Here is a 118,952-nt window from a genome sequence, read left to right on the forward strand (position 1 = left end):
CAGGGACTGACCATCGAAGTTGGGCCTCTCGAACAGCCTCAGCTTGTAGGGGCCAGTGGTCTGGGAAAAAGTTGATCAAACATCGAATAATGTGTCATTATTGGCTGTTTATAAAGTTCTGAAAGGTGTGGGCCTACCTAAGTTCTGATAGTAACTTGAATAAGGCCATGATAATGTTTCTCTATAAAAAAATTGTTGGTCTCCTAGTTTACATGACTTACTTTTTTGATGACCCGACAGGATCTTATGCAGTCGTTGAAGCCCATCCAGTGCTGGTAGTCTGCATACTCCCCGGGGCCTATGATGTACTGGTAACCCATATAGTTGGGGCGCTCATAGAGGACCCACCAGCCGCCCTCCACCCGACAAGAGTTGCATCGAGCGAAAAAGTCATGCAGGTCAGCGGAGTCTCCTTTGCAGTCGTAGGACCGCCCCTGGAAGTTCCTGTCCTCATAAAACACAATCTGTTGGAAGAGAAGAGCCAGCGTGTTACATTTCTGAATTCCATATAGTTCAAAAAATTACAGAACTATGAAACTATGGAACAGGTGCTCATTCATTATATGAATCTCCACCGGAACACAACTCACCTTCTCCATCTCTTCAGAGTTCAGAATACCAGGCACAGTAAATGACACTAAAGCTCAGGGCCTGCAACTATACTCTTTATAGATGGCAGAGACAATAACACCAAGCACATGGTTAGCACAAAGTGAATCAGATATTTCAATCAGCTATTTAAATATTTATCTAGGCTCAACGCACTGTTCTAAAGCACTGAATCACTGATCCACACACAATAGCAGGTAGAAAGTGCCAAATTTCAGTCAGTTCATGTGGGATCCAAAACAATCCAGGGCCGCCAAGGGCAGCTTGAGATAAACATTAAACAAATAAATCTAATGGGAAATCGAATGAGTCTCACTGTATGTTTTAACCCATGAAAATCCATGTCATGATACATTTAGGCCAGGACTTCACAAGCTCTTAACAGGCTGTCCGTATCGAATGGACAAACAACTAAATGTTACAACTGTACTACTCTGTTTCAGTATCCCTTATTCTAGATAATCCCTTATCTTCACATCAAAATGAAAATAAAATATTGAAACTATTGTATTGTGTCATTCTAATATGTTGTTAAAATCATATTTTTAAAGTCCAGCAGTGATACATTGTAATAACTTTGTAATGAATGAAATACATGATTCTGTCTTTATGGGAATACAAATGCCCTCTTGTCTATGTATTCATTATGATATGCGCAACCTTTCCTTATAGAGGAAGTGAGGAAGTAGTTGCTAGGCCACTCGTACAGAACCCAGAAGCACATGTCTTAAACGCAAAGTCTTAAAAAGGCCAAATATGATTCTATATGCAGTTCATACAGTTCATGCAAATGCCGTCCTGTATTATCAGCATACCACTTTCAATGCCAACTGTTAGCTTTCATGCCGTTGTTGATGAAACCCGCAGAGGTCATCCATATACGTAGCTCAGTTTCACACAGCCCACTAGCACAACTCCAAGACAGATTTCTAACAACTTTTGTAAGTCAACATAGTTTTATGGTTCTGATTGTAGCTATCTCAAATGAACAGGACACATTTTTGTTATAATTGTTTTTGCTCTGATTCACAAAATGTATATAGACAGATCCAGAAATAACGCAGTTCAATTACAATCCAGGATCGATATACTGTAGCTACAGTGCCTTCAGAAAGTGTTATCACCCCTTTGTTGTGTTACAAAATGTATTCAATTGAGATTGTGTGTCACTGGCCTACACACAATACACCATAATGTAATTGTGTGTGTATATATATATATATATATATATATATATATATATATATATATATATATATATATATTACAAATGAATTACAAATGAAAAGCTGAAATGTCTTCAGTCAATAAGTATTCAACCCATCTGTTATGACAAGCCTAAATAAGCTCAGGAGTAAAAATGTGCTTAACAAGTCACATAATAAGTTGCATGGACTCTGTGTGCAATAATAGTGTTTAACATGATTTTTTAATGACTACCTCATCTCTGTACCCCACACATACAATTATCTGTAAGGTCCCTCAGTCAAACAGTGAATTTCAAACACAGAGTCAACCACCAAGACCAGGAAGGTTTTCCAATGCCTCGCAAAGGTCACCTATTGGTAGAAGGGTAAAAGTAAGGACAGTGAATATCCCTTTGAGCATAGTGAGGTTAGTAATTACACTTTGGACGGTGTATCTATACACCCAGTCACTACAAAGATAGAGGCGTCCTTCTTAACTTTCCTTCTTAAGAGGAAGGAAACCACTCAGGTATTTAACCAAGAGGCCAATGGTGACTTTACAACAGTTACAGAGTTTAATGGCTGTGAAAGGAGAAAACTGAGGATGGATCAACAACATTGTAGTTACTCCACAATACTAACATAATTGACAGAGTGAAAAGAAGAAAGCCTGTACATGCATCCTGTTTGCAATAAGGCACAAAGTAAAACTGCAAAGAAAATGTGTCAAATAAATTAACTATCTCCTGAATACAAAGTGTTATGTTTGGGGTATATCCAACACATCACTGAGTACCATTCTTCATATTTTCAAGCATGGTGGGGGCTGCATCATGTTACGGGTGTGCTTGTCATTGGCAAGGACTAGGGAGTTTTTTGTTGTTGATAAAAAATAAACGGAATAGAGCTAAGCACAGGCAACATCCTAGAGGAAAATCTGGTTCAGTCTGCTTTCCAACAGACATTGGGAGACAGCAGGACAAGAACTTAAAACACAATGCCAAATAGACACTGAAGTGGGTTACCATGACAACATTGAATGTTCCTAATGGTCTAGTTACAGTTTTGACTTAAAACGGCTTGAAATATATGGCAAGACTTGAAAATGTCTGTCTAGGAATGATTAACAACCAACTTGACAGAGTTTGAATAATTAAAAAATAATAATATGCAAATATTGTACAATCCAGGTGTGCAAAGCTCTTAGAGACTTACCCAGAAAGAATCACAGCTTTTATTTTATTTTGTCTTTTATGAGGAAATTCAAGTGGGCATCCATAGGGGTTGTCTTTTATGTCCCTTTCTAGTTGCTTTGCCAACATTCAGTGGTTTCTTTCAGAACCCATCTGAAACAATTTCTGTTTTAGTTTGGTTGTCAAAGTGACTACTTTGTTAGTTCCCTTTTCTGTTGAGCGATGACATCTAGGGTTGTCTTTACGGAATGTAACACTGCCCCTTATACTGTACATGTTTAACTGGCATTGTATTGTGTGACACTGTACCGTGTTACAAACTGTTTGTGTGTTCATTCGTATGGGTATCTTCTATAGGATTGTGTAAAGACTTTGTTCCTTGGAAGGCAATAAAGGATTGTATTGCGTTCCATTCTATTTTAGGGTTGTTGATATGGTGGCAAAGATGACTAAAGAAAACAGTGTGAGTAGATCTACTGGTGTTGACATACAGTACTTGTGATTACAGCCCGGTGATTCCCGTGTCAAATTAATGAAGACAATGGGGTGTGTGTGAATCAGACAGAGTTTTATTTGTTAGACTGCAAAACTCTCACACAGAGGTGGGTGTCATAAGGCACTGCAGAGAGGTTTCTTGGAAAGGGGGGCTCGTCGTAGGGCTCTAGAACTCTAGAGGTTGTAAGGTTCTAGAACTCTGTAATCCTGCGGAAGGAGCCCACGACAGGGGAGGTGGCGCCCCAGTCCGTGAAGCTATGGTACTCTTTGCGCTCCAGGAAGTACTGGCGCCCCCTGTAGTTGGGCAGCTCGTAGAATGCCCAGGCACCGTCCGTCACCACAGCAGAGTGGAACTCACGGAACTTGAATGCTTCGTGGACCGATGGGCAGTCCTCACTCCACTCTGCCATATGGCCAGCAAAATCTGGCCTGTCATAGCATCTGATCTTGTAGGAATTTCCATAGACCTGCAAAATAAATACAACCGAAAATATATAAATGCCAGTATCCTTAATTAATCATATTAAAGTAATGATGTTAATTATTTGAATTGTCATTAATCTGGTATGCAAAAAATGATATTAGAAATTTGGGATTCCTCTTTAAATTGGTTTATTGGCTGTTGTCCTGGTTTCCTTCAACAACTGATATAGATGGGCCTGGACATGAGGCAAACTGCTGCCAAAACATGAGCCTTTTATCTATCCTTATTGTCTGTTGGCTTTTTGACTGATTATTGCCTGGTTGGTGCACCCTGGGGCATTCCATTCAAGCTGGGCATTGCCCTGCATCCAAATCTGGTCAGACACATTTTAACATCCTAATTGCCAAAACCCAAATATACAAGCATAAAATAAATACAAATTAGTTTGTGATGTCTGTCTGATGTAAAATGTGTACATTTAAGATCGAGAAAACATCTGTCAAAAAGCTAAATGAATGCTAGAAGTAAGTTTCCTGGGGACTTTGAGCACTGATTATGAACTTCTTGCCTCAAGTTGTCAGTATCTATCTACTGACACAAATAAACGTCAGATTCGTCAGTCCCATCTTCAAACTAGGCTTACAGTTTGTACTTTTGGTAGGTAGGCTTACGTTTTTGATAGAGCGACAGGATCTGATGCTGTCGTTGAAGCCCATCCACTGCTGGTGGTCAGGGTACTCCCCAGGGGTCAGGATGTACTGGTAGCCTGCATAGTTGGGGCGCTCGTAAAGAACCCAGCAGCCGCTCTCCACCCTGATAGAGTTACAGCGGCTGAAGAAGGAGTGCAGGTCTGGGCAGTCGCTGCTGCACTCATAACTACGACCTTGGAAGTTCTTATCCTCAAAGAATACAATCTGGAAGAGAGATAGAGACAGAAAAGCCTGGTAAGATACAAGCCATACCTTTTATACAGTACTTCTTCCAATATGTGGCTGTAATGATTGCTCCTCTGCCAAGCTGCAATACCTACAATGCTGCTTGAAGTTACAGAAGTGACAAAAAATCTAATCAAAGTCATTAGTCAAATCAAGGCAGATAAACATAATTAAAAGTATAAGCACTTTTTCTGTCGAGCAAAGTTTCTCATACACATTTTACATATATTCTATTATATTATCTATGTAATCTAAAGACTCCTTCTTACCTTCCCCATTTTTTATTGTTATTGCTCACCTCCCACTCACCAGCAGTACTGCTGATGTTTATATCGAAATGCAGAATGTGCCGACAAGGGAAAGCCTTTGTTAAGCAAATTAGCCTGCTTTGCATATCAGCAAAATGGTTTGTTCAAGTTTAATTTCCCTTTGTACCAATGCAATGGCTCCGTATCAAAGAATTGCCAGAACTGTGATGTGAAAGTTATAAAGGCCAACTCTCCCAGCCTATCCCCTAAATGCATTATATGGATTGCTTTCAAGCAGTCTGCTATCATGGAATCTTTATTGGTTTCTATTGGCATCTAGTACTGTTCGATCTAAAATACATTTTTTTTGTGATTTTATTTTGTCTTGAGCATCATGTTCAGGAACTGTTTCGTTTTGCAACTGTGTTGTCTCATCGAGCAAGTCTGAAGTTGTAGAAGCTATAATGACTGAACTTTCATCCCAATAGTCAATATCGAGTCAGAATTTAGTAGTCGTTGATGGGATCCTCTTGTGGCTTTTGGTGTGCTCTTAATTTACTGTAGAGACAGAGGAAAGAGCATGGCAATGCATTGTAAAGAAAGCTGTCTTAAATGATTGACACAACGTAAACTCTGAACCAGAACAAGGATATTTTCTCAGGTTGCAAGTGTGACCACTATGAATTACTTTCTTCAATCCTTCAATTTATGTCTCATTCAGATCGGGAACAAGTATTGAGATATTTCAAGAATGACAAAATGTGTATGGAACTCCTCTGTGGGCTATGTGCAGTCAGAGTAGAGAGTTCTTGGATGACTATAGAGTTTTTGTGACTCTATAACAAACAAATCTGAAACCACAGATTAGAGATATTAACCCTCAATCTAAAGCTGTATTATGCCATTGTTTGTTTTTGTTGTAATTTTAGTATTTGTTAACAAGAGAAATAAAAAGGAAAAAAAATAAGAAACCTGCACGCTGCTCTTGCTCATATCATTTTATTTAGTATGGTCAGGGCGTGAGTTGGGGTGGGCAGTCTATGTGTGTTTTTCTATGTTGGGGTTTTGAGTTCGGTCTGGTATGGTTCTCAATCAGAGGCAGCTGTCAATCGTTGTCCCTGATTGAGAATCATACTTAGGTAGCCTGGGTTTCACTTTTGGTTTGTGGGTGTTTGTTTCTGTGTTAGTGTTTGTCGCCACACGGTACTGTTTCGGTTTCGTTCGTTTCACGTTTATTGTTTTGTATTTTGTGGTGTTCAGTTTATGTCTTAAAATAAACATTATGGACACTTACCACGCTGCATATTGGTCCTCCGATCCTTCTCGTTTCTCCTCGTCAGAAGAGGAAGACGACAGCCATTACACTGCTCTTTAATAAGCTTTACTTATCGGCCTAAAGGCCTTCGTCAGAGCTTTTAGTATTTGTTAACAAACAATGTATAGCCTCGAAATGTTTAAAACTTTCCTGCTAATCTCATGGACCATGTTTTCTTGCATCCATATCTCTGTCTATGAATTTGAGTGGTTATTTTACGTCCTTTCCATGATTAAATATATTTTTAACACTTAACACCAGTGCAAAGTGATTACAACCAATATTGTTGGCCAGTGACAGAAACAGTAACATTAACTCTGTGTGGTATGGCACTATATAGACACTTTTGAGTGTTACATTTAACACTATGTGTTGATTTAATACTTGTGATTTTGCATGTGGGTCCCCTGTAAGCCAGTGTTACTTCAGGGAGCTTAGTGAAGTCTTTATGTCTCAGGCAAAAATCAATGACTGTACTGTATTGAACCACCTCCGATCCACTTCAACCTCCTTCACAAAAGACCCATCTGGGTTCAAACCTGGGTCTGCTGACCATCACAGGAGTGTATAAGCTTGCTGAGCTAAAGCCTACGTCCTTCAATACATTAACTTACAAAAACAATTTTGTAAAGGCTGAGCCCCTTAATCTCTTGAACTACTGTTGGTACTTTGAAGCATGCCCTTGATTGAACCCACAATCCTGAGTTTGTTTCAGCCCAATGTCAATTCCACCACTTGGCTTTGTATGGGGGATGGGGCTGGGGAAACGTAACAACAGAGCTATGGATGCAAGGATTGACTGTCCATGAGATTGAAATGATAGCTTTGAACGTTTTGAAACTATACTTTTTATTTTTATTTTTTACAAAGACTCACATGACAACACAATCATAGACAATGGAGTTAAACAGAGATTTGCATTATGACAGTTCCCACATATTAGGGTCACTTATTGTGGGAAATGTGACCGACGATTGTATTTTATAGACAAGTCTCTCTCTTGAAAAAGAGAGCAATAACTTCAGTGTGATATTGACGGTTCAATGTTTAAACTCGCTTTCCCGAAATTAGCCGATTATTAACATAATATTTCATAAATACCATAATTTTGTGCGTCTGTACAGCATTCAAAAACGGTAGACTCCTAAACATGAAAGTAACTGTCCAGTTTCCAGATTTCTATGAAATATGACCTACAGCATAGTTTTACTTCCAATTTTTTACATTTATTAAGTATGTTAAAATGCAGCTTTTCTGTGTTGGAATGTTGTGGGCGTTCCCCAACAACAGAATGGTGTGGGAGTATATCAGTCAAAAAAAATATTCATGCAAGTAGACCGCTGATTGGCCAGCTCATCTTCCTTTAGACCACTAATTGCCCATCTCATCCTCCTCAGGAGTATGATATCATACACTATGAGGAAATAGCAAGCATTTTTTAAATGGTCTGTTTGAAATACAAGTTTGAGGTGGGACTTTTGCCACAAATGCTTTTGCAACAAATACGAGTATAGGAGGAGTCATTATTCAACATTATTTGGGTATGAGTTAACAGAATATTAATTTTTAAAAGTGAGATTTTCACTGGACAGTTACTTTAAGAAATCAACTCTGTTCTTTACATTCCTGCTTCCTCCTTGTGTCTTCAGATGGTCTTCAGCGCCTTGGGCACTCCATCGTTGTGAGTCGTGATAGCGAAAAAGAAAGACAGTGATTGCAGACCTACTTATTCATCAGGTTCCATAAAATGTGAATAACAAAACCCATTACGGTGCGTATAAAGTATAAATCCCACTGGCTGCCGCAGGTCATTGGACAGAATCCCACAAAGAACATCAAACAAGGTGTGCGCATATCAGCCAGCTCTGGGTCAGCCTGTCAGTCCTCTAACACAGCCCAATCTTGGATTCAGCTAATGGAAAAGTACAGGAGATAGCTTGAAATGGAATAAAGATAGGTAAGGATGGATATTTAGATCATAGTTTATTGCATATTATAAACCGGGTGGTTTGAGCCATGAATGACGATTGTCCGAAAGCCGTAGTGTATCAGACCTTATTCCATGGGTATAACAAAAAATGTTACTGGTCTATTTACTTTGGTAGACAGTTCTTGATAGCAATAAGGCACCTCGGGGTTTGTGGTATATGGCCGATTTACCATGGATAAGGGCTGTATCCAGGCACTCCACATTGCGTCATGTGTAAGAACATCCCTTAGCAGTGGTATATTGGCCATATACCACACCTCCTAGTACCACACCTCCTAGACTATCCTCGTGTATTACTAACAGAACTTCACAGACCTTCAGCAAATGACTTGAGACAGGGAATTGAACATTTGATGTGTGGTCTCTTGCAGATAATCTTCTATGAGGACAATATCTTCCAGGGCAGAAATTTCAAACAGAAATTTGCATATATAGGTGGTGTCAGAGGAAGGCCCTAAAAATTGTCAAAGACTCCCTTAAAATTGTTAAAGACTCCAGCCACCCTAGTCATAGACTGTTCTCTCTGCTACGGCATGGCAAGCGGTACCGGAGTAGCAAATTTAGGTCCACAAGGCTTTGACAGTACCAGTCAAAAGTTTGGACACCTACTCATTTAAGGGTTTTTCATTATTTTATTTTGTCTTGATGACAGCTTTGCACACTCCTGGCATTCTCTAAACCAGCTTCATGAGGCAGTCTCCTGGAATGCATTTCAATTAACAGGTGTGCCTTGTTAAAAGTTAATTTGTGGAATTTCTTCCATTCCTAATGCGTTTGAGCCAATAACTTGTGTTGTGACAAGGTAGGGGTGGTATACAGAAGATAGCCCTATTTGGTAAAAGACCAAGTCCATATTATGGCAAGAACAGCTCAAATAAGCAGCAAGAAACGACAGTCCATCATAACTTTAAGACAATCAGGAAAATGTCAAGAACTTTGAAAGTTTCTTCAAGTGCAGTTGCACTTGAGGTCCTGGATGGTAGGAAGCTTGGCCCCGGGGGAGTAGGATTTGTCGTGCCCTCTTCACGACTGTCTTGATGTGCTTGGACCATGTTAGTTTGTTGGTGATGTGGACACCAAGGAACTTGAAGCTTTCAACCTGCTCCACTACAGCCCCGTCGATGAGAATGGGGGCGTGTTCGGTCCTCCTTTTCCTGTAGTCCATGATCATCTCCTTTGTCTTGATCACGTTGAGGGAGAGGTTGTTTTCCTTGCACCACACGGTCAGTTCTCTGACCTCCTCGCTATAGTCTCATCATTGTCGGTGATCAGAGGTAGCACTGTTATGTCATTAGGTGGAGAACAGGTGTAGACTTTATAGTGAAATGCTTACTTACAAGCCCTTAACCAACAATGCAGTTTTAAGAAAATAACCAAAAAAAAGTAAGAGATAAAAAAATAAAATAATTAAAGAGCAGCAGTAAATAACAATAGTGGGGCTGTATTCAGGGGGTGCCGGTACAGTCAATGAGTCAATGTGTCAATGTGCTGGGGCACAGGTGTCGAACTAATTGTGGTAATTATGTACAGTTGAAGTCGGAAGTTTACATACACTTTGTAAAATACATTTAAACTCAGTTTTTCACAATTCCTGACATTTAATCCGAGTAAAAATGCACTGTTTTAGGTCAGTTAGGATTACCACTTTATTTGAAGAATGTGAAATGTCAGAATAAGAGTAGAGAGAATTATTTATTTCAGCACACACTTTTTCAGTTCTGCCCACACATTTTCTATAGGATTGAGGTCAGGGCTTTGTGATGGCCACTCCAAAACCTTGACTTTGTTGTCCTTAAGCCATTTTGCCACAACTTTGGAAGTATGCTTGGGGTCAATGTCCATTTGGAAGACCCATTTGCGACCAAGCTTTAACTTCCTGACTGATGTCTTGAGATGTTGCTTCAATATATCCACATACTTCTCCTCCTCATGATGCCATCTATTTGTGAAGTGCACCAGTCCCTCCTGCAGCAAAGCACCCCGACAACATGATGCTGCCACCCCCGTGCTTCACGGTTGGGATGGTGTTCTTCGGGCTTGCAAGCCTCCCCCTTTCTCCTCCAAACATAACGATGGTCATTATGGCCTAACAGTTCTATTTTTGTTTCATCAGACCAGAGGACATTTCTCCAAAAAGTACGATCTTTGTCCCCATGTGCAGTTGCAAACCGTAGTCTGGCTTTTTTATGGCAGTTTTGGAGCAGTGGCTTCTTCCTTGCTGAGCGGACTTTCAGGTTATGTCGATACAGGACTCGTTTTACTGTGGATATAGATACTTTTGAACCTGTTTCCTCCAGCATCTTCACAAGGTCCTTTGCTTTTGTTCTTTGATTGATTTGCACTTTTCGCACCAAAGTACGTTCATCTCTAGGAGACAGAACGCATCTCCTTCCTGAGCGGTATGATGGCTGCGTGGTCCCATGGTGTTTATACTTACGTACTATTGTTTGTACAGATGAACGTGGTACCTTCAAGCGTTTGGAAATTGCTCCCAAGGATGAACCAGACTTGTGGAGGTCTACACATTTTTTTCTGAGGTCCTGGCTGATTTATTTTGATTTCCCCATGATCTCAAGCAAAGAGGCGCTGAGTTTGAAGGTAGGCCTTGAAATTCATCCACAGGTACACCTCCAATTGACTCAAATGATGTCAATTAGCCTATCAGAAGCTTCTAAAGCCATGCCATCATTTCTGGAATTTTCCAAGCTGTTTAAAGGCACAGTCAACTCAGTGTATGTAAGCTTCTGACCCACTGGAATTGTGATACAGTGAATTATAAGTGAAATAATCTGTCTGTAAGCAATTGTTGGAAAAATTACTTGTGTCATGCACGAAGTAGATGTCCTAACCGACTTGCCAAAACTATAGTTTGTTAACAAGAAATTTGTGCGATGGTTGAAAAACAAGTTTTAATGACTCCAACCTAAGTGTATGTAAACTTCCAACTTCAACTGTACATGCAGGTAGGGTTATTAAAGTGGCTATGCATAAATATAACAGAGAGTAGCAGAAGCGTATGGGGGGGGGGGGGGGGGGGGTGTACAAATAGTCTGGGTAGCCATTTGATTAGCTGTTCAGGAGTCTTATTCTGCTGTCCCCAATCCACCTGGCCTTGCTGCTGTCCCAGTTTCAACTGTTCTGCCTGCGGTTATGGAACCCCTACCTGTCCCAGACCTGCTGTTTTCAACTCTTAATTATCGGCTATGAAAAGCCAACTGACATTTATTCCTGATTATTATTTGACCATGCTTGTCATTTATGAACATTTTGAACATCTTGGCCATGTTCTGTTATAATCTCCACCCGGCACAGCCAGAAGAGCCTGGTTCCTCTCTAGGTTTCTTCCTAGGTTTTGGCCTTTCTAGGGAGTTTTTCCTAGCCACCGTGCTTCTACACCTGCATTGCTTGCTGTTTGGGGTTTTAGGCTGGGTTTCTGTACAGCACTTCGAGATATTAGCTGATGTACGAAGGGCTATATAAAATAAACTTGATTGAAACTTGATTGATTATGACTTGGGGGTAGAAGCTGTTAAGAAGCCTCGTGGACCTAGACATGGCGCTCCGGTACCGCTTGCCATACGGTAGCAGAGAGACCACTCTATGCCTAGGGTGGCTGGAGTTTTTGACAATTCTTAGGGCCTTCCTCTGACACCGCCTGGTGTAGAGGTCCTGGATGGCAGGAAGCTTGGCCCCAGTGATGTACTGGTGATGTACTAGTGCCATGCGGTCTTAGGCCAAGCAGTTGCCATAGCAGGCAGTGATGCAACCCGTCAGAATGCTCTCGATGGTGCAGCTGTAAAACCTTTTGAGTATCTGTGGACCCATGCCAAATCTTTTCAGTCTGCTGAGGGGGAATAGTTTTTGTCGTGGCCTCTTTACAACTGTCTTTTTCAAAATGTTGTTACGTTACAGCCTTATTCTAAAATGTATCAAATAAATACACATCTTTAGCAATCTACACACAATACCCAATAATGACAAAGCAAAAACAGGTTTTTAGACATTGTTGCTGATTTATTAAAAATAAAAAACAGAAATATCGTATTTACATAAGTATTCAGACTCTTTGCTATGAGACTCGAAATTGAGCTCAGGTGCATCCTGTTTCTATTGATCATCCTTGAGATGTTTTGTAAACTTGATTGGAGTCCACCTGTGGTAAATTAGATTGATTGGACATGATTTGGAAAGAAACACACCTGTCTATATAAGGTCCCACAATTGACAGTGCATGTTAGAGCAAAAACCAAGCCATGAGGTTGAAGGAATCGTCCGTAGAGCTCCGAGACAGGATTGTGCCATAGGCACAGATCTGGGGAAGGGTACCAAAACATTTCTGCAGCATTGAAGGTCCCCAAAAACACAGTGGCCTCCATCATTCTTGAATGGAAGAAGTTTGGAACCACCAAGACACTTCCTAGAGCTGGCCGCCCATCCAAACTGAGCCATCGGGGGAGGAAGGCCTTGGTCAAGGAGGTGACCAAGAACCCGATGGTCACTCTGACAGAGCTCTAGAGTTCCTCTGTGGAGATGGGAGAACCTTCCAGAAGGACAACCATCTCTGCAGCACTCCACCAATCAGGCCTCTATGGTAGTGGCCAGACAGAAGCCACTCCTCAGTAAAAAGCACATGACAGCCTGCTTGGAGATTCTCAGTCCATGAGAAACAAGATTCTCTGGTCTGATGAAACGTAGATTGAACTCTTTGGCCTGAATGCCAAGCTTTACATCTGGAGGAACCTGACACCATCCCTAGGGTGAAGCATGGTGGTGGCAGCATCATCCTGTGGGAATGTTTTTCAGCGGCAGGGTGTGGGAGACTTGTCAGGATCGAGGGAAAGAAGAACAGAGCAAAGTACAGAGACATTCTTGATGAAAACCTGCGGAAAAAATGGAAGGGGTCTGAATACTTTCCGAATGCACTGTATACAGTGCCTACAGAAAGTATTCATACCCCTTGACTTATTCCACATTTTGTTTTGTTACAGCCTAAATTCAAAATGGATAAAATAGATTTTTGTTCTCACCCATCTACACACAATACCCCATAATGAGAAAGTGAAAACATGTTTTTCGAAATCTTTGCAAATGTATTGAAAAAGAAATACAGACATATCTTATTTACGTAAGTATTCAAACTAGGTGTGTTCACTCAAATGTCTGTATTTTAAAAATGTACATTACTCAATAACATTGTTTTTAGTAGGTACAGGGCCTTCAGAAAGTACTTTTTCCACATTTTGTTGTGTTACAGCCTGATTTTAAAATGGATTACATTTAGATTTTGTGTCAACAGCGACTTCAACAATCATCTTTTTCTACTTCTTTGCAGAATGGTTTTGGAGGTGGACTGACTGACACCCACAAGGTTAACGGGTTCAAATCTTAAAATATACTGTTAAAAAAGTCAAGGTAACACTTTATTTTAACGTTCCGTAATTAAACATTTATAAGGCATTTACAAACAGTTTGCTCACCATGTTAGTAAGCTAGTTATTCACACATATATATATATCAATATATCTATTTAAACAGTTTAAGACCTTAAGGAGCATCAGGTAAAGATGGAATGTCTACCACTGATCACTCAAAACATTTATAAAGTATAAACAGAGCTGACTTTAGATTAGGGACTGCAAAAAGGCATCTAATGATTAGTAAATTGTTTATAAATTAGGGTAGTAATGATAAATAAATGGTAAACACACAATTTATGAATGTCTTACAAATGGTTTATTATGGACTGTTAAAATAAAGTGTTACCCAAGTCAAAGCCATAACTAGCCAATTGAAAATAATGGAGTGAATAGAATGTTTCAAATACAAGACTAGACTCCTGTAGACTATTTAAATTACAGGATAAATGTGGCCAAAACTGATTTAACGTCTAAAGTAATCCAGGTACTCAAGTCAAGTTTTACTCTTACTACAAGGTTACTACTGTGTTTATTCAGCTTTCATATTGATTCATTATTAATAACACCTTTTTGTACCACTGATTTAAAACAACTGTTTATCTAATCAATTTGGTATATGATTTTAACATCACTGTTTTTGACAAGAAAACATATTTTACCTTTATTTAAGCAAAGACCAAAATATATTTAGCAAGGGAGCCCTGCATCACAAGAGCAGCAAGCAATTACACATTAAGAAGTTAGAGACACATACTTAAATCCCGGCGGGACCACAGGAAACACAAATATAAAAAACACAACTATAAAAAACAAGAACATTTCTCTATGAAGAGGTCCTCCACCCAACACTCTGAACTGCCCGAAAGGCACCAGTGCGTCCAACTGTAGGGTATTTTGAAGATTGTTCCATGTGTGAGGTACATAGAAACTAAAAACCATTTTACCTAAATCTGTAGTAAATGTGTGTAAAATATCAAATTGCATTTTGATTTGATGCATTTGATGACTCAAAAGCAAGCACAAACAAAAGGAGTAATGGTGTTGGTATGTCTAAATCAAATCCAAGCTATTTCTGATTAGTAAGGCCTTCATAAAGTATTTGTGCTTGATGCTTCATAAAACATTTATAAGCAAATGTCACACAACATTTGAAATCGTTTACGTACACTTAGTTTGGAGTCAATAAAACTCATTTTTCAACCACTCCACAAATTTCTTGTTAACAAACTATAGTTTTGGCAAGTCGGTTAGGACATCAACTTTGTGCATAACACGAGTAATTTTTCCAACAATTGTTTAAAGACAGATTATTTCACTTATAATTCACTGTATCACAATTCCAGTGGGTCAGAAGTTTACATACACTAAGTTGACTGTGGCTTTAATAAACAGCTTGGAAAATTCCAGAAATGATGGCATGGCTTTAGAAGCTTCTGATAGGCTAATTGACATAATTTGAGTCAATTGGAGGTGTACCTGTGGATGAATTTCAAGGCCTACCTTCAAACTCAGCGCCTCTTTGCTTGAGATCATGGGAAAATCAAAATAAATCAGCCAGGACCTCAGAAAAAAATGTGTAGACCTCCACAAGTCTGGTTCATCCTTGGGAGCAATTTCCAAACGCCTGAAGGTACCAAGTTCATCTGTACAAACAATAGTACACAAGTATAAACACCATGGGACTACACAGCCGTCATACCGCTCAGGAAGGAGATGCGTTCTGTCTCCTAGAGATGAACGTACTTTGGTGCGAAAAGTGTAAATCAATCTCAGAACAACAGCAAAGGACCTTGTGAAGATGCTGGAGGAAACAGGTACAAAAGTATCTATATCCACAGTAAAACAAGTCCTATATCGACATAACCTGAAAGTCCGATCAGCAAGGAAGAAGCCACTGCTCCAAACCGCCATAAAAAAGCCAGACTACAGTTTGCAACTGCACATGTGGACAAAGATCGTACTTTTTGGAGAAATGTCCTCTGGGCTGATGAAACAAAAATAGAACTGTTTGGCCATAATGACATTGTTATGTTTGGAGGAAAAAGGTGGAGGCTTGCAAGCCGATGAACACCATCCCAACCGTGAAGCATGGGGGTGGCAGCATCATGTTGTTGGGTTGCTTTGCTTTAGGAGGGACTGGTGCACTTCACAAAATAGATGGCATCATGAGGAGGAGAAGTATGTGGATATATTGAAGCAACATCTCAATACATCAGTCAGGAAGTTAAAGGTTGGTCGCAAATGGGTCTTCCAAATGGACAATGACCCCAAGCATACTTACAAAGTTGTGGCAAAATGGCTTAAGGATAACAAAGTGAAGGTACTGGAGCGGCCATCACAAGCCCTGACCTCAATCCCATAGAACATTTGTGGGCAGAACTGAGAAAGTGTTTGCGAGCAAGGAGGCTTACAAACCTGACTCAGTTACACCAGCTCTGTCAGGAGGAATGGGCCAAAATTCACCCAACTTATTGTGGGAAGCTTGTGGAAGGCTACCCAAAACGTTTGACCCAAGTTAAACAATTTAAATGCAATGCTACCAAATATGAATTGAGTGTATGTAAACTTCTGACCCACTGGGAATGTGATGAATGAAATTAAAGCTGAAATAAATCTCTCTTCTACTATTCTGACATTTCACATTCTTAAAATAAAGTGGTGATCCTAACTGACCTAAGACAGGGAATTTTTACTAGGAATAAATGTTAGGAATTGTGAAAAACTGAGTTTAAATGTATTTGGCTAAGGTGTATGCAAACTTCTGACTTCAACTGTGTATACACACAGTACCAGTCAAACGTTTGGACACACCTACTCATTAAAGGGTTTCTCATCAGGTCATCTGATGCAGCACTCATCTGATGGCAGCACGCTTCTTCTTGGTAAAATAGCCCTTACACAGCCTGGAGGTGTGTTGTGTCATTGTCCTGTTAAAAACAAATAATAGTCGCACTAATGACAAACCCTATGGGATGGCGTATCGTTGCAGAGTGCTGTGGTAGCCATGCTGGTTAAGTGTGCCTTGAATTCTAAATAACTAACCGACAGTGTCACCAGCATAGCACCAACACAACATCACACCTCCTCCTCCATGCTTTAATGTGGGAAATACACATGCGGAGATCATCCGCTCACAAAGACACGGCGGTTGGAACAAAAATCTCCAATTTGGACAGCAGACCAAAGGACAAATTTCCACCGGTCTAATGTCCATTGCTCGTGTTTCTTGGCCCAAGCAAGTCTCTTCTTATTATTGGTGTCCTTTAGTAATGGTTTCTTTGCAGCAATTCGACCATGGAAGCCTTATTCACACAGTCTCCTCTGAACAGTTGATGTTGAGATGTGTCTGTTACTTGAACAGACACATAATCTGTGAAGCATTTATTTGGGCTGCAATTTCTGAGGCTGGTAACTCTAATGAACTTATCCTCTGCAGCAGAGGTAACTCTGGGTCTTCCATTCCTGTGGCGGTCCTCATGAGAGCCAGTTTCATCATAGCGCTTGATGGTTTTTGCGACTGCACGTGAAGAAACTTTCAAAGTTCTTGAAATTTTCCGCATTGACTGACCTTCATGTCTTAAAGTAATGATGGACTGTCGTTTCTCGTTGCTTATTTTTGCTGTTCTTCGCATAATATGGACTTGGTCTTTTACCAAATAGGGCTATCTTATGTAAAACTTGTCACAACACAACTGATTGGCTCAAACCCAGTTAGAAGGAAAGAAATTCCACAAATTAACTTTTAACAAGGCACACCTTGTCACGCCCTGACCTTAGAGAGCCTTTTTATTTCTCTATTTGGTTAGGTCAGGGTGTGATTTGGGTGGGCATTCTAGTTTGTCTGTTTCTTTGTTGGCTGGGTATGGTTCCCAATCAGAGGCAGCTGTCTATCGTTGTCTCTGATTGGGAATCATACTTAGGCAGCCTTTTCCCACCTGTGTTTGTGGGTAATTATTTATTTTCTGTGAGTGTTTGTGTGCGCCACGGTTGCGTCACGTTCGGTTTCTGTTTACCTGTTTTTTGTGAAGGTTTCACTTCAATTAAAGATGTGGAATTACATGCACGCTGCGCCTTGGCTCATTTATGACAGGGAATTTGAAGACAGCGATCGTGACACACCTGTTAATTGAAGTGACTACCTCATGAAGCTGGTTGAGAGAATGCCAAGAGTGTGCAAAGCTGTCATCAAGGCAAAGGGTGGCTATTTGAAGAATCTCAAATAGTAACTATATTTTGATTTGTTTAACACTTTTTTGGTTACTACATGATTCCTTATGTGTTATTTCATAGTTTTGATGTCTTCACTATTATTCTACAATATAGAAAATAGTAAAAATAAAGAAAAACCCTTGAATGAGTAGGTGTTCTAAAACGTTTGACCGGTGGTGTATATATAAATTAAACTATGTGATTGTAAAATATTTTCTTAACTATTAAGATAATATAATTTCTTTGCATTTATTGAACGTACCAAATGACTTAAAGCTATTCACAGTCACCAACCGACCCATGAAACCAAAATTCAAGCTGTTTGGAAAGATTTATGGATTATGTCACAGCTATAGCATAAAAACAATCTCAAGCCAAAGAACACTTTTATTGAACATGTTTCACTAAATACCTAGTGTGTTCTGAAATATGTACAACAGACCATTGTATATTACTTCCAAAAGCTCAGTTGTATTTACTTCTCAATGAAAAACCCCTATTCTAAAGTCTTCGTGGGATCCAGTCACATGGAAATGTAGCGAAAGCACTTCAGCACTCTATAGGCCTCTATACAGTGTTGCTGGGTCAGGGGTTTACACAATGGGGCCCACAGATTCTTTGGGTTTGGTCAGGTATAAAAGTAAGGGTTAACAGAGGCAGGACATCAGTTTAGCAACAGCACAGCTCAAAGAAACAACCGCAACCATGATGGGCAAGGTAGGCACTGCGTTTTAGCCTACAGTTTTAAGTTTAATGCTTGAATAATGGCTGGTTAAGTCAATTACAATCGCAATATCTTTCAATTTCTTTCTTTGGTAATAATTTTTACAAATGATTTATTTTTGCATTTTCAGATCATCTTCTATGAGGACAAGAACTTCCAGGGTCGTTCCTATGAGACCAGCCAGGACTGCCCTGACATGTCCTCCCACCTGAGCAGGTGCCACTCCTGCAGGGTTGAGAGTGGCTGCTTCATGGTGTACGATCGCCCCAACTTCATGGGAAACCAGTACTTCATGAGGAGGGGAGAGTACTCAGACTACCAGAGTATGATGGGAATGAACGACTGCATTAGGTCCAGCCGCATGATCCCCATGGTAGGTTGAAAATATTTCATCTTTAAAAAAGAATAATCTTGCTCCTGAAAATATAACTCTCATATTACACAAGTTTACATATGATTTATCTGATCAATGAAACCTGTTATTTCCTCCGTACAGCACCGTGGAAACTTCAGGATGAGGATATACGAGAGGGAGAACTTCGGAGGTCAGATGCACGAGATGATGGATGACTGTGACTCCATACAGGAGCGTTACCGTATGTCTGACTGCCAGTCCTGCAACGTGATGGACGGCCACTGGCTGATGTATGAGCAGCCCCACTATAGAGGCAGGCAGATGTACATGAGGCCTGGAGAGTACAGGAACTTAAGGGATATGGGCATGGGAATGGGAGGCATGAGCGGTGGCATGAGGTTCATGAGCATGAGGCGTATCATGGATAACATGACTATGTAATTTCCTCAAATGTTGTATGAAAATTGTTGATTAAACCTATTTCCACTGCTAAATTGTCTTCTTTTTGTGATTATCTTACTGAGAGCACTCCATGTTTAAGCATTTCACTATTTCAATCTCTACATCTTTAACATTTCAAAGCATACAATAGATGTACTGTATGCTCAATGTAAGGTAATATCCAGTGATATCTCAGATCTAAATACATATGTATTAATGTGCACTTTTATTGGAAGAATGCCAATACAAGTGTACATTGTTAAGCAAATTATTTTCACAACTCATTTATTTACTGTTGTATGTTATCATAATCAGCCATATAGGCAACAATCCAATATATATTTGTATCTATAGATGTAAGAAGTGAAGAATAATAAGATGGCGCCGACAGAAATGGTCAACGTCTTACTTGCTCCAAATTGACTTTGCTATTTTGTGACTTTTTTGTGCTTATCCGTATTTTTTTGTACAGATAGCTCACACCATTATAATTTCAACTACAACTCGACCTTGACTTCGACCTCAATTTCGGCTCCTACTTCAACTCAGCTGTTCCCTTGTTTACACCGGACCCTACTCCATTGTTCGGGCTATTTAAGCGCTGCAAGATGAGATGAGGGAGGAGGGCTGGAGTCCTTGTTAGACTCAGAAGCAGAGAAAATCGTCCGGCACTCCTCTCCGTTTTAGACAAATGTCCAGTCACTTGAGGACAAGATGGATGTGCTCCGTTCGATAGTTTCCTTCTAACGGGACGTGAAAACAATAATATTATATGCTGTTCAGAAACTTGACTGGCAGGCGATATGGACATAAAACTCCATGCTTCATCGCGACCAGACAGCAGACTAAGGCAAAACCAAAGGGGAAGTGTGTGCCTCTTTGTAAACAATAACTGGTGCGCTGCTTCATGTGTGAAGTAAGTCTAGAGCTTTTGCTCACCTGAACTAGAATACCTCATGGTAAGTTGCAGACCTTTTTATCTACAAACAGTTTTCATCTGTAATCATCACTGCATATAAAAATCTTCCCATCGTGAAATAATTCCAATCATTCTGAATGTGTTCTGATTTGGACATCACGTTGTAAATTTCTCACAGCACACGCCTGTCTTTGTGTGGATGGCTGAGCTTGTGCGGATGCCTCTCTCTCGCACCCTCCCTTGACCTTGAAAAACTGTTCTGTGGGCACGTGCATTTGCTAGATCTGCCAATCCGGACTCGTGCGTCAAAGTGCTGAGGGTTTGATGTGTGGAGATTTTTTGCGATTGCAAAGACTTGGCTCTACTTTTTTAATTGACAATGCATATATATGTTCAAGACGGCTATCTCAAAACAATACCTGGGAACATCTGCTGATGGAAACTATCTACTAGTTAAGTGTTAACTTTCTATCTTTCGCATTCACAACTAATCACAAGCTAACATTGCTTCTCCTTTGCTAGCTAGCCAATTTAATGTGTATCACGTAAATTCAGCGTTACTGTCACGCCCTGACCGTAGAGATCCTTTTTATGTCTCTATTTTGGTTTGGTCAGGGCGTGAGTTGGGGTGGGCATTCTATGTCTTGCATTCTATGTTTATTTTTCTATGCTTTCTATTTCTTTGTGTTTGGCCGTGTGTGGTTCTCAATCAGAGGCAGCTGTCTATCGTTGTCTCTGATTGAGAACCATACTTAGGTAGCCTTTTTCCACCTGTGTGTTGTGGACCAGACAGAACTGTTTCGGTCGTTCTTGTTGTTTTTTTGTATTTCAGTGTTCAGTTTTTATTTAATAAATGATGAACACTTACCACGCTGCGCTTTGGTCACCTTCTTCTTCAGACGGCCGTGACAGTTACAGCGTAACACCCATCACATCAAGCAGCTGAAATGACAGCAAACTATGTGCATTTTCATTTTTTTACCTTAGTTTCTATTGCCAATTCTTTAGATATATCCATTATAATAATGATCCTGATAAATTAATTTGCCTCGTTAAGAGAAGCTGTCAGTCTTGTCATGTTCATATACATGGCACGATGGAGATGACAAACAAAAAAACTGCAACATGTTGCATAGGTCGGGTAGGCTTATATTAACCCCCGCTGTACCAAGCCAAATGCTAGGCTAGTAGCGTGGAGAATAAATATTGTCTAGATGCCTTTTTTTCCAGGGGAGAAGAAGTTTGCAAATTGACTGGCTAGGCTGTGGGACAGTGGATGCACATAGATAAATCTAATGGAACTGTTAACAGGCATTACCTGTGGAATGCTGGGATTGGGGTGCTTTAACTCACTGCTATCAACCAATCAGCATCCAGGATCCAAACAACCCATTTTATAACTTTTTAATTTGAATTTTTTTATTTAACCTTTATTTAACCAGGAAGGGCTCATTGAGATTTAAAATCTATTTTTCAAGAGCGTCCTGGCCAAGATAGGCAGCACCAAGTCATTACAAAAATTACAGACAAACAACATGAAAAACTACAAGTAATCTAGTAAAAACCATAGAATTCACAAGAGTATTACAAAAATCAAAAACAACAAATTAAAAACATTGACAGGTCAGGGAATCAGTCTCAAAATCATTCATCAGTGATTTAAAAATACCAATCGGGACAAGTTCTTCCAGTTTAAAAGTATTTTGTAAGGCGTTCCAAGATGATGGCGCAGAGTACATAAAAGCCCTTTTACCAAATTCAGTTCGGACATTTGGAACAGTTAGCAGGATAAAGTCCAGCGAACGAAGAGAGTACCCACCACATTTCTGAACAATAAAAATGCCCAAATAAAAAGGTAGTAAACCCAAAATGGCTTTATAAATAAAAGTATACCAGTGACTGAGCCTACGAGTGACTAGAGAAGGCCAGCCAGCCCTGGTATACAAAGTGCAGTGGTGCGTAAGGGTTTTGCAGTTTAAAATAAATATCAAAGTGCCATGGTAAAGGGTGTCAATTGATCTCAAACACTGAGCGGAAGCATTCATATATAAAATATCCCCATAGTCTAGTAAAGGCATAAATGTAGCTGAAACCAGCCTCCTTCTGGCTTCAAAAGAAAAACAGGCCTTATTCCTAAAATAAAATCCCAATTTCAGCTTAAATTTTTTTGTAAGTTGTTGAATATGCAATTTAAAAGAGAGGCCGTCATCAATTAAAATTCCAAGATATTTATATGAGGTTACAACCTCAATCTCCTTGCCCTGACATGTAGTAATAGGTGAAAGGTTCAGAGGTCTATTTCTTGCTTTAGAAAACACCATTTGTTTAGTTTTGTCAGTATTGAGGATAAGCTTCAATTGACACAAGGTATGTTGGACAGTATAAAAAGCAGTTTGCAAGTTCTGGAAAGCTTTTGTAAGTGACGAGGCACAACAGTAAATAACAGTATCATCAGCATAAAAATGAAGTTGCGCATTTTGGACATTTTTGGCTAAATCATTTATATAAATAGTGAATAAGAGCGGACCAAGTACAGAGCCTTGGGGCACACCATTAAAGACAGACAATTTAACAGACATAAGCCCATCAAATTGAGTGCACTGAGTTCTATCAGACAGATGGTTAGCATGCAACTGCATGCTCTGAAAGACCTACACTCGACAATCTCTGCCTTAGTATAGCATGATCAACTGTATCAAAAGCCTTAGAGAGATCAATAAAAAGTGAGACACAGTGCTGTTTTTTGTCAAGGGCTTCAGTGATATCATTTAAAACCTTCATGGCTGCTGTAATTGTGCTATGCTTCTTCCTGAAGCCCGATTGGTACATTGATAAAATAGAGTTAGTAAATAAAAACTATTTTAGCTGTTCACTCACAAGGGTTTCAAGTATTTTCACCAGGGGTGACAGCTTTGAGATTGGCCTATAATTATTTAAAAGAGTTGGATCTCCCCCTTTTAAAAGTGGTAGGACAAATGCTGATTTCCAGATTTTCAGAATTTCATTACATTCCAGGGTTAGATTGAACAGATATGTAAGTGGTTCAGCTATGAAATCAGCTGCCAGATATAACTGTGCATATTGCTGTTATTATAAATAAAGATGAAAGAGTGTTTGCCTTTGTTATATCTAATGTACTATGTTTTCTCATACCATAAGGTTGAGGAGTTCCCAGTGTCAACTCTACGATAACATGAAAATGCAGGCCCCTGTAATGCATCCTATCGAAGTTAGACAGGCATGGTCTGTCCTGGGCATTGATCTCATATGCCCTTTTTGAGAAGAGAACTGTGGCTGGTAACCAGTATGCCCTAACCATTACTGACCACTTCAGCAAATGGGCGATTGTTGAACTCTTGGAGGGCAAATCGTGAACAGAGATCGCTTCAATAGTCACCAACAAACTTCTTAATTTTGGGCTTGTGGACAACATCATCACTGACCGGGGAGTGGAGTTTGCAAATGATGTACATAGTCCTCGTACACCTGATTCATATTTAGTCATTTATTTGCAAAGGTATTTAAATCCTTATAAACTCAAAACCCAAACAGGATGTTCAGACAAACAGCAAGGTCCTTCTTCCTTTGGGTGTGTGTCCACTTAATGTTATATGTGACACATTGAAGACTAATTTGCCTAAGTCATTGGAAATGGCTGGTGCATGAGGTCTCATGAGATATGCATGCATTTAATATTTTCGACAGGTCTTCAATGGTGCGTAAAAGTAGATCAGAGTGTATGATTCAAAGGGCCCCTGCCAAAGCATCTGGTCACAGGGTCTAGATTTGCTGAGGTGCATCAACCCTCGCCATACTTCAATTCCAAAACACATGGGAAATCGTGGTTGTGGTAAATAAACCCTTTACACTTGTGGGATTTGGCCTATATGGATAGGGCTAAATGTGAATGTTTCTTACAGAAGAAATATGAAAAGCATACACTACCGTTCAAAAGTTTGGGGTCACTTAGAAATGTCCTTGTTTTTGAAAGAAAAGCACATTTTTTGTCCATTAAAATGACATCAAATTGATCAGAAATACAGTGTAGACATTATGTCACGTTCGTTATAGCGATGAGACCAAAGCGCAGCGTGATTTGAATGCATCTTCTTTTAATAAAGAAAGAACACAGAATGAACTATACAAAAACAACAAAACGAACGTGAAGCTATATAATCATAGTGCTGACACAAGCAACTAAACATAGACATAGATAATCACCCACGAAATACTCAAGGAATATGGCTGCCTAAATATGGTTCCCAATCAGAGACAACGATAAACAGCTGCCTCTAATTGAGAACCAATCTAGGCAACCATAGACATACAAAACCCCTAGACTGGTCCCAAACCCCATAAACATACAAAAACCCTAGACAGGACAAAAACATATAATCACCCATGTCACACCCTGACCTAACCAAAATAATAAAAATAAAAAAATACTAAGGTCAGGGCGTGACACATTATTAATGTTGTAAATGACTATTGCAGCTGGAAACGGCAGATTTTTTATGGAATATCTACATAGGCGTACAGAGGCCCATTATCAGCAAGCTAATCAAAGTTTATAATTTTAACCTTTTCACACGTACCAACACATGGGTGTGATCATTCTACAGTGGTCCCTGTAGCGTACTTTCAAACTGGTGTGATTAGAACTCTTATTTAGAACACTTATTTAGAACGGCCAGGTTCGTATGATTCGACAATCAGCATTTGAGCTGGCCACTGTTTTTTTCAGAAACATTTTGCACAAACACAGTCCTTACAAAGTCCAGAATGTGAGCAGTTTAATTTTGGATGCAATGTTCAGACATTCACAGAAGCAGCTACAGTATGTAGGCTACATTTGTCCTAGCACTAACTGAGAAAAGATTGACATAACACAAGCATCATATTTTTATAACTCTTGGCTGACATAAACTACAATATGAATTAGCTAATAGCAATTACTATTTATAATTAACTTCTTTGGGACAGGGGGGCAGTATTGAGTAGCTTGGATAAAAAGGTGCCCAGAGTAAACTGCCTGCTACTCAGTCCTAACAGCTAGAATATGCATATAATTGGTTGATTTGGATAGAATACACTCTGAAGTTTCTAAAACTGTTTGAATTATGTCTGTGAGTATAACAGGACTCATATGGCAGGCAAAAACCTGAGAAAAAAATCCAACCAGGAAGTGGGAAATCTGAGGTTTGTAGTTTTTCAACTCTCAAGATACAGTGGAAATGGGGTCATATTGCACTTCCTAAGGCTTCCACTAGATGTCAACAGTCTTTAGAACCTTGTTTGATGCTTCTACTGTGAAGAAGGGGGGAATGGGAGCTGAATGAGTCAGAGGTCTGCCAGAGTGGCATGAGCTGGACACGCACGTTCACGTGAGCGGTAGCTTGCGTTCCATTGCAATTCTATAGACAAAGGAATTCTCCGGTTGGAACATTATTGAAGATTTATGATAAAAACATCCTAAAGATTGATTCTATACCTAGTTTGACATGTTTCTACGAACTGTAATATGACTTTTCGTCTGGACCTGCCCGCGTGTCGTCAGTTTGGATTGTGTACTAAACTCTCAAACAAAAAGGAGGTATTTGGACATAAATGTAACTTTATCGAACAATTCAAACATTTATTGTGGAACTGGGATTCCTGGGAGTGCATTCTGATGAAGATCATCAAAGGTAAGTTAAAATTTATAATGCTATTTCTGACTTTGTTGACTCCAAAACATGGCGGATATCTGTATGGCTTGTTTGGGCTCTGAGCGCTGTACTCAGATTATTGCATTGTGTGCTTATTCGGTAAAGCTTTTTTGAAATCTGACACAGCGGTTGCATTAAGGAGAAGCTTATCTAAAGTTCCATGCATAACACTTGTATTTTCATCAACATTTATGATGAGTATTTCTGTAAATTGATGTGACTCTCTGCAAAATCACCGGATGTTTTGGAAGCAAAACATTACTGAACGTAACGCGCCAATGTAAACTGAGATTTTTGGATATAAATATGAACTTTATCGAACAAAACATACAGGTATTGTGTAACATGAAGTCCTATGAGTGTCATCTGATAAAGATCATCAAAGGTTAGTGTTTAATTTTATCTCTATTTCTACTTTTTGTGACTCCTCTCTTTGGCTGGAAAAATGGCTGTGTTTTTCTGTGACTCTGTACTGACCTAAAATAATCGTTTGGTATGCTTTCGTCGTAAAGCCTTTTTGAAATCTGACACGTTGGCTAGATTCACAACAAGTGTAGCTTTAATTTGGTGTATTGCATGTGTGATTTCATGAAAGTTTAATTTTTATAGTAATTTATTTGAATTTGGTGCTCTGCATTTTCACTGGATGTTGACGCTAGCGTCCCACATATCCCAGAGAGGTTAATCACATTTTATTTTACCTTGATTTAACTAGGCAAGTCAGTTAAGAATAAAATCTGATTTACAATGACTGCCTATGAACAATGGGTTAACTCAGTCAAATCAAATTTATTTATAAAGCCCTTCTTACATCAGCTGATGTCACAAAGTGCTGTACAGAAACCCAGCCTAAAACGCCAAACAGCAAGCAATGCAGGTGTAAAAGCACGGTGGCTAGGAAAAACTCCCTAGAAAGGCCAGAACCTAGGAAGAAACCTAGAGAGGAACCAGGCTATGAGGGACGGCCAGTCCTCTTCTGGCTGTGCCAGGTAGAAATTATAACAGAACATGGCCAAGATGTTCAAATGTTCATAGATGACCAGCAGGGTCAAATAATAACAATCACAGTGGTTGTCGAGGGTGCAACAGGTCAGCACCTCAGGAGTAAATGTCAGTTGGCTTTTCATAGCTGATCATTCAGAGTATCTCTACTGCTCCTGCTGTCTCTAGAGAGTTGAAAACAGCAGGTCTGGGACAGGTAGCATGTCCGGTGAACAGGTCAGGGTTCCATAGCCAAATGCAGAACAGTTGAAACTGGAGCAGCAGCACGGCCAGGTGGACTGGGGACAGCAAGGAGTCATCAGGCCAGGTAGTCCTGAGGCATGGTCCTAGGGCTCAGGTCCTCCGAGAAAGAGAAAGAAAGAGAGAAAGAAACAAAGAAACAAAGAAAGAGAGAGAAAGAGAGAGAATTAGAGAGAGGATACTTAAAAACCTCTTTGGGAAAGGCGTGCCGCTTGCGGGACACCTCGACAACATCCGGTGAAATTGCAGAGCGCGAAATTCAAACTACAGTATTATAAATATTTAACTTTCATAAAATCACAAGTGTAATACATCAAAATAAAGCTTAACTTCTTGTTAATCCAGCCGCTGTGTCAGATTTCAAAAAGGCTTTACGGCGAAAGCAAACCATGTGATTATCTGAGGACAGCGCCCCGCATACAAAACCATTGAAAACATATTTCAGTCAGGCAGGTGCGACACGAAAGTCAGAAATAGCGATATAATAAAAGCCTTACCTTTGATGATATTCTTCTGTTGGCACTCCAAAAGGTCAAAGTTACATCACAAATTGTCCTTTTGTTCGATAATGTCCTTCTTTATATCCATAAAAACTCAGTTTAGCTTGCGCGCTTCAGTCAATAATCCACCCAGTTTCCCTCCATCAAAATGCATACAAAATGAATCCCAAACGTTATTAATAAACTCTTCCAAACAAGTCAAACAACATTTATAATCAAACCTTAGGTACCCTAATATGTAAATAAACGATACAATTTAAGACGGAGAATCGTTATTGTCTTTACCGGAGAAAAATACCAAAGAACGCGCTCTCTTCCACGCGCTTGGAAATACTACAGCCAAAATGGGAGCCACCTAGAAAAACTACAATTTCACTACATTTTTCCAAAACCCAGCCTGAAACTCTTTCTAAAGACTGTTGACATCTAGTGGAAGATCTAGGAACTGCAATCTGGGAGGACTTCGCCTTATAATAAAAGTGATAGCCATTCAAAATAAGCTGACATTTTTTGGGGGGGGGTGGTTTGTCCTTGGGGTTTCGCCTGCCATATCAGTTCTGTTATACTCACAGACATTATTTTAACAGTTTTAGAAACTGAGTGTTTTCTATCCAAATCTACCAATTATATGCATATCCTAGCTTCTGGGCCTGAGTAACAGGCAGTTTACTTTGGGCACGCTTTTCATCCAGACATCAAAATACTGCCCCCTATCCCAAACAAGTTAAATTCACACAGGACACCGGATAAGACAGGAGAAATACTCCAGATAACAGACGGACACTAGCCCCACCGACACATAAACTACTGCAGCATAACTACTGACACAGGAGGGGTCGGGAGACACTGTGGTCCGACGATACCCCCGGACAGGGCCAAACAGGCAGGATATAACCCTACCCACCCACTTTGCCAATCACAGCCCCCATACCACAAGAGGGATATCTTCAACCACCAACTTACCATCCTGAGACAAGGCCGAGTATAGCCCACAAAGATCTCCGCCACAGCACAACCCAAGGGGGGGCGCCAACCCGGACAGGAAGATCACATCAGTGACTCAACCGACGCACCACTCCTAGGGACGGCATGGAAGAGCACCAGTAAGCCAGTGACTCAGCCCCTGTCATAGGGTTAGAGGCAGAGAATCCCAGTGGAGAGAGGGGAACCGGCAAGACAGAGATAGCAAGGGCGGTTCGTTGCTCCAGTGCCTTTCCGTTCACCTTCACACTCCTGGGCCAGACTACACTCAATCATAGGACCTACTGAAGAGATGAGTCTTCAATAAAGACTTAAATGTTGAGACCGAGTCTCACATGGGTAGGCAGACCATTCCCTAACTGCCTTGTTCAGGGGCAGAACAACAGATTTTTACCTTGTCAGCTTGGGGATTCGATCTAGCCACGTTTCAGTTACTGGCCCAACGCTCTAACCACTAGGCTACCTGCCGTGAGCTCACTATTGATCGAAATAATTGAGTTAAACACTCTAAATTCGAAAGTAATCCAAAAATGGGTAGTTTCTGCGTGTTGCCATGCTTTTTTCCCCTCACAGAAACCAAAGATAATAAGAGTATACAAGATGAGTTTGGTCTGTTTATAGTATGCATGTTGAAGGGGGTGTGTCGTCTACCATTGTTCACATCACCATTCACTTCCGGAAGTTGTCTAAAAATTTGTGAACCCTTATGTTATGATTTTTATGAATAATGACTAAATGATGTATACATTTAACGTAGAACTATAACTAACAGAATTCTACCCTGTCACTGTATGATTGTATGAAATGTATTAGAATCATACATCTAACTCCGATGTGTGTAGTTTTAGTCAGAATTAGAATTAAGGTGTGAGACAATGTATGAGATAAGAGGAGCTATCGACAGACAAGCTGTACTACTGTGTTCCTTTCAGGACATTCTGTCCCCACCCAGTGAGGGGAGAGACCTTGGGCTTGTAGTAGATTGTATAACAGGTGGCAGACAATGTATGACAGGAAGACTTGTGAACTATATTGTCATTGTTTCTGAGAGGAGGAGGGACATTTATGACGAAATGTGAGGTATATAGACCAATGTACAGGAAATGATAGGCAGAACGTTCCCGTGAATAAACATTTGAATATTGTAGACTGGGCCTCTGTCTGTTTTTATTTCTATCAGTATCATACAAATCCTGATATAGCAGACTGAGTAATTTAATTTAATTGGTTAAAGAACATGAGAACATAATTCTCCTAACACCTTACTCACCTCATTTTGTTATTACATTGTTGGTCCGACAGACGATTACGTGAAACCCAGAATGCATTGTATGTCAACAAACATGGCTCCAAACACAGCTGGAATTAGCTTAGCTCATCATAATCAGTACAACCTTCAAAAAAGTATTTTACACACATAATATGTGCCCATTACAATCTATGCAAGAATCGGAATGCATGATTTGTCACTGGAACTTGAAAACATGTGAATAAAACAGTAAATATATAAAAAAAATTACTACACAAAACATTTTCTGATAGTGATTTATTGATACAAGCTGCGCGTGCCGGCAGTCTATCCCGTAATCTCTCATTCCCACTCTGAGCCATTCAGTGTTGTTGTTTATGTATGTAGCTAGTGAGCTAAGCTGTAGCATTAGCACTGTCTTTCAAAAGGAGACAACTCTCAAATGCGGAAAGTCTGGAGATTTTTTTAAATTCTGACAATGAGTCTGAGTATGAAAGTAAGGAATAAAATTCTGACAGTGACAGTGACAGTGAGGAGCTGCCCCCCAACCTTGTAGCCATTGAGAACACTGAATCTGAAGACCCCTTAACCATTGACGAAGTCCCTGGTCCCTTTGAAGATGCTGGCGGAGATGGAGGTAGACCGACAGTGGATGAAGTACAGGAGTTCTGTGGTAGCTGGAAGGCCACCCCTCATCACTGTCAAGCGCTCCCAAAAACACTTCTGCAAGCAGGCCTTTCTAATCGACCAGGCCCAGGTATCCTGGAAGGATATTGACCTCATCCCGTCAGTAGAGGATGCCTGGTTGTTCTTTAAAAGTGCTTTCCTCACCATCTTAAATAAACATGCCCCTTTAAAAAAATGTAGAACTAAGAACAGATATAGCCCTTGGTTTACTCCAGACCTGACTGCCCTCAACCAGCACAAAAACATCCTGTGGCGGACTGCACTAGCATCAAATAGTCCCCGCGATATGCAACTTTTCAGGGAAGTCAGGAACCAATACACACAGTCAGTTAGGAAAGCAAAGGCTAGGTTTTTCAAACAGAAGTGTGCATCCTGCAGTACTAATTCAAAAAAGTTTTGGGACACTGTAAAGTCCATGGAGAATAAGAGCACCTCCTCCCAGCTGCCCACTGCACTGAGACTGGGAAACACTGTCACCACTGATAAATCCACAATAATCGAGAATTTCAATAAGCATTTCTCTACGGCTGGCCATGCTTTCTGCCTGGCTACCCCAACCCCGGCCAACATCTCTGCACCCCCCGCAGCAACTGGCCCAAGCCCCCCCGCTTCTCCTTCACCCAAATCCAGACAGCTGATGTTCGAAAGAGCTGCAAAATCTGGAGCCCTACTAATCAGCTAGGCTAGACAATCTGGACCCGCTCTTCCTAAAATGATCTGCCGCCATTGTTGCAACCCCTATTACTATTCTGTTCAACCTCTCTTTCGTATCGTCTGAGATTCCCAAAGATTGGAAAGCGGCCGTGGTCATCCCCCTCTTCAAATGGTCAGACACTCTAGACCAAAAATGTTACAGACCTATATCTATCCTGCCCTGCCTTTCTAAAATCTTTGAAACCCAAATTAACAAACAGATCACCGACCATTTCGAATCCCACCGTACCTTTTCCGCTGTGCAATCTGGTTTCCGAGCTGGTCACGGGTGCACCTCAGCCACGCTCAAGGTCCTAAACGATATCATAACTGCCATCGATTAAAGACTGTACTGTGCAGCCGTCTTCATCGACCTGGCCAAGGCATTCAACTTTGTCAGTCACCGTATTCTTATCGGCAGACTCAACAGCCTTGGTTTCTCAAATGACTGCCTCGCCTGGTTCACTACTTCTCAGATAGAGTTCAGTGTGTCAAATCAGAGGGCCTGTTGTCCGGACCTCTGGCAGTCTCTATGGGGGTGCCACAGTTCTCGGGTCGACTCTTTTCTCTGTGTATATCAATGATGTATATCAATGATGTCGCTCTTGCTGCGAGTGGTTCTTTGATCCACCTCTACGCAGACGACACCATTCTGTATATCTCACCCTTATTTGGACACTGTTAACAAACCAAACGAGCTTCAACGTCATACAACACTTCTTCCGTGGCCTCCAACTGCTCTTAAATGCTAGTAAAACAAAATGCATGCTCTTCAACCGATCGCTGCCCACACCCGCCCGACTAGCATCACTACTCTGGACGGTTCTGACTTAGAATATGTGGACAACTACAAATACCTAGGTATCTGGCTAGACTGTAAACTCTCCTTCCAGACTCACATTAAGCATCTCCAATCCAAGTTAAAGTTAAATCGGCTTCCTATTTCGCAACAAAGCCTCCTTCACTCATGCTGCCAAACATACCCTCGTATAAAACTGACTATCCTACCGATCCTCGACTTCAGCGATGTCATTTACAAAATAGCCTCCAACACTCTACTCAGCAAATTGGATGCAGTCTATCACAGTGCCATCCGTTTTGTAACCAAAGCCCCATATACTACCCACAACTGCGACCTGTATGCTCTCGTTGGCTGGTCCTCGCTACATATTCGTCGCCAAACCCACTGGCTCCAGGTCATCTATAAGTCTTTGCTAGGTAAAGCTCCGCCTTATCTCAGCTCACTAGTCACCATCGCAACACCCACCCATAGCACGCGCTCCAGCAGGTATATTTCACTGGTCACCCCCAAAGCCAACACCTCTTTGGTTGCCTTTCCTTCCAGTTCTCTGCTGCCAATGACTGGAACGAACTGCAAAAAATCACTGAAGATGGAGACTTATATCTCCCTCACTAACTTTAAGCGTCAACTTTCAGAGCAGCTTACCGATCGCTGCAGCTGTACACAGCCCATCCAACCAACTACCTACCTCATCCCCATATTTGTTTTTGTTTTTCTGCTCTTTTGCACACCAGTATTTCTACTTGCACATCCTTATCTGCACATATATCACTCCAGTGTAAATTGCTAAATTGTAATTACTTCGCCACTATTGACCTATTTATTGCCTTACCTCCTTACTTCATTTGCGCACACTGTATACAGATTTTTCTATTGTGTTATTGACTGTACGTTTGTTTATCCCATGTGTAACTCCGTGTTGTTGTTTTTGTCGCACTGCTTTGCTTTATCTTGGCCAGGTCGCAAAGCTGTACTTAGTTATCCTCACACATATTGACTCCCATAACTTTTTAATTTTATTTCACTATTTGGTTGCATCTGCATGTTCATTTTAGAGGAAGAGTCTAAGGGGTTATGCTGGCCATATCGGAGCTAGCCAACATCTCTGCCTTGTCAACTATAATCATCCTCAGTGTGGTTAGGTTCAACCTAAAACGTATCGTTCTTACAGTATGTCTTGCTCATCATGTAAATCTCATCTATGTGTTATAGTTGCACATAGGATTTGATAACTGTTTTTGTTTTCTTAAAGAGAGCCTACATTTCTTATTGTCCTCTTACTGTTCAGGAGTCTGCTTCTTGTTACTTTGTTAGCACTGGAATTTATGGGATCCCTATGTCAAACTAATTCCACAGTGGGCCTAGTGTCTGTGGTTTTTTGTTTTTTCCTTTCACTGAAGACCTAGACAACCAGGTGAGGGGAGTTACTTACTAATTAGTGACCTTAATTCATCAATCAAGTACAAGGATGGAGCGAAACCCCGCAGACACTCAGCCCTCTGTGGAATAAGTTTGACACATGTGCCCTAAATGGTTGGAAGTATGCAGAATGTATTACTTTATTTTTGTTGGTCAGCATCTCAATTTGGAGTGGTGGCGGGGGGGGGGGGGGGGGGGGGGGGGTGCTTTCTTAAGTATCATAAACACCTGCTATAAGACAGCAGATTGCTGAGACGTGACTTGTTTATGCATTTTGGTCTGCTTTTGGTCTGATATCTGCAATGGAGAGGTTGATAGTTTTCTTTTGGATAGCCTGTAATATCGCTTCCCCTCATACCCTGAAATAAAATCTGTTCACACAAATAATTCACTGTTCATTTCTGTTATCAACCTTCTAATTAAGCATAAGGCTGTAAATTATATCAAGGACTTGCTTTCTCCTTGGCAATATTCTGGCGACAAATGTATTATATTCTGGGAGACCCTCGCAACTCAGTTGGGTCTTCAGTTCCACATTATGACAGCAGAGGTCACTCAAGTGACAAATGACAGCAAAAACAGATGCTTTTGGATAAATTGCAGTACCATGGGTTAGATATAACAGTCTTTGATAGTAGTGTTGATAGTTGATTTGGCTTTACCACAAAATAGCCTTGCATTTAATTGCGGCCTCCTGAGTGACGCAGCGGTCTAAGGCACTGCATAGAAGTGGTAGAGGCGTCACTACAGACCTGGGTTCGATCCCTGGCTGTGTTGCAGCCGGCCACGACCGGGAGACCCATGACTCGGCGTACAATTGGCCCAGCATAGTCTGGGATAGCGGAGGGTTTGGCCGGCCGGGATATCCTTCTCCCATCGCGCTCTAGTGACTCCTTGTGGCGGGCCGGGCGCATGCACACTGACTTCTGTCACCAGCTGTACAGTGTTTCCTTCGACACATTGGTGCGGCTGGCTTCCGGGTTAAGCGAGCAGTGTGTCAAGAAGCAGTGCGGACCTTCGCCTCTCCCGAGTCAGTACGAGAGTTGCGTCGATGGGACAAGACTGTAACTACCAATTGGAAGTCACGAAATTGAGGAGAAAAAAGCGATAAAACGTACCAAAACATTTCCTTACGTACGTACCCTAACCAAAAGCCATGGATTACAGTCAGTATCTGCGCTGGGCTAAAGCCTATAGCTACCGCTTAAAGGAACAGGACACAGACAAGGACGCTTACAAGAAAGTCTGCCACTTCAAAAAACCATAGTCAGTCAATCAACAATCTAATATAAATATTCTTCAAAAAATATTGATATTTAACTTACAATCTGTAGATACTTAGACAGGTTCAGAATTTATGTGAAATATCACAGCACAATTAACACCCCTTCAAATGAGTGAATTAGGCTATTTCAGCCACATCCCTTGCTGAGGTGTATAAAATCGAGCACACAGCCATGCATTCTCCATAGACAAACACTGGCAGTAGAATGGTATCGTCATAGGATGCCACCTTTCCACAAAAAAAGTTTGTCAAATTTCTGGCATGCTAGACTTGCTGTAAGTGCTGTTAAGTGCTGGCATGCTAGACTTGCTGAAGTGGAAAGTCTAGGAGCAACAATGGCTCAGAAAGTAAGTGGTAGGCCGCACAAGCCCACAGAACTGGTCTGCCGAGTGCTGAAGCGCGTAGCTTGTAAAAATCGTCTGTCCTCGGTTGCAACACTCACTCCCGAATTCCAAACGGCCTCTGGAAGCAATGTCAGCACAATAACTGTTCATCAGGAGCTCCATTAACTTCTTATGGCTGGGGGCAGTATTGAATAGCTTGGATGAATAAGGTGCCCAGAGTAAACTGCCTGCTACTCATGACAAATTGCTAATATATGCATATTATTAGTATATTTGGATAGAAAACACTCCGAAGTTTCTAAAACTGTTTGAATGAAGTCTGTGAGTATACCAGAACTCATATGGCAGGCAAAAACCTGAGAAAAAATCCAACCAGGAAGTGGGAAATCTGATATTTGTAGGTTTTCAACTCTTTGCCTATCGAAGATACAGTGGGATATTGGTCATATTGCACTTCCTAAGGCTTACACTAGATGTCAACAGTCTTTAGAACCTTGTTTGATGCTTCTACTGTTAAGGAGGGGGAATGAGGGCTCTTTGAGTCAGGGCTCTGGCAGAGTGCCATTAGCTGACAAGGCTCGTTCACGTGAGAGAGTTAGCTTGCGTTCCATTGCATTTCTGCAGACAAAGGAATTCTCAGGTTGGAACATTATTGAAGATTTATGTTAAGTATCAAAAAAAATATGTAAAAAATATTTGATGAAAACAAATATGTGGCCTTACTGCTATTAGCCCATACAAACGCATTGAATAACAGATTCACTACATGGAACAACAGATAGTCCCCCCAAAAAATCTATAGGAAGTTTGTTCTGAAGTCTCTGTCCTATATCTGAGAGATATAAGAAAGATAAGGAAACTTTATTTAACACCTTATTTTTGGCACTAAACAGACTCCATATATACTTCCATTCATTTTTTCAACTGGTACCGGGGGACCTTCAGACGAGTCTTGTGAGGCCTGTGGGGGTCATAGAATCTCATCTTTCCATAGAGGGGTCATAATAGTTTTTAGGCCGAACCGTTCGGATGCTACAGAAAATTTTGCGAGAAGACTGATTTTTGGAATGTCTCATGGTCTGACAAACACCACTCTAGCTCTGTCACCTTTCACTACAGATGCGGAAGAGTGACATACGTAGGGGATGTGGTTATTTGAGACGCATCCAATGCAAAAAAACAGATATCTGTAGCTTAAACTGACAGGCTTGTATTGGGATTTTTTATTGAGCTAATTAGATTTCTAGGGGGCCTGGACATCGACAATATGGGGTGTAAACCCTTTACAGACCCTTACCTAAGTGTTACCTAATTTACTTTTTTTGGTGTTACTTAAAGTGATGCCAGAAAGGTACGGTATAATTTCAGCCAGTAGCACTCACGAGTCAAAACATATCCCTGAAAATAGAGAACATCATCATCCATTATTTGAATTTTGGGGGGGATGCAATATGTATGATATGTTAACAATTACAAAATTGTTTTAAAAAAAGTGCTTAATAAGATCCCATTCAATCTCCTTAAGAGGGATTAAAAAATGTAAAGATGATTCATTTATTTGAAATATTTTTTTATAATACACAATGCTATTTAAAGTTTTGTAACAGTTTCTCTAGTATCATGGTTATGAACCACAAAGGTTAGTTAAGTAACTACTCACAATTGATTATGTATTCACTGGTTAGGAATGTCTGTCTACGTTAAGTCAGCACACTGAACAAAAGATGAGTAATAATACATAGTTAAACCTAAAAGATGTTCACTCTTAAAACCATATGTGTGATTTCCTCTACTATAACATTGAGTCATTATACCAGCATTTAAAAAAGGCATCTTTCAAACCTTTTCAAAAAAGTATTGCACAGTGTATGGAGAACCTTCCATTTCAAGGCTGTTACTAACTGTTGTAAACTCTCAAACGGTTTTGTTACTTTGTTTGAGAAACAGTCGATTTAGAAATAGCCTTTCTAAAGACTGAGGGATCCAGTCCCTGAAAATGTGGACGTCAACTCAGTAGCCTCAGTAGGCCTCTAGAGCATGATGCTGATGCAGGGGTTTGAACAATGGAGCTAGGGATTCTTTAGGTTTGGTCAGGTATAAAAGAAAGGGTTAAAACAGGTAGAAAGTCAGTTCAGGAGCAGCAACCAGCAGCACAGTGAGCAAATATGTCCAACACCAGCATGAACATGGGCAGGGTAAGCACTGGCAAGATTTCTTAGAATTATTTTTACTTTAATTTTCAGAGATTGTTATACAAAAGGGCTCTTGTGCTCTACGCACCCCTAACTACAACATGATCATTTTACTTATCCCAATAACCTGGTTACCAGTGGGACTAAATAGCGCTGCAAATTCCTCTAAAATGCTTGTTTCCTACAATTGTTTAATTCAAAGATATGATTCCCTTTTATTTTCAGGCCACCTTCTATGAGGACAGGAACTTCCAGGGCCGCTCTTATGAGTGCAGCTCCGACTGCCCTGACATGTCTTCCTACATGAGCAGGTGCCAATCCTGCAGGGTTCAGAGCGGCTGCTTCATGGTGTACGAGCGCCCCAACTACATGGGAAACCAGTTCTTCATGAGGAGGGGAGAGTACTCAGACTATCAGAGTATGATGGGAATTACCGATGGTATCAGGTCCTGCCGCATGATCCCCATGGTAAGCCATATGATATTCAGGCTGCTGTAACAGTCCCACTAGAAGTAGCTGTGTGAAGTCCATAATCACACAAATCATATTGGCCCTGTGAGCTTATCAACAGTATGGTGTAGTCAGTAATTATTTCAAATATTTGTATTTCCCAAATAACAGCACCGTGGAAACTTCAGGATGAGGATCTACGAGAGGGAGAACTTCGGAGGTCAGATGCACGAGATGATGGACGACTGTGACTCCATACAGGAGCGTTACCGTATGTCTGACTGCCAGTCCTGCAACGTGATGGACGGCCACTGGCTGATGTACGAGCAGCCCCACTTCAGAGGCAGGCAGATGTACATGAGGCCTGGAGAGTACAGGAACTTCAGAGATATGGGCATGGGAATGGGAGGCATGAGCGGTGGCATGAGGTTCATGAGCATGAGGCGTATCATGGATAACATGACTATGTAATTTTCTCAAAGGTTGAACGGAAATTGTTGATTAAATTTATTTCAACATTTTAAAACTGCTACATTTTCTTATTTTTGTGATTGTTTTACTCAGAGCACTCCATGTTTAAACATTTCATTATTTCACTCTCCTACATCTTTAGCATTTCAGATACCTGTGTAGATATCTGTTTGTTCACAATAGATGTATGCTGATGTAAAATAATATCCAGTGATATTTAAAATCTTTAATTTAGAAAATATTACTTGATCCTGCCATATTATTTTGCAATGCTCAATTGTAATGTTTTTCGAATAAACTCACATAAAACATTTTTAAGAGATAACAGAGTTATCTAAAATAATAATTATAGGGTGGGAGGAAGGTTAGCAACAATTAATTTGCATTTGTTTACAAATCTCATATCTATAAAACCACGGTCAAGGTGTAATTAGACATGCAGCAAGCAAGTATAAAAGTTGTACTAGGTAACAATGTGTACCTAAATGATGACCTAAATACATGGAAGAATGCCAATACAAGTGTACATTGTTAAGCAAATTATTTTTACAACACATTTATTTACTGTTGTATATTATAATAATCAAAATTCAAAAGGCACTCGCACATCTGAGCTATCTTTGTTGCAGGTGCATGGTAACAGTTGAATAAGATGAGAAAAAAGAAGAAACCCGCACACTGCTCTTGCTAGTATCACTACTCTTTATTAAGCTTTACGTATCGGCCTCAAGGCCTTTGTCAGAGCTTTTGTGTGTGTTCACAACCTGTACCCCTATGTAGACACTACTTTACCCACATACGTTCAATGTATCAAATGGGGTTGGAGTCGATGGAAAATAAGCAAGTGTTACCAAATATAAAAATGTGCATTTCATTTATTTAACCAGGTAGGCCAGTTGAGAACAAGTTCTCATTTAAAACTGCGACCTGGCCAAGATAAAGCAAAGCAGTGCAACAAAACTGTCACGACTTCCGACGAAGTCGGTCTCTCTCCTTGTTTGGGCAGCGTTCGGCGGTCGACGTCACCGGTCTTCTAGCCATCGCCGCTCACCCTTTCATTTTCCATTTGTTTTGTCTTGTTTCCCCGCACACCTGGTTCACATTCCCTCATCAGAATAAATGTATATTACCCTCTGCTTCCCCCATGTCTGTGTGTGGAATTGTTCTTTGTGTAGGGTGTTACGCTACAGGCTGGCTTGCGCTAGATTTGTTTCAAACCTAGGTTTGTTTGGTTCATTCCTGTTACCGTGGTTGTGCTTTGTGCTGCCTCGCTTGTGCCTTTGGGCCAGGGTGTATATTAATGTTCTCCTGTTATCACCCATCTCTGCTCTCCTGCGCATGACTTCCCGGCAATCAGTCACTCACCCCGTTACAGAATTCCACACCTATCAAAGAAGTCAGCAGGAGCGGGTGCCCCCGTTGTGGGGGTAAGTGACTGGTTGCTGGGAAGTCAGGCGCAGGAGAGCAGAGATGGGTGATAACAGGAGAACTTTAATATACACCCTGGCCCAAAGGTGATGCTTCACCATCTCGGCGCTGTCATGGACCGCGTCGTCCTGACTATGGACCGCTGGGAGAGACAGGGAGTCCCTCCAGCGCCCCCACCAGCACAACAGGGGTCTCCACTACTCGCCTCCCCTGCACCCGGTCCCAGTTGGATTCGTCTCTGTATCTGAGGACCGTCCACTCGGCTCTTTTAGGACGTGAGAGGGTGTCCGCCCCCGTCTCGTGCCTCTCGGGGAAAGCCCTGGAGTGGGCAAACGCCGTGTGGGTAGAAGGAGATGCGGCGCTGGACCACTTCGAGGTGTTTGCCCGCCGCATCCTGGCAGTCTTCGACCACCCGCCCGAGTGTAGAATGGCGGATGAACGTCTCTTCCACCTGAGGCAGGGGACGAGGAGCGCCCAGGAGTTCGCCCTGGACTTCCGGACCCTGGCCGCCGGAGCGGGATGGAACGACAGGGCCCTGATCGACCAATACTTGGGTCAAACGTTTCGGGGAGTCTTCCACAAGCTTCCCACAATAAGTTAGGTGAATTTTGGCCCATTCCTCCTGACAGAGCTGGTGTAACTGAATCAGGTTTGTAGGACTCCTTGCTCGCACACACTTTTTCAGTTCAGCCCACACATTTTCTATAGGATTGAGGTCAGTACTGTGTAGTGGCCACTCCAATACATTGACTTTGTTGTCCTTAAGCCATTTTGCCACAACTTTGGAAGTATGCTTGGGGTCAATGTCCATTTGGAAGACCCATTTGCGACCAAGCTTTAACTTCCTGACTGATGTCTTGAGATGTTGCTTCATTATATCCACATAATTTTCATCCCTCATGAAGTCATCTATTTTGTGAAGTGCACCAGTCCCTCCTGCAGCAAAGCAACCCCACAACATGATGCTGCCACCCCCATGCTTCACGGTAGGGATGGTGTTCTTCGGCTTGCAAGCCTCCCCCTTTTTCCTCCAAGCATAACGATGGTCATTATGGCCAAACAGTTCAACTTTTGTTTCATCAGACCAGATGACATTTTTCCAAAAAGTACGATCTTTGTCCCCATGTGCAGTTGCAAACCGTAGTCTGGCTTTTTTATGGCGGTTTTGGAGCAGTGGCTTTTTCCTTGCTGATCGGACTTTCAGGTTATGTCGATTTGGGCTCGTTTTACTCTGGATGTAGATACTTTTGTACCTGTTTCCTCCAGGATCTTCACAAGGTTCTTTACTGTAGTTTTGGGATTGATTTGCACTTTTCGCACCAAAGTACGTTCATCTCCAGGAGACAGAACACCTCTCCTTCCTGAGCGGTATGATGGCTGCGTGGTCTCATGGTGTTTATACTTGCAGACTATTGTTTGGACAGATGAACATGGTACCTTCAGGTGTTTGGAAATTGCTCCCAAGGATGAGCCAGACTTTTTATGAGGTCTTGGCTGATTTCTTTTGATTTTCCCATGATGTCAAGCAAAGAGGCACTGAGTTTGACTTCCGTCAACGGGCTTTTGTACTGGAGGAGAGAAGGGCATGTTTCATAGTTCTCAACCAATGTCTGTTCATTTGGCCGTGGCCATTGAGTGAGCATAAGTATACTTATGAAAACAATTCTCTCATCCCTTACCTGCCTGCCATTCCAGCATCACTACTCTGGATGGTTCTGACTTAGAATATGTGGACAACTACAAATACCTAGGTTTCTGGTTAGACTGTAAACTCTCCTTCCAGACTCACATTAAGCATCTCCAATCCAAAATTAAATCCAGAATTGGCTTCCTATTTCGCAACAAAGCATCCTTCACTCATGTTGCCAAACATACCCTCGTAAAACTGACCATCCTACTGATCCTCGACTTCGGCGATGTCATTTACAAAATAGCCTCCAACACTCTACTCAACAAATTGGATGCAGTCTATCACAGTGCCATCTGTTTTGTCACCAAAGCCCCATATACTACCCAACACTGTGACCTGTCCGCTCTCGTTGGCTGGCCCTCGCTTCATACTCGTCGCCAAACCCACTGGCTCCAGGTCATCTACAAGTCTCTGCTAGGTAAAGCCCCGCCTTATCTCAGCTCACTGGTCACCATAGCAGCATGCTCTCCAGCAGGTATATCTCACTGGTCACCCCCAAAGCCAATTCTTCTTTTGGCCGCCTTTCCTTCCAGTTCTCTGCTGCCAATAACTGGAACGAACTGCAAAAGTAACTGAAGCGAAAGACTCATATCTCCCTCACTAGCTTTAAGCACCAGCTGTCAGAGCAGCTCACAGATCACTGCACCTGTACATAGCCCATCTGTAAATAGCCGATCCAACTACCTCATCCCCATACTGCATTTATTTATTTATCTTGCTCCTTTGAACCCCAGTATCTCTACTTGCACATTCATCTTCTGCACATCTACCATTCCAGTATTCAATTGCTATATTGTAATTACTTCGCTACCATGGCCTATTTAAATCAAATCAAATCAAATTTTATTTGTCACATACACATGGTTAGCAGATGTTAATGCGAGTGTAGCGAAATGCTTGTGCTTCTAGTTCCGACAATGCAGTAATAACCAACGAGTAATCTAACCTAACAGTTCCACAACTACTACCTTATACAAACAAGTGTAAAGGGATAAAGAATATGTACATAAAGATATATGAATGAGTGATGGTACAGAATGGCATAGGCAAGATGCAGTAGATGGTATAGAGTACAGTATATAGATATGAGATGAGTAATGTAGGTTATATAAACATAAAGTGGCATAGTTTAAAGTGGCTAGTGATACATGTATTACATAAAGATGGCAAGATGCAGTAGATGATATAGAGTACAGTATATACATATACATATGAGATGAGTAATGTAGGGTATGTAAACATTATATTAAGTGGCTTTAAAGTGGCTAGTGATACATTTTTCCATCAATTTCCATCAATTCCCATTATTAAAGTGGCTGGAGTTGAGTCAGTATGTTGGCAGCGGCCACTAAATGTTAGTGGTGGCTGTTTAACAGTCTGATGGCCTATTTATTCCCACTGGTAACCATGTGTCATGACATTGCATTGTTGGGTGAGGTTCATGAACCCCATAAATACCTTTCCCCCTTTTGTCTCCACTCTACAGAAGGGTCTCTTGGAAAGCCCTGTGCTACCACAGAGAACGTATGGTAACATCAAAAGGTTGTGGAATGGAACAATATTTCCCTTTCTCAACCAGTTGAAAGTGTCCATGGGTAATTAAAGAATATGATGTCAGATCAGTTGTTGTCTGGGACATTATATGGGAATAAATAGCAAATTCCTCTCAAAAGTTTTTTTCAAACAATTGTTTAAACAATTGTTTAATTCATAAATTAATGCTTTTTATTTTCAGGCCACCTTCTACGAGGAGAGGAACTTCTAGGGCCGCTCTAATGAGTGCAGCTCCGACTGCCCTGACATATCTTCCTACATGAGCAGCTGCCAATCGTGCAGGGTTCAGAGCGGCTGCTTCGTGTTGTACGAGGGCCCCAACTTCATGGGAAACTCGTACTTCATGAGGGGAGAGTACTGACTACCAGAGTATGATGGGAATTACCGATGGTGTCAGGTCCTGACGCATGATCCCAATGGTAGGATGAAAATACAGTTGAAGTCGGAAGTTTACATACACCTTAGCCAAATACATTTAAACTCAGTTTTTCACAATTCCTGACATTTAATCCTAGTAAAAATTCCCTGTCTTAGGTCAGTTAGGATCACCACAATATTTTAAGTATGTGAAACGTCCGAATAATAGTACAAAGAATGGTTTATTTCAGCTTTTATTTCATCACATTCCCAGTGGGTCAGAAGTTTACATACACTCAATTAGTATTTGGTAGCAATGCATTTAAATTGTTTAACTTGGGTAAAACGTTTCAGGTAGCCTTCCACAAGCTTCCCACAATAAGATGGGTGAATTTTGGCCCATTCCTCCTGACAGAGCTGGTGTAACTGAATCAGGTTTGTAGGCCTCCTTGCTCGCACATGCTTTTTCAGCTCTGCCCACACATTTTCTATGGGATTGAGGTCAGGGCTTTGTGATGGCCACTCCGATACCTTGACTTTGTTATCCTTAAGCCATTTTGCCACAACTTTGGAAGTATGCTTGGGGTCAATGTCCATTTGGAAGACCCATTTGCGACCAAGCTTTAACTTCCTGACTGATGTCTTGAGATGTTGCTTCAATATATCCACATAAATTTCCTTTCACATGAAGCCATCTATTTTGTGAAGTGCACCAGTCCCTCCTGCAGCAATGCACCCCCACAACATGATGCTGCCACCCCTGTGCTTCACGGTTGGGATGGTGTTCATCGGCTTGCAAGCCTGCCCCTTTTTCCTCCAAACTTAACGATGGTCATTATGGGCAAACAGTTCTATTTTTGTTTCATCAGACAAGAGGACATTTCTCCAAAAAGTGCGATCTTTGTCCCCATGTGCAGTTGCAAACCGAAGTCTTGCATTTTTATAGCGGTTTTGGAGCAGTGACCTCTTCCTTGCTGAGCAGCCTTTCAGGTTATGTCGATATAGGTTATGTCGATATAGGTTATGTCGACGACTCGTTTTACTGTGGATATAGATACTTTTGTACTTGTTTCCTTCAGCATCTTCACAAGGTCCTTTGCTGTTGTTCTGGGATTGATTTGCACTTTTCTCACCAAAGTACGTTCATCTCGGCCTCCCGGGTGGCGCAGTGGTCTAGGGCACTGCATCGCAGTGCTAGCTGCGCCACCAGAGTCTCTGGGTTCGCGCCCAGGCTCTGTCGCAGCCGGCTGCGACCGGGAGGTCCGTGGGGCGACGCACAATTGGCATAGCGTCGTCGTCCGGGTTAGGGAGGGTTTGGCCGGTAGGGATATCCTTGTCTCATCGCGCTCCAGCGACTCCTGTGGCGGGCCGGGCGCAGTGCGCGCTAACCAAGGGGGCCAGGTACACGGTGTTTCCTCCGACACATTGGTGCGGCTGGCTTCCGGGTTGGAGGCGCGCTGTGTTAAGAAGCAGTGCGGCTTGGTTGGGTTGTGCTTCGGAGGACGCATGGCTTTCGACCTTCGTCTCTCCCGAGCCCGTACGGGAGTTGTAGCGATGAGACAAGATAGTAATTACTAGCGATTGGATACCACGAAAATTGGGGAGAAAATGGGATAAAATAAAAAAAAAAAAAAAAAAAAAAGTACGTTAATCTCCTTCCTGAGCAATTTGACGGCTGCGTGGTCCCATGGTGTTTATACTTGCGTACTATTGTTTGTACAGATGAACGTGGTACCTTCAGGTGTTTGGAAATTGCTCCCAATGATGAACCAGACTTGTGGAGGTCTACAATTTTTTTCTGAGGTCTTGGCTGATTTCTTTTGATTTTCCCATGATGTCAAGCAAAGAGGCACTGAGTTTGAAGGTAGGCCTTGTAATACATCCACAATTACACCTTCAATTGACTCAAATGATGTCAATTAGCCTATCAGAAGCTTCTAAAGCCATGACATAATTTTCTGGAATTTTCCAAGCTGTTTAAAGGCACAGTCAACTTAGTGTATGTAAACTTCTGACCCACTGGAATTGTGATACAGTGAATGATAAGTGAAATAATCTGTCTGTAAACAAAATTACTTGTGTCATGCACAAACTAGATGTCCTAACCGACTTGCCAAAACTATAGTTTGTTATCAAGAAATTTGTGGAGTGTTTGAAAAACGAGTTTAATTGACTCCAACCTAAGTGTATGTAAACTTCCGACTTCAACTGTATGTCATATTAAAATAGACGTATCTTGTCATTGAAAATAAAACTCATATTACAAAGGATTTATATATAATTTCTCTGATCAATAAAACCTGATATTTTCCGCTAACAGCACAGAGGAAACTTCAGGATGAGGATCTACGAGAGGGAGAACTTTGGAGGTCAGATGCACGAGATGATGGAATACTGTGACTCCATACAGGAGCGTTACCGCATGTTCGACTGCCAGTCCTGCAACGTGATGGACGGCCACTGGCTGATGTACGAGCAGCCCCACTATAGAGGCAGGCAGATGTACATGAGGCCTGGAGAGCACAGGAGCTTCAGAGTTATGGGCATGGGAATGGGAAGCATGAGCTTCATGAGCATGAGGCGTATCATGGACAGCATGTCTATGTAATTTCCTCAAATGGTGAATGAAAATTGTTGATTAAATTCATTTTAAAATGTTAACAATACTCGTCTGTTTTTCTCTTTCTTTTACTCAGGGCAATTCAGCTTTAAGCATTTCACTATTTCACTCCCTACATTTTACATTTAAATGGTTTTGTATAGATATGATTGTGTACAATAGATGCATGCTGGATGGGAAGTGATATCCAATGATATCTCAGATCTTTAATTTATAATAGATTACTCGATCCTGCAATGTTATTTTGCAATGCACAATTAAATATTTACAAAGTAAGATAAGAGTCATCTAAAACAATATTTATATGGTGAAATGAAGGCTAGCACAAATTAATTTGCATTTGTTTACAAATCTTACATTTTCACAACTCATTTACTTGATTGCACAATCGGAGAGCCCAGCCAACAGCAAGTAGCAGGTATCCAGACGGGAGATGACAAGTACCATGTCGTGACTTGACTTTAACATTATCTGAAGACTGTTATTTATCTAATTGACTACCTGGTTATTTGTTACCTGATTAAATTAATCATGTAACAATTACGTCATTAGGATCTGTGGCACTAAGAGAGTGGTTCTTTAAAGAGTAACCATCTAACCTATCACATCTATAAACAGTAAACTTATTAACATAACCTTGTATCATATCACCATTCTGAACAGTCGTAACCTCCTTGTGTCATATCTGCTCCTGCTACGCCCTCTGGTTTTCATCCCGTGTCTTCTTGACCTGCAGTTACTCCCCCTGTACACTCTCTTCCTCTCTCTCTCTGTGTGATTGTGTGGTTGGAGACAGGTGTGCTGGAGTCAGAGCAGATCCCTACCAGCTGCAAATTGACGCTTAAAGTTAGTGAGGGAGATATAAGTCTCCATCTTCAGTGATTTTTGCAATTCGCTCCAGTCACAGGCAGCAGAGAACTGGAAGGAAAGGCGGTCAAATTAGGTGTTGGCTTTTGGGATGATCAGTGAGATATACCTGCTGGAGCGCGTGCTACGGGTGGGTGTTGTTATCGTGACCAGTGAACTGAGATAAGGCGGAGCTTTACCTAACATGGACTTATAGATGACCTGGAGCCAGTGGGTCTGGCGACGAATATGTAGCGAGGGCCAGCTGACTAGAGCATACAGGTCGCAGTGGTGGGTGGTATAAGGTGTTTTAGTAACAAAACGGATGGCACTATGATAAACTGCATCTAGTTTGCTGAGTAGAGTATTGGAAGCTTTTTTGTAGATGACATCGCCAAAGTCGAGGATCGGTAGGATAGTCAGTTTTACTAGGGTAAGTTTGGCGGCGTGAGTGAAGGAGGCTTTGTTGCGAAATAGAAAGCCGATTCTTGATTTGATTTTGGATTGGAGATGTTTAATATGAGTCTGGAAGGAGAGTTTACAGTCTAGCCAGACACCTATGTATTTATAGATGTCCACATATTCTAGGTCGGAACCGTCCAGGGTGGTGATGCTAGTCGGGCGGGCGGGTGCAGGCAGCGAACAGTTGAAAAGCATGCATTTGGTTTTACTAGCGTTTAAGAGCAGTTGGAGGCCACGGAAGGAGTGTTGTATGGCATTGAAGCTCGTTTGGAGGTTAGATAGCACAGTGTCCAAGGAAGGGCCAGAAGTATACAGAATGGTGTCGTCTGCGTAGAGGTGGATCAGGGAATCGCCCGCAGCAAGAGCAACATCATTGATATATACAGAGAAAAGAGTCGGCCCGAGAATTGAACCCTGTGGTTCCCCCATAGAGACTGCCAGAGGACCAGACAACATGTCCTCCGATTTGACACACTGAACTCTGTCTGCAAAGTAGGTGGTGAACCAGGCGAGGCATTCATTTGAGAAACCAAAGCTGTTGAGTCTGCCGATAAGAATACGGTGATTGACAGAGTCAAAAGCCTTGGCCAGGTCGATGAAGACGGCTGCACAGTTACTGTCTTCTATCGATGGCGGTTATGATATCATTTAGTACCTTGAGCGTGGCTGAGGTGCACCCGTGACCGGCTCGGAAACCGGATTGCACAGCGGAGAAGGTACGGTGGGATTCGAGATGGTCAGTGATCTGTTTATTAACTTGGCTTTCGAAGACCTTAGATAGGCAGGTGTCACGTTCTGACCATAGTTCTTTTGTGTTTTCTTTGTTTTAGTGTTGGTCAGGACGTGAGCTGGGTGGGCATTCTATGTTGTGTGTCTATTTTGTCCGTTTCTATGTATGGCCTGATATGGTTCTCAATCAGAGGCAGGTGTTAGTCATTGTCTCTGATTGGGAACCATATTTAGGTAGCTTGTTTTGTGTTGGGTTTTGTGGGTGGCTGTCTTTGTGTTCTCTGCACCAGATAGGACTGTTTCGGTTTTGCCACGTTTGTTATTTTGTATTGTATAGTGTTAACGTTTATCGTCTTTTATTAAACATGTTTAACACGAACTACGCTGCGTCTTGGTCAGACGAAGAGGAGGAAGGCTGCCGTACAGAACCACCCACCAAAACCGGACCAAGCAGCGTGGTAAGGGACAGCAGCAGCAGCGGCCTAGTACACAGGACTCCTGGACATGGGAGGAAATTCTGGACGGTAAGGGACCCTGGGCTAAAGCTGGAGAATATCGCCGCTCTCATGAAGAGCTGGAGGCAGCTAAAGCCGAGAGACGGTGGTATGAGGAGGCAACACGGAAGCGTGGCTGGAAGCCAGAGAGGCACCCCCAATGCCAACTTCCCGTGTTTACCGTGGCGAGCGAGAGTACGGGCAGACACCGTGTTATGCGGAAGAGCGCACGGTGTCTCCTGTACGTGTGCATAGCCCGGTGCGGTACATCCCAGCTCCTCGTATCGGCCGGGCTAGAGTGAGCATCGAGCCAGGTGCCATGAAGCCGGCTCAACGCATCTGGTCTCCAGTGCGTCTCCTCGGGCCGGTGTACATGGCACCAGCCTTACGCACGGTGTCCCCGGTTCGCCAGCACAGCCCAGTGCGGGTTATTCCATCTCCCCGCACTGGCCTGGCTACGGGGAGCATTCAACCAGGTAAGGTTGGGCAGGCTTGGTGCTCAAGAGCTCCAGTACGCCTTCACGGTCCGGTATATCCGGGGCCACCTCCTCGCACCAGCCCAGTACCACCAGTGCCAACACCACGCACCAGGCTTCCTGTGTGTCTTCAGAGCCCTCTTCCTCCTCCACGCACTCGCCCTGAGGTGCGTGTCTCCAGCCCGGTACCACCAGTTCCGGCACCACGCACCAAGCCTCCTGTGCGTCTCCAGAGCCTTGTACGCCCTGTTGCTGCTCCCCGCACTAGCCTTGAGGTGCGTGTCCTTAGCCCGGTACCACCAGTTCCGGCACCACGCCTACTGTGCGCCTCAGCAGGTCAGAGTCTGCCGTCTGCCCAGCGCCGCCTGAGCCACCCGTCTGCCAAGCGCCGTCTGAGCCGCCCGTCTGCCCAGCGCCGTCTGAGCCGCCCGTCTGTCCTGAGCCGCCAGAGCCGCCCGTCTGTCCTGAGCCGCCAGAGCCGTCCGCCAGTCAGGAGCCGCCAGAGCCGCCCGCCAGTCAGGAGCCGCCCGCCAGTCAGGAGCCGCCAGATCCGCCCGCCAGTCAGGAGCCGCATGAGCCGCCTTCCAGTCCTGAGCTGGCCTCTCGGTCCTGAGCTGGCCTCTCGGTCCTGAGCTGGCCTCTCGGTCCTGAGCTGCCCCTCGGTCCTGAGCTACCCCTCGGTCATGAGCTACCCCTCGGTCATGAGCTACCCCTCAGTCATGAGCTGCCCTTCAGTCCGGAGCTGTCCCTCAGTCCGGAGCTGTCCCTCAGTCCGGAGGAGTTTCCTCAGTTATGAGGTGCCCCTCAGTCCAGAGGCGCTCCTCAGTCCAGTGGGGCCCTTTGTTAGGGTTCCTAGGCCAAGGTCGGCGGCGAGGGTCGCCACTCAAAGGACGCTAAGGAGGTGGACAAAGACAATGGTGGAGTGGGGTACACGTCCAGTGATTTCTGGAGTGATCCATGTCTGTCAGGGCCAAAAGGTCAAGGGACTGAAGAGCAGCATAGGCTGAAATGAACTCGGCGTTCTTGACCGCAGATCGGCAGTTCCAAACATTTCCTGAGACCCGGATTCCACATGGGTTGTGCATGCAGAGTACACAAAATTAGAAGGGTTGCAGCCAAGGGGTGGGGACCGTCTGTAAAGCCTACAGGGAGAGGAACAGGTATAGAAAACACACTCAGAGTTGCCAAAGCTACAAAAGAGCAAAATTAGATCATCAGAAAATAAGTAGATACTCAAATGAGAGAGTGGTGTGGAGCCTTCCTCGATGAACTCTGCAGAACAACTTGGTAGAACTGTCTTTGTTTCAGCGACGGTCTTAGTTTCGCAGACAAGACTGCTACTGGCATGACCGCCGCTTACAGCTGCTGCTGAGGAACCAGGGGAGACTGAAGTACTAACACTAATTGTTAATTGCCTAGCAGAGATAAAGTGCACACCTCCCTGTACTAATTGCTGATTGCCAATGAGAGGAAAAAAACACTCACTCTCCAATACAGCCACTGATTATGAAATCAACAACAGTCCCAAGTTGCCCTTTCCCTTAATCCTGGTTGATGCGTCAACAATCATCTGCAAGTTATGAGCAGTCAGCAGTTCACACATCAAGTAGGCTACATGGAGCCTGGGAAGCTGGATATATACACTCAGAAAAGAGGTGAAACCACTCCCCCTCCAATACAGTCACTGATTACCAAAACAAATCACAAATTGCCCTGCCCCTTGATCCAGGTTGATGTGTCAAAAATAATTTGGAAGTTATGAGCAGTCAGCAGTTCATACACCAAGTAGGCTACTGGGAAGACATGCAGTATTCAAACAGAAAGTACTAGTGACTCACTCATTATGAAAGTGGTCCGATGAAGCGGACGCTAAGCTACAAGATTGCTTTGCTAGCACAGACTTGAATATTGTTCAGGGATTTATCAGAAGAAGAAAAAAGCCATGGGTTACAGGTAGTTTCCACACCGGTCTAAAGACTAGAGTTACCGCATTTAAGGAACAGGATACGGACATGGACGCATACAAGAAAGCCCGCTACGATCTCCGACAGATCATCAAACAGTCAATATACTGTAGGACTAATATTGAATCCTACTGCACTGGCTCCAACGCTCATCGGATGTCACAGGGTTTGCAAACTATTACGGATTACAAAGGTGTTAGCAGTTGATGTTACTCTTCAATAACACAGACCCCAGAGCAAATCAGGGGGAGAAAAATAGGTTTATTCAAAGAGGACAATTCATGGATGTTATGCTGAGAGGTACTCACACCTGAGAGGTGTTCATTCTCCCCTGTCCTCAGTGATTCTCTCCACAGAACAAAGAGACAGGATGTAGTTTTATAACCCAACCCTAGCCTGTGGTTGACCAATTAGATTTCCTTGCAATAAAACTGGGCCAATGGCCAAATAACAAGCATCCTGTTTCAGGCTCAATGCCTAGACAAATTCCTCCCATGTCTCTGACCCATTGATCATTAATTCCCTATTACAGAAAAAACACTATTTTCATTTATCGTTAATTCCTTCTTGACCGTTAGTCCTCTGCGTTGTGTATTATCTTAAAATATTCTTACAAAGGGAAACCCAGTGACACAAACCTCCCAGACGAGCTGAACGCCTTCTATGCTCACATCGAGGCAAACAACACTGAACAAGGCATGAGAGCCCCTGCTGTCCCGGACGACTGTGTGATCATGCGCAGACCAGCTGGCAATTGTCTTCACTGACATTTTCAACATCTCCTTGTTTCAGTCTGTAATCCCAACATGTTTCAAGCATACCACCATTGTCCATGTTCCTAAGAACTCAACGGTAACCTGCCTAAACGACTATCATCCTGTAGCATTCACACCTGTAACCATAAAATGCATCGAAGGATGGTCATGGCACATCGATACCATCATCCCAGACACCCTGGTCCCAATACAATTTGCATACAACCCCAACAGATCCACAACGACACAATCTCTATTGCACTCCACACTGCTCTCTCCCACCTGGACAAAAGGAATACCTACCGTATGTGAAGATTCTGTTAATTGACAACAGCTCAAAGTTCAACACTACAGTCCCTACCAGATTAATCACCAAGCTCGAGACAATGGGACTGAACAACTCCATCTGCAAATGGATCCTGGACATTCTGACATTCTGAGGGTAAGTAACAACACATCAGCTAAGCTGAGCCTCAACACCGGGGCCCCTCAGTTGTGTGTGCTTAGTGCCTTCCTGTACTCGCTGTTCACCCATGACTGTGTGGCCACACACAACTCCAACACCATCAACAAGTTTGCGGACGACACGATGGTGTTAGGCCTGATCACCGACAACGATGAGACCTGGCAGTGTAGTGCCAGGACAACAATCTTTCCATCAATGTAAGCAAGACAGAGGACCTGATTATGGACTACAGGGAACACAGCGCAGCGAGCACACCCCCATCCACATCGACAGAGCTTTACTGGAGCAGGTTGAGAGTTTCAAGGTCCTCTGTGTCCACATCCCCAAGGACTTAACATGATCCTCTCATACCAGCACAGGTGTGAAGAAGTCACGACAGCACCTCTTACCCCTCAGGTTGAAAATACGTTTTACAGCTGCAACATTGAGAGCATATTGACTGGCTGCATCACCACTTGCTATGGGAACTGCACCGCCATCAATCGCAAGGTGCTACAGAGGGTGGTGCAGACGGGGCCGATCCCCCTTGTCGTCCAGGACCTCTTTACCAGGCGGTGTCAGAGGAAGGCCTGGAAAATTGTCAAAGACCCCAGCCATCCAAGCCATAGACTGTTCAAGGTGCTACCGCACGGCAAACATTACTTAAGCGCCAGGTCTGGGACCGTAAGGCACCTGAACAGCTTCTACCCCAAAGCCATAAGACTGCTGAACAGTTAATCAAATGGCTACCCGGACTATTGCATTGACCCTTTTTGCAATGACTCTCTTGCACTGACTATGCAAACTCACAGGACAATACAAACACACCCTCACACAAATTCCACTCACACTCCAACACACACTTACACACACACCCACTTACACACACACATACACACACACACACACACACACACACACACACACACACACACACACACACACACACACACACACACACACACACACACACACACACACACACACACACACACACACACACATACATACAAAACACACACACACATGCATATTGATGCCACACACACCATTTCACTGTCCACATACGCTGCTGACACTATTTATTACAGTGCCTTCAGAAAGTATTCACACCCTTCCCTTTTTCCTTATTTTATTGTGTTACAGCCTGAATTTTGAATAGAATAAATTGAGATTTTGTGTCACTGATCTACACACAATACCCCATAATGGCAAAGTGGAATTTTGTTTGTAGAAAATTGTTAAATACAAAATGTAAAGCTGGAATATCTTCAGTCAATAAGTATTCAACACCTTTGTTATGGCAAGCCTAAATAAGGAGTATAAATGTGCTTAACAAATCGCATAATAAGTTGGATGGACTCATTCCGTGTTCAATAATAGTGGTTAACATGATTTTGGAATAACTACCCCATCTCTGTACCCCACATGTACAATTATCTGTAAGGTCCCTCAATTTAATAGTGAATTTCAAGCACATTTTCAACCACAAAGACATGAACATTTTCAATCCTTCGCAAAGAAGGACACCGATAGGTAGATGTGTAAAAATAAAAAAGCAGACTCTGAATATCCCTTTGAGCATGGTGAAGTTATTAATTAGGCTGCGGATGGTGTATCAATACACCCAGTCACTACAAAGATACAGGTGTTCTTCATAACTCAGTTGCCGGAGAAGAAGGAAACTGCTCAGGGATTACAGTATTTAATGGTTGTTGTATGAGAAAACTGAGGATGGTTAAACAACATTGCAGTTACTCCACAATACTAACCCAATGACAGAGTGAAAAGAAGAAAGCCTGTACAGAATAAAAATATATGGCAAAGGAATTACATTTTTGTCCTGAATACAAAGCATTATTTTTGGGGCAAATCCAACACAACACATCACTGAGTACCACTCTTAATATTTTCAAGCGTGGTGGTGGCTGCATCATGTTATGGGTATGCTGGTCATCGGCAAGGATTAGGGAGTTTTTTGGGTTAAAAAGAAATGGAATACAGCTGTAAGCACAGGCAAAATCTTAGAGGAAAACCTGGTTCAATCTACTGGGAGACTAATTCACCTTTCAGCAGGACAATAACCTAAGGCACAAGGCCAAATCTACGAATTCACCTTTCAGCAGGACAATAACCTAAAACACATGGCCAAATCTACACTGGAGTTGCTTACCAAGACAACATTGAATGTTCCTGAGTGTTCGAGTTACAGTTTTGAGTTAAATCGACTTGAAACTCTATGGCAAGACTTGAAAATGCCTATCTATCGATGTCACATTGAGCTGAGTGAATGGAATGAATGACAGTCATCCAGTATGCTGTAATAGAAATAAGGCCATGCTCATGAAAAGATATGTTGTCCTCCCTCAACTTAAACGTCAACGACCGCCACTGATGTAAATATTACCTCAACTACCTTGTACCCCTGCACATTGACTTGGTACCGGTACTCCTTGTATATAGCCTCATTATAGTTATTTAGTGTGTTACTATTTTCTACTTTATTTGTAAATTTTCTTACTTTTTAAGTCTGCATTGTGTGTAAAAGGCTCGCAAGTAAGCATTTCAAGGTAAAGTCTATACCTATTGTATTCGGAGAATGTGACAAATCAAACTGTATTTGAGTCGAAGAACAAAATGGTGAGCTAAATAATGAGTGTGTGTGTGTTCAGATTGATTAATCTGAAATGTGTGTGTTTGGGGTGGGGGTTCTACTGAGCTATATGGATTTTTTTAAGAACGTCAGACCAAGGATCATTTAGCTATTTGATTTGGAATTTTAAGACCACTTTAAGTATCAAAAAAATATGTAAAAAATATTTGATGAAAACAAATATGTGGCCTTACTGCTATTAGCCCATACAAACGCATTGAATAACAGATTCACAACATGGAACAACAGATAGTCCCCCCCAAAAATCTATAGGAAGTTTGTTCTGAAGTCTCTGTCCTATATCTGAGAGATATAAGAAAGATAAGGAAACTTTATTTAACACCTTATTTTTGGCACTAAACAGACTCCATATATACTTCCATTCATTTTTTCAACTGGTACCGGGGGACCTTCAGACGAGTCTTGTGGGGCCTGTGGGGGTCATAGAATCTCATCTTTCCATAGAGGGGTCATAATAGTTTTTAGGCCGAACCGTTCGGATACTACAGACAATTTTGTGAGAAGACTGATTTTTGGAATGTCTCATGGTCTGACAAACACCACTCTAGCTCTGTCACCTTTCACTACAGATGCGGAAGAGTGACATACGTAGGGGATGTGGTTATTTGAGACGCATCCAATGCAAAAAAACAGATATCTGTAGCTTAAACTGACAGGCTTGTATTGGGATTTTTTTATTGAGCTAATTAGATTTCTAGGGGGCCTGGACATCGACATTAGGGGGTGTAAACCCTTTACAGACCCTTACCTAAGTGTTACCTAATTTACTTTTTTTGGTGTTACTTAAAGTGATGCCAGAAAGGTACGGTATAATTTCAGCCAGTAGCACTCACGAGTCAAAACGTATCCCTGAAAATAGGGAACATCATCATCCATTATTTGAATTTTGGGGGGGATGCAATATGTATGATATGTTAACAATTACAAAATTGTAAAATATGTTACAAATTTGTAAGTGCTTAATAAGATCCTGTTCAATCTCCTTAAGAGGAATTAAAAAATGTAAAGATGATTGATTTATTTGAAAAAAAAATTGTAATACACAATGCTATTTAAAGTTTTGTAACAGTTTCTCTAGTATCATGGTTATGAACCACAAAGGTTAGTTAAGTAACTACTCACAATTGATTATGTATTCACTGGTTAGGACTGTCTGTCTACGTTAAGTCAGCACACTGAACAAAAGATGAGTAATAATACATAGTTAAACCTAAAAGATTTTCACTCTTAAAACCATGTGTGTGATTTCCTCTACTATAACATTGAGTCATTATACCAGCATTTAAAAAAGGCATCTTTCAAACCTTTTCAAAAAAGTATTGCACAATGTATGGAGAACCTTCCATTTCAAGGCTGTTACTAACTGTTGTAAACTCTCAAACGGTTTTGTTACTTTGTTTGAGAAACAGTCGATTTGGAAATAGCCTTTCTAAAGACTGAGGGATCCAGTCCCTGAAAATGTGGACGTCAACTCAGTAGCCTCAGTAGGCCTCTAGAGCATGATGCTGATGCAGGGGTTTGAACAATGGAGCTAGGGATTCTTTAGATTTGGTCAGGTATAAAAGAAAGGGTTAAACCAGGTAGAAAGTCAGTTCAGGAGCAGCAACCAGCAGCACAGTGAGCAAATATGTCCAACACCAGCATGAACATGGGCAGGGTAAGCACTGGCAAGATTTCTTAGAATTATTTTTACTTCAATTTTCAGAGATTGTTATACAAAAGGGCTCTTGTGCTCTACGCACCCCTAACTACAACATGATCATTTTACTTATCCCAATAACCTGGTTACCAGTGGGACTAAATAGCGCTGCAAATTCCTCTAAAATGTTTGTTTCCTACAATTGTTTAATTCAAAGATATGATTCCCTTTTATTTTCAGGCCACCTTCTATGAGGACAGGAACTTCCAGGGCCGCTCTTATGAGTGCAGCTCCGACTGCCCTGACATGTCTTCCTACATGAGCAGGTGCCAATCCTGCAGGGTTCAGAGCGGCTGCTTCATGGGGTACGAGCGCCCCAACTACATGGGAAACCAGTTCTTCATGAGGAGGGGAGAGTACTCAGACTACCAGAGTATGATGGGAATTACCGATGGTATCAGGTCCTGCCGCATGATCCCCATGGTAAGCCATATGATATTCAGGCTGCTGTAACAGTCCCACTAGAAGTAGCTGTGTGAAGTCCATAATCACACAAATCATATTGGCCCTGTGAGCTTATCAACAGTATGGTGTAGTCAGTAATTATTTCAAATATTTGTATTTCCCAAATAACAGCACCGTGGAAACTTCAGGATGAGGATCTACGAGAGGGAGAACTTCGGAGGTCAGATGCACGAGATGATGGACGACTGTGACTCCATACAGGAGCGTTACCGTATGTCTGACTGCCAGTCCTGCAACGTGATGGACGGCCACTGGCTGATGTATGAGCAGCCCCACTTCAGAGGCAGGCAGATGTACATGAGGCCTGGAGAGTACAGGAACTTCAGAGATATGGGCATGGGAATGGGAGGCATGAGCGGTGGCATGAGGTTCATGAGCATGAGGCGTATCATGGATAACATGACTATGTAATTTTCTCAAAATTGTTGATTAAATTTATTTCAACATTTTAAAACTGCTACATTTCCTTATTTTTGTGATTGTTTTACTCAGAGCACTCCATGTTTAAACATTTCATTATTTCACTCTCCTACATCTTTAGCATTTCAAATTTCTGTGTAGATATCTGTTTTGTTCACAATAGATGTATGCTGATGTAAAATAATATCTAGCGATATTTAAAATCTTTAATTTAGAAAATATTACTTGATCCTGCCATATTATTTTGCAATGCACAATTGTAATGATTTTCAAATAAACTCACTTAGAAAAATGAAAAAAGATAAAAGAGTTATCTAAAATAATAATTATAGGGTAGGAGGAAGGTTAGCAACAATTAATTTGAATTTGTTTACAAATCTCATATCTATAAAACCACGGTCAAGGTGTAAATAGACATGCAGCAAACAAGTATAAAAGTTGTACTAGGTAACAATGTGTACCTAAATGATGACCTAAATACATATGTATTAATGTGCACTTGTATTGGAAGAATGCCAATACAAGTGTACATTGTTAAGCAAATTATTTTTACAACTCATTTATTTACTGTTGTATATTATAATAATCAAAATTCAAAAGGCACTCGCACCTCTGAGCTATCTTTGTTGCAGGTGCATGGTAACAGTTGAATAAGATGAGAAAAAAGAAGAAACCCGCACACTGCTCTTGCTAGTATCACTACTCTTTATTAAGCTTTACGTATCGGCCTCAAGGCCTTTGTCAGAGCTTTTGTGTGTGTTCACAACCTGTACCCCTATGTAGACACTACTTTACCCACATACGTTCATTTACATTTACATTTAAGTCATTTAGCAGACACTCTTATCCAGAGCGACTTACAAGTACATACATTCATACTTTTTTTGTACTGGCCCCCCGTGGGAATCGAACCCACAACCCTGGCATTGCAAGCGCCATGCTCTACCAACTGAGCCACACGGGACGTTCAATGTATCAAATGGGGTTGGAGTCGATGGAAAATAAGCAAGTGTTACCAAATATAAAAATGTGCATTTCATTTATTTAACCAGGTAGGCCAGTTGAGAACAAGTTCTCATTTACAACTGCGACCTGGCCAAGATAAAGCAAAGCAGTGCAACAAAACTGTCACGACTTCCGCCGAAGTCGGTCCCTCTCCTTGTTCGGGCAGCGTTCGGCGGTCGACGTCTCCTGTCTTCTAGCCATCGCCGCTCCACCTTTCATTTTCCATTTGTTTTGTCTTGTTTCCCCGCACACCTGGTTCACATTCCTTCATCAGACTAAATGTATATTACCCTCTGCTTCCCCCATGTCTGTGTGTGGAATTGTTCTTTGTGTAGGGTGTTACGCTACAGGCTGGCTTGCGCTAGGTTTGTTCCAAACCTAGGTTTGTTTGTTTTGTTCATGTTACCGTGGTTGTGCTTTGTGCTGCCTCGCCTGTGCCTTTGGGCCAGGGTGTATATTAACTTCTTATGGCTGCAGGGGCAGTATTGAGTAGCTTGGATGAAAGGTGCACAGAGGTGCCCAGAGTAAACGGCCTGCTCCTTAGTCCCAGTTTACTAATATATTCATAGTATTATTCATATTGGATAGAAAACACTCTGAAGTTTCTAAAACTGCTTGAATTATGTCTGTGAGTATAACAGAACTCATATGGCAGGCAAAAACCTGAGAAGTTCCACTTCCTGTTTGAATTGCTTCTGAGGTGTCAGATTTTCAACCATGCTCTCAATTGAAATGACAGCGAGATATAGATGAGTTTTCAATTCCTACGGCTTCCACCAGATGTCAATAGTCAACAGAACTTTGTCTGATGACTCTAATGTGAAGGGGGGCCGAAGGAGACAGGAATGAGTAATCATTTCCACGAGCTGATCATGCATTCACCATGCGCCTTCACATGAGGAGGACGTCCGTTCCATCGCTCTTCTGAAGTCAATTTAATTTTCTGGTTGGAACGTTATTCAAGATGTATGTTAACAACATTCTAAAGATTGATTCAGTACATCGTTTGACATGTTTCTACTGACTGTTACAGAACTTTTGGACATTTCGTCACGTTAAGGTGGAGGCGCTTTCTGACTTTAGAATTGTTTACCGAGGAGAGCACGTGATGCCGCGGAGCTGAGCAGACGTTGACAAACCGAGCTCTTCAAAGTTATTCTATTATTACCTAAATAACAACGTTGAAACAATATTCTAACATCGGCTGATAAATTGTCAAGTACTTACCTTCCCAAAGAGCCATGGACCTCCGACCGAGAGGCAAGAAGGACGACCAAAACGTCGTTGATTCCCAAGATAACGATAACGCTACAGCTAGCAAGATTAGCATTAGCCCTCATAACTCAAACGACAGTTCCAGACTGTTGCTCTCGGCCTCTTGCGAGCCTGCCGACATGCTGGCTACTCTCCTCCGGGAAATTCAGGATGGTAACAAAGGTCTTTCTATGAAAATCGATAAGAAAACGGCTGAACTCCATTCTTCCATTGACGACCTGAAATCCTCCATGAATGATCTCCTTTTGAGAACGACTGAGGCAGAGTTGCGCATTAGCACAGTTGAAGACACCATCGCTCGACATGACCAGGTCTTGATACAACTGCAAAAGGACAATGCCTACCTCAAAAACAAGGTAGATCAGATGGAGAACCAGAGCAGACGTAGTAATATCCGTGTGGTGGGATTGAAAGAGGACAGCGAGGGCCGTGACCCGGTCCATTTCTTCACTCAATGGATCCCGGATGTCCTAGGCATAATCAACTTCACCAAGCCACTGGAAATCGAACGCGCCCACAGAACATCAGCGCCGAAACCCCGGCCAGATGAGCCCCCACGGGCCGTCCTGATCAGGTTCCTCCGTTTCCAAGACAGAGAGAAGGTACTGCAACTCGCAAGAGCCAAAGGGGACATCACCATTGATGGCAAGAGGGTCAGCCTTTTCCTGGATATGAGCGCGGATCTCGCAAGACGTCGCAAGCAGTTCAGACCTGCCGCCAAAGCACTGAAGGAGAAGAACATCACCGGCTACCTCATCCACCCTGCGCGGATGAAAGTTCAGTACAAAGGCCGAAGCCATCTCTTCAACACACCGGGAGAAGTGTACACTTTTCTCAAAGAACTGAGCAACGTCTGAGCCAGGACGGTCTCTTTGGGGGATAAGATGCAGTTTGTTTGTTTTCTCTTATCCGGACTGAACCGCTGATATCCTCCGGTCGCTACAATTGATTTGTACATTTTCAACTAACCGTATCTTTCCGGGGTGAGTTCTATTACATTACAGTAGAGTATATTTTGGTTTAGTCCATATCACTGGGCGAAGCAAATAAGTGGGTTTAGGCCCACTGCTTTCCCCCTCATTTATGTTAATCTTTCGAAAAGAGACTCAAGCAGCCCTTACCGTGGGCAGTAAATATTCAGCCATAAATGTCTATTCACAACGTTTGTTTTCAATTTAGAGAGCTCGCAGGTTTTAGTTTACGCCAAGGTTTAGCTAGTAAGAGCAAGATGGAAAGCGAGCAGCAACGTATCTCTACAAGTGTATTCATGTTTGATTGTTGGGATTGTGGTTTTAGTCTAACAATCGGGGTGGGTGGGATTCTTTATTTTTTTCCCCTTTTTTCTATGTTTATTGTTTCCTTCCTAAAGAGACACATAGGTCACTTCTGTGTTCAAACCAAAGTTGAAACATTTCCTAACTATCTACATATGATAGATTTCCATTCAGTTACATATTTGAAACCCAACTATGCTTAATCCACTAAAATATGTCACATTCAACGTAAAAGGTCTTAACAGCCCGATTAAAAGGAAGAGAGTCTATACATACCTTAAGAAATTAAAGGCTGACATTGTGTTTTTACAAGAAACACATCTTACAGCCAGTGAACACAAGAAATTGAAGAGGGAATGAGTAGGACAAGTTTTTGCGTCCTCTTTTAACTCCAAAGCAAGAGGAACTGCAATTTTGATAAGTAGACACATCTCCTTCTGCGTCAACAACACCATCTCTGATCCCTCTGGCAGGTTTGTTTTGGTGCAGGGGCATATGTTCTGATAAACCCTCACTTCTTACCAAAGCCAGCAAGCTCACCATGTCATTCATGAAAGATCTTAATTTGCTAGATATCTGGAGACAGTTGCACCCACAGGATAGGGACTACTCTTTTTATTCACACCCACACAAGACACACACTCGCATAGATAACTTTTTACTGTCGACACAACTGTTTCATAGAGTGTTAGATGTCGAGTATCTCCCCAGATTACTTAGTGACCATTCTCCCCTGGTATTATCAATCTCCATTCCTACCAAGGTAAATGGAGCATATAGATGGAGACTAAATTCTACACTCCTAAAGCAACCTGAATTTTGTGCATTCATCAAAGAGCAGATCAATATTTTCACTTTGACAAACAAACCCTCCGCTCCTGACAGTTTCATTCTTTGGGACACATTGAAGGCCTATCTGAGGGGACAGATCATTTCCTATACTAAAGGGCTGAAGAGAAAACACGGTGCGGAACTGAGTGCCCTTGAATCTGAAATCTCAGAGCTAGAGAAAACCTACCAAAGAGGCCCGACTAAAGATCTATACAGGCTTTTGGTAAATAAAAAACTGAAATATAATATTCTGAACACATATCAAGCTGAGAGGGCCATCACTAAATCAAAACAGCGTTATTACGAGCTTGGAGAGAAAGCTCACAAAGTATTGGCATGGCAACTGAAAGCAGAGGGAAGTAAGAGGACAATTAATGCTATAGAAACTCTTACTAATGAGATATCTTTCGACCCTACTGAAATTAATAATACTTTTAAGAAATACTATGAAGACCTCTACACTTCCCAATCAAGCGATGATCTATCAGAGATCGACTCCTTTCTCTCCTCTCTCAACCTCCCATGCCTGTCAGGGGAAGACAGCGAGCGCCTGAGTGAACACTTCTCAGTTCCTGAATTGTTGGAGGCCATTAAATCCTTACCTTCTAATAAATCTCCTGGGGAGGATGGCTTCCCTCCAGAGTTCTATAAAGAATTTAGGGAGCTGTTGGTCCCCTACCTTATGGAGGTACTTAAAAAAGCCAGGGAAGACAACTGCTTTCCAGAGTCTTTCTCTCAAGCAGTGATTACTGTAATCCACAAGAAAGGGAAAAATCCACTAAAGTGCGCCTCATATAGACCAATCTCTCTCCTTAACACAGATTGTAAACTGGTCACCAAGATGCTATCTAAGAGACTGGAGTCATGTCTTCCCCTGTTGGTCAACCCAGATCAGACTGGCTTCATAATTAATAGATTGTCCTCCAATAATCTCAGAAGGTTCTTTGATATAATTCACCTTGCTAACAAAAACAAAATACATAGTGTCGCAGTCTCCCTCGACGCTGAAAAGGCCTTTGATAGGGTTGAATGGCCATACCTCTTTCGCGTCTTGGAAAAGTTTGGTTTAGGTACCGTGTTTGTAAATTTGATAAAATCACTCTACAAATCTCCTAAAGCTAGGATTGCTACCAACGGGATTACTTCCTCCTCTTTCCCTCTCTATAGGGGGAACAGACAAGGTTGCCCAATTAGCCCCCACCTCTTTGCCCTCGCCATCGAACCGTTGGCTGAGGCTATTAGAACGTGCCCTGACATACATGGCTTTGAGGTGGGCCCCCATACCCATAAATTATCACTCTTTGCGGACGACCTTATCTTATTTCTAACAAACCCAGAACACTCCCTCTCTCACTTGCAGATCCTACTACAGTGTTATAGTTCTTTCTCTGGATATAAGGTCAATTTAGATAAAAAGCGAAATCTTACCGTTGTCTGTCTTTGACCATCATACCATCAAGCACAAGTTTCCTTTTAGATGGTCGCCTATGGGCTTCACATATTTGGGCATAATGGTGGATGGTAACCTGAACAACCTCTATAAACTCAATCTGGCCAGTTTGTTGCAAAAGGTGGAGGGTGACCTTTGTAAATGGATGGACTTACCTCTCACTCTACTGGGTAGAATCAATGTAATTAAAATGAATGTCCTGCCCAGATTTCTATATCTGTTTCAATCTCTCCCTATCCCTGTTCCCGCAGCATTCTTTTCCTCTCTCGACAAGATGACCAGACGGTTTATCTGGCACGGCAAAACCCCTAGGGTTGGCCTGGATAAACTGACCCTGGATTACAGTCAAGGGGGCTTAAACCTCCCCAATTTTAGAATGTACTACTGGGCAGCACAGTCTAGGTTTCTGGCTCAGAGGTTTGACAAGGGTCCCTCTCCCTCATGGTTGAACATTGAAAAGCTTGAGGTAAATGATGACACTGGGGCAGAATTGTTTTACAAATGGGACAGAAAATCTATAAAAACCATCACAGACAACCCTTTAATCATACATTCTGTCCTGGCATGGTGCAAACTGCATGAGCTGTTCGGACGAGGGGGATTCCTTTCCCCTAAAACCCCTTTATGCAACAATAGATTGATTCCTATGTTTTTCCAGAATAGTAACTTTAGACCATGGTCTGATAAGGGGATCACTCTTCTGGAACATTGTTACGAGGAGGGAGTTCTTATGTCTTTTGATCAGCTGAAACAGAAATACCACTTGCCTAACAGGGACTTCTTTAGCTACCTACAACTACGAAACTTTATTAGGGTGTCTCTCAAGGGACAATGGAACCTACCTAAGATGTCACCTATTGAACAACTCTGCCACGCAGACCAACCACTGTTCAAGACCATTTCCCGTGTTTACGATGCTCTTATGTCAGGACTAACACTGCCTGGGCTAGATAAACCTCGACTTAGATGGGAAAAAGATCTGGGTATTGATCTTGATGAGGGTCTATGGAGTGACCTATGCAGGGATGGTGTTACATCCACATTGAACTCCAGATACAGACTGATCCAGTTTAATTTCCTCCATCAGCTCTATATCACCCCATCTAGACTGCACAAGTTCAACCCTGATATCTCCTCCCTATGTTTTAGATGTGGCTCAGATGAAGGAACATTCCTCCATTCCACTTGGCAGTGTTCAAAACTACACGGTTTCTGGCAGGGGGTATGCGATACCATATCCTCAATTCATGGGGTTGCATTCCCTTTAGACCCGGAGGTCTGTCTACCGGGCAACTTTACTAACACCAATCTTAGGCAAAGCCATACTATAAAGCTAACAGAAATATTGCTAGCGATTGCCAAGAAATGTATCGCCTTGAAATGGAAATTGGATTCCCCCCTGCCAGTTGCAATGTGGCTACCAGAAGTTAATAGTTGTATCCCACTGGAGAAAATTACTTACCGCTTGAGGAATAAGTTAAATACATTTTACAGAATTTGGCAACCTTTTATTGACTATATGGAGAATCTCCCCCCACATCACATTGAATGAATCTCTATATTATCCTTATATAATGTTTCACACGTAATGTATAATATGTAGTCTACAGCAGGTGACCAATATGATCCAATGTCTCATTATAATTTTTTTTTATTGTATGTTTGTATATATAATTATAATTTGTTTTATTTTTTCTTTCTTTGTTACGCTCATCTGTCACTGTCACTTTGTCCTATTGTTGTCTAATATCTTTTCAAGTTTGTCTTGAATGTTGTTAATTGGAAAATGCAAAAATAAAATATTACAAAAAAAAAAGAATTGTTTACCGAAGGCGCGAACCAAAGTAGCTAATTGGACATAATTAACGGACATTATCGAACAAATCAAGCATTTATTGTGGACCTGGGATTCCTAGGACTGCATTCTGATGAAGTTCATCAAAGGTAAGGAAACATTTATCATGTATTTTCTGGTTTCTGTTGAGTCCAACATGGCGGCTAATTTGGCTATTGTTCTGAGCTCCGTCTCAGATTATTGCATGATTTGCTTTTTCCGTAAAGTTTTTTTGAAATCTGACACAGCGGTTGCATTAAGGAGAGGTATATCTATAATTCCATGTGTATAACTTGTATTATCATCTACATTTATGATGAGTATTTCTGTTGAAACGATGTGGCTATGCACTATCACTGGATGTTTTTGGAACTAGTGAATCTAACGCGTCAATGTAAACTCCGATTTTTTGTTATAAATATGAACTTTATCAAACAAAACATGCATGTATTGTGTAACATGAAGTCCTATGAGTGTCATCTGATGAGGATAATCAAAGGTTAGTGATTAGTTTTATCTCTTTCTGCTTTTTCTGACTGCTATCTTTCGCTGGATAAATGGCTGTGCCTGTTTGTGGTTTGATGGTGACCTAACATAATCGTTTGTAGTGCTTTTGCTGAAAAGCATATTTGAAATTGGACACTTTGGTGGGATTAACAACAAGATTACCTTTAAAATGATATAAAACACATGTATGTCTGAGGAATTATAATTATGAGATTTCTGTTTTTTTAATTTGGCGCCCTGCACTTTATCTGGCTGCTGTCATATCAATCCAGGTAGCGGGATGCAGCCATAAGAAGTTTTAATGTTCTCCTGTTATCACCCATCTCTGCTCTCCTGCGCCTGACTTCCCGCCAACCAGTCATTCACCCCGTTACAGAATTCCACACCTATCAATGGAGTCAGCAGGAGCGGGTGCCCCCATTGTGGGGGTGAGTGACTGGTGGCCCGGAAGTCAGGCGCAGGAGATCAGAGATGGGTGATAACAGGAGAACTTTAATATACACCCTGGCCCAAAGGTGAAGCGGCGATGCTTCACCATCTCGGCGCTGTCATGGATCGCGTCGTCCAGACTATGGACCGCTGGGAGAGACAGGGAGTCCCTCCAGCGCCCCCACCAGCATAACAGGGGTCTCCACTACTCGCCTCCCCTGCACCCGGTCCCAGTGGGATTCGTCTCGCCCTTCCCAGGGAGTTTTATGGGACGGCGGCACGCTGCCAGGGGTTCCTGCTGCAGCTGGACCTGTATCTGGGGACCATCCACCCAACTCCTTCGGGACGTGAGAGGGTGTCCGCCCTCGTCTTGTGCCTCTCGGGGAAAGCCCTGGAGTGGGCTAAAGTCGTGTGGGTAGAAGCAGATGCGGCGCTGGACCACTTCGAGGAGTTCACGTGAACGTCTCTTACACCTGAAGCAGTTGATGAGGAGCGCCAAGGAGTTCGGCCTGGACTTCCGGACCCTGGCCACCGGAGCGGGATGGAACGACAGGGCCCTGATAGACCACTACCTGGATCAAACGTTTCGGGTAGCCTTCCACAAGCTTCCCACAATAAGTTGGGTGAATTTTGGCCCATTCCTCCCGACAGAGCTGGTGTAACTGAATCAGGTTTGAAGGACTCCTTGCTCGCACACACTTTTTCAGTTAAGCCCACACATTTTCTATAGGATTGAGGTCAGAACTTTGTATTGGCCACTCGAATACCTTGACTTTGTTGTCCTTAAGCCATTTTGCCACAACTTTGGAAGTATGCTTGGGGTCAATGTCCATTTGGAAGACCCATTTGCGACTAAGCTTTAACTTCCTGACTGATGTCTTGAGATGTTGCTTCAATATATCCACATCATTTTCATTCCTAATGATGTCATCTATTTTGTGAAGTGCATCAGTCCCTCCTGCAGCAAAGCAACCCCACAACATGATTCTGCCACCCCCATGCTTCACAGTTGGGATGGTGTTCTTCGGCTTGCAAGGCTCCCCCTTTTTCCTCCAAGCATAACGATGGTCATTATGGCCAAACAGTTCAACTTTTGTTTCATCAGACCAGATGACATTTCTCCAAAAAGTATGATCTTTGTCCCCATGTGCAGTTGCAAACCGTAGTCTGGCTTTTTTATGGCGGTTTTGGAGCAGTGGCGTCTTCCTTGCTGAGCGGCCTTTCAGGTTATGTCGATATAGGACTCGTTTTACTCTGGATGTAGATACTTTTGTACCTGTTTCCTCCAGGATCTTCACAAGGTCCTTTGCTGTTGTTTAGGGATTGATTTGCACTTTTCGCACCAAAGTACGTTCATCTCCAGGAGACAGAACGCCTCTCCTTCCTGAGCGGTATGATATCTGCGTGGTCTCATGGTGTTTATACTTGCATACTATTGTTTGGACAGATGAACATGGTACCTTCAGGTGTTTGGAAATTGTTCCCAAGGATGAACCAGACTTTTTCTGAGGTCTTGGCTGATTTCTTTTGATTTTCCCATGATGTCAAGCAAAGAGGCACTGAGTTTGAAGGTAGGCCTTGAAATACATCCACAGGTACACCTCCAATTGACTCAAATTATGTCAATTAGCCTATCAGAAGCTTATAAAACCATGATGTCATTTTCTGGAATTTTCCAAACTGTTACAAGGCACAGTCAACTTAGTGTATGTAAACTTCTGACCCACTGGAATTGTGATACAGTGAATTATAAGTGAAATAATCTGTCTGTAAACAATTGTTGGAAAAATTACTTGTGTCATGCACAAAGTAGATGTCCTAACCGACTTGCCAAAACTATAGTTTGTTATCAAGAAATTTGTGGAGTGTTTGAAAAACGAGTTTAATTGACTCCAACCTAAGTGTATGTAAACTTTCGACTTCAACTGTGTCATATTAAAATAGACGTATCTTGTCATTGAAAATAAAACTCATATTACAAAGGATTTATATATAATTTCTCTGATCAATTAAACCTGTTATTTTCCGCTAACAGCACAGAGGAAACTTCAGGATGAGGATCTACGAGAGGGAGAACTTTGGAGGTCAGATGCACGAGATGATGGAATACTGTGACTCCATACAGGAGCGTTACCGCATGTTCAACTGCCAGTCCTGCAACGTGATGGACGGCCACTGGCTGATGTACGAGCAGCCCCACTATAGAGGCAGGCAGATGTACATGAGGCCCGGGGAGCACAGGAGCTTCAGAGATATGGGCATGGGAATGGGAAGCATGAGCTTCATGAGCATGAGGTGTATCATGGACAGCATGTCTATGTAATTTCCTCAAACGTTGAACGAAAATTGTTGATTAAATTCATTTTAAAATGTTAACAATACTCGTCTGTTTTTCTCTTTCTTTTACTCAGGGCAATTCAGCTTTAAGCATTTCACTCCCTACATTTAACATTTAAATGGTTCTGTATAGATATGATTGTGTACAATAGATGCATGTTGGATGGAAAGTGATATCCAATGATATCTCAGATCTTTAATTTAGAATAGATTACTCGATCCTGCAATGTTATTTTGCAATGCACAATTAAGTATTTTAAAATTAACTTACTTTACAAAGTAAGATAAGAGTCATGTAAACAATACTTATATGGTGAAATGAAGGCTAGCACAAATTAATTTGCATTTGTTTACAAATCTTACATTTCCACAACTCATTTACTTGATTGCACAATCGGAGAGCCCAGCAACAGAAATACTCATCATAAATTTTGATGAAAGATACATGTTTTACATAGAATTAAAGATACACTTGTTCTTAATGCAACCGCTGTGTCAGATTTCAAAAAGCTTTACGGCAAAAGACAATATTCAATAATCTGAAAACAGCGTTCAGCCACAAAAGCAAGCCATACAGTTACCCGCCCAAATTGTGCAGTCAACAAAACTCATAAAAAGCGTTATAAATCTTCACTTACCTTTGCTGATCTTTGTCGGAATGCACTCCCAGGACTCCCACTTCCACAAGAAATGTTCGTTTTTTTCGGTAATGTCCATCATTTGTCCAAATAGCTATTTTTGTTGCGTGTTTGGTATACAAATCCAACGTCAGGGAAGCGCGTTCACTAAAACCTTACGAAATGTCCAAAAGTTCCGTAACAGTCCGTAGAAACATGTCAAACGATGTATTGAATCAATCTTTAGAATGTTTTTAACATAAATCTTGAATAACGTTCCAACCGGAGAATTACATTGACTTCAGATGAGCGATGGAACGGAGCTCCCTCTCATGTGAACGCGCATGGTCAAAGAATGGTCACCTCATGGCAGACCTGACTAATTCTCCTATCATCCGGCCCCCCTGCACAGTAGAGTCATCAGACAAAGTTCTACAGACTGTTGACATCTAGTGGAAGCCGTAGGAAGTGAAAACTCATCCATATCTCGCTGTGATTTCAATGGGAGCTTGGTTGAAAATCTACCAGCCTCAGAATTTCCACCTCCTGTTTGGATTTTTTCTCAGGTTTTTGCCTGCCATACTCAGACATAATTCAAACAGTTTTAGAAACGTCAGTGTTTCCTATCCAATACTAATAATAATATGCATATATTAGCAACTATGACTGAGGAGCAGGCCGTTTACTCTGGGCACCTCTGTGCACCTTTCATCCAAGCTACTCAATACTGCCTCTGCAGCCATAAGAAGTTAAAGTACTTTACTTAGGACAGCTAATCAGACGTACCAGTGATTGTCCAGGAGGTAAGTTTATCGTCTCCACCTCGTATTGAGATTCAAAGATCAAACCATTTTAAATGTGTAGTTGCCGCTTCACGCTTTTTATGGTTCAATGTGTTAATTTCTTTACCCATCATTTTATACCTTTTGCTCGAAAGGGGTGGGCCTGGTCGGCTGGCACACCTCCTGACCGGTGATTACTCACTGTGCAAAGTTATGGAAAACAATTATTTTATAGCTTCTCAAAACACATCTCTTTAAACAAAAACACTAAATTATTCATATTACACCATTGTGTAGAAACTTCAGCTATGTAGTGTGTGTACTTTGCAAGTTACAGTATTTCCTTTAAAACTAACAGATGCTGGGAGTTGAGAAGCAGGTGCATGTGGTGAGTTTAATAATATAATGAACATGTAACGATATAAGACAAGAGTAGTATCTAGACAAAACACAGTCAATACTGCCTGGGGAGTGACAGATATAGGGGAGGTAATTAGTGAAGTGATGGAGTCCAGGTTAGTCTCAATGGTTGTCAGAGCCAGTGATTAGTAAACCGGCAACATCGAGTACCGGCGAGGGAGTTGATGTGACAATACATTTTTTTTATGACATCACAAAATAAAACAAAATGAGTGTTCTATAGATCACCTCTGACCATTCCCTACATTCTAAATATTGTTCCAATTTTGAATGTGTTAGAGTTTCAGCTGGAAAAAGGTCTGTTGAGACAAAGCACATTCCTTTGGTGAATTTTGATAGCACAGGTCTGGATCTTCTCCCTTGATTTACAACAAGATGTGAGTGTCAAATCCCACTAGTTCTATCCTACCCCCCTCTATGGGTGAAAGGGGGTCTGATTGAAGTTAGTCACTGCAAACCTGATCTGACCCATTTGGATTCTCTTGGTCAGTCCTGACAGCCTGGATTAGGACTTGTGAGCTAGGGTCATACTCTACAGATGTAGCAGCGCATAAGCCTGCAGGAGCGAGTCACTGCTTTGATGTTTGCAGAGAACAGGGTGTTGTCCAGTGTCACGGCAAGGTTATTTTCACTCTGGTAAACCATGGAGAGGTCTTTGAGCGGGAAGGCCTTCCCTGGGAGAAAGCGCAGTGCCATCTTGTCAAGGTTGAGCTTGAGGTGGTGGCCGACATCAAGCTGAGATATCTGCCACGCACGCAGAAATGCAAGTCGCCATCTGGATGTCAGGGTGGGGGGGTAGGAGAAAAATAGTTGAGTGTCATCCGCATAGCAATGATAGAGACCATGTAAGGATATGACAGAGCCGAGTCGCTTGGTGTATAGAGAGAAGAGGAGAGCACCTAGAACCAAGCCCTGTGGGACACCAGTAGTGAGTGTGTGGTGCAAACACAGATTCTCTCCATGTCACCTGGTAGGAGCGGCCTGCCAAGTAGGATGCGATCCAAGAAAGTGCAGAGCCTGAGACACCCAGCCCTGAGAGGGTGGAGAGGATGATCTGTTGGTTCCCGGTGTCAAAGGCAGTGGATAGATCTAGGAGGATGAGAACAGAGAGAGAGTCAGCTTTGGCAGTGCGGAGAGCCTCCGTAACACAGAAAAGCACAGTCTCATTTGAGTAACCTGCCTTCACGCCTGACTCGAGTGATAGAATGTGGCTTTAGCAATGGATACAGAGGAAGAAAAGGTAGCGAGGGAGTGAAAGGATTATTGGTCCTCTGGAAGTTTAGTTTCTCAATTTTTGCTCAGCTGCCAGCAGCCCTGTTCTGTAAGCTCGCAATGAGTCACTCAGCCACAGGGCAGAGCCAGCCGGGTGGAAAGGGGACAGTGCGAGTCATAGGATGCAGAAGGGAGGAGTAGGATCGAAGAGGCAAAATCAGGAGAAGGAGGGAGGAGGATTTATCCAAAGGGAGAGATGATAGGATAGAGAGTAGTGAGAGAGTGAAGATTTTGATGTGCATGACCATCTGGGTAGGGGCTGAGTGGCTAGGGTTGGAGGAAGGGAAGACAGAAAAGGAAACAAAGAAGTGATCAAAGACCTGGAGGGGGGTTGCACTGAGATTAGTAGGCAAACAGAGTCTAGTAAAGATTACATCAAGGGTATTGCCTGCCTTGTGAGTTGGAGGGGATTGGGAAAGAGTGAGGTCAAAAGAGGCAAGGAGAGGTACGAGAGAGTTGGATAGAAATGAATCGAAGGCAGACGTCAGGAGGTTAAAGTCGCCCAGTACACAAAGCGGTGAACCGTCATCAGGAAATGATCTTCTCAAGGTGTCAAGCTCATTGAGAAACTCTCCAAGGGCACCTGGTGGGCGATAAATGACAATGTTAAGCTTGAGTGTTCAAGTGACAGCATGGAATTCAAATGAGCAAATGGACAGGTAAAAGGGGGAGAAAAGAGAAAATCTCCAGTTAAGAGAAATGAGTAGACCTGTACCACCACCGACAATCGTCAGATGAAGAGAGCAGCTGGAGGAGACGTGATTTCTGGGGTGATTCATGTCTGTCAGGGCCAAAAGGTCAAGGGACTGAAGACCAGCATGGGCTGAAATGAACTCGGCGTTCTTGACCGCAGATCAGCAGTTCCAAACACTTCCAGAGACCCGGATTCCACATGGGTACACAATTAGAAGGGTTGCAGCCAAGGGGTGGGGACCGTCTGTAAAGCCTACAGGGAGAGGAGCGAACAGGTATAGAAAACACACTCATAGTTTCCAAAGCTAAAAAAGAGCAAAATTAGATCATCAGAAAATAAGTAGATACTCAAGTGAGAGAATGGTGTGGAGCCTTCCTCCATGAACTCTGCAGAACAACTTGGTAGAACTGTCTTAGTTTCACAGACAAGACTGCTACTGGCATGACCGCCGCTTACAGCTGCTGCTGAGGAACCAGGGGAGACTGAAGTACTAACACTAATTGTTAATTGCCTAGCAGAGATAAAGTGCACACCTCCCTGTACTAATTGCTGATTGCCAATGAGAGGAAAAAAACACTCACTCTCCAATACAGCCACTGATTATGAAATCAACAACAGTCCCAAGTTGCCCTTTCCCTTAATCCTGGTTGATGCGTCAACAATCATCTGCAAGTTATGAGCAGTCAGCAGTTCACACATCAAGTAGGCTACATGGAGCCTGGGAAGCTGGATATATACACTCAGAAAAGAGGTGAAACCACTCCTACTCCAATACAGTCACTGATTACCAAAACAAATCACAAATTGCCCTGCCCCTTGATCCAGGTTGATGTGTCAAAAATAATTTGGAAGTTATGAGCAGTCAGCAGTTCATACACCAAGTAGGCTACTGGGAAGACATGCAGTATTCAAACAGAAAGTACTAGTGACCAGGCTCTGTCGCAGCCGGCCGCGACCGGGAGGTCCGTGGGGCGACGCACAATTGGTTAGCGTCGTCCGGGTTAGGGAGGGTTTGGCCGGTAGGGATATCCTTGTCTCATCGCGCTCCAGCGACTCCTGTGGCGGGCCGGGCGCAGTGCGCACTAACCGAGGGGGGCGGGTGCACGGTGTTTCCTCCGACACATTGGTGCGGCTGGCTTCCGGGTTGGAGGCGCGCTGTGTTAAGAAGCAGTGCGGCTTGGTTGGGTTCTGCTTCGGAGGACGCATGGCTTTCGACCTTCGTCTCTCCCGAGCCCGTACGGGAGATGTAGCGATGAGACAAGATAGTAATTACTAGCGATTGGATACCACGAAAATTGGGGAGAAAAGGGGATAAAATTTAAAAAATAAAATAAATCAATAAATAAAAAAGAAAGTACTAGTGGCTCACTCATTATGAAAGTGGTCCGATGAAGCGGACGCTAAGCTACAAGATTGCTTCGCTAGCACAGACTTGAATATTGTTCAGGGATTTATCAGAAGAAGAAAAAAGCCATGGGTTACAGGTAGTATACACACCGGTCTAAAGACTAGAGTTACCGCATTTAAGGAACAGGATACGGACATGGACGCATACAAGAAAGCCCGCTACGATCTCCGACAGGCCATCAAACATGATAAATGTCAATATACTGTAGGACTAATATTGAATCCTACTGCACTGGCTCCAACGCTCATCGGATGTCACAGGGTTTGCAAACTATTACGGATTACAAAGGTGTTAGCAGTTGATGTTACTCTTCAATAACACAGACCCCAGAGCAAATCAGGGGGAGAAAAATAGGTTTATTCAAAGAGGACAATTCATGGATGTTATGCTGAGAGGTACTCACACCTGAGAGGTGTTCATTCTCCCCTGTCCTCAGTGATTCTCTCCACAGAACAAAGAGACAGGATGTAGTTTTATAACCCAACCCTAGCCTGTGGTTAACCAATTAGATTTCCTTGCAATAAAACTGGGCCAATGGCCAAATAACAAGTATCCTGTTTCAGGCTCAATGCCTAGACAAATTCCTCCCATGTCTCTGACCCATTGATCATTAATTCCCTATTACAGAAAAAACACTATTTTCATTTATCGTTAATTCCCTCTTGACCGTTAGTCCTCTGCGTTGTGTATTATCTTAAAATATTCTTACAAAGGGAAACCCAGGGACACAAACCTCCCAGACGAGCTGAACGCCTTCTATGCTCACATCGAGGCAAACAACACTGAACAAGGCATGAGAGCCCCTGCTGCCCCGGACGACTGTGTGATCATGCGCAGACCAGCTGGCAATTGTCTTCACTGACATTTTCAACATCTCCTTGTTTCAGTCTGTAATCCCAACATGTTTCAAGCATACCACCATTGTCCATGTTCCTAAGAACTCAACGGTAACCTGCCTAAACGACTATCATCCTGTAGCATTCACACCTGTAACCATAAAATGCATCGAAGGATGGTCATGGCACATCGATACCATCATCCCAGACACCCTGGTCCCAATCCAATTTGCATACAGCCCCAACAGATCCACAACGACGCAATCTCTATTGCACTCCACACTGCTCTCTCCCACCTGGATAAAAGGAATACCTACCGTATGTGAAGATTCTGTTAATTGACAACAGCTCAAAGTTCAACACTACAGTCCCCACCAGATTAATCACCAAGCTCGAGACAATGGGACTGAACAACTCCATCTGCAAATGGATCCTGGACATTCTGACATTCTGAGGGTAAGTAACAACACATCAGCTAAGCTGAGCCTCAACACCGGGGTCCCTCAGTTGTGTGTGCTTAGTGCCTTCCTGTACTCGCTGTTCACCCATGACTGTGTGGCCACACACAACTCCAACACCATCAACAAGTTTGCAGACGACACGATGGTGTTAGGCCTGATCACCGACAACGATGAGACCTGGCAGTGTAGTGCCAGGACAACAATCTTTCCATCAATGTAAGCAAGACAGAGGACCTGATCATGGACTACAGGGAACGCAGCGCACCGAGCACACCCCCATCCACATCGACAGAGCTGTACTGGAGCAGGTTGAGAGTTTCAAGGTCCTCTGTGTCCACATCCCCAAGGACTTAACATGATCCTCTCATACCAGCACAGGTGTGAAGAAGTCACGACCGCACCTCTTACCCCTCAGGTTGAAAATAAGTTTTACAGCTGCAACATTGAGAGCATATTGACTGGCTGCATCACCACTTGCTATGGGAACTGCACCGCCATCGATCGCAAGGTGCTACAGAGGGTGGTGCAGACGGGGCCGATCCCCCTTGTCGTCCAGGACCTCTTTACCAGGCGGTGTCAGAGGAAGGCCTGGAAAATTGTCAAAGACCCCAGCCATCCAAGCCATAGACTGTTCAAGGTGCTACCGCACGGCAAACATTACTGAAGCGCCAGGTCTGGGACCATAAGGCACCTGAACAGCTTCTACCCCAAAGCCATAAGACTGCTGAACAGTTAATCAAATGGCTACACGGACTATTGCATTGACCCTTTTTGCAATGACTCTCTTACACTGACTATGCAAACTCACAGGACTATACAAACACACACATATTCCACTCACACTGCAACACACACACACACACACACACACACACACACACACACACACACATACATACAAAACACACACACACATGCATATTGATGCCACACACACCATTTCACTGTCCACATACACTGCTGACACTATTTATTACAGTGCCTTCAGAAAGTATTCACACCCTTCCCTTTTTCCTTATTTTGTTGTGTTACAGACTGAATTTTGAATAGAATAAATTGAGATTTTGTGTCACTGATCTACACACAATACCCCATAATGGCAGAGTGGAATTTTGCTTGTAGAAAATTGTTAAATACAAAATGTAAAGCTGGAATATCTTCAGTCAATAAGTATTCAACACCTTTGTTATGGCAAGCCTAAATAAGGAGTATAAATGTGCTTAACAAATCGCATAATAAGTTGGATGGACTCATTCCGTGTTCAATAATAGTGGTTAACATGATTTTGGAATAACTACCCCATCTCTGTACCCCACATGTACAATTATCTGTAAGGTCCCTCAATTTAATAGCACATTTTCAACCACAAAGACATGAACATTTTCAATCCTTCGCAAAGAAGGACACCGATAGGTAGATGTGTAAAAAATAAAAAAGTAGACTCTGAATATCCTTTTGAGCATGGTGAAGTTATTAATTAGGCTGCGGATGGTGTATCAATACACCCAGTCACTACAAAGATACAGGTGTTCTTCCTAACTCAGTTGCCGGAGAAGAAGGAAACTGCTCAGGGATTACAGTATTTAATGGTTGTTGTATGAGAAAACTGAGGATGGTTAAACAACATTGCAGTTACTCCACAATACTAACCCAATGACAGAGTGAAAAGAAGAAAGCCTGTACAGAATAAAAATATATGGCAAAGGAATTACATTTTTGTCCTGAATACAAAGCATTATTTTTGGGGCAAATCCAACACATCACTGAGTACCACTCTTAATATTTTCAAGTGTGGTGGTGGCTGCATCATGTTATGGGTATGCTTGTCATCGGCAAGGATTAGGGAGTTTTTTGGGTTAAAAAGAAATGGAATACAGCTGTAAGCACAGACAAAATCTTAGAGGAAAACCTGGTTCAATCTACTGGGAGACTAATTCACCTTTCAGCAGGACAATGACTTAAAACACATGGCCAGATCTACACTGGAGTTGCTTAACAAGACAACATTGAATGTTCCTGAGTGTTCGAGTTACAGTTTTGAGTTAAATCGACTTGAAACTCTATGGCGAGACTTGAAAATGCCTGTCTATCGATGTCACATTGAGCTGGGTGAATGGAATGAATGACAGTCATCCAGTATGCTGTAATAGAAATAAGGCCATGCTCATGAAAAAATATATTGTCCTCCCTCATCTTAAACGTCAACGACCGCCACTGATGTAAATATTACCTCAACTACCTTGTACCCCTGCACCATGACTCGGTACCGGTACTCCTTGTATATAGCCTCATTATAGTTATTTAGTGTGTTACTATTTTCTACTTTATTTGCAAATTTTCTTACTTTTTAAGTCTGCATTGTATGGAAAAGGCTCGCAAGTAAGCATTTCAAGGTAAAGTCTATACCTATTGTATTCGGAGAATGTGACAAATCAAACTGTATTTGAGTCGAAGAACAAAATGGTGAGCTAAATAATGAGTGTGTGTGTGTTCAGATTGATTAATCTGAAATGTGTGTGTTTGGGGTGGGGGTTCTACTGAGCTATATGGATTTTTTTAAGAACGTCAGACCAAGGATCATTTAGCTATTTGATTTGGAATTTTAAGACCACTTTAAGTATCAAAAAAATATGTAAAAAATATTTGATGAAAACAAATATGTGGCCTTACTGCTATTAGCCCATACAAACGCATTGAATAACAGATTCCCTACATGAAACAACAGATAGTCCCCCCAAAAAATCTATAGGAAGTTTGTTCTGAAGTCTCTGTCCTATATCTGAGAGATATAAGAAAGATAAGGAAACTTTATTTAACACCTTATTTTTGGCACGAAACAGACTCCATATATACTTCCATTTATTTTTTCAACTGGTACCGGGGGACCTTCAGACGAGTCTTGTGAGGCCTGTGGGGGTCATAGAATCTCATCTTTCCATAGAGGGGTCATAATAGTTTTTAGGCCGAACCGTTCGGATGCTACAGACAATTTTGTGAGAAGACTGATTTTTGGAATGTCTCATGGTCTGACAAACACCACTCTAGCTCTGTCACCTTTCACTACAGATGCGGAAGAGTGACCTACGTAGGGGATGTGATTATTTGAGATGCATCCAATGCAAAAAAACAGATATCTGTAGCTTAAACTGACAGGCTTGTATTGGGATTTTTTTATTGAGCTAATTAGATTTCTAGGGGGCCTGGACATCGACATTAGGGGGTGTAAACCCTTTACAGACCCTTACCTAAGTGTTACCTAATATCCTTTTTTTGGTGTTACTTAAAGTGATGCCAGAAAGGTACGGTATAATTTCAGCCAGTAGCACTCACGAGTCAAAACGTATCCCTGAAAATAGGGAACATCATCATCCATTATTTGAATTTTGGGGGGATGCAATATGTATGATATGTTAACAATTACAAAATTGTAAAATATGTTACAAATTTGTAAGTGCTTAAGATCCTGTTCAATCTCCTTAAGAGGAATTCAAAAATGTAAAGATGATTGATTTATTTGAAATATTTTTTATAATACACAATGCTATTTAAAGTTTTGTAACAGTTTCTCTAGTATCATGGATATGAACCATAAAGGTTAGTTAAGTAACTACTCACAATTGATTATGTATTCACTGGTTAGGAATGTCTGTCTACGTTAAGTCAGCACACTGAACAAAAGATGAGTAATAATACATAGTTTAACCTAAAAGATTTTCACTCTTAAAACCATATGTGTGATTTCCTCTACTATAACATTGAGTCATTATACCAGCATTTAAAAAAGGCATCTTTCAAACCTTTTCAAAAAAGTATTGCACAATGTATGGAGAACCTTCCATTTCAAGGCTGTTACTAACTGTTGTAAACTCTCAAACGGTTTTGTTACTTTGTTTGAGAAACAGTCGATTTGGAAATAGCCTTTCTAAAGACTGAGGGATCCAGTCCCTGAAAATGTGGACGTCAACTCAGTAGCCTCAGTAGGCCTCTAGAGCATGATGCTGATGCAGGGGTTTGAACAATGGAGCTAGGGATTCTTTAGGTTTGGTCAGGTATAAAAGAAAGGGTTAAACCAGGTAGAAAGTCAGTTCAGGAGCAGCAACCAGCAGCACAGTGAGCAAATATGTCCAACACCAGCATGAACATGGGCAGGGTAAGCACTGGCAAGATTTCTTAGAATTATTTTTACTTTAATTTTCAGAGATTGTTATACAAAAGGGCTCTTGTGCTCTACGCACCCCTAACTACAACATGATCATTTTACTTATCCCAATAACCTGGTTACCAGTGGGACTAAATAGCGCTGCAAATTCCTCTAAAATGCTTGTTTCCTACAATTGTTTAATTCAAAGATATGATTCCCTTTTATTTTCAGGCCACCTTCTATGAGGACAGGAACTTCCAGGGCCGCTCTTATGAGTGCAGCTCCGACTGCCCTGACATGTCTTCCTACATGAGCAGGTGCCAATCCTGCAGGGTTCAGAGCGGCTGCTTCATGGGGTACGAGCGCCCCAACTACATGGGAAACCAGTTCTTCATGAGGAGGGGAGAGTACTCAGACTACCAGAGTATGATGGGAATTACCGATGGTATCAGGTCCTGCCGCATGATCCCCATGGTAAGCCATATGATATTCAGGCTGCTGTAACAGTCCCACTAGAAGTAGCTGTGTGAAGTCCATAATCACACAAATCATATTGGCCCTGTGAGCTAATCAACAGTCTGGTGTAGTCAGTAATTATTTCAAATATTTGTATTTCCCAAATAACAGCACCGTGGAAACTTCAGGATGAGGATCTACGAGAGGGAGAACTTCGGAGGTCAGATGCACGAGATGATGGACGACTGTGACTCCATACAGGAGCGTTACCGTATGTCTGACTGCCAGTCCTGCAACGTGATGGACGGCCACTGGCTGATGTATGAGCAGCCCCACTTCAGAGGCAGGCAGATGTACATGAGGCCTGGAGAGTACAGGAACTTCAGAGATATGGGCATGGGAATGGGAGGCATGAGCGGTGGCATGAGGTTCATGAGCATGAGGCGTATCATGGATAACATGACTATGTAATTTTCTCAAAATTGTTGATTAAATTTATTTCAACATTTTAAAACTGCTACATTTTCTTATTTTTGTGATTGTTTTACTCAGAGCACTCCATGTTTAAACATTTCATTATTTCACTCTCCTACATCTTTAGCATTTCAAATTTCTGTGTAGATATCTGTTTGTTCACAATAGATGTATGCTGATGTAAAATAATATCTAGTGATATTTAAAATCTTTAATTTAGAAAATATTACTTGATCCTGCCATATTATTTTGCAATGCACAATTTTTATGATTTTCAAATAAACTCATATAAAACATTTTTAAGAGATAACAGAGTTATCTAAAATAATAATTATAGGGTGGGAGGAAGGTTAGCAACAATTCATTTGCATTTGTTTACAAATCTCATATCTATAAAACCACGGTCAAGGTGTAAATAGACATGCAGCAAACAAGTATAAAAGTTGTACTAGGTAACAATGTGTACCTAAATGATTACCTAAATACATATGTATTAATGTGCACTTGTATTGGAAGAATGCCAATACAAGTGTACATTGTTAAGCAAATTATTTTTACAACTCAATTATTTACTGTTGTATGTTATAATAATCTAAATTTAAAAGGCACTCGCACATCTGAGCTATCTTTGTTGCAGGTGCATGGTAACAGTTGAATAAGATGAGAAAAAAGAAGAAACCCACACACTGCTCTTGCTAGTATCACTACTCTTTATTAAGCTTTACGTATCGGCCTCAAGGCCTTTGTCAGAGCTTTTGTGTGTGTTCACAACCTGTACCCCTACGTAGACACTACTTTACCCACATACGTTCAATGTATCAAATGGGGTTGGAGTCGATGGTAAATAAGCAAGTGTTACCAAATATAAAAATGTGCATTTCATTTATTTAACCAGGTAGGCCAGTTGAGAACAAGTTCTCATTTACAACTGCGACCTGGCCAAGATAAAGCAAAGCAGTGCAACAAAACTGTCACGACTTCAGCCGAAGTCGGTCCCTCTCCTTGTTCGGGCAGCGTTCGGCGGTCGACGTCTCCTGTCTTCTAGCCATCGCCGCTCCACCTTTCATTTTCCATTTGTTTTGTCTTGTTTCCCCGCACACCTGGTTCACATTCCCTCATCAGACTAAATGTATATTACCCTCTGCTTCCCCCATGTCTGTGTGTGGAATTGTTCTTTGTGTAGGGTGTTACGCTATAGGCTGGCTGTAACGGCAGTCTAGCTCTTCCTCCTCCTCAGACGAGGAGAGGCGAGAAGGATCGGAGGACCAATGTGCAGCGTGGTAAGTTTCCATAATTTAATGACATGAAAACTAGACAAGAATACAAAACAACAAACGTACTAACCGTCACAGTCCCCTGTGGCACAAACACTGACACAGGAGACAACCACCCACAAATCCCCAACACAAAACAAGCCACCTATATATGATTCTCAATCAGGGACAACGATTGACAGCTGCCTCTGATTGAGAACCATATTAGGCTGAACACAGAAACAGACAAACTAGACACACAACATAGAATGCCCACCCAGCTCACGTCCTGACCAACACTAAAACAAGCACAACACATAAGAACTCTGGTCAGGACGTTACAGTACCCCCCTCCTGAGGTGCGGACTCCGAACGCACCCCTAAAACTCAAGAGGAGGGTCTGGGTGGGCATCTGTCCGCGGTGGCGGCTCCGGCGCAGGACGAGGACACCACTCCACCATTGTCTTTGTCCCCCTCCTTAGCGTCCTTTGAGTGGCGACCCTCGCCCCCGTCCCTGGTCTAGGAACCTTCACAAAGGTCCCCCCTAGATATAGAAGACAGCTCAGGACAGAGAGGTAGCTCAGGACAGAGAGGCAGCTCAGGACAGAGGGGCAGCTCAGGACAGAGGGGCAACTCCGGACTGAAGGGCAGCTCCGGACTAGGGGCAACTCCGGACTGAGTGGCAGCTCCGGACTGAGTGGCAGCTCCGGACTGAGTGGCAGCTCATGACTGAAGGGCAGCTCATGACTGAAGGGCAGCTCATGACTGAAGGGCAGCTCATGACTGAAGGGCAGCTCATGACTGGAGGGCAGCTCATGACTGAAGGGCAGCTCATGACTGGAGGGCAGCTCATGACTGGAGGGCAGCTCATGACTGGAGGGCAGCTCATGACAGGAGGGCAGCTCATGACTGGAGGGCAGCTCATGATTGGAGGGCAGCTCATGACTGGAAAACAGCTCATGACTGGAAGGCAGCTCTGGCAGCTCCTGACTGGCTGGCGGCTTTGGCAGCTCCTGACTGGCTGGCGGCTCTGGCAGCTCCTGACTGGCTGGCGGCTCTGGCAGCTCCTGACTGGCTGGCGGCTCTGGCGGCTCCTGACTGGCTGGCGGCTCTGGCGGCTCCTGACTGGCTGGCGGCTCTGGCGGCTCCTGACTGGCTGGCGGCTCTGGCGGCTCCTGACTGACGGACGGCTCTAGCGGCTCCTGACTGACGGGCGGCTCTGACGGCTCGGGACAGACGGGCGGCTCTGACGGCTCGGGACAGACGGGCGGCTCAGATGTCGCTGGGCAGACGGATGGCTCAGATGGCGCTGGGCAGACGGATGGCTCAGACGGCGCTGGGCAGACGGATGGCTCAGACGGCGCTGGGCAGACGGATGGCTCAGACGGCGCTGGGCAGGCAAGCAGCTCAGACTGCGCTGGGCAGACGAGCAGTGCAGGCGGCGTTGGGCAGACGGCCGACTCTGACCTGCTGAGGCGCACAGTAGGCCTGGTGCGTGGTGCCGGAACTGGTGGTACCGGACTGGAGACACGCACCTCAAGGCTAGTGCGGGGAGCAGGAACGAACAGGGCACACTGGACTCTCGAGGTGCACTATAGGCCTGGTGAGTGGTACCGGAACTGGAGGTACTGGGCTGGAGACACGCACCACAGGGAGAGTGCGTGGAGGAGGAACAGGGCTCTGGAAACGCACTGGAAACCTGGTGCGTGGTGTAGGCACTGGTGGTACTGGGCTGGGGTGGGAAGGTGGCCCCGGATATACCGGACCGTGCAGGCGTACTGGCTCCCTTGAGCACCGAGCCTGCCCAACCTTACCTGGTTGAATGCTCCTCGTACCCGTCCAGTGCGGGGAGGTGGAATAACCCGCACTGGGCTGTGTTGGCGAACCGGGGACACCATGCGTAAGGCTGGTGCCATGTACACCGGCCCGAGGAGACGTACTGGAGGCCAGATATGTTGAGCCGGCTTCATGGCACTTGGCTCAATGCTCAATCTAGCCCGGCCAGTGCGGGGAGGTGGAATAACCCGCACCGGGCTATGCACACGTACAGGAGACACCGTGCGCTCTTCCGCATAACACGGTGTCTGCCCGTACTCCCGCTCTCCACAGTAAGCATGGGAAGTGGGCGCAGGTTTCCTACCTGCCTTCGCCACACTACCCTTTACCCCCCCCCAAGAAATGTTTGGGATTTCTTCTCGGGTTTCCGTGCTAGCCGCGTACCTTCATAACGCCGGTTCCTCTCTCCGGTTGCCTCTGCTCTCCTAGCTGCCTCCAGCTGTTCCCATGGGAGGCGATCCTTTCCAACCTTAGCCCAGGGTCCTTTACCGTTCATAATTTCCTCCCATGTCCAGGAGTCCTGTGTAGTGGGCCGCTGCTGCTGCCCGTAGCCACGCTGCTTGGTCCGAGTTAGGTGGGTGGTTCTGTAACGGCAGTCTAGCTCTTCCTCCTCCTCAGACGAGGAGAGGCGAGAAGGATCGGAGGACCAATGTGCAGCGTGGTAAGTTTCCATAATTTAATGACATGAAAACTAGACAAGAATACAAAACAACAAACGTACTAACCGTCACAGTCCCGTGTGGCACAAACACTGACACAGGAGACAACCACCCACAAATCCCCAACACAAAACAAGCCACCTATATATGATTCTCAATCAGGGACAACGATTGACAGCTGCCTCTGATTGAGAACCATATTAGGCTGAACACAGAAACAGACAAACTAGACACACAACATAGAATGCCCAACCAGCTCACGTCCTGACCAACACTAAAACAAGCACAACACATAAGAACTCTGGTCAGGACGTTACACTGGCTTGCGCTAGGTTTGTTTCAAACCTAGGTTTGTTTGTTTTGTTCATGTTACCGTTGTCGTGTCTTTGGCTATGCCGGATTAAGTGATATGACATGTTATTCTATAAAATCCTTTCTCCGTAATAACTATTACCTGATTGAGCTAATCATGTAAATGTAATTAACTAGAAAGTCGGAGCACCACGAAAGAATATTTATAGAGCTGTTATCTTCCGAATAAACTCTTAAAAGACCTAATAATATTTTACATCAATAGCAGTCAATATTAATCGTCATCTGAAAGTTATAAATTCCTGGTTATCTTCACGAACCCTGGCTAACAAGTTGAATCAGCAATACAAAATAGGGTTTAATTATTTATTTACTAAATACCTAACCAATCACACAGAATTACATATACCTTGATTACAAATTACGTCATAAAGGAAAACATCCCTAGCGGGCGGAACAGATATGACAGCTGGTTACACAAAAGAAAAGGGGGCTGGGTTTGAGTGAAAGAGCGGGAAGACTTGAGGAACATAGAAAGAAGCCATGCTATCATAAATACAGTATCCTATGCATTCTAAATTACCGCCCATTTGGAAAAGGAAAATGCAATCGATATTTACTCTGAGCTGCGATCGGTAGGTTGGTGGTAGATGGAAGGCCGTGTTGCCCAACCGAGTCCTTTGTCCTTGAAGAATGTCTCTGCTGGTAAATTGAATACGTTGTAGTAACGTCGTTGTGTGGTAGACGGGATACTCTGTTCTTTCCTAGCCCGCGTTTGTAGCTGCTGTTGCAAACTCACAGCTAGGAGGTATCACTTCTGGAGTGAATAAGAGTGCAAAGTTCATAACATTCGCAACCAAAGCTCACGCTGAGGTTGGCTTAGTTCTGTAGTTGACATGTTAGTCCCTTTTAACGCAAAGGCTGCAGACCACAGGTACTTGGAACCGGAGGTTCAGTTTTCGTCAAAGGCTTATATAGTGGAGGGAGAAATTGGGTGTGTTTCATAATTTACAACCTATGTCTCTTCACGTGGGCGGGCCACTGAGTCGGGCCTAATTCACTCTTGAAAACCCAATTCTCACAATTTAGAAGCTAAAATCACATTTCATCCCATCACAAATAATTTCATATTTAAACATTTGAATTGAACAACAATTCCATGTGAATCCGATAACTCTGATGTGTAGACTTTCCACTGTAGAGTTTGTCATTCTATCATTGATGAGAATGTGCCAGATGACAACCGAACTGACATAATATACATTAGGTACCACCGCATATGTTCAATTGGTCGGATTACCAGAATATAGTTGTTTCCCCCCACCTTTCTGATGTTCCCAGAATCTCTATGTTAACAAAGGGATTTTCAAGTTTCACATCAGTAGGGTAGAGAGAGGGAAAAAGGGGGGCAGAGGTATTTATGACTGTCATAAACCTACCCCCAGGCCAACGTCATGACACCGTGGTTGTGCTTTGTGCTGCCTCGCCTGTGCCTTCGGGCCAGGGTATATATTAATGTTCTCCTGTTATCACCAATCTCTGCTCTCCTGCGACTGACTTCCCGGCAACCAGTTACTCCACCCGGCTCTTTTAGGACGTGAGAGGGTGTCCGCCCTCGTCTCGTGCCTCTCGGGGAAAGCCCTGGAGTGGGCAAACGCCGTGTGGGTAGAAGGAGATGCGGCGCTGGACCACTTCGAGGTGTTTGCTCGCCGCATCCTGGCAGTCTTCGACCACCCGCCCGAGTGTAGAGCGGCGGGTGAACGTCTCTTCCACCTGAGGCAGGGGACGAGGAGCGCCCAGGAGTTCGCCCTGGACTTCCGGACCCTGGCCGCCGGAGCGGGATGAAACGACAGGGCCCTGATCGACCACTACTTGGGTCAAACGTTTCGGGTAGCCTTCCACAAGCTTCCCACAATAAGTTGGGTGAATTTTGGCCCATTCCTCCTGACAGAGCTGGTGTAACTGAATCAGGTTTGTAGGACTCCTTGCTCGCACACACTTTTTCAGTTCAGCCCACAAATTTTCTATAGGATTGAGGTCAGGACTGTGTAGTGGCCACTCCAATACCTTGACTTTGTTGTCCTTAAGCCATTTTGCCACAACTTTGGAAGTATGCTTGGGGTCAATGTCCATTTGGAAGACCCATTTGCGACCAAGCTTTAACTTCCTGACTGATGTCTTGAGATGTTGCTTCAATATATCCACATACTTTTAATTACTCATGAAGTCATCTATTTTGTGAAGTGCACCAGTCCCTCCTGCAGCAAAGCAACCCCACAACATGATGCTGCCACCCCCATGCTTCACGGTTGGGATGGTGTTCTTCGGCTTGCAAGCCTCCCCCTTTTTCCTCCAAGCATAACGATGGTCATTATGGCCAAACAGTTCAATTTTTGTTTCATCAGACCAGATGACATTTCTCCAAAAAGTATGATCTTTGTCCCCATGTGCAGTTGCAAACCGTAGTCTGGCTTTTTTATGGCGGTTTTGGAGCAGTGGCTTCTTCCTTGCTGAGCGGACTTTCAGGTTAGGTCGATATAGGACTCGTTTTACTCTGGATGTAGATACTTTTGTACCTGTTTCCTCCAGGATCTTCACAAGGTCCTTTGCTGTAGTTTTGGGATTGATTTGCACTTTTCGCACCAAAGTACGTTCATCTCCAGGAAACAGAACGCCTCTCCTTTCTGAGCGGTATGATGGCTGCGTGGTCTCATGGTGTTTATATTTGCAGACTATTGTTTGGACAGATGAACATGGTACCTTCAGGTGTTTGGAAATTGCTCCCAAGGATGAACCAGACTTTTTCTGAGGTCTTGGCTGATTTCTTTTGATTTTTCCATGATGTCAAGCAAAGAGGCACTGAGTTTGAAGGTAGGCCTTGAAATACATCCACAGGTACACCTCCAATTGACTCAAATTATGTCAATTAGCCTATCAGAAGCTTCTAAAGCCATGATGTCATTTTCTGGAATTTTCCAAACTGTTTAAAGGCACAGTCAACTTAGTGTATGTAAACTTCTGACCAACTGGAATTGTGATAAAGTGAATTATAAGTGAAATAATCTGTCTGTAAACAATTGTTGGAAAAATTACTTGTGTCATGCTCAAAGTAGATGTCCTAACCGACTTGCCAAAACTATATTTTGTTAACAAGACATTTGTGGAGTGGTTGAAAAACAAGTTTTAATGACTCCAACCTAAGTGTATGTAAACTTCCGACTTCAACTGTATATACACAGGAAAGATCATACATCGTTTACTAATCATGTCATGAAAAGCCCTTAGTGGGCTAACCCTATATGACGGCTGGTTACACAAAGGAAGGGGGTTGGGTTTGAATGAAAGAGTGGGAAGACTGAGGGACAAAGGGATTGGGTCTTTATCGAACCTTGGCTGATGTACGAGCAGTCCCACTATAGAGGCAGGCAGATGTACATGAGGCCCGGAGAGCACAGGAGCTTCAGAGATATGGGCATGGGAATGGGAAGCATGAGCTTCATGAGCATGAGGTGTATCATGGACAGCATGTCTATGTAATTTCCTCAAATGGTGAATAAAAATTGTTGATTAAATTCATTTTAAAATGTTAACAATGCTCGTATTTTTTTTCTCTTTCTTTTACTCAGGGCAATTCAGCTTTAAGCATTTCACTATTTCACTCCCTACATTTAACATTTAAATGGTTCTGTATAGATATGATTGTGTACAATAGATGCATGCTGGATGGAAAGTGATATCCAATGATATCTCAGATCTTTAATTTAGAATAGATTACTCGATCCTGCAATGTTATTTTGCAATGCACAATTAAGTATTTACAAAGTAAGATAAGAGTCATCTAAAACAATACTTATATGGTGAAATGAAGGCTAGCACAAATTAATTTGCATTTGTTTACAAATCTTACATTTTCACAACTCATTTACTTGATTGCACAATCGGAGAGCCCAGCCAACAGCAAGTTGCAGTAATCCAGACGGGAGATGACAAGTACCTTGTCGTGACTTGACTTTAACATTATATGAAGACTGTTATTTATCTAATTGACTACCTGTATATTTGTTACCTGATTAAATTAATCATGTAACAATTAAGTCATTAGGATCTGTGGCACCAAGAGAGTGGTTCTTTAAAGAGTAACCATCTAACCTATCACATCTATAAACAATCAACTTATTAACATAACCTTGTATCATGTCACCATTCTGAACAGTCGTAACCTCCTTGTGTCATATCTGCTCCTGCTACGCCCTCTGGTTTTCATCCGGTGTCTTCTTGACCTGCAGTTACTCCCTCTGTACACTCTCTTCCTCTCTCTCTCTGTGTTATTGTGTTTGGAGACAGGTGTGCTGGAGTCAGAGCAGATCCCTACCAGCTGCAACTCATTCCATAATCAAGACCTCTACAAATACTCAGTCCTGCCACTTCCACTCTGCCAGATTGTAATCTCTGCTCAGTCAGTTCATGATTCTAGCCATTTATGATTATTCAAGATCCTGTTACTCTGTTGTGCCTGTTTCCATGCCTGACACCGTTTATCCTCTCATTGCAGTTTACCGCTCTGTCTCTGGCTCCAGTTCCACATCTCACCACCCAACTACCTTGCTCTGGATTTTACTCACCACCACTACCTTGGATTCCCCTCAGGACCTGTTCACCCTGTTCTACTCAGCTAACTCCAACCTCAGTCTCCACATCTGTTTTTTCTGCAACTCACCCGAGCTCCCCGGATCTGCACTCCATATCTCCCTGTGTAACAATAAATATTTTGGTTCATTCATCTCTGTTTCCTCATCTGAGTCTGCTCTTGGGTTCCCGTGTCGCTCTGCTTAACACCTTGCATCTGCAAAAACCCAAGCCTTACTTATGATTCAGTTCTACACGTTGGTTTAATAATTTTTTACTAGCTAATTAAATGGGAACACAGGATAAACACACACACTTTGCACCGATTGACTGGAAGCTTAATACGCTGAAAACAGGTCCTTAGTGCACTGGTTCTCCATCCTGGTCCTGGGGACCCAAAGTGGTGCACATTTTTGTTTTTGCCCTAGCACTACACAGATTCAAATTATCAACTCATCAAAAGGCTTTGATTTGACTCAGGTGTGTAGTGCTAGGGCAAAAACAAAAATGTGCACCCCTGCGGGTCCCCAGGCTTGAGAACCACTGCCCTAGCGGAATGACAACATGGATACTTGTTGATGGAGAGAGGGACAGAGACACTTAACATTGCCTCATTCAGAAACTACTCTCACCTACAATAACCATATACTTTACACACGAACCTCCACCCGCTTTGAGCAACAAATAATGTATTTACCTGAAATGCTTTGGTTCGCCTGGGATCTCTTAGTGAACGGGGCAGCCTTGGAAAGGCGGCACGCTTGTAAGGATCTGATTGTCCGAAATGGTTCCAACAACTCTTCTACTGTTGTCCTTCATAGTTGTCTGGTAACCAGTGACTTGTTGTGTAGGCCTGAACAGAACTACAGAGTTGATTTTCCTTCCATTCGCTCTTGAAGATGCTTCTTTGAAGATAGGCTAGCCAGCCGTATCGATGGTTCCCCAATAGGTTGATGATAGTAGCGTAATATGATGGTTTGAGCAGAGTAACAGGATGGTCCTTCTTCGAAAGCGAATTTAACCTTTCATTGCTACCCATCCCGGATCCGGGAGCATCCTCATCAAAAAAGCTGACTAGCATAGCCTAGCGCGACAGGGATATCATATAATATAATTTTCATGAAATCACAAGTCCAATACAGCAAATGAAAGATAAACATCTTGTGAATCCAGCCATCATTTCCGATTTTTTTTATGTTTTACAGCGAAAACACAATATGTATTTCTATTAGCTAACCACAATAGCAAAAGACTCAACCGCATATTTTCACCATTTTTCTACCGCATAGGTAGCTATCACAAAACCGACCAAATAGAGATATAATTAGTCACTAACCAAGAAACAACTTCATCAGATGACAGTCTTATAACATGTTATACAATAAATTTATGTTTTGTTCGAAAATGTGCATATTTGAGGTATAAATCATAGTTTTACATTGCTGCTACCATCAAAAATATCACCAAAGCAGCCAGAATAATTACAGAGAGCAACGTGAAATACCTAAATACTCATCATAAAACATTTATGAAAAATACATGGTGTACAGCAAATGAAAGATAAACATCTTGTGAATCCAGCCAATATTTCCGATTTTTTAAGTGTTTTACAGCGAAAACACAATATAGCATTATATTAGCTTACCACAATAGCCAAACACACAAATGCATTTATTAGCAGCAAAAGGTAGCGATCGCAAAAACCAGCAAAAGATATAAAATTAATCACTAACCTTGACCAACTTCATCAGATGACAGTCTTATAACATCAGGTTATACAATACACTTATGTTTTGTTCGAAAATGTGCATATTTAGAGCTGCAAACCGTGGTTATACATTGTGAATATGTAGCATCGATTCACCAAATTGTCCGGAGCTATTTTGGACACACCTAATCTGACCAAAGAACTCATCATAAACTTTACTAAAAAATACATGTTGGACAGCAAATGAAAGATACACTAGTTCTTAATGCAACCGCCGTGTTAGATTTTTAAAAATAACTTTACCATAACAAACAGCTTACGTTATAGCGAGACAGCGCCCGCCAAAACGCGGATAATAGGACTCAACATTTTCCACAGAAATACGAAATAACATCATAAATTGTTCTTACTTTTGCTGAGCTTCCATCAGAATCTTGTACAAGGAGTCCTTTGTCCAGAATAAATCGTTGTTTGGTTTTAGAATGTCGAATTCGCTCCACAAGGCTAGCCAATGTTGATGACGTTCCCAATTTCTCTCGACGCAGAGAACGGAAAACTCCAAAAGTCCCATTAAACGTTGAATAAACTGATGAAACTTGGTTGAAAAAACCTACTTGATGTTTTTCTAATATGTATCAAATAAAAACAAAGCCGGAGATATTAGCCGTGTATACCGAACGCTTATCATAAGACAATATGGAGGTGCTTCCCGCGCCTAGGTAGAGAAAGGAAATTCTGGACACGTCATTCCAAGAGCTCTTGTTCGACCTCAGATCAAGCTAGACACCCCATTCCACCTTCCACTGCCTGTTGACATCTAGTGGAAGGCGTATGCAGTGCATGCATATGTATAAATATAAGGCAATTCAATAGGCAGGCCCTGGAACAGAGCATCGTTTTCCGATTTTTCACTTCTTGTCTGGAAGTTTGCTGCAAAATGAGTTCTGTTTTACTCACAGATATAATTCAAACAGTTTTAGAAACTTGAGAGTGTGTTCTATCCAATAGTAATAATATGCATATTGTACGATCTAGAATAGAGTACGAGGCAGTTTAATTTGGGCACGATTTTTTCCAAAGTGGAAACAGCGCCCCCATATTGACAAGAAGTTAACTCCTTATGGCTGCAATCCCGTTAACGGGATCGATATGACAACAGCCAGTGTGTCATGTTCTGACCATAGTTCTTGTGTGTTTTGCTTGTTTTAGGTGTTGGTCAGGACGTGAGCTGGGTGGGCATTCTATGTTGTGTGTCTAGTTTGTCTGTTTCTATGTTTGGCCTAATATGGTTCTCAATCAGAGGCAGGTGTTTTGTGTTGTCTCTGATTGGGAATCATATATAGGTGGCTTGTTTTGTGTTGGGGTTTGTGGGTGGTTGTTTCCTGTCTTTGTGTTTTCTCTGCACCAGATAGGGCTGTATCGGTTTGCCACATTTGTTATTTTGTATCGTGTTAAGTGTTCACTGTTTATCGTTTTATTAAACATGTTGAGCACTGGCTACGCTGCGTGTTGGTCTGATCCCTGTTACACCCTCTCTTCTCGTGAAGAGAGGGAAGGCTGCCGTTACACAGTAAAAGTGCAGGGCGCCAAAATCAAACAACCGAAATCTCATAATTAAAATTCCTCAAACATACATGTATCTCATACCATTTTAAAGGTAATCTTGTTGTTAATCCCACCAAAGTAGAAATAGAGATAAAATTAATCACTAACCTTTGATGATCTTCATCAGATGACACTCATAGGACTTCATATTACACAATACATACACTGCTCAAAAAAATAAAGGGAACACTTAAACAACACAATGTAACTCCAAGTCAATCACACTTCTGTGAAATCAAACTGTCCACTTAGGAAGCAACACTGATTGACAATAAATTTCACATGCTGTTGTGCAAATGGAATAGACAAAAGGTGGAAATTATAGGCAATTAATAAGACACCCCCAAAAAAGGAATGGTTCTGCAGGTGGTGACCACACACCACTTCTCAGTTCCTATGCTTCCTGGCTGATGTTTTGGTCACTTTTGAATGCTGGCGGTGCTTTCACTCTAGTGGTAGCATGAGACGGAGTCTACAACCCACACAAGTGGCTCAGGTAGTGCAGTTCATCCAGGATGGCACATCAATGCGAGCTGTGGCAAAAAGGTTTGCTGTGTCTGTCAGCGTAGTGTCCAGAGCATGGAGGCGCTACCAGGAGAAAGGCCAGTACATCAGGAGACGTGGAGGAGGCCGTAGGAGGGCAACAACCCAGCAGCAGGACCGCTACCTCCGCCTTTGTGCAAGGAGGTGCACTGCCAGAGCCCTGCAAAATGACCTCCAGCAGGCCACAAATGTGCATGTGTCTGCTCAAACAGTCAGAAACAGACTCCATGAGGGTGGTATGAGGGCCCGACGTCCACAGGTGGGGGTTGTGCTTACAGCCCAGCACCGTGTAGGACGTTTGGCATTTGCCAGAGAACACCAAGATTGGCAAATTCGCCACTGGCGCCCTGTGCTCTTCACAGATGAAAGCAGGTTCACACTGAGCACATGAGCACATGTGACAGACGTGACAGAGTCTGGAGACGCCGTGGAGAACGTTCTGCTGCCTGCAACATCCTCCAGCATGACCGGTTTGGCGGTGGGTCAGTCATGGTGTGGGGTGGCATTTCTTTGTGGGGCCGCACAGCCCTCCATGTGCTCGCCAGAGGTAGCCTGACTGCCATTAGATACCGAGATGAGATCCTCAGACCCCTTGTGAGACCATATGCTGACACATGCACATTTGTGGCCTGCTGGAGGTCATTTTGCAGGGCTCTGGCAGTGCACTTCCTTGCACAAAGGCGGAGGTAGCGGTCCTGCTGCTGGGTTGTTGCCCTCCTACGGCCTCCTCCACGTCTCCTGATGTACTGGCCTGTCTCCTGGTAGCGCCTCCATGCTCTGGACACTACGCTGACAGACACAGCAAACCTTTTTGCCACAGCTCGCATTGATGTGCCATCCTGGATGAACTCCACTACCTGAGCCACTTGTGTGGGTTGTAGACTCCGTCTCATGCTACCACTAGAGTGAAAGCACCGCCAGCATTCAAAAGTGACCAAAACATCAGCCAGGAAGCATAGGAACTGAGAAGTGGTGTGTGGTCACCACCTGCAGAACCATTCCTTTTTTGGGGGTGTCTTACTAATTGCCTATAATTTCCACCTTTTGTCTATTCCATTTGCACAACAGCATGTGAAATTTATTGTCAATCAGTGTTGCTTCCTAAGTGGACAGTTTGATTTCATAGAAGTGTGATTGACTTGGAGTTACATTGTGTTGTTTAAGTGTTCCCTTTATTTTTTTGAGCAGTGTATATGTATTGTTCGATTAAGTTCATATTTATATCCAAAAACCTCCGTTTACATTGGCGACATGTTCAGAAATGCCTCCAAAATATCCGGAGAAATTGCAGAGCCACGTCAAATAACATAAATACTGATTTTGATGAAAGATACATGTTTTACATAGAATTAAAGATACACTTGTTCTTAATGCAACCGCTGTCAGATTTCAAAAAGCTTTACGGCAAAACACAATATTCAATAATCTGAAAACAGCGTTCAGCCACAAAAGCAAGCCATACAGTTACCCACCCAAATTGTGCAGTCAACAAAACTCATAAAAAGCATTAAAAATCTTCACTTACCTTTGCTGATCTTTGTCGGAATGCACTCCCAGGACTCCCACTTCCACAAGAAATGTTCCGTTTTTTTTCGGTAATGTCCATCATTTATGTCCAAATAGCTATTTTTGTTGCGTGTTTGGTATACAAATTCAACGTCAGGGAAGCGCGTTCCCTAAAACCTGACGAAATGTCCAAAAGTTCCGTAACAGTCCGTAGAAACATGTCAAACGATGTATTGAATCAATCTTTAGAATGTTTTTAACATAAATCTTGAATAACGTTCCAACTGGAGAATTACATTGACTTCAGATGAGCGATGGACCGGAGCTCCCTCTCATGTGAACGCGCATGGTCAAAGAATGGTCACCTCATGGCAGACCTGACTAATTCTCCTCTCATCCAGCCCCCCTTCACAGTAGAGTCATCAGACAAAGTTCTACAGACTGTAGAAGCCGTAGGAAGTGAAAACTCATCCATATCTCGCTGTGATACAAAACTGCCTGGGAGTGACAGAAATAGGGGAGGTAATTAGTGAAGTGATGGAGTCCAGGTGAGTCTCAATGGTTGTCAGAGCCAGTGATTAGTAAACCGGCAACATCGAGTACCGGCGAGGGAGTTGATGTGACAATACATGTTTTTATGACATCACAAAATAAAACAAAATGAGTGTTCTATAGATCACCTCTGACCATTCCCTACATTCTAAATATTGTTCCAATATTCAATTTTGAATGTGTTAGAGTTTCAGCTGGAAAAAGGTCTGTTGAGACAAAGCACATTCCTTTGGTGAATTTTGAGAGCACAGGTCTGGATCTTCTCCCTTGATTTACAACAAGATGTGAGTGTCAAATCCCACTAGTTCTATCCTACCCCCCTCTATGGGTGAAAGGGGGTATAGTTGAGTGTCATCTGCATAGCAATGATAGAGACCATGTAAGGATATGACAGAGCCGAGTCGCTTGGTGTATAGAGAGAAGAGGAGAGCACCTAGAACCAAGCCCTGTGGGACACCAGTAGTGAGTGTGTGGTCCAAACACAGATTCTCTCCATGTCACCTGGTAGGAGCAGCCTGCCAAGTAGGATGCGATCCAAGAAAGTGCAGAGCCTGAGACACCCAGCCCTGAGAGGGTGGAGAGGAGGATCTGATGGTTCCCGGTGTCAAAGGCAGTGGATAGAACTAGGAGGATGAGAACAGAGAGAGAGTCAGCTTTGGCAGTGCGGAGAGCCTCCGTAACACAGAAAAGCGCAGTCTCATTTGAGTAACCTGCCTTAACGCCTGACTCGAGTGATAGAATGTGGCTTTAGCAATGGATACAGAGGAAGAGAAGGTAGAGAGGGAGTGAAAGGATTATTGGTCCTCTGGAAGTTTAGTTTCTCAATTTTTGCTCAGCTGCCAGCAGCCCTGTTCTGTAAGCTCGCAATGAGTCACTCAGCCACAGGGCAGAGCCAGCCGGGTGGAAAGGGGGCAGTGCGAGTCATGGGATGCAGAAGGGAGGAGTAGGATCGAAGGGGCAAAATCAGGAGAAAGGAGGGAGGAGGATTTAGCCAAAGGGAGAGATGATAGGATAGTAGAGAGTAGTGAGAGAGTGAAGATTGTGATGGTGCATGACCATCTGGGTAGGGGCTGAGTGGCTAGGGTTGGAGGAAGGGAAGACAGAAAAGGAAACAAAGAAGTGATCAAAGACCTGGAGGGGGGTTGCACTGAGATTAGTAGGCAAACAGAGTCTAGTAAAGATTACGTCAAGGGTATTGCCTGCCTTGTGAGTTGGAGGGGATTGGGAAAGAGTGAGGTCAAAAGAGGCAAGGAGGGGTACGAGAGAGTTGGATAGAAATGAATCGAAGGCAGACGTCAGGAGGTTAGTCGCCCAGTACGAAAAGCGGTGAACCATCATCAGGAAATGATCTTCTCAAGGTGTCAAGCTCATTGAGAAACTCTCCAAGCGCACCTGGTGGGCGATAAATGACAATGTTAAGCTTGAGTGTTCAAGTGACAGCATGGAATTCAAATGAGCAAATGGACAGGTAAAAGGGGGAGAAAAGAGAAAATCTCCAGTTAAGAGAAATTAGTAGACCTGTACCACCACCTCGACAATCGTCAGATGAAGAAGGCAGCTGGAGTAGCAGTGATTTCTGGGGTGATCCATGTCTGTCAGGGCCAAAAGGTCAAGGGACTGAAGAGCAGCATAGGCTGAAATGAACTCGGCGTTCTTCGCAGATCGGCAGTTCCAAACACTTCCAGAGACCCGGATTCCACATGGGTTGTGTGCGCAGAGTACACAAAATTAGAAGGGTTGCAGCCAAGGGGTGGGGACCGTCTGTAAAGCCTACAGGGAGAGGAGCGAACAGGTATAGAAAACACACTCATAGTTTCCAAAGCTAAAAAAGAGCAAAATTAGATCATCAGAAAATAAGTAGATACTCAAGTGAGAGAATGGTGTGGAGCCTTCCTCCATGAACTCTGCAGAACAACTTGGTAGAACTGTCTTAGTTTCGCAGACAAGACTGCTACTGGCATGACCGCCGCTTACAGCGGCTGCTGAGGAACCATGGGAGACTGAAGTACTAACACTAACTGTTAATTGCCTAGCAGAGGTAAAGTGCACACCTCCCTGTACTAATTGCTGATTGCCAATGAGAGGAAAAAAACACTCACTCTCCAATACAGCCACTGATTACCAAAACAAATCACAAATTGCCCTGCCCCTTGATCCAGGTTGATGTGTCAAAAATAATTTGGAAGTTATGAGCAGTCAGCAGTTCACACACCAAGTGGCTACTGCAATGATTGGCAGCGCCTAAAGTAGATGGCTAGCTAGCAAAAATACAGTACTAGACAACAGATGAAGACAAAAAATACACGTATCACTTCTGGAGATATCAGAAGTCCTCTAGCTATAGAATGAAGCACACTGAGATGGAGCCTGAGAAACTGGTTATATACACTCAGAAAAGAGGTTAAACCACTCCTCCTTCTCCAATACAGCCACTGACTACTAAAACAAGTCACAAATTGCCCTGCCCCTTGATCCTGGTTGATGTGTCAACAATTATATGCACGTTATGAGCAGTCAGTAGTTCATACACCAAGTAGGCTACTGGGAAGACATGCAGTATTCAAACAGAAAGTACTAGTGACTGACTCATTATGAAAGTGGTCCGATGAAGCGGACGCTAAGCTACAAGATTGCTTTGCTAGCACAGACTTGAATATTGTTCAGGGATTTATCAGAAGGAAAAAAAGCCATGGGTTACAGGTAGTATCCACACCGGTCTAAAGACTAGAGTTACCGCATTTAAGGAACAGGATACGGACATGGACGCATGCAAGAAAGCTCGCTACGATCTCCGACAGGCCATCAAACATGATACATGTCAATATACTGTAGGACTAATATTGAATCCTACTGCACTGGCTCCAACGCTCATCGGATGTCACAGGGTTTGCAAACTATTACGGATTACAAAGGTGTTAGCAGTTGATGTTACTCTTCAATAACACAGACCCCAGAGCAAATCAGGGGGAGAAAAATAGGTTTATTCAAAGAGGACAATTCATGGATGTTATGCTGAGAGGTACTCACACCTGAGCGGTGTTCATTCTCCCCTGTCCTCAATGATTCTCTCCACAGAACAAAGAGACAGGATGTAGTTTTATAACCCAACCCTAGCCTGTGGTTGACCAATTAGATTTCCTTGAAATAAAACTGGGCCAATGGCCAAATAACAAGTATCCTGTTTCAGGCTCAATGCCTAGACAAATTCCTCCCATGTCTCTGACCCATTGATCATTAATTCCCTATTACAGAAAAAACACTATTTTCATTTATTGTTAATTCCCTCTTGACCGTTAGTCCTCTGCGTTGTGTATTATCTTAAAATATTCTTACAAAGGGAAACCCAGTGACACAAACCTCCCAGACGAGCTGAAGGCCTTCTATGATCACATTGAGGCAAACAACACTGAACAAGGCATGAGAGCCCCTGCTGTCCCAGACGACTGTGTGATCATGCGCAGACCAGCTGGCAAATGTCTTCACTGACATTTCCAACATCTCCTTGTTTCAGTCTGTAATCCCAACATGTTTCAAGCATACCACCATTGTCCATGTTCCTAAGAACTCAACGGTAACCTGCCTAAATGACTATCATCCTGTTGCATTCACACCTGTAACTATAAAATGCATCGAAGGATGGTCATGGCACATCGATACCATCATCCCAGACACCCTGGTCCCAATACAATTTGCATACAGCCCCAACAGATCCACAACGACGCAATCTCTATTGCACTCCACACTGCTCTCTCCCACCTGGACAAAAGGAATACCTACCGTATGTGAAGATTCTGTTAATTGACAACAGCTCAAAGTTCAACACTACAGTCCCCACCAGATTAATCACCAAGCTCGAGACAATGGGACTGAACAACTCCATCTGCAAATGGATCCTGGACATTCTGACAGGCCACCCACAGGTAGTGAGGGTAAGTAACAACACATCAGCTAAGCTGAGCCTCAACACTGGGGCCCCTCAGTTGTGTGTGCTTAGTGTCTTCCTGTACTCGCTGTTCACCCATGACTGTGTGGCCACACAACTCCAACAACATCAACAAGTTTGCGGACGACACGATGGTGTTAGGCCTGATCACCAACAACGATGAGACCTGGCAGTGTAGTGCCAGGACAACAATCTTTCCATCAATGTAAGCAAGACAGAGGACCTGATCATGGACTACAGGGAACGCAGCGCACCGAGCACACCCCCATCCACATCGACAGAGCTGTACTGGAGCAGGTTGAGAGTTTCAAGGTCCTCTGTGTCCACATCCCCAAGGACTTAACATGATCCTCTCATACCAGCACAGGTGTGAAGAAGTCACGACCGCACCTCTTACCCCTCAGGTTGAAAATAAGTTTTACAGCTGCAACATTGAGAGCATATTGACTGGCTGCATCACCACTTGCTATGGGAACTGCACCGCCATCGATCGCAAGGTGCTACAGAGGGTGGTGCAGACGGGGCCGATCCCCCTTGTCGTCCAGGACCTCTTTACCAGGCGGTGTCAGAGGAAGGCCTGGAAAATTGTCAAAGACCCCAGCCATCCAAGCCATAGACTGTTCAAGGTGCTACCGCACGGCAAACATTACTGAAGCGCCAGGTCTGGGACCATAAAGCACCTGAACAGCTTCTACCCCAAAGCCATAAGACTGCTGAACAGTTAATCAAATGGCTACTGTCAGGATTTACCTAGGGGTCATGATTGGGGCTGTACAAATGTTTGGTGTATTAGAATAATTGATTATCCTTATGTTATATTAATAAAAGGGGAAGACCCCTCCCTCCTTACATTTATAGGGTCATAGACTACAGATTAACAATACAAATTCATTGTAGAGGTTTAGTATTCCACAATTGTTTTTAGTTCTCTCTATTTCATTATGAAGAGGCCCCTCTGAGTAATGTGTGACTGTGAAGAAGGAGCTCTGCAGGGGAGTGGAGGAGATAAGGCTAGTCAAACATTCCACGAGAAATCAGCTTTGGGGAGTGGACGTTTACTGCAAAGTTTAAGATAACACTAAAAGCCATTGTTAATATAGGGTTTTGGTCTCAGGAGTAAAAAGGTAATGACTAGTTAGTGACATCACTAAGGCGGGACTTCGGTTTAATAAAACAACTTGAGACCTTTTGTTTGAGGCAGAACTTACTCAGAAACATGCGTGCTATGTTCCTGTTTGTCAACTTCTGTCTGCAATTGCATTAATAAAGGTTTTTGAATGATTTAATTACAGATATTGTCATAATGCTAATTTCACCAAGGAACCAATGATTGACAAAGAAGGACGTAAGGAACGAACCCTAACACTACCCGGACTATTGCATTAACCCTTTTTGCAATGACTCTCTTGCACTGACTATGCAAACTCACTGTCACGCCCTGACCGTAGATTGCTTTGTATGTTTCTATTTTTTGTTTGGTCAGGGTGTGATGTGGGTGGGCATTCTATGTTTGTATGTCTAGGTCTTGTATATCTATGTTTTGGCCTGGTATGGCTCCCAATCAGAGGCAGCTGTCTATCGTTGTCTCTGATTGAGAACCCACTGTTAGTTGTGGGTGGTTATTTTCTGTTTAGTGTTGCACCTTGCAGAACTGTTCGTTTGTCGTTTTGTTGTTTTTGTTCGAGTGTTCATATTTATTAAACGTATTATGAATACTTACCACGCTGCACCTTGGTCCTCTTCTCCTTCTCCAGACGACAATCGTTACAGAACCACCCACCAAAAAAGGACCAAGCAGCGTGGTAAGGAGGAGCAGCGCTATCTGGAGAAATGGACATGGGAGGAGATACTGGAAGGCAAGGGACCCTGGGCACAGGCTGTGGAGTATCGCCGTCCGCAGGAGGAATTGGAGGCAGCTAAGGCTGAGCGGCAACACTATGAGGAGTTAGTACGGCAGCGCAACAGGCACGAGAGGCAGCCCCCCCCAAAAAAATTGGGGGTAACACGGGGAGATTGGCGGAGTCAGGCGATAGACCTGAGCCAACTCCCCGTGCTTACTGGTAGCAGCGTAGTACTGGTCAGGCACCGTGTTATGCGGTGAAGCGCACGGTGTCGCCAGTACGCGCTCATAGCCCGGAGAGCTATAGGCCAGCCCCCCGCAAGTGCCATGCGAGAGTGGGCATCCAGCCAGGGCGGATTGTGCCAGCTCAGCGTGTTTGGTCTCCGGTACGCCGTTTCGACCCAGGGTATCCTGCGCCGGCTCTTTGTACTGTGTCTCCGGGGCGCTGGGAGGGTGCAGTTCGCCCTATGCCTGCGCTCCGCCCTTGCCGGGCGAATGTGGGCATTGAGCTTAAGGGAGAGGTGCGAGTGGTATGCACCAGATCTCCAGTGCTCCCCCACAGCCCGGTTCAACCTGTGCCTGCACTCTGGAGGGTCCGGGCTAAAGTGGTCATCCAGCCTGGAGGAGTGGTGCCAAGGCTGTGCACCAGAGCTCCAGTGCTCCCCCACAGCCCGGTCCATCCGGTTCCTCCTCCACGCACCAGGCCTCCTGTAGGTCTCCCCAGCCTGGTGGGCCCTGTGGCAGCCCCACGCACCAGGCTGTCTCTCCGTCTCCTCCCTCCAGGTTCTCCCTCCAGTCCGGAGCTGCCAGGGCCGCCCGTCAGTCCGGAGCTGCCAGAGCCGCCCGTCAGTCCGGAGCTGTGAGAGCCGCCCGTCAGTCCGGAGCTGCCAGAGCCGCCCGTCAGTCCGGAGCTGCCGGAGCCGCCCTCCTGTCCGGAGCTGCCGGAGCCGCCTGTCAGTCCGGAGCTGCCAGAGCCGCCCGTCAGTCCGGAGGCGCCACTCACTCCAGACTCGACCGTCAGTCCAGTGGGCGTCTATACCTATTGTATTCGGAGAATGTGACAAATCAAACTGTATTTGATTCGAAGAACAAAATGGTGAGCTAAATAATGTGTGTGTGTGTGTGTTCAGATTGATTAATCTGAACTGAAATGTGTGTGTTTGGGGTGGGGGTTCTACTGAGCTATATGGATTTTTTTAAGAACGTCAGACCAAGGATCATTTAGCTATTTGATTTGGAATTTTAAGACCACTTTAAGTATCAAAAAAATATGTAAAAAATATTTGATGAAAACAAATATGTGGCCTTACTGCTATTAGCCCATACAAACGCATTGAATAACAGATTCACTACATGAAACAACAGATAGTCCCCCCAAAAGGAAGTTTGTTCTGAAGTCTCTGTCCTATATCTGAGAGATATAAGAAAGATAAGGAAACTTTATTTAACACCTTATTTTTGGCACTAAACAGACTCCATATATACTTCCATTCATTTTTTCAACTGGTACCGGGGGACCTTCAGACGAGTGAGGCCTGTGGGGGTCATAGAATCTCATCTTTCCATAGAGGGGTCATAATAGTTTTTAGGCCGAACCGTTCGGATGCTACAGAAAATTTTGTGAGAAGACTGATTTTTGGAATGTCTCAAGGTCTGACAAACACCACTCTAGCTCTGTCACCTTTCACTACAGATGCGGAAGAGTGACATACGTAGGGGATGTGGTTATTTGAGACGCATCCAATGCAAAAAAACAGATATCTGTAGCTTAAACTGACAGGCTTGTATTGGGATTTTTTATTGAGCTAATTAGATTTCTAGGGGGCCTGGACATCGACATTAGGGGGTGTAAACCCTTTACAGACCCTTACCTAAGTGTTACCTAATTTACTTTTTTTGGTGTTACTTAAAGTGATGCCAGAAAGGTACGGTATAATTTCAGCCAGTAGCACTCACGAGTCAAAACGTATCGCTGAAAATAGGGAACATCATCATCCATTATTTGAATTTTGGGGGGGATGCAATATGTATGATATGTTAACAATTACAAAATAGTTTTTAAAAAAGTGCTTAATAAGATCCCATTCAATCTCCTTAAGAGGAATTTAAAAAATTTAAGATGATTGATTTATTTGAAATATTTTTTTATAATACACAATGCTATTTAAAGTTTTGTAACAGTTTCTCTAGTATCATGGTTATGAACCACAAAGGTTAGTTAAGTAACTACTCACAATTGATTATGTATTCACTGGTTAGGAATGTCTGTCTACGTTAAGTCAGCACACTGAACAAAAGATGAGTAATAATACATAGTTTAACCTAAAAGATGTTCACTCTTAAAACCATATGTGTGATTTCCTCTACTATAACATTGAGTCATTATACCAGCATTTAAAAAAGGCATCTTTCAAACCTTTTCAAAAAAGTATTGCACAGTGTATGGAGAACCTTCCATTTCAAGGCTGTTACTAACTGTTGTAAACTCTCAAACGGTTTTGTTACTTTGTTTGAGAAACAGTCGATTTAGAAATAGCCTTTCTAAAGACTAAGGGATCCAGTCCCTGAAAATGTGGACGTCAACTCAGTAGCCTCAGTAGGCCTCTAGAGCATGATGCTGATGCAGGGGTTTGAACAATGGAGCTAGGGATTCTTTAGGTTTGGTCAGGTATAAAAGAAAGGGTTAAACCAGGTAGAAAGTCAGTTCAGGAGCAGCAACCAGCAGCACAGTGAGCAAATATGTCCAACACCAGCATGAACATGGGCGGGGTAAGCACTGGCAAGACTTCTTAGAATTATTTTTACTTTAAATTTCAGAGATTGTTATATAAAAGGGCTCTTGTGCTCTACGCACCCCTAACTACAACATGATCATTTTACTTATCCCAATAACCTGGTTACCAGTGGGACTAAATAGCGCTGCAAATTCCTCTAAAATGCTTGTTTCCTACAATTGTTTAATTCAAAGATATGATTCCCTTTTATTTTCAGGCCACCTTCTATGAGGACAGGAACTTCCAGGGCCGCTCTTATGAGTGCAGCTCCGACTGCCCTGACATGTCTTCCTACATGAGCAGGTGCCAATCCTGCAGGGTTCAGAGCGGCTGCTTCATGGTGTACGAGCGCCCCAACTACATGGGAAACCAGTTCTTCATGAGGAGGGGAGAGTACTCAGACTATCAGAGTATGATGGGAATTACCGATGGTATCAGGTCCTGCCGCATGATCCCCATGGTAAGCCATATGATATTCAGGCTGCTGTAACAGTCCCACTAGAAGTAGCTGTGTGAAGTCCATAATCACACAAATCATATTGGCCCTGTGAGCTTATCAACAGTCTGGTGTAGTCAGTAATTATTTCAAATATTTGTATTTCCCAAATAACAGCACCGTGGAAACTTCAGGATGAGGATCTACGAGAGGGAGAACTTCGGAGGTCAGATGCACGAGATGATGGACGACTGTGACTCCATACAGGAGCGTTATCGTATGTCTGACTGCCAGTCCTGCAACGTGATGGACGGCCACTGGCTGATGTATGAGCAGCCCCACTTCAGAGGCAGGCAGATGTACATGAGGCCTGGAGAGTACAGGAACTTCAGAGATATGGGCATGGGAATGGGAGGCATGAGCGGTGGCATGAGGTTCATGAGCATGAGGCGTATCATGGATAACATGACTATGTAATTTTCTCAAAGGTTGTACGGAAATTGTTGATTAAATTTATTTCAACATTTTAAAACTGCTACATTTTCTTATTTTTGTGATTGTTTTACTCAGAGCACATCATGTTTAAACATTTCATTATTTCACTCTCCTACATCTTTAGCATTTCAAATTTCTGTGTAGATATCTGTTTGTTCACAATAGATGTATACTGATGTAAAATAATATCTAGTGATATTTAAAATCTTTAATTTAGAAAATATTACTTGATCCTGCCATATTATTTTGCAATGTACAATTTTTATGATTTTCAAATAAACTCACATAAAACATTTTTAAGAGATAACAGAGTTATCTAAAATAATAATTATAGGGTGGGAGGAAGGTTAGCAACAATTCATTTGCATTTGTTTACAAATCTCATATCTATAAAACCACGGTCAAGGTGTAAATAGACATGCAGCAAACAAGTTGTACTAGGTAACAATGTGTACCTAAATGATTACCTAAATACATATGTATTAATGTGCACTTGTATTGGAAGAATGCCAATACAAGTGTACATTGTTAAGCAAATTATTTTTACAACTCAATTATTTACTGTTGTATGTTATAATAATCTAAATTTAAAAGGCACTCGCACATCTGAGCTATCTTTGTTGCAGGTGCATGGTAACAGTTGAATAAGATGAGAAAAAAGAAGAAACCCACACACTGCTCTTGCTAGTATCACTACTCTTTATTAAGCTTTACGTATCGGCCTCAAGGCCTTTGTCAGAGCTTTTGTGTGTGTTCACAACCTGTACCCCTACGTAGACACTACTTTACCCACATACGTTCAATGTATCAAATGGGGTTGGAGTCGATGGTAAATAAGCAAGTGTTACCAAATATAAAAATGTGCATTTCATTTATTTAACCATGTAGGCCAGTTGAGAACAAGTTCTCATTTACAACTGCGACCTGGCCAAGATAAAGCAAAGCAGTGCAACAAAACTGTCACGACTTCAGCCGAAGTCGGTCCCTCTCCTTGTTCGGGCAGCGTTCGGCGGTCGACGTCTCCTGTCTTCTAGCCATCGCCGCTCCACCTTTCATTTTCCATTTGTTTTGTCTTGTTTCCCCGCACACCTGGTTCACATTCCCTCATCAGACTAAATGTATATTACCCTCTGCTTCCCCCATGTCTGTGTGTGGAATTGTTCTTTGTGTAGGGTGTTACGCTATAGGCTGGCTGTAACGGCAGTCTAGCTCTTCCTCCTCCTCAGACGAGGAGAGGCGAGAAGGATCGGAGGACCAATGTGCAGCGTGGTAAGTTTCCATAATTTAATGACATGAAAACTAGACAAGAATACAAAACAACAAACGTACTAACCGTCACAGTCCCGTGTGGCACAAACACTGACACAGGAGACAACCACCCACAAATCCCCAACACAAAACAAGCCACCTATATATGATTCTCAATCAGGGACAACGATTGACAGCTGGCTCTGATTGAGAACCATATTAGGCTGAACACAGAAACAGACAAACTAGACACACAACATAGAATGCCCACCCAGCTCACGTCCTGACCAACACTAAAACAAGCACAACACATAAGAACTCTGGTCAGGACGTTACAGTACCCCCCTCCTGAGGTGCGGACTCCGAACGCACCCCTAAAACTCAAGAGGAGGGTCTGGGTGGGCATCTGTCCACGGTGGCGGCTCCGGCGCAGGACGAGGACACCACTCCACCATTGTCTTTGTCCCCCTCCTTAGCGTCCTTTGAGTGGCGACCCTCGCCCCCGTCCCTGGTCTAGGAACCTTCACAAAGGTCCCCCGTAGATATAGAAGACAGCTCAGGACAGAGAGGTAGCTCAGGACAGAGAGGTAGCTCAGGACAGAGAGGCAGCTCAGGACAGAGGGGCAGCTCAGGACAGAGGGGCAACTCCGGACTGAAGGGCAGCTCCGGACTAGGGGCAACTCCGGACTGAGTGGCAGCTCCGGACTGAGTGGTAGCTCCGGACTGAGTGGCAGCTCATGACTGAAGGGCAGCTCATGACTGAAGGGCAGCTCATGACTGAAGGGCAGCTCATGACTGGAGGGCAGCTCATGACTGAAGGGCAGCTCATGACTGGAGGGCAGCTCATGACTGGAGGGCAGCTCATGACTGGAGGGCAGCTCATGACAGGAGGGCAGCTCATGACTGGAGGGCAGCTCATGATTGGAGGGCAGCTCATGACTGGAAAACAGCTCATGACTGGAGGGCAGCTCATGACTGGAGGGCAGCTCATGACTGGAAGGCAGCTCTGGCAGCTCCTGACTGGCTGGCGGCTTTGGCAGCTCCTGACTGGCTGGCGGCTCTGGCAGCTCATGACTGGCTGGCGGCTCTGGCAGCTCATGACTGGCTGGCGGCTCTGGCAGCTCCTGACTGGCTGGCGGCTCTGGCAGCTCCTGACTGGCTGGCGGCTCTGGCAGCTCCTGACTGGCTGGCGGCTCTGGCGGCTCCTGACTGGCTGGCGGCTCTGGCGGCTCCTGACTGACGGGCGGCTCTAGCGGCTCCTGACTGACGGGCGGCTCTGACGGCTCGGGACAGACGGGCGGCTCTGACGGCTCGGGACAGACGGGCGGCTCAGATGTCGCTGGGCAGACGGATGGCTCAGATGGCGCTGGGCAGACGGATGGCTCAGACGGCGCTGGGCAGACGGATGGCTCAGACGGCGCTGGGCAGACGGATGGCTCAGACGGCGCTGGGCAGGCAAGCAGCTCAGACTGCGCTGGGCAGACGAGCAGTGCAGGCGGCGTTGGGCAGACGGCCGACTCTGACCTGCTGAGGCGCACAGTAGGCCTGGTGCGTGGTGCCGGAACTGGTGGTACCGGACTGGAGACACGCACCTCAAGGCTAGTGCGGGGAGCAGGAACGAACAGGGCACACTGGACTCTCGAGGTGCACTATAGGCCTGGTGAGTGGTACCGGAACTGGAGGTACTGGGCTGGAGACACGCACCACAGGGAGAGTGCGTGGAGGAGGAACAGGGCTCTGGAAACGCACTGGAAACCTGGTGCGTGGTGTAGGCACTGGTGGTACTGGGCTGGGGTGGGAAGGTGGCGCCGGATATACCGGACCGTGCAGGCGTACTGGCTCCCTTGAGCACCGAGCCTGCCCAACCTTACCTGGTTGAATGCTCCTCGTACCCGTCCAGTGCGGGGAGGTGGAATAACCCGCACTGGGCTGTGTTGGCGAACCGGGGACACCATGCGTAAGGCTGGTGCCATGTACACCGGCCCGAGGAGACGTACTGGAGGCCAGATATGTTGAGCCGGCTTCATGGCACTTGGCTCAATGCTCAATCTAGCCCGGCCAGTGCGGGGAGGTGGAATAACCCGCACCGGGCTATGCACACGTACAGGAGACACCGTGCGCTCTTCCGCATAACACGGTGTCTGCCCGTACTCCCGCTCTCCACAGTAAGCATGGGAAGTTGGCGCAGGTTTCCTACCTGCCTTCGCCACACTACCCTTTAGCCCCCCCCCCAAGAAATGTTTGGGATTTCTTCTCGGGTTTCCGTGCTAGCCGCGTACCTTCATAACGCCGGTTCCTCTCTCCGGTTGCCTCTGCTCTCCTAGCTGCCTCCAGCTGTTCCCATGGGAGGCGATCCTTTCCAACCTTAGCCCAGGGTCCTTTACCGTTCATAATTTCCTCCCATGTCCAGGAGTCCTGTGTAGTGGGCCGCTGCTGCTGCCCGTAGCCACGCTGCTTGGTCCGAGTTAGGTGGGTGGTTCTGTAACGGCAGTCTAGCTCTTCCTCCTCCTCAGACGAGGAGAGGCGAGAAGGATCGGAGGACCAATGTGCAGCGTGGTAAGTTTCCATAATTTAATGACATGAAAACTAGACAAGAATACAAAACAACAAACGTACTAACCGTCACAGTCCCGTGTGGCACAAACACTGACACAGGAGACAACCACCCACAAATCCCCAACACAAAACAAGCCACCTATATATGATTCTCAATCAGGGACAACGATTGACAGCTGCCTCTGATTGAGAACCATATTAGGCTGAACACAGAAACAGACAAACTAGACACACAACATAGAATGCCCAACCAGCTCACGTCCTGACCAACACTAAAACAAGCACAACACATAAGAACTCTGGTCAGGACGTTACACTGGCTTGCGCTAGGTTTGTTTCAAACCTAGGTTTGTTTGTTTTGTTCATGTTACCGTTGTCGTGTCTTTGGCTATGCCGGATTAAGTGATATGACATGTTATTCTATAAAATCCTTTCTCCGTAATAACTATTACCTGATTGAGCTAATCATGTAAATGTAATTAACTAGAAAGTCGGAGCACCACGAAAGAATATTTATAGAGCTGTTATCTTCCGAATAAACTCTTAAAAGACCTAATAATATTTTACATCAATAGCAGTCAATATTAATCGTCATCTGAAAGTTATAAATTCCTGGTTATCTTCACGAACCCTGGCTAACAAGTTGAATCAGCAATACAAAATAGGGTTTAATTATTTATTTACTAAATACCTAACCAATCACACAGAATTACATATACCTTGATTACAAATTACGTCATAAAGGAAAACATCCCTAGCGGGCGGAACAGATATGACAGCTGGTTACACAAAAGAAAAGGGGGCTGGGTTTGAGTGAAAGAGCGGGAAGACTTGAGGAACATAGAAAGAAGCCATGCTATCATAAATACAGTATCCTATGCATTCTAAATTACCGCCCATTTGGAAAAGTAAAATGCAATCGATATTTACCCTGAGCTGCGATCGGTAGGTTGGTGGTAGATGGAAGGCCGTGTTGCCCAACCGAGTCCTTTGTCCTTGAAGAATGTCTCTGCTGGTAAATTGAATACGTTGTAGTAACGTCGTTGTGTGGTAGACGGGATACTCTGTTCTTTCCTAGCCCGCGTTTGTAGCTGCTGTTGCAAACTCACAGCTAGGAGGTATCACTTCTGGAGTGAATAAGAGTGCAAAGTTCATAACATTCGCAACCAAAGCTCACGCTGAGGTTGGCTTAGTTCTGTAGTTGACATGTTAGTCCCTTTTAACGCAAAGGCTGCAGACCACAGGTACTTGGAACCGGAGGTTCAGTTTTCGTCAAAGGCTTATATAGTGGAGGGAGAAATTGGGTGTGTTTCATAATTTACAACCTATGTCTCTTCACGTGGGCGGGCCACTGAGTCGGGCCTAATTCACTCTTGAAAACCCAATTCTCACAATTTAGAAGCTAAAATCACATTTCATCCCATCACAAATAATTTCATATTTAAACATTTGAATTGAACAACAATTCCATGTGAATCCGATAACTCTGATGTGTAGACTTTCCACTGTAGAGTTTGTCATTCTATCATTGATGAGAATGTGCCAGATGACAACCGAACTGACATAATATACATTAGGTACCACCGCATATGTTCAATTGGTCGGATTACCAGAATATAGTTGTTTCCCCCCACCTTTCTGATGTTCCCAGAATCTCTATGTTAACAAAGGGATTTTCAAGTTTCACATCAGTAGGGTAGAGAGAGGGAAAAAGGGGGGCAGAGGTATTTATGACTGTCATAAACCTACCCCCAGGCCAACGTCATGACACCGTGGTTGTGCTTTGTGCTGCCTCGCCTGTGCCTTCGGGCCAGGGTATATATTAATGTTCTCCTGTTATCACCAATCTCTGCTCTCCTGCGACTGACTTCCCGGCAACCAGTTACTCCACCCGGCTCTTTTAGGACGTGAGAGGGTGTCCGCCCTCGTCTCGTGCCTCTCGGGGAAAGCCCTGGAGTGGGCAAACGCCGTGTGGGTAGAAGGAGATGCGGCGCTGGACCACTTCGAGGTGTTTGCTCGCCGCATCCTGGCAGTCTTCGACCACCCGCCCGAGTGTAGAGCGGCGGGTGAACGTCTCTTCCACCTGAGGCAGGGGACGAGGAGCGCCCAGGAGTTCGCCCTGGACTTCCGGACCCTGGCCGCCGGAGCGGGATGAAACGACAGGGCCCTGATCGACCACTACTTGGGTCAAACGTTTCGGGTAGCCTTCCACAAGCTTCCCACAATAAGTTGGGTGAATTTTGGCCCATTCCTCCTGACAGAGCTGGTGTAACTGAATCAGGTTTGTAGGACTCCTTGCTCGCACACACTTTTTCAGTTCAGCCCACAAATTTTCTATAGGATTGAGGTCAGGACTGTGTAGTGGCCACTCCAATACCTTGACTTTGTTGTCCTTAAGCCATTTTGCCACAACTTTGGAAGTATGCTTGGGGTCAATGTCCATTTGGAAGACCCATTTGCGACCAAGCTTTAACTTCCTGATTGATGTCTTGAGATGTTGCTTCAATATATCCACATACTTTTAATTACTCATGAAGTCATCTATTTTGTGAAGTGCACCAGTCCCTCCTGCAGCAAAGCAACCCCACAACATGATGCTGCCACCCCCATGCTTCACGGTTGGGATGGTGTTCTTCGGCTTGCAAGCCTCCCCCTTTTTCCTCCAAGCATAACGATGGTCATTATGGCCAAACAGTTCAATTTTTGTTTCATCAGACCAGATGACATTTCTCCAAAAAGTATGATCTTTGTCCCCATGTGCAGTTGCAAACCGTAGTCTGGCTTTTTTATGGCGGTTTTGGAGCAGTGGCTTCTTCCTTGCTGAGCGGACTTTCAGGTTAGGTCGATATAGGACTCGTTTTACTCTGGATGTAGATACTTTTGTACCTGTTTCCTCCAGGATCTTCACAAGGTCCTTTGCTGTAGTTTTGGGATTGATTTGCACTTTTCGCACCAAAGTACGTTCATCTCCAGGAAACAGAACGCCTCTCCTTTCTGAGCGGTATGATGGCTGCGTGGTCTCATGGTGTTTATATTTGCAGACTATTGTTTGGACAGATGAACATGGTACCTTCAGGTGTTTGGAAATTGCTCCCAAGGATGAACCAGACTTTTTCTGAGGTCTTGGCTGATTTCTTTTGATTTTTCCATGATGTCAAGCAAAGAGGCACTGAGTTTGAAGGTAGGCCTTGAAATACATCCACAGGTACACCTCCAATTGACTCAAATTATGTCAATTAGCCTATCAGAAGCTTCTAAAGCCATGATGTCATTTTCTGGAATTTTCCAAACTGTTTAAAGGCACAGTCAACTTAGTGTATGTAAACTTCTGACCAACTGGAATTGTGATAAAGTGAATTATAAGTGAAATAATCTGTCTGTAAACAATTGTTGGAAAAATTACTTGTGTCATGCTCAAAGTAGATGTCCTAACCGACTTGCCAAAACTATATTTTGTTAACAAGACATTTGTGGAGTGGTTGAAAAACAAGTTTTAATGACTCCAACCTAAGTGTATGTAAACTTCCGACTTCAACTGTATATACACAGGAAAGATCATACATCGTTTACTAATCATGTCATGAAAAGCCCTTAGTGGGCTAACCCTATATGACGGCTGGTTACACAAAGGAAGGGGGTTGGGTTTGAATGAAAGAGTGGGAAGACTGAGGGACAAAGGGATTGGGTCTTTATCGAACCTTGGCTGATGTACGAGCAGTCCCACTATAGAGGCAGGCAGATGTACATGAGGCCCGGAGAGCACAGGAGCTTCAGAGATATGGGCATGGGAATGGGAAGCATGAGCTTCATGAGCATGAGGTGTATCATGGACAGCATGTCTATGTAATTTCCTCAAATGGTGAATAAAAATTGTTGATTAAATTCATTTTAAAATGTTAACAATGCTCGTATTTTTTTTCTCTTTCTTTTACTCAGGGCAATTCAGCTTTAAGCATTTCACTATTTCACTCCCTACATTTAACATTTAAATGGTTCTGTATAGATATGATTGTGTACAATAGATGCATGCTGGATGGAAAGTGATATCCAATGATATCTCAGATCTTTAATTTAGAATAGATTACTCGATCCTGCAATGTTATTTTGCAATGCACAATTAAGTATTTACAAAGTAAGATAAGAGTCATCTAAAACAATACTTATATGGTGAAATGAAGGCTAGCACAAATTAATTTGCATTTGTTTACAAATCTTACATTTTCACAACTCATTTACTTGATTGCACAATCGGAGAGCCCAGCCAACAGCAAGTTGCAGTAATCCAGACGGGAGATGACAAGTACCTTGTCGTGACTTGACTTTAACATTATATGAAGACTGTTATTTATCTAATTGACTACCTGTATATTTGTTACCTGATTAAATTAATCATGTAACAATTAAGTCATTAGGATCTGTGGCACCAAGAGAGTGGTTCTTTAAAGAGTAACCATCTAACCTATCACATCTATAAACAATCAACTTATTAACATAACCTTGTATCATGTCACCATTCTGAACAGTCGTAACCTCCTTGTGTCATATCTGCTCCTGCTACGCCCTCTGGTTTTCATCCGGTGTCTTCTTGACCTGCAGTTACTCCCTCTGTACACTCTCTTCCTCTCTCTCTCTGTGTTATTGTGTTTGGAGACAGGTGTGCTGGAGTCAGAGCAGATCCCTACCAGCTGCAACTCATTCCATAATCAAGACCTCTACAAATACTCAGTCCTGCCACTTCCACTCTGCCAGATTGTAATCTCTGCTCAGTCAGTTCATGATTCTAGCCATTTATGATTATTCAAGATCCTGTTACTCTGTTGTGCCTGTTTCCATGCCTGACACCGTTTATCCTCTCATTGCAGTTTACCGCTCTGTCTCTGGCTCCAGTTCCACATCTCACCACCCAACTACCTTGCTCTGGATTTTACTCACCACCACTACCTTGGATTCCCCTCAGGACCTGTTCACCCTGTTCTACTCAGCTAACTCCAACCTCAGTCTCCACATCTGTTTTTTCTGCAACTCACCCGAGCTCCCCGGATCTGCACTCCATATCTCCCTGTGTAACAATAAATATTTTGGTTCATTCATCTCTGTTTCCTCATCTGAGTCTGCTCTTGGGTTCCCGTGTCGCTCTGCTTAACACCTTGCATCTGCAAAAACCCAAGCCTTACTTATGATTCAGTTCTACACGTTGGTTTAATAATTTTTTACTAGCTAATTAAATGGGAACACAGGATAAACACACACACTTTGCACCGATTGACTGGAAGCTTAATACGCTGAAAACAGGTCCTTAGTGCACTGGTTCTCCATCCTGGTCCTGGGGACCCAAAGTGGTGCACATTTTTGTTTTTGCCCTAGCACTACACAGATTCAAATTATCAACTCATCAAAAGGCTTTGATTTGACTCAGGTGTGTAGTGCTAGGGCAAAAACAAAAATGTGCACCCCTGCGGGTCCCCAGGCTTGAGAACCACTGCCCTAGCGGAATGACAACATGGATACTTGTTGATGGAGAGAGGGACAGAGACACTTAACATTGCCTCATTCAGAAACTACTCTCACCTACAATAACCATATACTTTACACACGAACCTCCACCCGCTTTGAGCAACAAATAATGTATTTACCTGAAATGCTTTGGTTCGCCTGGGATCTCTTAGTGAACGGGGCAGCCTTGGAAAGGCGGCACGCTTGTAAGGATCTGATTGTCCGAAATGGTTCCAACAACTCTTCTACTGTTGTCCTTCATAGTTGTCTGGTAACCAGTGACTTGTTGTGTAGGCCTGAACAGAACTACAGAGTTGATTTTCCTTCCATTCGCTCTTGAAGATGCTTCTTTGAAGATAGGCTAGCCAGCCGTATCGATGGTTCCCCAATAGGTTGATGATAGTAGCGTAATATGATGGTTTGAGCAGAGTAACAGGATGGTCCTTCTTCGAAAGCGAATTTAACCTTTCATTGCTACCCATCCCGGATCCGGGAGCATCCTCATCAAAAAAGCTGACTAGCATAGCCTAGCGCGACAGGGATATCATATAATATAATTTTCATGAAATCACAAGTCCAATACAGCAAATGAAAGATAAACATCTTGTGAATCCAGCCATCATTTCCGATTTTTTTTATGTTTTACAGCGAAAACACAATATGTATTTCTATTAGCTAACCACAATAGCAAAAGACTCAACCGCATATTTTCACCATTTTTCTACCGCATAGGTAGCTATCACAAAACCGACCAAATAGAGATATAATTAGTCACTAACCAAGAAACAACTTCATCAGATGACAGTCTTATAACATGTTATACAATAAATTTATGTTTTGTTCGAAAATGTGCATATTTGAGGTATAAATCATAGTTTTACATTGCTGCTACCATCAAAAATATCACCAAAGCAGCCAGAATAATTACAGAGAGCAACGTGAAATACCTAAATACTCATCATAAAACATTTATGAAAAATACATGGTGTACAGCAAATGAAAGATAAACATCTTGTGAATCCAGCCAATATTTCCGATTTTTTAAGTGTTTTACAGCGAAAACACAATATAGCATTATATTAGCTTACCACAATAGCCAAACACACAAATGCATTTATTAGCAGCAAAAGGTAGCGATCGCAAAAACCAGCAAAAGATATAAAATTAATCACTAACCTTGACCAACTTCATCAGATGACAGTCTTATAACATCAGGTTATACAATACACTTATGTTTTGTTCGAAAATGTGCATATTTAGAGCTGCAAACCGTGGTTATACATTGTGAATATGTAGCATCGATTCACCAAATTGTCCGGAGCTATTTTGGACACACCTAATCTGACCAAAGAACTCATCATAAACTTTACTAAAAAATACATGTTGGACAGCAAATGAAAGATACACTAGTTCTTAATGCAACCGCCGTGTTAGATTTTTAAAAATAACTTTACCATAACAAACAGCTTACGTTATAGCGAGACAGCGCCCGCCAAAACGCGGATAATAGGACTCAACATTTTCCACAGAAATACGAAATAACATCATAAATTGTTCTTACTTTTGCTGAGCTTCCATCAGAATCTTGTACAAGGAGTCCTTTGTCCAGAATAAATCGTTGTTTGGTTTTAGAATGTCGAATTCGCTCCACAAGGCTAGCCAATGTTGATGACGTTCCCAATTTCTCTCGACGCAGAGAACGGAAAACTCCAAAAGTCCCATTAAACGTTGAATAAACTGATGAAACTTGGTTGAAAAAACCTACTTGATGTTTTTCTAATATGTATCAAATAAAAACAAAGCCGGAGATATTAGCCGTGTATACCGAACGCTTATCATAAGACAATATGGAGGTGCTTCCCGCGCCTAGGTAGAGAAAGGAAATTCTGGACACGTCATTCCAAGAGCTCTTGTTCGACCTCAGATCAAGCTAGACACCCCATTCCACCTTCCACTGCCTGTTGACATCTAGTGGAAGGCGTATGCAGTGCATGCATATGTATAAATATAAGGCAATTCAATAGGCAGGCCCTGGAACAGAGCATCGTTTTCCGATTTTTCACTTCTTGTCTGGAAGTTTGCTGCAAAATGAGTTCTGTTTTACTCACAGATATAATTCAAACAGTTTTAGAAACTTGAGAGTGTGTTCTATCCAATAGTAATAATATGCATATTGTACGATCTAGAATAGAGTACGAGGCAGTTTAATTTGGGCACGATTTTTTCCAAAGTGGAAACAGCGCCCCCATATTGACAAGAAGTTAACTCCTTATGGCTGCAATCCCGTTAACGGGATCGATATGACAACAGCCAGTGTGTCATGTTCTGACCATAGTTCTTGTGTGTTTTGCTTGTTTTAGGTGTTGGTCAGGACGTGAGCTGGGTGGGCATTCTATGTTGTGTGTCTAGTTTGTCTGTTTCTATGTTTGGCCTAATATGGTTCTCAATCAGAGGCAGGTGTTTTGTGTTGTCTCTGATTGGGAATCATATATAGGTGGCTTGTTTTGTGTTGGGGTTTGTGGGTGGTTGTTTCCTGTCTTTGTGTTTTCTCTGCACCAGATAGGGCTGTATCGGTTTGCCACATTTGTTATTTTGTATCGTGTTAAGTGTTCACTGTTTATCGTTTTATTAAACATGTTGAGCACTGGCTACGCTGCGTGTTGGTCTGATCCCTGTTACACCCTCTCTTCTCGTGAAGAGAGGGAAGGCTGCCGTTACACAGTAAAAGTGCAGGGCGCCAAAATCAAACAACCGAAATCTCATAATTAAAATTCCTCAAACATACATGTATCTCATACCATTTTAAAGGTAATCTTGTTGTTAATCCCACCAAAGTAGAAATAGAGATAAAATTAATCACTAACCTTTGATGATCTTCATCAGATGACACTCATAGGACTTCATATTACACAATACATACACTGCTCAAAAAAATAAAGGGAACACTTAAACAACACAATGTAACTCCAAGTCAATCACACTTCTGTGAAATCAAACTGTCCACTTAGGAAGCAACACTGATTGACAATAAATTTCACATGCTGTTGTGCAAATGGAATAGACAAAAGGTGGAAATTATAGGCAATTAATAAGACACCCCCAAAAAAGGAATGGTTCTGCAGGTGGTGACCACACACCACTTCTCAGTTCCTATGCTTCCTGGCTGATGTTTTGGTCACTTTTGAATGCTGGCGGTGCTTTCACTCTAGTGGTAGCATGAGACGGAGTCTACAACCCACACAAGTGGCTCAGGTAGTGCAGTTCATCCAGGATGGCACATCAATGCGAGCTGTGGCAAAAAGGTTTGCTGTGTCTGTCAGCGTAGTGTCCAGAGCATGGAGGCGCTACCAGGAGAAAGGCCAGTACATCAGGAGACGTGGAGGAGGCCGTAGGAGGGCAACAACCCAGCAGCAGGACCGCTACCTCCGCCTTTGTGCAAGGAGGTGCACTGCCAGAGCCCTGCAAAATGACCTCCAGCAGGCCACAAATGTGCATGTGTCTGCTCAAACAGTCAGAAACAGACTCCATGAGGGTGGTATGAGGGCCCGACGTCCACAGGTGGGGGTTGTGCTTACAGCCCAGCACCGTGTAGGACGTTTGGCATTTGCCAGAGAACACCAAGATTGGCAAATTCGCCACTGGCGCCCTGTGCTCTTCACAGATGAAAGCAGGTTCACACTGAGCACATGAGCACATGTGACAGACGTGACAGAGTCTGGAGACGCCGTGGAGAACGTTCTGCTGCCTGCAACATCCTCCAGCATGACCGGTTTGGCGGTGGGTCAGTCATGGTGTGGGGTGGCATTTCTTTGTGGGGCCGCACAGCCCTCCATGTGCTCGCCAGAGGTAGCCTGACTGCCATTAGATACCGAGATGAGATCCTCAGACCCCTTGTGAGACCATATGCTGACACATGCACATTTGTGGCCTGCTGGAGGTCATTTTGCAGGGCTCTGGCAGTGCACTTCCTTGCACAAAGGCGGAGGTAGCGGTCCTGCTGCTGGGTTGTTGCCCTCCTACGGCCTCCTCCACGTCTCCTGATGTACTGGCCTGTCTCCTGGTAGCGCCTCCATGCTCTGGACACTACGCTGACAGACACAGCAAACCTTTTTGCCACAGCTCGCATTGATGTGCCATCCTGGATGAACTCCACTACCTGAGCCACTTGTGTGGGTTGTAGACTCCGTCTCATGCTACCACTAGAGTGAAAGCACCGCCAGCATTCAAAAGTGACCAAAACATCAGCCAGGAAGCATAGGAACTGAGAAGTGGTGTGTGGTCACCACCTGCAGAACCATTCCTTTTTTGGGGGTGTCTTACTAATTGCCTATAATTTCCACCTTTTGTCTATTCCATTTGCACAACAGCATGTGAAATTTATTGTCAATCAGTGTTGCTTCCTAAGTGGACAGTTTGATTTCATAGAAGTGTGATTGACTTGGAGTTACATTGTGTTGTTTAAGTGTTCCCTTTATTTTTTTGAGCAGTGTATATGTATTGTTCGATTAAGTTCATATTTATATCCAAAAACCTCCGTTTACATTGGCGACATGTTCAGAAATGCCTCCAAAATATCCGGAGAAATTGCAGAGCCACGTCAAATAACATAAATACTGATTTTGATGAAAGATACATGTTTTACATAGAATTAAAGATACACTTGTTCTTAATGCAACCGCTGTCAGATTTCAAAAAGCTTTACGGCAAAACACAATATTCAATAATCTGAAAACAGCGTTCAGCCACAAAAGCAAGCCATACAGTTACCCACCCAAATTGTGCAGTCAACAAAACTCATAAAAAGCATTAAAAATCTTCACTTACCTTTGCTGATCTTTGTCGGAATGCACTCCCAGGACTCCCACTTCCACAAGAAATGTTCCGTTTTTTTTCGGTAATGTCCATCATTTATGTCCAAATAGCTATTTTTGTTGCGTGTTTGGTATACAAATTCAACGTCAGGGAAGCGCGTTCCCTAAAACCTGACGAAATGTCCAAAAGTTCCGTAACAGTCCGTAGAAACATGTCAAACGATGTATTGAATCAATCTTTAGAATGTTTTTAACATAAATCTTGAATAACGTTCCAACTGGAGAATTACATTGACTTCAGATGAGCGATGGACCGGAGCTCCCTCTCATGTGAACGCGCATGGTCAAAGAATGGTCACCTCATGGCAGACCTGACTAATTCTCCTCTCATCCAGCCCCCCTTCACAGTAGAGTCATCAGACAAAGTTCTACAGACTGTAGAAGCCGTAGGAAGTGAAAACTCATCCATATCTCGCTGTGATACAAAACTGCCTGGGAGTGACAGAAATAGGGGAGGTAATTAGTGAAGTGATGGAGTCCAGGTGAGTCTCAATGGTTGTCAGAGCCAGTGATTAGTAAACCGGCAACATCGAGTACCGGCGAGGGAGTTGATGTGACAATACATGTTTTTATGACATCACAAAATAAAACAAAATGAGTGTTCTATAGATCACCTCTGACCATTCCCTAC

At 43.2% G+C, this 118,952-nt stretch overlaps 7 protein-coding genes and 1 pseudogene across 7 annotated transcripts in view; 6 read left to right on the forward strand and 2 right to left on the reverse strand.

Annotated features, from left to right (window-relative positions):
- The window catches only part of LOC120058029 (gamma-crystallin S-1-like), an 821-nt gene extending 222 nt beyond the window's left edge, over positions 1-599 (reverse strand). The window contains exons 1-3 of the mRNA XM_039006513.1: positions 591-599; positions 222-497; positions 1-60 (exon numbers count right to left, since the gene is read on the reverse strand). The exon at positions 1-60 is cut by the window's left edge and continues 222 nt beyond it. Coding sequence (XP_038862441.1) covers positions 1-60; positions 222-497; positions 591-599 — 345 coding nt within the window. The remainder of the gene's footprint in view (positions 61-221; positions 498-590) is intronic.
- Positions 600-3,675: 3,076 nt separating this feature from the next.
- On the reverse strand, positions 3,676-5,121 carry LOC120057917 (gamma-crystallin M2-like). The gene is made up of 3 exons (XM_039006390.1): positions 5,113-5,121; positions 4,580-4,822; positions 3,676-3,951 (listed from the first exon to the last, which is right to left on the reverse strand). Exons 1-3 carry the CDS (start codon positions 5,119-5,121, stop codon positions 3,676-3,678), a joined length of 528 nt encoding a protein of 175 aa, XP_038862318.1.
- Positions 5,122-18,727: 13,606 nt separating this feature from the next.
- Positions 18,728-19,542, forward strand: LOC120058030 (gamma-crystallin M3-like). Its single transcript, XM_039006514.1, has 3 exons — positions 18,728-18,739; positions 18,877-19,119; positions 19,243-19,542. The coding sequence occupies exons 1-3, from the start codon at positions 18,728-18,730 to the stop codon at positions 19,540-19,542; spliced, it is 555 nt and encodes a 184-aa protein (XP_038862442.1).
- Positions 19,543-37,536: 17,994 nt separating this feature from the next.
- LOC120058031 (gamma-crystallin M3-like) lies at positions 37,537-38,484 on the forward strand. Its single transcript, XM_039006516.1, has 3 exons — positions 37,537-37,566; positions 37,789-38,031; positions 38,185-38,484. The coding sequence occupies exons 1-3, from the start codon at positions 37,537-37,539 to the stop codon at positions 38,482-38,484; spliced, it is 573 nt and encodes a 190-aa protein (XP_038862444.1).
- Positions 38,485-43,009: 4,525 nt separating this feature from the next.
- On the forward strand, positions 43,010-46,121 carry LOC120058032 (annotated as a pseudogene).
- A 10,484-nt stretch (positions 46,122-56,605) lies between these two features.
- Positions 56,606-66,627, forward strand: LOC120058033 (gamma-crystallin M3-like). The gene is made up of 4 exons (XM_039006517.1): positions 56,606-56,635; positions 56,858-57,100; positions 57,254-57,549; positions 66,402-66,627. The coding sequence occupies exons 1-4, from the start codon at positions 56,606-56,608 to the stop codon at positions 66,625-66,627; spliced, it is 795 nt and encodes a 264-aa protein (XP_038862445.1).
- Positions 66,628-79,114: 12,487 nt separating this feature from the next.
- On the forward strand, positions 79,115-80,062 carry LOC120058034 (gamma-crystallin M3-like). The gene is made up of 3 exons (XM_039006518.1): positions 79,115-79,144; positions 79,367-79,609; positions 79,763-80,062. Exons 1-3 carry the CDS (start codon positions 79,115-79,117, stop codon positions 80,060-80,062), a joined length of 573 nt encoding a protein of 190 aa, XP_038862446.1.
- Positions 80,063-103,187: 23,125 nt separating this feature from the next.
- LOC120058035 (gamma-crystallin M3-like) lies at positions 103,188-104,135 on the forward strand. The gene is made up of 3 exons (XM_039006519.1): positions 103,188-103,217; positions 103,440-103,682; positions 103,836-104,135. The coding sequence occupies exons 1-3, from the start codon at positions 103,188-103,190 to the stop codon at positions 104,133-104,135; spliced, it is 573 nt and encodes a 190-aa protein (XP_038862447.1).
- The last annotated feature ends 14,817 nt before the right edge of the window (positions 104,136-118,952 follow it).

The sequence above is a fragment of the Salvelinus namaycush genome, chromosome 13 (assembly GCF_016432855.1).
Source record: "Salvelinus namaycush isolate Seneca chromosome 13, SaNama_1.0, whole genome shotgun sequence".
In the NCBI taxonomy this organism is placed as follows: domain Eukaryota; kingdom Metazoa; phylum Chordata; class Actinopteri; order Salmoniformes; family Salmonidae; genus Salvelinus; species Salvelinus namaycush.

Excerpts from the sequence above, each read along its gene's own strand:
- LOC120057917 (XM_039006390.1), bottom strand. Across the intron at positions 3,952-4,579 it reads CCTGTCGCTCTATCAAAAAC|GTCTATGGAAATTCCTACAA; the intron begins GTAAGCCTACCT and ends TTTATTTTGCAG.
- LOC120058030 (XM_039006514.1), top strand. Across the intron at positions 19,120-19,242 it reads CCAGCCGCATGATCCCCATG|CACCGTGGAAACTTCAGGAT; the intron begins GTAGGTTGAAAA and ends TCCTCCGTACAG.
- LOC120058031 (XM_039006516.1), top strand. The coding sequence starts at position 37,537 with ATGTCCAACACCAGCATGAACATGGGCAGG. Across the intron at positions 37,567-37,788 it reads CCAGCATGAACATGGGCAGG|GCCACCTTCTATGAGGACAG; the intron begins GTAAGCACTGGC and ends TTTTATTTTCAG. Across the intron at positions 38,032-38,184 it reads CCTGCCGCATGATCCCCATG|CACCGTGGAAACTTCAGGAT; the intron begins GTAAGCCATATG and ends CCCAAATAACAG.
- LOC120058033 (XM_039006517.1), top strand. The coding sequence starts at position 56,606 with ATGTCCAACACCAGCATGAACATGGGCAGG. Across the intron at positions 56,636-56,857 it reads CCAGCATGAACATGGGCAGG|GCCACCTTCTATGAGGACAG; the intron begins GTAAGCACTGGC and ends TTTTATTTTCAG. Across the intron at positions 57,550-66,401 it reads ATCATGGATAACATGACTAT|TGGGATTCGTCTCGCCCTTC; the intron begins GTAATTTTCTCA and ends ACCCGGTCCCAG.
- LOC120058034 (XM_039006518.1), top strand. The coding sequence starts at position 79,115 with ATGTCCAACACCAGCATGAACATGGGCAGG. Across the intron at positions 79,145-79,366 it reads CCAGCATGAACATGGGCAGG|GCCACCTTCTATGAGGACAG; the intron begins GTAAGCACTGGC and ends TTTTATTTTCAG. Across the intron at positions 79,610-79,762 it reads CCTGCCGCATGATCCCCATG|CACCGTGGAAACTTCAGGAT; the intron begins GTAAGCCATATG and ends CCCAAATAACAG.
- LOC120058035 (XM_039006519.1), top strand. The coding sequence starts at position 103,188 with ATGTCCAACACCAGCATGAACATGGGCGGG. Across the intron at positions 103,218-103,439 it reads CCAGCATGAACATGGGCGGG|GCCACCTTCTATGAGGACAG; the intron begins GTAAGCACTGGC and ends TTTTATTTTCAG. Across the intron at positions 103,683-103,835 it reads CCTGCCGCATGATCCCCATG|CACCGTGGAAACTTCAGGAT; the intron begins GTAAGCCATATG and ends CCCAAATAACAG.